The 144,179-nt window shown below is 42.5% G+C and overlaps 2 protein-coding genes across 5 annotated transcripts; one reads left to right on the plus strand and one right to left on the minus strand.

Moving 5' to 3' along the window:
- The first annotated feature begins 27,561 nt into the window (after positions 1-27,561).
- On the plus strand, positions 27,562-89,519 carry LOC147894766 (uncharacterized). 4 transcript variants are annotated; one of them, XM_087385101.1, is made up of 6 exons: positions 27,562-27,870; positions 39,556-41,307; positions 51,978-52,417; positions 52,805-53,117; positions 87,572-87,771; positions 87,906-87,974. In XM_087385101.1, exons 2-6 carry the CDS (start codon positions 39,585-39,587, stop codon positions 87,909-87,911), a joined length of 2,682 nt encoding a protein of 893 aa, XP_087241227.1. In that variant the 5' UTR covers positions 27,562-27,870; positions 39,556-39,584; the 3' UTR covers positions 87,912-87,974. The 4 variants fall into 4 exon arrangements, with proteins under 4 accessions (XP_087241227.1, XP_087241224.1, XP_087241225.1 ...); XM_087385098.1 differs by having other exon boundaries at positions 87,572-89,519; XM_087385099.1 differs by having other exon boundaries at positions 39,579-41,307; positions 87,572-89,519.
- Positions 89,520-116,778: 27,259 nt separating this feature from the next.
- On the minus strand, positions 116,779-118,629 carry LOC147894767 (zinc finger protein CONSTANS-LIKE 3-like). The gene is made up of 2 exons (XM_087384788.1): positions 117,374-118,629; positions 116,779-117,189 (listed from the first exon to the last, which is right to left on the minus strand). Exons 1-2 carry the CDS (start codon positions 118,142-118,144, stop codon positions 116,872-116,874), a joined length of 1,089 nt encoding a protein of 362 aa, XP_087240914.1. The 5' UTR covers positions 118,145-118,629; the 3' UTR covers positions 116,779-116,871.
- Positions 118,630-144,179: the final 25,550 nt, after the last annotated feature.

The following is a 144,179-nucleotide window of genomic DNA, read 5'->3' on the forward strand; positions in this document are numbered from 1 at the left end:
AGTTTGTCCAAGTCGGTGAATCCTTGTAAAGGAAACTAGTAGTGGGCACTTTTGTAGAAATAACTTTGTGGAAACTGTATGGAAGTTGAGCTTGGATAAGTCCTGGAAAGTGTCACTTTTATTGAAGAGGGGAGTTTGCCTACCTGCCACCATCCAACAAGAAAAATGGTGAGAATTGGCTTTAACTTAAGTTGGGAAGACAGGCGTCATAAACACCCCTCCCTTTGTATCGAAGTCACAATAAAAATTAACACTTTGGCATACACTTATCAAGCTTAATGTAACACATGAATGTTTAAAGGGAGAGGAATATTGCACCTTTGTAGAAGGGGAGTGGGTGAGAAGAGTGTGGAAGGGAAGGGGGAGGGGTTTTTTAATTGGGGTAAGTGTTGTGGAGGAATAGTGGTGCTAGAAGGAATAGTTTTAAAACATCCAAACAACTTGAGAGGGAAGTTTAATAGAAAGAAGAATCGGGGAAATAGAGAGAAATAATTTAACCAAAGATAAGCTAACAAGGGATTTGGAAGGCAAGCTAACAAGGGGGGGGAAAGAAAAAGGTGTAGAGAGATTTATAAAGAGGGGGGAAATCATAGGGTAAAAGTAATTAAATATAGAAAAAATTTTAATTTTATTTAAATAAAAGGGGTACATATGCATTTTGTTAGATGGTAATATTGTAAGAGAAAAAGCAATTAGAGCTAAGAGTGCCGCTCATACGGGGGGCGTGGCATACGCAAGCACGTAGTTAGAATGATAGGCATGAGTTAGGTAGGGAGGAGGGCTTATATAGGTGAGGGGGTCTCCGTTGGGGAAGGGGGGTTGGGAAACAAAGTCAAGGAAAGGGGAGTCGATTTTTTTGGGGGGTTGGTTAGGGAGTAGTTTAGCAAATAATTAGGAGGGGATAGTTAGGAGTTTAATTAAAAAATAGCAAATCAAAATAGGAGATAAGGGAGATAAATAAAATACTAAGTAGGGATCTAAAAAGGTAGAAATTTAGTAAAAAATTAAGGAACCAAAGAGATAATTACGAAAACAGAAAACCAAGGAAAAAAAAGGAACATTATTAGAGGAAATTACGAGAAAAAGTGGAAAAAATGAAATAATTAAAGGGAAAAACATTAAGAGAATAGGAAAAACTTAAGGGAAATTAAGAAGAGAAAATAAAGCAAAGGTTTAGTGTTTTAGGGGTAAAAGATAAGCTACAAAGTAGAGATTTAGATAGAAAATAAGAGGTAATTTGGAAAATTTAGGACTAAGGAGTGAGGCATTTTTTTAAAGGATTTTTCAAAGGATTATAAGGGAAGGAAAGGTAGATTGCATGGACAACTGAGAAAATGAGGATAGAAAAAATTAGAAAGGATTAGGAAGAATCGGGAGAAATAAATGAATAGGGAGAAATGAGGAAAAATTAGGTGTAGTGGGGATAAATTATGGAAGGGGCTAGGGGGAGAGAGAGAGAGAGAGAGATTAGAAAAAACAAGGGAGATTGAAAAAAAATTTCCAAGAAAATTAGAGACAAATTAAGGGGAAAATAAGGGAATTTGAGGGAAAAGAAACTAGGGGAATTAAGGGGGGAGGGGGAGGGGGTGTCAAGGGGAGTTCTAATGAGCAAGTGGCCAAACCAATGGAGGAAGGGATAGTAAGTGTGTGTGTATGTGTGTGTGTGTGTGTGTGTGTGTTGTTATGGATAAATTTGTCTAAGGAAAAAGGCATAAATATGTGTGTGTGTTTGTATGTGTGGCAATATTATAATAAAATATGGTGTGCATAGGGCCCAGGGTTAAAGTAGCAGGGCATGACCATGTGTCACCCTTCCACGTAAGAGGACCCATAAGGTGGGATGTACATAATCCATGGTAGTAATATTATAAAATATAAGGCGGCATGGCTCCTCCATGTGCCACCCCTCCACCTAGGCTACATTTAGTGAGATATGGCTCAAAGTCCATGGGAGAAGTAATATAAAATAGGTGGAGATGGATATTATATTGGGTTATTCCCTCCATATAGGATAGGCCCATGTGGGGGAGGTATAGAAGGTCCAAGAGAGCAAGTTAAATAATGGGGAAAGTAGGATGAGGTGGCAAGATTCCTTGTGCCAGCCCTCCACTTGTCCTCCTAGAGGTTTGAACATATTATAAAATTGGGAAGAGACCAAGGGAGTATCATAGACTTGAGATATGGGGCTTGATTTATGTGGAAAAATGAGGCAAAGGGTTATCGCACACAATTGAGAGTGCGTAACTGCCTAGCCCACATGGGAGACTTTTCCACACACACCATGCATGTGGGAGGAGGCATTTATTGGGAGAGACCCCCTCTCTTGGCTATAAAAGAAGGGGGCTATTCCTTGATGTGACACGCTCATTCTTGTAAAGCCACTTAGCTAGTAATTTGATATTTCCCTCTCATCCTTTCTTTCAAATAAAGCATGGTCCCCTTCCCTTGATGTCTCCATCTTTACATTCCTCCTCCCATCATGTACATGCTTCTCTTCCCCCTCTCCCTTCCCCCTTGTGCCATAGTCTCCCTCTTCATTCCCTCCCCTTCTAATCCCTTTTCCCCTCCCATGATAATGTTTCGCCCTCACGTTCTTCTTTCCTCTATGGCCCTTGAGCGTCGCCATGCTTAGTGTCTAGCCTCTTGACTTGATTTCTTTTTCAGCTAACAGAATTGGTGTGGCTGCTGGGATCAAGATCTCCACAACTAGTGGTGTAAAATCTGTTACTCCTACGATTGGGTGCGGCCCTGTGGCTTCTTCCGTGTGTAGTTCTCTACTTTTGTGCCTCCAAACTGTGTGCCTTCCTATCTCTACAGCTATAAAACCTCCCTACTTCTGCGCTTCCAGCCTGCCTGCTTTTTGCTTGCGGTTCCTATGTGTATTTTGGCTTGCAAATCTTCTGCTTGTATCGGTCGCATCTATAGAATTGCAACATACGAGCTCCTATGCACACATTCGCACATCCACTGTGTATACCTGTATGCATCGTGGATAGATCGCGATGGTTTTCTGGCTCCTGTGTCTTTTGGTCGTGGACTATTTATTCTGGGTTTCTGCAAAACTATAACAGATCCCGCACCCCCTTTGTTCTCTTCTTCTTCTTCTCTTTCTCTTCTCCTTCTCCTCTCCTCTCCTCTCTTTTTATTAAAGAGTGGGATTTGAACCCAAGACCTCCCCATTCACAAAAGGGAGACTTACCATTGGGCCAGTAGAGAAGGAGTGATAATAATGTAAAGATTTTTGCTTATATATTGAAATCTCAGGAATTGTAACTCTCTAACCATAGGGAGTTTTCACATGCTATAAAAAGCAAAAGTACTTCACTTCATGTGCTCTACTCATATCTCCTATTAGATCATAGATTCTGAACTTTTCCAAGTTCACTTCACAGATGCATGCCACACGAGGAGGGTGGATATTTATGTCACTTCTAATTGGTGAGATCTCTTTCTTGATCTTCATGTCAACCTTCAACGGCTGATTGTCCAGTGCATTGTTCAAGGAGACGATGGGTGGGATGATATGCCATGGATGATTCACGATGAAGAACTAGTGATATGCTGGGAGAACTTTGATTTTAATTCTACTCATTGTGCAGTGATCGAGCTACTTGCTACTTTAGAGGTAATTAAAAGGGTGTCCTTCTTTGAAGGGTGGGATGCTCCCCAAGCTTGGGGTGAGATTTGGCGCATCTGCCTATTAATTCCTATGGATAAGCTCGTCTTGAATGGTTTATTCTCAATCTCACTACAAAGGTTTCTAGGCCTCGGCTATGGTTGGTAATGTTTTGACTAAGGAATCCATTTGTACCTAATCAACCTTTTGTGCCTCATTTCGAGCTTCAAGTTGTAATTCTTTTTTATCTAAAGATAAACTATCAACAAAGGATTGCAAGTTTATTTGGTGCTAAATGTTTGGCTCAAGTATTGAATTCTCCCCACCCTCTCCTTCTACCTATCTTGGACTACCGAGAAACTTGGGATGTCCGAATTTTAGTCTTGGTGTGATGACCTCTTGGATCCTTCAATTTGATGGAGCTTACAAACCTTCGACCAAGGCTGCTGGCATGGGTGTGAAGCTCACTTCACCGAGTGGTGAGGAGTATTGTTATAGCGTCTGCACCTGCAAGTACTTGCAACTAAGCGAGTACTCAGCACTCATTTTTGGGCTACAAAAAGCACAAGAACATCACATCAAGCAACTTGAGGTGCAAGGAGATTCCCAACTAGTGTGTGAATAAGTTAGTGGAAGGTGGAAGGTGCGGAGCAAAGGCTTGGTTCCATGACATCAACAAGCATTGGAATTGTGCCAACAATTTGAAGAGGTAAAAATTTAGCATATTTCTCGAACTCAAAATATAGTTGGTGATTTCTTGGCACATGAAGCTTGTACTTCAATCACGCATGATGCGAGTGGAAGCACCACCCCAACAAAGCCACAAGCCATGAAGGAGGGTGATCATTTGTAAGGAATGCAAAGGTTGTGGTCATCATGAAACTAAGTGTTGGGCATATTTGATACGAGTTTACCGACTTCGAAAGATCATCAGGAAGGTCCTCAAGGACATTGCTCAAAAGAAGGATGCCAGACCGCACACCCCTTGAAGAAATAGCATGGCAGTTACAAGAACTGGAAGAAGCTGAAGGTGATGTGCAAGCTCTCCAATTGTTGACATTTGTCATGGCATTCTTGTTTGCCTTGATGAACAACCTCATGCAGTGCCATGTCTCTAACCCTCGCTTGTAAAGATGGATGCAATATCATGAGGGGTGGTCCTTTTAAGATTGTCTATGAGCTATTCTATGCTGAAGATTCTTCTCGTGTAGTATTTTACAATACACTAGTCACACCCTACCCTGCCTATGTATGCTTTATGGATGTGTCTTCACCTGATTTTTAGTTCAAGCTTCCTCTTTCTATTATTTGTTAATAGATAAGCCTCATTTTGCTTCTCTCTTTTCCATTTACCAAGCATGGCTGACATTCTCATGTTTTGTGGATGGGTTGAAGAAAATCCAAATGAGTATCTTGTGGCCTTCAAGCGCCGTTGTGTTTCTATTAACTTTCTTACTGAAGATAGATGGCTGTTGGTTCTTTCCACATTTCTGGAGGGTTTTTGGCTCAAGTATGGTATGAGAAGTAGGTCGACGACATTCGCCAAAGCTGGCCAAGGTTGACAACAGCGATGATTGAGTATTTCGGCAAAGAAGAGGAACCAGAGAATGTGTACTTGTAGGTGGCAAACTTGAAGCAGTCAGAAGGTGAGACTGCGCATCGATATGTGGATCGAGCGGTTGCTCCTGGACCGTTTAATTGCCATGCGGGAGGACAATGCCAGATTTTGAGCTAGAATGACTCAACATGTGTTGGGCTACCTTGTAGTAGGAGCAAGTGATGAATTTTGCCTCAAGCTTAAATGGGAGAATCTAGAAACTATGGTGCTAGCACATGAGATTGCTCAAAAGTTTGATAAAGTTCAGTCTGACCCCGCTTCAAAGAAGACGATTGTCCCTCTGCAACCCCCTCAATTCTTGTAACAACAACCTGGGGGGTCTAACTCAGGGGCATATCCCCACCCCTCATCAGGGATGTATCCACCGCCTCCACCTCAAATGTATGGTCCTCCCTTAGATGCTTACCCTCAACAAGGAGTATATCCTCAACCTCCGCCTCGAAGATTTCCCTAGCCTCGCCCATGAGGCCCCCTCCTTTCTACTCCCTCGACCTTTCCAGCTAAAGAGGCCACTCCTGCTAAGGAACTCGGAGTCAATGACCTAGCCAAGGCCCTGAATATCTTCGGCTTGAGATGGTGGGCATCAAAAATCAAGCCAACTACCCTCCAAGAGACCGTGCTAATGTTTTATGCTATGAGTGCTGCCAGAAGGGTCATTATCGCACAAAATGCCCCAATATTCCAAGGGTGAATCTTCTAAGTGAATTTGGCACTGAGGATTCTGATGTAGAGATCATTGACCTCGGGAAAAGAAGTCGTACCACCTTGGACCCCTCTCCAAACCGTGCACTGGGCCACCCCAGGAAGAAGGTGTCCTTCTCAGAGCCCTTAGATGCTGAGATGGCAGACCCACCAATAGAGAAGACTAAAAGATCTCGCAGGAGTAAGTGGTCACCCTCGGATTTTCCCATTGGCTTAGGGCAAGAAGACTATTCGGTCATTCAGGACCTTGCTCATTGGTCTTTCAGCATCACACTCCCTCAACTAATAGCATTAAGCCCTAAGATGAGATGTGAGCTTTAGCAAGGGCTCTCAACAAGGAAGAGCAAGAAAAAGGGAAAGGTACGAGAGGTATCTTCTATCTCTGAAGAAATTGATCGGCACCCACATACAATAGATGTCATCATAGATAATTGCCGTGTCAAAAATGTGTGTGTTGATGGGGGAGCTGCATGTAATATCATGGTGCCCTGAATCATGAAGAAATTGAATTTGAAATGCACAAGGCATTCCTCCATTCGAATCAAGGTAGTAGATGGTCAACGACTCGCCACCCTGGAAGTCATTGAGGATTTGCCCATCACTGTCAATGGGTTGACCACCACCATCAATTTCTATGTAGTGGACATCGAAGATACAAGCAGGAGTTACCCAGTCATACTCGGGAGACCATGGTTGAGAAAGAGTGATGTAGTCAGCTATTGGAAGACATGACACATGTCTTTTGGTGCTTCTAAGGAGAAGATCCCAGTGCAACTAGGTGCCACGGAACCAGAAGAAGAAGAGGAGCAAGACAATGATACTCTCTCATCCTCGGTGTCTAAATCAATGGAAGAATCAGACGGGGGGGAGGAATTCTCAGAGGAGGAAGTTTACATGATAGGGGTGTCTCCGACCCCGCCACCTGCAGAAAAGGTAACAGGTAGTCCTCAACAACTTGAATCTATGCTTTCCCCAGATCTCACTCCAAGTGAGAAAGATGAATTCCTAGAAATGTTCAAAGATTTCCCTGACCTTTTTGCAACTAGCTACTGCCACCTTTGCCATGTGACTGCCATAGAGACAAGATAGAGATGAAGCCTGATGCGAAGCCTATGGCTCAGAAGTATCAGAGATTAGGGCCCCTACAGACCGATGCTTTGCGCTCAGAGTTGCAGAAACTTGTAGAAGCTAGGTTTATTGTTCCGGTTCACAATACTGAATGGGTTTCAACAGTGGTAGTCACCCCAAAGAAAAACAACAAGTGGCGGGTCTGCATCGACTATAAGAAACTCAATGCAGCCACCAAGAGGGATCATCATCCTCTTCCCTTTCAAGACCTCATTCTTGAGAAGGTAAGTGGTCATGAGATGTATACTTTCTGTGATGGTTACTTTGGGTTTTATCAAATCAGAATTGCCGATGAAGATGTGCTTAAAACCACATTTACCACACCTTGGGGAACATTTGTATTCAAAGTAATGCCATTCGGCCTCACCAATGCTCCTGCTACCTTTCAAAGATTTATGCAGATGGTGTTTGCTTCTTATTTGGGGGATTTCTTGGAGGTGTTTTTGGATGATTTCTGTATATTCTCGTCACGTAAGGAGCATGTCATGAAGGTTAGGTTGGCCTTTTAAAGGGTCAATGATGCAAATGGTAGTCTCAACCCTGAGAAATGCACCATTAGAGCCAGTCAAGGGAGGTTACTGGGACATATTGTCTCATCTGAGGGCATCAAGCCTGACCCCAAGAAGGTAAAAGCCATCCTCAAGCTCTCTCCACCAACAACCAAACGTCAGGTTCGCTCATTTGTCAATCTAGTAGGATACTATCGCCGCTCCATTGATCAATATGTGCACAAATCAAGAATGCTCTGGCTTCAGAACCCATTCTATGCAATCCAGATTGGTCAAAGGCTTTCTATATCTTGGGTTTGGTGAGCACACTCTGGCAGGTATTCTTTTACAACAAGGGGAGGATCGGTTCATGTATCCCGTTCGATTTACTTCTCGATAATTGCTCGACACTGAGTGATGCTATTCAGAGGCTGACAAGCATGCCTTGTCTTTGGTGTTCTGCATTGAGAAATTTTATGTGGCTGGAAAATCCTTCATTATACTCACTAGCACTAGTCTTGCAAAGCAAGTTCTTCAATCACCAAATCCCATGGGCCGGTTGGCCAAATGGTTGGCAGTTTTACAAGAATATGATTTTTCTTTCAAAATTGTAAAAGGGGCTTGTTCCAACTTGAAGAATGGTTTGATTGATTTAGAGGAGTGCCTTGATGTAACCCTTGTAGCGGCCATAGAAGTTGGGGATCCATGGTATGGTGGTATCTATAGGTTTCTGACTACTTTCTCCTTTCCTCCAGAAAGTACTAGCTATGAGAGAAAGAAGATCCACAGAGATAGTAGGCGCTACACCCTCTTTGATGGGGTGTTGTACTGTCAAGGCATGGATGGGGTACTAAGACGGGCCATTGATGCAGATGAAGTACCTAAGGTATTGAAGCATTTTCATGATGGATTTTGTGGAGGCCACTATGCCAGTGACTATACAGCTAAGAAGATTTTACATGCTGGGTACTATTGGCTGACTTTGTTCAAGGATGTCACTATGGCAGACTTTGTTCAAGGATGCTAGGTACTATTGGCCGAATTTGTTCAAGGATGTCACTATGCATTGCAAAACTTGTGAACCATGCCAATTCTTTGGTAGGAAGGATTTGCATCCTGGGCAACATCACCCAATGATGTCCATCCATCCGTTTCAAAAGTGGGGAATAGATTTTGTCGGGCCCTTGCCCATGATTGCCCGCAAAAAGAAGTATCTTTTGGTAGCCACTTAGTATGTCACTAAGTGGGCTGAAGCTATCGCCCTCCCTACTGCAAATGGTAAGGCAGTTTCAAATTTCATATTTGAACGTATCTGCACAAGGTTTGGGACACCCATGGAAATAGTATCTGACCATGGGAGTCCATTCTTAAATGAAGTAGTGGAGTTACTCATGGATCACATGGGTATTGATCATCGCACTTCTAGCATCTATTATCTAGCATCCATGGGTCAAACGGAGTAGACCAATGGCCTCCTTTGTAAAATCATGGGAAAAATGGCCACAGGGAACAGGAGCCAGTGGGATCAAAAGGTCACTAAAGCCGTGTGGGCTTACAACATCACTCATAAAATGTCTACAGGTCACACTCCTTTTGAGTTGGTGTATGGTACTAAGGCAGTTTTACCACTAGAGATAGAGATTCCGGCCTTGAGATTGGCACAAGAATAGAGGATGACAGAAGATGAACATGTAGAGGCTAGATTGGTACAACTTGAGAAGTTAGATGAAACCTGACGCCTTGCACTACACCAAACAGAGATACAAAAGAATCAAAAAAAGGCCCGCTTGGATGCTAAGATTCACAAGGGATGGGAAATACACTTTGCTGAGGGGAATGCTGTGCTATGCTTTGATAACAGATTGGACCACCAAATGGATAAGAAGTTTCTACCACTGTGGACCGGTCCATACAAAGTCATCAAGAAATGTAGCAATGGGTTTGTACAAGTTTAGGAGCTACATGAGCCATATGGCAAGAAGGTGATCAACAAGTGTTACCTTTAGCCCTTCTTTGTGCGTGATGGACCCAGGCATGGAAATGTTGTGCATTCCCTGCCTGGGGGGGGAACTGTTATGGATAAATTTGTATAAGGAAAAAGGCATAAATATGTGTGTGTTTGTATGTGTGGCAATAGTATAATAAAATATGGTGTGCATAGGGCCCAGGGTTGAGGTGGCAGGGCATGACCATGCACCACCCTTCCATGTAAGAGGACCCATAAGGTGGGATGTACATAATCCATGGTAGTAATATTATAAAATGTAAGGTGGCATGGCTCCTCCGTGTGCCACCCCTCCACCTAGGCTGCATTTAGTGAGATATGGCTCAAAGTCCATGGGAGAAGTAATATAAAATAGGTGGAGATGGATATTATATTGGGTTATTCCCTCCATATAGGATAAGCCCATGTGGGGGAGGTATAGAAGGTCCAAGAGATCAAGTTAAATAATGGGGAAAGTAGGATGAGGTGGAAAGATTCCTTGTGCCAACCCTCCACTTGTCCTCCTAGAGGTTTGAACATATTATAAAATTGGGAAGAGACCAAGGGAGTATCATAGACTTGAGATATGGGGCTTGATTTATGTGGAAAAATGAGGCAAAGGGTTGTCGCACACAATTAAGAGTGCGTAACCACCTAGCCCACATGGGAGACTTTTCCACACACACCATGCATGTGGGAGGAGGCATTTATTGGGAGAGACCCCCTCTCTTGGCTATAAAAGGAGGGGGCTATTCCTTGATGTGACATGCTCATTCTTGTAAAGCCACCTAGCTAGTACTTTGATATTTCCCTCTCATCCTTTCTTTAAAATAAAGCATGATTCCCTTCCCTTGATGTCTCTATCTTTACATTCCTCCTCCCATCATGTACATGCTTCTCTTCCCCCTCTCCCTTTCCCCTTGTGCCATAGTCTCCCTCTTCATTCCCTCCCCTTCTAATCCCTTTTCCCCTCCCATGATAACGTTTCACCCTCATGTTCTCCTTTCCTCTATGGCCCTTGAGCGTCGCCATGCTTAGTGTCTAGCCTCTTGACCTGATTTCTTTTCCGACTAATAGTGTGTGTGTGTGTGTGTGTGTGTGTGTGTGTGTGTGTGTAGAACACATTGATAAACAAGCATTTACACATTTGAACATAGATTGCTATGATTGTTTGGCTAGACATTTACACCCATAAAAGAGAGTTCCTTCTAACATTCTAAGTAGTGATGAGGTATGGCAAATAGTTATTTGGGTGTAATAGATTCACAACAATCATGCTCTACATAAATAGCATCCATGCCTTGTTTTAGTAAGAGTGCTCTATTCATTTGGTATAGTAAAAATACTTTGTTTTATTAAAAGACCTCTCTTTTAGCATGTCACGCTCTCATTCTAAAATATTCATTTGAAAACCCAAGGTCATTGTAAAATTCTTAAGAATTGATAACATTCTAGCATTATATGTTATAGTATTTTTTGAATGAGATATATGCTTGTCTTAGTAAATTCATTGTTTGTCTTTACATATATACATTGTTTGTCTCCGCATGTGCATTGTCTGTCTTGAGGTATATACATTGCATGGCTTAGCTTTATACACATATTCCTTTCTCGATGTTATGGTTTTCTCTGGCCTATTAATCCATTAGAGTGCTTAGCACATCATAGGAAGAAGCTTAAATTCTACAAACAAAGAAAAAAAATAGGCTGATCAATTCCTTCAGCTCATTGTGGACATGGCAAAATATTCACATGGGTCGATTGAAGTAAGTTTGGTCGCTCTTGCAGATCTTGTTACCTTTGTAAATCTAACATAAATCAAAGACTATGAGGCTTCAAGAAAAGGGAGTAGAGGGAAAGATTAAAGGCAAAACAATAAGATCTAGTTTTTGGAGATGATGGTGAGGCTAAGAAGCATAAAACATGCAAGATTCATAATAATGAAGTCGCACATTCTATTGATCGATTGACAAAGGGAATGGTTCAGACCACTCGAAATGCAATTTTTTAAGAGCTTATTCTTGATAGTGGTTTCAAATATATGCAAAATACAAGGGAAGAAGTCGAGCTAGTAATGTTGTCTAACATCCACAATACTCTAGCACAAGTAGGGATGACAAGATTGGCATATGAGCTCCTTTTTTTAAGAGATCAATCCTCATGATGTTACTGAATTCGAATGGCAGTGAATCCCATGATGTAAAAATTACAACGGCCTCAATAGTACCAGGGATTCATAGGAGAAATTTGTACTACACAAAGTCTCAATTGGGATTGAGGAGGAAGGCACATTACACCTATCCACATGCCAGATATTACCACACAAAATCCCCATCACAGAAGAGTTAAATGACCTTGTAGTTTGCTTTTGGACCATTGAGAATTGAGTATCTTTGAACAAGAAAAATGCTTGTTATAGGAGAGTGGATAGCAATGTGTTGGTATAGTATGCTGTCCATCTAGTCTCAAGTTAGTTTTTATAGTGTATATGTTAAATAGATTCTAGTTATGAGTAGCTTCTGAGCACTTTTTACACTTCCACACTGTGCTGGTTGCATAGGTCAAACATAATGAGTGTTCTTGAATGCATAGGTTTTCATGTACACTATATAGCAACTAGCATAGTAGTAGAAGTAATATCCACCATGCTAGTTGCAAGCCACTATGCTAATTGTAGCCACCATGCTAGTTTTGAACAAGAAAAAAGGAAATCAACACAGATGTAGTAGCATACATTAGATGTATTCAAACAGCCACATACATTTGTACTTCCATACATTAAGTGTAGTTTCCTAGATTTTAGATGTAGTGCGCTATCATAGTAGTTTTTGAGTGCTTTTTAAGCATATTTTTTAAACTTATTTCTAGTTTCTATCAATTTGGAGGACACTTTCAACACCCTTCATCTTTTTAGCACCCTTGACCTTCTCTTAGTATTCTTTGACACTTTCAACATCGTTCACCTTCTCTTAGTACTCTTTGAACATTGTGATAGCAATTTTGAGAGCACTTTTAAGAGTTGTTCTTTTGTTAGATCTTTTTGCCACCTGTTTAGCACTTTTTGTTAGGTCTTCTTTGACAAGAAATCTCTCAATTAACCTATAAGAATGCCATGCTGGATGCCAATGCCAATGAGAAGTGCAAACTACCATCTTGAATAGTGCTACTATTTCTACCCTAACTTGCAACACATAGGCTCTTCCACTGTGTGTCTACAATTCAAAACATTGTTTAATATTGTTTCAAAAATTTCCCATTTCTTTTGTAGAGCATGAACATCATGTGACACCCCTTTGTTTTTATGTTTCCTTTTCTATGCATCCTCCAATGCAATAGCTACATTCTATAGACCTTACTTCTTTCCATTCAATATGGCTCTTGTCACATTGATCATAGATGCTGCCTTATTTGATTGCATTCCACCGTCTAAACTCTATAAATCATATTGTTGTCTCATACCCGATGTATTGCTATGAGAAACAATGTTTAATGCACTGCCATCATGCCTCTAGTGATCCATCTTCTTATGGATCTTACCCTCTCTCTCCATGGTTTCATGACACTCTATGCAAACTCTTCCTATGCCACTATGCAATTTTCCTCTTGGAAGGACTCTATGACATTTTGCATTTTTCCAACACAAAACCACATGCAAAAGCAATGGAGACTTTATTGCTTGAGGCTGGGCAGCACTAATACATTGACCAGTGGAGCAATACTAGCTCATCATACAAATCTAGCCACGGAGTCCCTGAGTGAACCTTACGCTACATAGAATGGGATTTTTCAAATACAAAGAGTCACACTATTTCAAGAACATCACTGTCTAATAAATAGCAAGGATTTTTCCAACCAAACTCAACGTATACTCCTTATGGAAGTCCTCCTTGGATTGGTAGAGTTGTGTCTATTGAGGTAATCTATGCTAAGTATGTGCCAATGTGATGTGCTTGAAATGCAATCGCTTGACAATTAATGAAGCAAACACACACGGGAAGCTTTGTAGTAGTTCATAGCAGCAATGAAGTAAGGGTTTTTTTGCTTAAGCTCATACATTCCATGCATAAAGAGAGAGATAGGGAGAGAGAGAGAGAGAGAGAGAGGTAAATTTGTATCTTTCAGGCTCTGTTTGAGACAATGGCCATTCAGTGACCTAGAAGTCAAGCTCTCACAAGGCAGGGATGGGGGGGATGAAGTGCATTTGAAATTTGGGTAGGATGAAGTGTGTTTCAAAGTGCCTTTGAATGATGAGGAGTGTACTTTAAGGTAATCTAGCTATAGGATGTTATTGCAAGCTCTTGCAACATGGGTCTTGAGCATGCATAGTTTGAATCTCCAAAACTGCTCCCAACTTTATGCTTTCTTGGCACAAGAAACTTGACAAATTTAAAATGCAAAATGTGTACAACCTTTTTGTACATATACCTGTCTTTTGACTCATCCTTGAAGAGGGTGAGAATTTGATGGTTGGTTGAGGTCAATTTCTCTTTTCCCAAATTTTCTAGCTCTACAGAAAGTTAAGGTCACTTAAACCCTTGACTAAAATAAATGGGTAGAACAAGGGTGTGGTTTTACACAAATCATAAAGAAGGAAGAAGGAGGACTATAATTGGGGTCCTATATTATTTAAAGAAGGCATTATTAGACATTGGGATGATGCTGAGGAGAGATGGTTGGCCCTTTAGTGCAAGTTAAAGGGGGGTTTATCTCATACTTATCTCTATCTATCTATGCTCATATAGGCTCACAAACTATGAGATAGACTTGCAAATATGTACTGATGCTTGGTGGTAACACCATAATGCTTGGGTACTTTGATATGGTGGAGAATCAAGTTGACAGATGGATGCATAAAAGATCTATAAATAGGGAGCTAAATTATAGGTTTGAGAAAATATGAAGGGTCTTCTTCAGCTAGTGGGTGCTGCTAAAGTAGGCATTTTCACTTGGAGCAATAGATAGATTGATGATAACAAGAGGAAGGCTAGGTTGGGTAGGCTTTACCACTCTCAAGATCTTCTTGACAAAACTTTCGGCCACTCTTCTCAGGTCTTCTCTACCATTGCCCTATCAAACCACCACAAAGCTCTCCTTTCAACTTGTAATTTTGGTACGAGCAAGAGGTCTCCATTTTACTTTAAAGCTAAACCTAAGCTCTTCCAATTGAGTGTTGTGCAAGAGAAAATAAAGATTTTTTGGGGATAAGCTACATCTAATCCCAGACTATTTCTCTTTCTTGGCTAGAGGTAGTGAAAAATACTCAAAAACTTCTCAAAAATGCTAGGAGAAATAGAGGAGTATTTGGAGCCTAGAGAATGGACAAAATTAGATAGTGTATTGAGGTTTGGAGTAGGATGCAAGGTAGGTTGACCTTAATGCATAGGAGGAGCTCAAAAAAGCCAAAAGGGATCTCAAAATTTAAGAACAAATTAGACTCATATGGTCTAAATTCTACATTAGAGTGGTGGGCTGGTAAAATTAATAGACCTACTAAAGAAACATTCACACTTATTAGGAGGAAGAGAGCCAATGAAGAGGTACCTCCTTACTAAAAGGTGAGTCTAATAATGTTATTTCCCTAGAGGAGAATTTGATGATAATTCTTCATTGAAGCAAGTGTGGAGGCTGTGAGTACAAGAAAAAAAAAATTTAATATAGAGAAAGAGTAGTCTAAATATCTTTGACAACTTTTATCTTCAAAACCCCCTAATTTGAAAAGATATTAAAGAGGCTATTGACTACATGGGATGGTGGAAAAACTTAGGGAAAGATGGTTTGCCCATAGAGTTTTACAAAGGGTTCTTGGGATGTGATAGGACCCTTTCTTTTGATGCTTTTTCTATGCAATGGCAAGGCAAGAGTGTGCCCTTCAACTACAAATTCCAGGACATATCAATGGGGGCATAATCAAGCTTATCCCAAAGGATGGGAATAAGGAGGAGCTGAAAATTTGGAGATCTCTCACTATGCTCAATTGTAGCACAGCAAGATATTTTCCAAAGCCTTAGCTCTTTGGATTCAAAGGAGAATAGATGTCTTGATCTTACAAGAGTAGAAACAATTAATAAAGGGAAAACATTTATTAGAAGCTATTGTGAAGATATGGGAGGGTTTTGAATATGGAAAGGATAGTTCAAGACATATGCTTTCTCAAGGTTGATTTTGATAAGGCATATGATAGGCTAGGGTGGGATGTTTTACTACAATCTTTGTAGGACATGGGGCTAGGGAAAACCTATGTGTCCTATTTCATGGACTTTGTGAAGGCCAGACTAACGGAGCTTTGAATCAAGAAGTCTCTTCAAGCCTCTCTCCCTTGTCTTTAGCTCTTCCTCGCTCCTTTTCTTCCTTCGCACCCCTTTCTCTTATCCTCCCCCCTGACTTTCTCCATTCTTTCCACTTCTGTCCAAATGGCTTCTCTGGCAGAAATGGTAGAAAATAAGGTAAAGATTCCAATTTTATGCACATTCCCTATAGATCGTCAACTGGATGGGAACAACTATGGTGTCTGCGTGTCATGATGAGTCCGTTCGTATTGCAGTCCTATGACTTAGCAAACTTGTTCTAGTAAGTTGTCAAACGGCCCAAACCCCTGAAGCTACTTCTAACTAATTCCTCTACAAAAGTATTTGTTAATGGGGAGATGACACAATCTTTTAGTCTCAAGAGATCCATCAAACAAGGATATCTCTAGCTCCCCTCATTTTTCCATTATTGTTGATGCTTTGGTATGCCCCTCAAGGAACACATTAGGAAGGGCAACATAAGCGGGATTGAGTTACCCTCTAAAACACAACTTAATGAGCTTGCAATTTACTACTGGCACAAACTTAACCCCAAGAAACACCACTTAGGATGTCAAGGGTGCTTTAGATTGTCTGACCATTTTTTGGAAGGAGTCTAGATATGTGATCAATCAATCAAAAACATGTTACACTATTCTTAAGGAGAAAGATCAAGAGGTCTTTCAAAGATTGGGTTGTCATAGGATCCCCAAGATCATTATTTTCCTACTTTTGGGAATTCTGATGGGTTTCAGCATTCCAATGAAAGATAGATGGGAGAATTTTCTAGATATATTCAAGAGAAAGGTAGAAAAGTGGAGAAGACTTCAAGCAAGTCTAGCTGGGAGAAAAATGGTGCTGAATCATTGTATCACTGAGCTATCATATTTTATCTTCCTCATTGGTTCCCTTCCAAACCTACTTTAGAAAACTTCAATAAGAATGTAGGTCCTTCCTTTGGGGTGGTGACAACACCAAAATAAGAATATCCAAATTGTTGTGGTCTTTTTGCACGAGACCCAAGGAAGAAGGAGGTCTTGGGGTCATGGACATCTAGCAAGCTGCATAAAGCTATCAATAGCATGGATTATGAAAGCAATACTCAACCTTGAGATGGGTTCAGCTCTTGCACAAGAATTTCTCATGTCAGACCTATAAGGGCCCCTAGGTGGAAGAATTATCCTAGGATCTCTTTTCTCGACAATCTTCTAAAAACTACAACTTCATGTCAATGCACTTGACTTTCTTGCAAGGTGGTGGTTGTGGACACTTGAATATATGTTTCCAATCCTCTTCATACAAGACTTTAGAACTAACTTGAAGACTTTGAGGGTCCAATCCATCCATGCATAATCCATTCACAAAATTGAAATTGGTTGTAGTATCTTCGTACCTTGAAATGAGGCTAGAAATATTAAAGAGAAAGACATTTCCTATTTTTGGGTGCCTTTGGAATGGTTGATGAGGAAGACTTCTAGGTGACAAGTGGATTTTTGAGAGACAAATCCATTTATCTCATTTTTCAAAAACTTAACACTTAAAGAGTTTAAACATTTACACCCTAAATCCATAAATTTTAATCATCAAGGCTATAAGAATCAGAGACATCTTCCTCATTCTCATCTTGCTTATCATCATTGTGGTTCAAAAGACCAATAATGTCACCCTCATCCTCCTCTTCCTCATTATCCTCATTGCTAATGTCACCTTCTTCCTCAACCTCCTCCTCAATTGTTCCAAGTGCAACAACAATAGGTTCACTAATGGGAGGAAGGTCTTCACAAGGGGTGGAATTGGAAGCAACATCATATGTCCATTTTTTATCTTGTTGCTCATATCCCTCACCTCCTGAGGTAGCTAACATTTTATGATTATAAGACATAAGGCATTATGATTAGGAGGTTTGAACCCTACACCTTATTGTGTGATGCAATTCCATGCACCTTACATGTCAACACTATATATCATACTCAATGGATAACCAAAATGCAAAATTGATTGACCAAGAATGTACTGAGACATCTCCATGTGGGTTCCGAATACTATCTACAATTGATGGCTACCTCATGGTCTAATCTCCACCCCCACTATAACTTTAGTTTTGCACAGTGTAGATGTTGGTGTTTTTGTTTCCCCAATTGAGGCAAGCTTACACCAAGACTATTGAGATGAGCTTGAGTAGCCTCATTGCTTGTAGGAACTTGTATGGTTGAAGTCTAGGCTTTTGTTGCAACTGCAGTGGCAAATGCAATGTTGGAACTATCACTCATAACTTGGGAAAATGTTCTTTTCTACATTTTTAACTTGAATGTGCTTTATCTCATTATCGTTGAGTAGCTGCCTGTGCCCTGACACCATGAAAAATTCCAATAGATTTGTTTGTAGAGCCAAGTATCCAAATCTCACCTTTTTACAATATGGGCATATCCACCCAACATAGTCCCGCGTATTGATTACAAATTCCCATTCCAGGCTAACCGAATTATGTATTCCACTTCTAGTATTTTTTGCTCTCCTTTGAGTTGCTCAAGAAGACTCCATAAACATCCTAGCTATAGCTTGACTAGAAATCTCATGAACATTATGTGGGGAGGGTATTACACCCACTTGTGATCATGGAGCTTCATTTTGACTTGCATAGCATTAATAGCACCAACCATAGTCTCACCATCCACATTGTTCACAACATTGAGGCATATGTGCTATTACCTTGAGTTGCAATACCTTGCCTCCTACTTGAATCTTGTTATCTTGTTGTGCTTCTAGTAACTACATGTTTATTTACTTAAAGAATATAGAATTTCAAACCAAAATAGCAATATTATAAACCCATATTAACACAATCTCCCCAAATATAATTGATACATTACATGAATTTAAAGGCACAATTCCAATCTAAATAACTTCCAAAAATAACTACTTGAAAATATTGATATTTCACATAAACCCCTTTGCATTATTATGGTTGACCCTTACCCTAATACACTAGATGTCAAAGAATTTGACCACTTCACCAATCACAATGAAAAAACACAAACTCTCTCTCACTGCTCACAACTCAATTGTGTTGCACCTTAACCCAACACATTGGGTGTAGGAGCTATGTGACTACAATCTTGTAGAATAAAGAGTACTTATGGATCTCACAAGCTTTCTATACACAAAAAATGGGCGAGAAAGCCAGTCAGAACTACCAATGTAACGTTGGTATGAAGACATTCACCACCAATGTAAATAAACATCCTACTGTATATGGACTATTACCATTGGTTTCATTATGATAACCATAGGTAAAATGCTTGATACCATCGACATATTTATTTGGTTCATCGATGAATGTTTCAAGGATTACGTTACTTTCAGCATTTTGGGAAAAAAATTGATGTTTGTGCATAATGGGTTAATGCAAACATGAAAACATTAACAAAATCCCTACTGCTTAATTTATCATGGAGAAGGCTTTTCATTGTTTGTCCTTTAACTCATACTTACATTATAAGAATTCATTTCTTAATTTCATCAGGAATATATGGAATGAATTTCAACCCAATCTTGGTGTGGAAGTACTCATTTTTTATCTTTTAAATGATAAAAAGTTAATTTTTTGGAGCTATTTAAAATGATATGATGGTGTAGCAATTGGTATAGATGTTGAAAATGCCATTGATATATACCTGAGTATCCAGTCAACATATAGACAGCAACACTAATGACAATATTAATGGATTTTTTGATGGCATCAAATTTTTTGACAATCTAAATGATATGTCTATTTGTAGTGCAAAAAAAAACATCCAAGTGCTATAAGTGTAGAAAAAAAAAACAAATGGGTGATATGTAGTCTGCTTATGCATGTCACGATACATTTTCATTTATAAATTAACGTCATGGCATCAAAGACAAATTTTCATAGATGGCACAAGCACTATTTGACAAACTATACAAGAGGATGGATGGATAATGGAAGATTCATTTTTTGAAGTTAAAATAAACACCTTTTAGAGGCATCAAACAGACCCAAAGAAAAATAACAAGAGGACTTTCATTTGCCAAACTTTAAAAAATGTAAAATTTTGATGTCCATTGATAGATAACAATCGATGATACTATTATGAGCCATCATTTTAAATTATTTTTTAAGGTAAGGCCTAAAAGTGTGAAAAATGCACCTCCTCCTCTATAGTCTTCCATCCTATTGTTGATAAATATATAGACCGGTGAAGAAGAGAAGGATCCTAACTATAACCTTATCTTGTGATATTGTTTAGGTTGAGAATGTTCCACAAGAGCATTAACAATGATAGAATTCAATAGAGTTGATCCCCTAGACAAGAGCGTAAGGGCCAAAACTATTCATCTTGTGTAAGAAAATATGACGTACTTGAAAGACCTAGAAAATGCACAAGAAGGTCCAACTAATGAGTTATGTTTTCTACAAAGGAGGGAAGATCTAAAGGAGACTATCATATGTTGACTTGTAAAAGCCACTAAGTTGACATCACCTATTCAAAAAAATGGCTACACTAATTCAAAAAAATATGCAACTTTGCGCTAGAGCATTGGATTTGCGTCAAACTTTTTGCAATAGGTTTGTAATTTTCAGTCTCAATTGCCTTGGCATTCGGAATATGCATTGCATTAAAAAAAAGTTAGAAGATTTCAGGGTTTCGTTGAAAAAATTCTTTGGTGATTTAATTGAACCACTAACCTAAGCTAATCCCCTAATGTAAATTAATCTACATTTAATTAAACCCCCCCTAAGTTAACCTCTCCCTCCCTCCCATCCCCTCCCCTCCACCTTGCCACCCTGCACTTTGCCCCTCTCCCTTGGCCTTCCCCCCCCTGCACCCAGCTACTCCCCAGTCACACCGCCAGCCACTCCGTCCCTGCCTCGAAGACTCCCTCCCCTCTTCCCCGTTGCCCTCCCCTTCTCACTCCCTCCACTCAAGCCCCTCCCACATCCCTTCCCCTGCCCAGTCCCTTAGCCTCTCCCTCCACCTCAGAGCCCATGCGCTGTCATAGGAGCCGGATGGCTATGAGTAGGTGCCAGATCGCTTGGCATACGGTCTGCAGTCTCCCAGGTCACCAAGATCAGGATTGAAGAGCGTGATGCCACTGCGCTCAGAGGCAACCCATGTAGAAATAAAGGGTTTGGGCCTTTATTACAAAGTTTTCAAGCCGATCACCTCCCCGTAGCCCCCAACCCTCACCCCTCCCTCACCCTCGAAGCTGCCGACATCACAAATTTTGCCATCACAAGTTTCCACCCTCCAATTTGTAGAAGTGAGTGGGATAGAATAGATGCATCATTGCACAAAGAGAGAGAGCTCAAGTGAGGCAAAATCCATTGTATTAGAATGAAGGAACATCCTCCATTATATAGAGTGAGAGGTAGGTGTAGGCACCTCCCCTATATCAGTGGCAATTAGCCCCTACATCAGTGGAATTGGCCTAAATCAAAGGAACCTCCCATGTGGGGGCCTTTGCACTTACATCATCACTTAGGTCACACACTAGACACCTCATAGCACTAGTTGTGCTTCCACAACACAGACACATGTGACTCCCCTAGATGCAGACATGCACCTTAGAGCAAGCCTTTGATCACACTTATCCCCACATACCCCCCCTCAAGGGTTTGCCTCTTGCTATGTCAAGGATACATCTAGTCTCATAGTTTCTCATGCCATCTCATGGTGGTCAAGGATCTATGGCTAGGATCTCATGCTAGCAAAGGTGCCCAAGGGACAAGGTTTACAAAAATGGGGTAGACCAAACACACATATCACATGGCCTACATCATATAGTGACCAGAGGTGATTCACAAAAGACAAAACACATAGCATTCTTTTTGGAGTACTACTCCAAGCAGAGAACCTCAAAATTTAACCAAGTGATGATAAACAAAAATTCAAAGACAAATTGCTCAAAAGGCAAAGTCCTTGTCTTCTAGCACAAAGTTTGATGCTTCATTTGTTGATGGACTTTGTCCTTCTTGTAGTTTTCTTCAAGTGCTTAGCATTGGAAGAACCTTCAGAGCTTGGCATCTTGACAAGAGATCACAGTCCCAACTGAACTTCAATCTGAAATTGCATTCTCTGATCTGTACTTTAGCATCACTTCATTCCTCAAACATCATCCTAGCATTTACTCCAGCATCAAGTTTCCAAAAACTGTCAAAAATGCTTTGCAGAATACTAGCTCAACTTGGAGGGTAGAATTCACACAACTGGAGAAGAGTTTGAGAGGGCTTTCTGTGCAAAACTAAAGCTTGAATATCAAGGTAGATTCAATACAGAGCTTTCTCCTGGCTCTAGCAAGCATTGGACCTCAGAATTCACCCAGTAAGCTCTAGGCATAGCCTAACTTGTGCTTAAAGGATTTTGACAGCAGTAGATGAGCACAGACACGGAATTGTGCAATCAGTCTCATCAGCCTCTGTTTGGATCAGTGCGGGTGATAGAGACCATCTCTAGAGGAATGCTTTGAGCCAGAGGTGCACCCCATAGGGTATAGTCTTTAGCTAAGAGGGCGTGGCAAAAGATGCAAGGGATGGAGAGAATAGAGCTAAGACATTTCTAAAGAGGAAGGAAGAAGAAAGCTTCAAAAGGAGGTGATGGAGAAGATGATGAGGTGGCACTACCAAAGTGAGTTCTCCAAAGCCTACCAACTCTGATACCAAATGTAGAAGTGAGTGGGATAGAATAGGTGCATCATGGCACAAAGAGAGAGGGCTCAAGTGAGGCAAAATCCATTGTATTAGAATGAAGGAACATCCTCCATTATATAGAGAAAGAGGTAGGTGTAGGCACCTCCCCTATATCAATGGCAATCAGCCCCTACATCAATGGGACTATCCTAAATCAAAGGAACCTTCCATGTGGGGGCCTTTGCACTTACATCATCACTTAGGTCACACACTAGACACCTCATAGCTCTAGGTGTGATTCTACAACACATACACACACATGTGACTCCCCTAGATGCACACATGCACCTTAGAGCAAGCCCTTGATCACACTTATCCCAACACAATCGACCTTGGTCTTTTGTTGTAGTAGGGAGAATTGGGTGTAGGGACAGCGGCGGCGAACACAATAGAGGGAGGGAAGTAGCAATGCTGAGGTTGGATATGTGAGGAGTGAGGTTGAGGCTAGAAGTGGATATGTGCAGAGGCAGGGAGACAACTGGATGGAGGGAACATCAGTTGGAGGAGGGTGTGGCTATAGCAGAGGGCCAAAAGGGCAGCATGGAGAGGAAGGTAGGGGGCAATTTTTAAAGGGGCTTTAAACCTCCATCTAGAAAGATATATAATTTTTGGGTTGTACCTTAGAGGCGAAGCGAGTTGCAATTGTTGGACCCGGCGAGCACAAACATATTCTTTGACGATATCGTCTCAAAATACAACAAATGAGGCAACGGGTTGGACATGACATGTCTGGCAGCATTTGCAAGTGTGTTTAACTACAAGAACGGCCGAATAAAATAAAGGAAGCGGCAAAAAATAATACGATTCAACAACTACAGTAAGCACACAAACCCAGACAACCACTACAAGGTGCTATGTCTTCTATACCTATCGTTTCAACTTCAAGAGCATTCCCTCAACGGAGAAGAAACAAATTGGAATGACAAATACGTGGCAAACAAAGCAAAGATCCAATTGAACAAGGAAAGATTCAACAAATCAAGGGGTATCCAAAGCATTCTCGAAAATAGCCAAAGCGAAAAAACCACATCATGTTGAAAAAGCATTTGTGCCCATAGGAAAAAATACACTTGTTCATGTCCGGGAATGCGGGATCTCGAAAAACTTTTACTACGCTGCTTATAGTGCAAGCACTACTGCACCTGTACTCACCCAAGGAAATAGATGACATCCAGTTGCCCCATGCACTCCTATTAGCATACGCTGTAAAAGTAGCCCGAGGGATAGGGGGGAGCACATTACATGTCGAGTTGCACTTGTCACTACTAGCTAGCATGTACACCTCCCTCTCCGCAGAAAAACTGCAAGCGGTCTCCGAATAATACAAAAACGTGGAACTTGTCATCATTGATGAAATTTCAATGGTCGAATTAAATAATTTTGCCGTAGCAGACATGCGAATGCGCGAAATAAAACACAACCACGACGAGCTGTTTGGGGGTGTAGATGTTTTGCTATCAAAGACTCCCAGGTTTGAGCCCAACATCCAAAACAAACAACAATACTCAATTCCTACTGGTGAACACACATATATTACTTTGAACTCAACGAACCTATGAGGCCAAAAAAAGAGGATTCTTGGAGCTACTGAACAGAATAAGAGTCGGAGGTCAAACAAATGCTAGGATAAACAGCTTGCACAACAAACTCATTCCGACAAAACATATAGTACCACATCTATTCTACACTAACGTAGCCAAGGATGGACATAACAATTACGTGTTTGAAACTTTGCAGGGAGTACTGCACATTCTTAAATTGGTTGATCATAAACACACAATGTGCAGCAAAAAAATCAATATACCTACCGATACAAAGAAAACAGGAGGGCTACAAGGGCAACTGAGGCTGAAACCAGGAATGATTATCGAGATATGCACCGGGAACTTTGATGTCGAAGATGGGATAGTGAATGGGGCCGATGGACTATTGAAAGAATCGGACACAAGCAGAAAGCCCAAGGTGGTGTGGATATAGCTCACGGACAAAACAGCAGGAGCTAAAGCACATAGAGAAAACATAAACATATACAAAGAAGAAACACCACGTGAATGGACACCATTGATGCAGATCAGTAGGGAGTTCCAAATAGGCAGGAATCACATGAACAGTCCAACAAGAACACAATTTCCCATACAGGTAGCATCGGCAAGAACCATACACCGCTCCCAAGGACTGACTATGGCCTTGCTAGCTTTTGACCCCAGCAACATCCACACACACGGGTTGGTTTACACCGTGCTTTCTAGAATAAGAGACCCAGCAAGCCTATACTTACTACAATGCTTGCAGCAACAAAAACACATTAGAGTGGACAAAGGAGTTTTAAACGAAATGGACAGGCTTTAGGGGGAGTCAGCTTGGACCCTTGACCACAAGAATCATGAGGGATAAGGAGACAGGAAAAAAACATTGCTAAGCCTCAACACATGATCCTTTGCTGCCCACCAAGAGGATATTGTCCAAACATCATTTTTAATGGAGGGAACGGTCCTATGCATGCAAGAAACACAACTAGATTTAGCAACAAATATGGGACTGCAAGGGTACAAGCATACCTTGAAAACTACAGGATGGGGACTCACAACGTACTACCAACACAAACTGAGGATAGAACACGAAAACGAAATGCAAAAAAACGGTTGCGAGTGCCTGCTAACAATACTGGCGACACCTCGAAATGCACTTATCATGATCATCGATGTGTACAGGTCACCAACAGCTTGTACGAATGTGCTACTCAAAACATTGGACAAAATCCTTGTCCAGATTCCAAACGAGATTCAAATATACATTGTCGGTGACTTCAATATCAACTTCTAAAAGAACAACATAACTAGGATTGGAGGAAGAATAGTTTCAAATTCATGCTCTCGACTATGCTTTTGAATTGACAATTAAAGTATTGCGAGAGAAAAAAAAGGTTTCATCATGAAGTGTTCATGAAGAATGTATATTGAATATGTGCTAGTATATCTACTATAGAATTGCCCTATGAATTAGTGACTTTTCTTGGGCATCAAAATAATTTTGTGTTTGGTTATCATAAAGGAAGGCTTGAGTTAGGCCTGAGTTTTATCAAATTGACTATCTATACCACCTCACTTTGTAAATCTATCTTAATTTCCACCAAATATAATGAAATGTATGAATATGGAAGATCGTGCCCTCAATGATTAACATGTTAAAATTCTATACTCCACGTGGCAAAGGCCTTTGCATCAAAGTTGTCAATCCAAACTATATAGTGTAGCATTCCAAGGAGCATGCCCCTTTTCAACGTTAACTCAATGTCATACCAAAATCTTTAATCCTTTAAAGCAACCTTTCCTAGTGATGCTCAAATGCCACCCACTAGGTCTTTAAAACATGAAAAGGTAGTGTTTTATATACGCATCATAAAGTATATATTGGACATATGAAGTTTTCCACCCCATTGTAAAATTTGAATAGATAAGATGATGTAATGCAAACATTAGCACTAGGAAGGTAGATGACATCAATTGAAAATAGGCCCGGATTTCTAATTTATTGATTGTCTTGTAAGCACCAACCTTATAATACATAATCTTAATTCCAACCTTAATGTTAATGTTTGGTTATATAATAGATCCAAACTTCTAATTCGTTGATTGCCTTGTCAATGCCAACCTTACAATACAAATTAATGTTTGGTTATGTATCAAAAGTGTTGAATATCTTTGTATTTAAAGGAAATTGCCAAACAATTTGGTGATTCTAGAATATGACATATGCATTGATGTGAAGCCCTTGTAGCTCCTTCTTATTTTAAAAATTACTGATATTAAAAAAGGGTTAACAAATTTGGCTCCAGCTTATCAAATATCATTGGACTAGTCAAGGTTATTTTATTTACGTCCTTTAATTTATTTATGATTACACTTTATTTACTTCCTTTTAATCATTACAAGATTCCTTTTCAAGAATCTTTTAAAGCTATAAATTTATGTTCAAGTCATAAGGAAATCAGCAAGATCCCAATGCATAATCTCATTTTCCAAGACCTCTTGTCATTTTCTAAATAAACAAGGTTGAACTTTGTTCAAATGGCTTGCCTCAGAGTTTATTTTTGGTATCTAGTTGATTGAAAACTCACTATACGTGCACGAGTGGTCGGACCAATATATGAATTTAGTTCTGTGCTTTGCGTCTTGATTATTCGAGTTGTACATAGCCCAACCTTAGGACTAAGATAGGTTTATGTGCATGGATTCGGGATGATGATTGAAGTAGTATTGTTGCCCTTTGTCTCATTAGGGATTGGAGACACCATTGTGTGAACGCTAGCTGTGCATAAGGCCTGTTGCACTCATGTGAAATAGAATCATAGCTCTTGTATGAGGTTGGGTTTGGCAATCTTGTTGTTATAACCCATGATACCATCTCTTGCAAGCATGTTGGCCTTCACAGATAAAGATGCAAATGCATGCATCACAAGTGTGTGACAATGGCCACGGGTGCTAAACTTATATTGCTAAATTGATGCATTAGCTTGAAACTATGGTGCAAACCAGAGTGTTTGAACAATAACTAAACAAGAGCGTTCTAGCTCAAAACCAAGGTTACATTACGTGCAAACAAGCGTGCGTGAGCCATATTGAAACAACATAGATGATCCACAGAGATTGACGTGTTTGTAAACTGTTGCCAAGGTACATGTGCATGTGCTTAGAAAGCGAACCTCATAGTGCAAGCCCTCCTTTTGTCCTCATGTTCACGTAAGCAACGATAGCGAGGCTTGCCCTTGACCCTAAGCTGATGATGACTGTCGAGGATAACAACCTTGCCATTGTCATGTCAGGTGAATATGAGAGTGAAGAAAAGGACCGTGGTTAGGTAAGGGAATAGAGAAAAATGCATGCATGGAAGAGAAGAGTTGAAAACGATGGTTTGGGGGGGGGGGTGTGTGAACCATGGTTAGGGAGCAGTTTAAATGTCAATTGTATACTACTTACTGCTTTACATGCATTGAGCTTCCATGGCGTCTTCTTATGAGCTTCTTCCTCTCCACCTCCATTTTCGCCGTCCGATCGCGCTCATCCCGGCGTCAGATTAGTGCTCTCTCCCACATCATCGACCTGGAAAGGTTCTTGGCGCTGTTCCCCCCGGTCATACTTCGTTCGGTCGTCGAGATTCACATCACTTTTCTCCTCCGGCAGCGGGATTGATCGGATTTGTCCGCTCAAATCCGACGTTTTTTTGCCCCAGCTTGGAGATTGCTCGAATTTTTGCGTCGGAGAGCTGGGCTTTCAAAGCTGATCGTTGGCTTGATGGAGCAGTCCAACTGAGCGTGCTGGGATTTTTCTCGCTACAATCGACGGTGAGCGAGCGATCCAGTCTTCAGAAATTAAGATGTAAGGACAAAACTATTACGAAGTCTAGATGATAGCACGCAGTTCACACTGCCTTCATAAGAAATCTCCTTTCTGATTGCCTCGTCCATTTTGTGTCATTGCATTCTTCTTCTGCTCCCACTTCATTTGCCTTCATTCACACGTATTTGGCTCTACCATGAGCCCACTAATTCGTAGCAATTACACTGATTCATCGAGATCATAGTAGCTAGATTTGTTTTCGCCGAGCCATGATGGACTGTATAACGCCTCGAAGACTCAATCGTGCGTAAGATAAGCTCTATTACAAGACACTAGCTTGATCATCAGACGAGTGAGGTAATACGTGCTACATAATGCTCCCTTCAACAACGTCACGATAGTGAATCTAACTGTTTTCAGAACAAGAGAAAACAAACGAGACATCCTCAGCTCTTGCAGACTCTATCCTGAACAACCGATAGATCTCTCTCATCGGTACATACCAAGCCTGCGACAGTGCGACCATCTTCGGAATATATTTTCGACGAGTGGAATCTGCGATAGACTGTCGACCTTTCTATCGAGCAGGCCAGGTTTATAATCGCTATGTGTCCGTTTTGACGCATAGTCAGTAATTCAAGGCGCCGTCCCCAAGCCCGAGCAAAATGACATTCTCTGCCGTAAAATTCTCTACATCAAGCCTTTCCGTGTTATATATCTTTTGGCTCATGGTAATCCTAGCATAGTCACTGTTCAGAACACCTGTGGCGTACGTTCGCCCGATACAGCTGAGGGCTGAGTCTTTACATCCGGGCTACAGAGTGTGTTGTACAAACGAGACGTCCTCAACTCTTGCAGACTCTATCCTCGACTCAAGCTCTCTCTTTTATCGTCATGTGATACTGAGGTGATCTGGACCTTTTGGAATGAGCCATATGAGCCATATAAGCCGTGATAAGTATCCAGAATGCCTTCGAAGCACATCATGTAGTCGGCCAAGAAGTCTACTCTGTGTTTACTATGGATTTTTTCATCAACTTGCCTTTCTCCATTCTGCTTTCCTCCAGTTTCCTTTTCAGGGGGAAAAGAGACTCTAAGAGAGAGAGAGAGGTTCAGTGAACATCTAAAGATCTATGGGACATCGAGGAGCCAATACATCTTAATCCAAAACAGAAGTGGCTGAAGCATCTCCTGCGGTACCTAGAGCATGCCTACGATCCAAATGTCCTATGAGATACAGTGGCAAGAAGCAAGGAGGTAGTAAGAGTCTACAAAGGTCGACTGAGAGTTTGTAGTTGTGTCTATGTTTGTGTCCTCGTTTTAATCAATCATAAATTCAGAGTCTGAGCTGAGGGCGCCCTGATCAAGGCTTTCCTTTCCCTGTAGCCTGCACAGTGCGTTCCTTCTTAGCTTGCTAACTTTAGTTAACTCAGATGCTCTCTGCTTGATTGTTTTGGGGCAAGATCTTCTGGAATTGATATCTTTTTGCCTTTTCACTTTTCTGGATTGTCTAAGAACCTTGATTCTGTATCGTCTAGCATAAAAGGTGTACAAACTATGATTCTCTCTTCTTCAATTTCTGAAGGAAAAGTTCCTGCATACCATCTCTCAAGTCTCAATTAATTTACTTATTCAATATTTTCATTGCATTGACATGCCTCTTGTTTTGTATGGAGTGAGTTCTTTAGATATCCATATCTTCGTGCCCTTCAGCTTATGTGTTTGTTGTAGAATCTTGATCTTTGCAGCCTTGTCGCTGTGAGAGACTTGTATCTATGTTCCCTTGTGCTGGAAATTCCAGATAGCATCTGCTTTCCATTCCACTTGTGGTATCTTCTCTTTGAGGTAGTCAATTTTGTCTTCTGTGGCCAGCCATCTGGTAGTGCCCCCACGTATAGGATCAGCTTGTTAGCTTCTCTGGTTTCCTGCTCCTTCACTTGTCAGCTTTGTTCCCTTTGTTGTTTACATCTGCTGTCATCTCTTGTTTCATGGATTTCACCTGAATGCTGACCATTTCCTGCATTTTAGAAACCAACTGTGGTGTTGGTGGAGATGCATTACATTTGTGCAGCACCTCCTCGATGACTTCTTGCTTTCCATTTCCCTCCATGTTGTGGACTTTCCTTTCGAGAGCTGCAAGCCAAAGCTTGAGTTCTTGAACTTCAAGCTCTAAGTAACAGACAGGTTCTTGTGGATCGAGGGGCTTCATTTCTAGTATGTTTTCACATATGGGCTAGGAGTCGGGGCAAATTCTGCAAACAAATACAAGGGCTTTGCGGGAGTGAACACCTTAATCTTGGGTATTTTGGGCATCTCCATATTCACCTGTGCAAGCTGGGAAACCCCCCTCCTGTTTCAGTTAACCCCCAAAATGGACTGGGGGTTTCAGCCCAACCAGGAACCTCCCTGAACATGGGGTCTGCTGCTGCTACTGTGCGAGATCCCCCCCTAACTGTTTGTTGTGTGAGCAACCTGGAAAGAGCTGCTGGTGGCGCGAACTACTGCAGTCTGCTACCCCGACCTGTGTGTTATACTTCCTGTGACGACAACCTGTAGGGGCTGCTACGTGCACGCGAGGCGGCCTGTCTCTGCTGCTTTGCACAGCGACCTGTGCCTGTCCCATGTTGGCTTGAAAGCTGCCCACAACCAGAAATAGGGGGTCTAGGGAGGCGAAGGCGGAGGCGGAGAGAGAGAGAGAGAGAGAGAGAGAGAGAGAGAGAGAGAGAGAAGGGAGGGGGGGGGGTGTCACGATCTGTGACGTATTCCTTTCTCTATATCTAGACTTATGGATGGTTTGATGAATGGACACTTGTGGAAGGGTATGCCCTTTCGACGGGACACTTCCTATGAGACACAACCCTTCACAAGAGACACTCTATTGAAGAGACACTACTATTGTAATGTATCCTCTCATCAAGGGTCACACCCTTCACAAGGGGTACACACCTCTTCATGCACATACACTTTGGAGTACACACTGTTTCATGTGTGACTCTTCACTCTCTATATAAGAGAGGCCCAATTGTATGGATGACAGACACTACAGCTACACTACAGACACTCAAGCAATACAAATATTCCTTGTTCTCTGCTATTTCAGTCTCCTTTCTGTTCCTTAGCACATTTCTAAATATAGTAAATCTAGGATTTCTTACAGTGGTATCAGAGCAAATTTCGCTCCTGCCTGTAGGAAATGCCCCCCACCTTCTAGCGCCTATCTGATACATCTCTTTCCGCTAGAAGGATATCCGTGCACATTGTGCATGGAAGAGATGGAGAGAATGAGCGTAAAAATTTTTAGCACCAACCCCACCTAAAGTCATCAATGGCCTCTCCATCTCCCCCACGTCACGAGTTGATGTGAATGGACACGACAAAAATAGTGTCTTTTCATGTGCTTGGGCTGTCCCAAAACCAAGGGACGCACCTTTTCCACCATCGGACACACCTTTTGATGAAGAGTTTTGACTCCTCACCCAAAGGACACACCCCATCGTGGAAAAAAGGACACCTCTTTTTGTGTGGGGACACCCCTTTTTAAAACAGGGTCACACCCCTTCATGAAAAGGTACACCTATTCCAAGGGTCACACCCCTTAGAATAGGCACACCTTTTGGCACCAAGCACCCTACAAAAGGGTACCTAAAAGGGCTAAAAAGGAAAACCAGCCCTATACCCTAGACTACCCAAGGGTTAAGTAAACCCACGTTTTAATTTTCTGGTAACCACCACCCAGCACTAGGCGCCCAAATCAAAAAATGCGAAACCCAGAATTCTGTTTCGCCATTGTCTGCCGTACGTGATTGCGCCATCTTCTTTCAGCCAGCTTGTGCCCTTTGTCAGGCCTCAATCTTGCATCGTTCTCGATGGTCTGCACCAGCCGGCTCTATTGCATATCTGCCTGCAAGACTTGATGATCGAACAGACCCCCTTTGCAGCCTCTATCGTCAACTTGCTGCCTCGTTTTCTGCAAACAGCGCCAAGGTGCCAGAAATTCGCCATGATTACCTGCGATCAACAGCCTTGCTGCCCGCAAATCAGCCAGGAAGCAAGAACAGTGCCAGATGCAGCGAATTTCTTCTAAGCCTCCCATGCTTGTGACCAGCAGCCTCGCTGCCCCTCTATCGCGATTCAGACCAGCCTGGATCTTGCTGGTTCATCTCGCCACCTTAGCCTGTGAACAGCGGCCTTTTGCTGCCTTCCCATTCCGACCAGCCAGGCAGATCTGCTCCTCGCACCCCATAGGTACTTGCCTCTAAATTCAACGCAGAAAAAGCGCGTCTGGTTCCACGCAATCTGCCCTTTTCTGCACCACGCATCTGCCACGCCTCAATCAGTCTTGAAAGTCTCGCCAGGCGCCTCTTAATCGATGGACCTCCGGACAAGAGATTTTCAAGCCTTGCTATGCAACTAATTGACAGATCTAATCTATGCCAGGTGGATTCTTTCCATTCTATTTCTAAGGATTCTCTTTCATATTGTTATTTGACGCTCATTATCAAATTACTGCAAATGAAAGGCGCCTCCTTAAAGCATGGAAACCCCTGGTAATTCCCCAGTCCCTTCAAGGACACCTTAGGCATCATCTATCACACAATATCGTGTTCAGATTGCACAACCAGCCCATTTCGGAGCTTTTGCATCGTGGGTCTTCTGTGTCACGTGCCCTTCTAGTGACTTGGACCACATCCTATACCTTCAGTTGACCACCAGTCCTAGTCTCATGGACTATCAGATTGAACTCGCAAATGGAACTACCTTCTTGTGCAACACTAGGATCACAAACTTGTCTTTTCGCATCCAACATTATACGGACAAGTTGAACTTCGACATCATGCCTCTTTCTCAGTACAACGTCATACTTGGACAACGGTGGCTCTACGACTATGATTCATCAATCAGTTTTCGCAGCCATACTGTCGAGTTTGTCCACCAGGGAAAACTTATTGAGCTAACTGGTTCTAGGGACTCTCCTTCAACCCCAGTTGCCTCTGCCCTACAAGTAAAGAAGTGGGTTCGTAAACGTCAAGTAAAGACTTCACTTCTGTTGGTTACGGCAGTAGAGGAGACACCAACAAAGGATCCTCCTGAATACGTCAATTAACCTTTTTTCCAGCCCTACTTGGATATTTTTCCAAAGGAATTGCCAAAGCAGTTACCACCTCGACGACCAGTGGATCACCCAATCGAACTTATTCCCGGCAGTAATCCACCGTCGAAACCTCCTTATCGGGTTTCTTACACTCACAATGAAGAAATCCAAAGACAGGTGACCGAACTACTCAACAAAGGTCACATTCGGCCCAGTGGCAGCCCTTTCGGATCTCCTGTACTACTTGTGGAAAAAAAGAATAAGTCAATGCGCCTCTGCATCGACTATCGAGCCCTCAACAAGCTCACTATAAAAAACAAGTATCCATTGCCTCGCATCGATGACCTCTTCGATCAACTTCTACACGCAACACAATTCTCAAAGATTGATCTTCGTTCAGGTTATCATTAAATTCGCATACGAGAAGGCGATGAGTACAAGATAGTTTTTTGAACAAAGTATGGACACTATGAATGTTTGGTCATGCCTTTTGGGTTAAACAATGTCCCGGCCACATTCATGACACTAATGAACGACATCTTCAGGCCTTTCCTCGATAAGTTCGTCATCGTTTACCTCGATGACATCCTCGTTTTCAGCAGTTCCCAACATGAGCACAAACAACACCTTCACCAAGTTTTTGAAGTTCTCCGCGCAAATTCTCTCTACATCAACATTGAGAAGAATGAGTTCTTCAAGACCCAACTCGAATATTTGGGACATGTTATTTCAGCTCAAGGCATCTCTGTTGATCCCAAGAAGGTCGAGGTAATCCAAAACTGGCCTACTCCTAAGAATGTTCATGATGTCCGCTCTTTTCTCGGATTGGCAAACTTCTACCATACAAAGGTCTATCAGTTTTCCGAAATCGCAGCTCCTATGTCCGAATTATTGAAAAGCACAGTAGTTTTTCAGTGGCTTCCTGAAACAGAGTATAGTTTCCAACAACTCAAGCAAGCACTCACTACCACACCAGTTATGGCTATTGCTGACCCAAACCTTCCATTTGAGGTCATGACCGACGCTTCCGACATTGCTACAGGAGCAGTCTTGATGCAAGAAGGCATAGTTATTGCTTTTGACAGCCATAAACATTCTGATATCCAAACCTGATACCCGGTTTATGATAAGGAGTTTCTTGCTATTGTACATGCTTATCGCTCTTGGAAACATTATCTCATGGGAGCCGACTCGGTGGTCAAAACAGACCATCACTCCCTAAAGTATATCTTTACTCAGCCAGTCATGAACACTCGACAAGCACGCTAGGTTGAGTTTCTGGCCACAAATGAAAGCAAGCCGATGACTTCTAGCAGGACTTCTTTAGCCTCTTCCAGTTCCAACTGAAAGGTGGGAAAGTATTTCCATGGATTTCATTAAACACTACCACGATCCTCCAGAGGTAACACTCAGATTATGGTAATTGTTGATTGATTATCCAAAATGGCACACTTGGTTGCTTGCAAAAGCAGTGCACAGGGTCCGGACATCGCCAAAATCTTCATACAACACATCTTCCGACACCATGGATTGCCCAAGAATATCATATCCGATAGAGATCCTAAGTTTACCAGTCACTTTTGGATTTCACTGTTCGAATCTTTGGGTACAACTCTACTGTTCAGTTTAGCCTACCACCCATAATCAGATGGCCAGACTGAAAGAGTCAACCAAGTTTTGGAAAAAATGCTTCGACATTATATTCAGTCACGCCTAGCAGCTTGGAAAGAGTATCTACCACTGCTTGAGTTTGCTTATAATAACTCTTTCCATAGTGCCATCAGCATGACTCCATTTCAAGCAGCTTGACACACCCCGATTGTACCAACGAATTTTGTACTTCAACATGGAGTGGCCCTGGTTGAAGAAATGCAAGACATTCTACTCCAAGTCAGGGATCATATGCGAAAAGCGCAAGAGCGGTATCAACGGTCTGCCAACAAACATAGACGTCACCTGGAATTTGACACTGGTGACATGGTGCTATTATTTGTAGCCCCACATCGCTATAAGACGGTTAAGTCTGTGTTTCCTAAGTTGCGACCAAGATGCTATGGACCTTTCCGGAGCATCAAGAAAAAATCACCTTTAAGTTACAAATTGGAATTACCACCATCATGGGGTAAAATCCATCCGACATTTCATATTTCTTGGCTAAAGACGTACATTCCAGGCGATGAAGCAGTTCCTCCTGCAGGTGATTATGTCTCAGAAATCGAAGACGATTATGTTCTCCTTATTCCTGAGCGTATTTTGGACCATCGACAGCGAGAGACTCGACATCGACTTATCACGGAATTCCTTGTTCTTTGGCGAGATCTGGACGACTCCGATGCTACTTGGCAATCTGATGAAGACTTACAGCAGTACCCTGACATTTTACAACAGTATTTTCAGAATTTACCGTGATATCTTCTACATCAGTTCATTATCTCCACCAGGGTCTTATTTTGAGTGGGAGGGGATGTCACGATGTGTGACGTATTCCTTTCTCTATATCTAGACTTATGGATGGTTTGATGAATGGACACTTGTGGAAGGGTATGCCCTTTCGATGGGACACTTCCTATGGGGCACAACCCTTCACAAGAGACACTCTATTGAAGAGACACTCCTATTGTAATGTACCCTCTCATCAAGGGTCACACCCTTCACAAGGGGTACACACCTCTTCATGCACATACACTTTGGAGTACACACCGTTTCATGTGTGACTCTTCACTCTCTATATAAGAGAGGCCCAATTGTATGGATGACAGACACTATAGCTACACTACAGACACTCAAGCAATACAAATATTCCTTGTTCTCTGCTATTTCAGTCTCCTTTAAGTTCCTTAGCACATTTCTAAATATAGTAAATCTAGGATTTCTTACAGGGGGGATTAACGTTTTCAAAGGAACGATAGAAAAAAATGGGATAAGCATGTGCCCTAGTCCTAAGCATGTAAAAGAAGCACAGGAAGTGTCGGTGAGCTGCAGGTCTGGTCTTTTGTGGTCTGCGCAGATCTCCTCAGGCTCCTGTGAGGGATAGATGTGAAGGCTATAATCTGATAATGAGCAATTGTCACAGGTTTGAAACAAGTGAGATCTCTTCAAGGTTGAAGTGCCCCCTCATTATGTTGCTAGCTCCTTAGCCCCAATATGGTCCACATCGAATGCTATGACACTTGGGGCAAATAGGGTGGTGATCCATAGTGTTGGATGTACTTGTTCATTTGTCGTGCACATGCTCTCTCTCTCTCTCTCTCTCTCTCTCTCTCTCTCTCTCTCTCTCTCGGTTTTAAAACTCCTTCCACTTTCGATGTGCACAGAAGGTATGAGACCAAGTCTAAGTGACATAATGAGAAATCCCCTTGAAGGGGTAGCCTAAATCTTCCCTCATCAGTTTGCCCATACTATTTAGCTTGGTCAAGGTAGGAGATGACATGAAATGGCTCTGCACACTACGAATTTTGCAAGTATGATATGGTATGGAGTGCACCTCTTTCCCCGAATTATGCACATGACATGTACCTGCTTGAAGCTCCCCCTCTCATCCTCCCTAGGATCTACTGCCAAAAAAGATCTGGCCTAGAAAGCTGTTGGTCTGACTAGAAAATTGGAGAGGAGAGATTTGATTGTCACACGTTGGAAATGTGTCGGGAAACACTAGCACCCCAGCTTTGCTATGGATAAATGCCCTCTAGTCAAGTCTGCCTGGGCTATCCGTTTCATGCTGAACGTGGATCTTCTGAAGATGCAATCCAAGTAAGCATAGGATTTGACGATCTCAACGGCCTCTCTTGCAAGGGTGAATGAATTACATTGAGCCTCGATGGTGTTGAAGATAATAACCTGGTTGACCTTCATGTCCAAATAGTCACAAAGTGCTTGTAGAGCTCTCAAATGCATCCTCAATCCCTCTTTTGGGTCAAAAACCAACTGAGCAGCCTTGGCATAGAGCAGGATTAGGATGAGAGTCTATGCCAGTTTTGATCCATGTCCACCCATTGTGTCCACAAATGAGGCCATCTTGTCTATGTAAAGCCCAAAGAGGGCAGGTGACATTCCTGCTTCGCTTCACTGATGCTGCTGACCTTGCTCGACATTCCTTGTGGGGTGCACACTACGGCCATGACTGCTCAAATGACATTGCGTGCAATGCCGAGAGCTTGGAGTTGTGAGATGAGTCAGGCCTATGGTATGGAATCAAAAGGCCTTCTGGAAATCTACACACGTGTGGATTTTAACATAGACAAAAATATAAAAGAAACAAAGAAATTAGAACATGTATCGATTTGGTCCCCTGTCAGTGGCACTTGAAAATTCAAGCATATTGAAAAGTGGCTTTCAACCCCAAGTGATAGTTAAAGTAGCGGGCATGCCATCCCATGACAAGGTGGAAGATAAGGCAGTGAGCTGCTGGCACATTAAACAAAAGAAGGGAAAATAATGTAAGGCATGGAGGGAAGGAGGAGGAGGAGAAGAGAGCACAAACAAGATGTAGGGTGGGATGCCTAGAGTTGCAAATCCTACAGGCAGTGGAGCTGCAGCAAGGCATGTAAGTGGGGCATGCAGGAATTAGGGAGAGAATCATGTGAGGACGATGTGCAGGAGCAAGTGAAGAAGGGGCATGTGAGCAGCAAGTTCTGGAGAAGAGGGGCAGGAGGTTGCAAAAAGGAAAACGCCAGTCAGGGATTAGAAGGTGGCAGTAAGAAGGACTACCTAAGCGTGGGGCAGGAAGAGAGTGGCAGGTGGGCTAAGGAGAAATGTAGAGAGGGTAAGAGATTCATCGAGAGGCAGTGGCAAAGGGGGGAAGGCGAGTAGGTGAGTGAGACAGGGTAGGAGGAGGTTGACAGAAGCAGTGCAGGAGGAGGGTCACAGGTCAGAGGGAAGGATAGGGAAGAGGCAGCAGATCGTGGATATCAAGCAGGAAGATGTCATGGATAACAAGCGGAGGGGGGGAATCACAGAGCAGCTTTTATGCTAACCTTTTTCTGTTATGACCTGGTGCATATTTTGCAAAATGTGCTGCTGCGTTGCAAAACATGTGTGGAAGGCATGCTCTGAGCGGTAGAGGACCATAGTAATTTCTTTTTAATTTTGTTTAAATAAAAAAAGCGCTTAGGATCCACCTGGCCTTACTGTATACACAGGGGAGAGATGCGGGGGTGACTTCTAGGCACCTGTAGGTCAGTTTTCCAGGGTGCCGGAGGTATCGAATGACACTATTTTCCTTTGTCATGGGTTTTTCTTGGTTAGAGCCTGATTTCATCAGCCCCTTTGGTTGTTTTTATTTTACGTCACTGTGACCTAGTTGGTTGAGCAACCACATTTTGTGTTACCCTTTTTGGCTACATTATTGGTATGGTCCCTGCATCTGAAATTTGGAAAATCAAGGTGAGATTTTTTATAGTTTTGTCTACAAATCTTTTTCAACAAAGAAATTTCAAAGGTGGCCTAGGGCGGTAGAATGGCTTGTGGTCAGTGTTACTAGGGAACCTCGTGCTCATGAAGACAATGGGAACCTCTAGGGAACTCAGGAGTAAAAGGAACCACTTGGGAATGTTCTGTAAGCCATGTCTAGGACAAAGTCATGAGTTTGTATATATCCCTTGTACCCCTTTACCCTTTCTTAGTGTCTAATCTCTAGAACAAAGCCGACCTGTAAGCTGTTACTATGCTAGAAGTAAAAATGTGTAAATATATGTGTTTCTTTGTAATGGTGTGTATGTGTATGATGACGGGATGATGTGACATTTTCCTCCCATTCCCATACCGAGAAGGGCCAAAGTTCCAGTGGTCCCATCTCAGTAACTATGCTTGTGGTACTCAGCTGGGGAAGGTGCTGTGCAGAGTGCACGTAGGTTGGGTATGGTGGATCTCTAGTCTTTAAGATGGCCATCCCAAGTATCCTTAAAAGAAGCATAGGTGCAGGTGTTTTATCCGTAGAGGAGTAACAGGCATTCAGAATTGTTGTAGCATGAAGATGTGCAAAATGACAAGGAGATCAGCGAAGATGTAATGCTTTGGTCTCTGGTTGGTCGAGGGGGCATAGAAATAGTTGTGTAACGTGTAGCTTTGTCACTGATGATATGGCCACTATGCATTAACGAATATGTAATCTGGCAAAAAAACAAGATATCCTTCCTTACAGATACTGCAAATTTTGAAGGGATTAAATTGGTTCTCTCTCTTTGGTTAGAATCATGACAAAACAGAGTTCCCCTTAAATTGAATGGGTTTCTCATTCTCTCATTCTGTCTGCGAGATCTCCCTTTTTGAGTTTTACAGATAGAAAGAAGAGGCCACAGAAAAACATTCTGTTTATTGGATGATTTTTAATTGGATCTGGATATTTTTTATTATAGCTTCCAATCAACTTGTTTGAGTTGCAATTTGCTTTTGATCACTAATGAATTGCATGGAAGTTTGACTTTTAATTTAATAAATTTTGTGACTTCATTCTGGTCATCAATGATTGTATTTACTTTAAATAAATAGTACAATTGTGACTTGATTCTGGTCATCAATGATTGTATTTATTTTAAATAAATAGTACAATTGTGACTTGATTTCTGGTCATCAATGATTGTATTACCTTAACTGATTTCAGATCTTGGTCTTGATGCATCAAAGGGAGAGATGTGGTTTCTGCTAGCTGCTGCAGGTGCTGGTTACTTGGCAAGATGCTGGCAAAATTCCCACAAGGCAAGGCCAGTGACTTCTGGTTGTGGTCAGAATCCAAGGACGAGCCCTCCAACCTCAGCTCCTTCCACACCAAGGAGGTCAATGTCCCTGTCAAAGACACTTTGCCACAATTCTAGCTCTGTCAGTGGAGGAAAACTTTTGTATGATGTCAGTGGAGGAGTCCTTAGCACTTTTCATGAGAATGGAGAGCTGTCTTCCTTGGAAGTTCTGTCTGAATATGAAAATGGGAAAGATTTTAATAGCAAAGAAAAACTATTCAGAACCAACAGTGATCCAAATCTTTGTGCACTTGAGCAGGGTAACGAATGCCACCAGCACAGCTGTGATGGTGTACCTTCTGAACTGTTACCAGAAATCTGCAATTCTCCAGTCACTATTTTGCAGGAAACAGACATTCCTAGTGATTCTTGCTCCACATTTCCTGTCCATGCTTTATATTTGGATCCCCGTGCCAAGAGCATGAGCATGGAGGAAATCTCAGGAGAAAAAGAACATGTCTCTTCTTCATGGGGTTTGCACTCATCGTATCAAACAGGGAACAAGAAAAGAAGTGCATGTGACAGCAATTTGGTTGTGAGTGGGGTTGATGTAGATAGTCCTCTTGATAAAAGAATAGGAAAGGACAAAAAGTGTGGTGCATGGCCACGCTTAGATGGAGGTGATGCCAGCATTAACAAGATGAGAGAGCTTGTTGATGTTAAATTGGGTTTTACTTTTCCTACAAAAGAGTCTTGTGAGTTTTTGTGGAGTCACACCACTATGGTGAGTAACAGTCCCATAGGTCAGCAGAGCCCAATTGTGCAGGAAATCTGGTCTAAACAGTTGGAGGAAAGAAAGCAGAGTAAGGAGCCCAATGTCGATGGCCAGGAGAGTTTTATTTTTAATGGTGGGCTAGGAGAGATAATGCATACTGACAACAACAAAGAAACACGTCAGGGTCTGTCTATGGATTCTGGAGATGATGTCTGTCTAAGGAAATCTTCTATCACATCTAGTACTTCACCAGGGTTAGATACTGCAAGGGATAGTGCTACCGAATGTTTTCCTCAATCACATGCTTATGATGCTGGATCAAAGGTTCAGAAAAATACAAAGGTCCTTTATGACAAAGGTTCCACAGCTGGTCTATCGCATAAGGGAGGAAAACAGACGAGGGGTTACCTGCAAAGGAAAAAGAAGGGCCCACAGAAGTTTCTCAGACGAAGGGATCCACTGAAAAAAGTTGATTTGCAGGATTCTTTGAAGTACACTTCCTCTGTTGAGAGTCGTGTAGGTGCTCATGCTGTTGATGCAAGTTACAGGGATGGTTTCCTCACAAATGTTACACCCTCGGTCGTGCTGCAGCCACCTCTGTGTTTAAATCTTTGCCCTGTTAAAGAAGGCAATTTGGGATCTTCAATTATTGTTCCAAGTGTAGGATTGAGTGCAATAAGGAAAAATACAAATGATAGAAGTTCATCATCAGAATTCAATTGTGACAGAATCAGGGCTGCAGATACAATGAATAGGCTTATACATTCTACTGGTGAGATATGGAACCAGGACCTCCTGCAACCTTCACTGGATTGGAGTACAGATGATAATCTTATGAGAGAAATGATTCAGCCTTTGCGTTCAAAGGGCAAAACAGTCTCTAAGAGTGCTCACAATTCTGGCCGTAAGTTTTTTATTCCCCCAGTTCATGTAAAAATCGCCTATCCACTCTGTAGTTGTATATTGATTGAAAATGACACTAGAGAGCCTTTTAATCTATTTCCTCATCAATTCAGTACATATAAGCTAAGGCTATATGTGGTTGATCACGAATGGGTTTTAAAAATGGATGCAATTGAAGCCTCTCTTGAAAAATACAAAACCTTGAGCTAGGCTAGTTATTCAAATAGGTAATGATTCTGCAAGCAAATATCCCAATATTACAAAACATTTTACATTGGATTAGCAGCCAGCCAAGTAGGTAACATAAAACAATCATAATGCTGGGTTGGTGGAAACCCAAACAAAGGAAGACACATTAACTAACATCGCCTAATCCCTGATTCCAGCTCCCAACAAAATAAGCAGATCAGGCAAGTGACCCATAGCCTAAAACGGCATCATAATCCCCCATAGACCTAGCACCTGTGATTCCACAATCCAGATCCTCAGTGAAATTGGCAAAGCAGATAACTATCACAGGTTATGGAAGTTATACAGAACTTGACCAATGTCAGTTTGAAGAATGCCCAGCTCAGAAAAATTGCCTGCTCTGCACAACTGCACAACGTCCATGCAATCTTTGGACCCCTGCGTTTGTCAAAGGTGCTGTTCACCTCATGGATGGAACAATGCCCCGAGTGATGTGATGTTTGGTGAGTAAAAGATAAGCTTAGACAGGGTCTGAACCATATCACAGAGATTCCATTGTGAAATGATTATTTCCACTTAATAATCTGTTGTGTCACAGCAGTACAGACCTCCCAGGTAAGCCCAATGTGAGCTGCGACAGGCATGACCATCATTCTGCCTAGATCTGAAACATCAGACCTTGCAGCACAACCATCATTAAGCTCATGAAAAAATAAGCAATGTTAACCGATGTATACTGCCATTTTTGGTTTTCTAGACCAGCTGAAAAACCCTTGTTTTAGTACAGTAGTCCCTCATTTCTTTTGGCAGCCCACAACATTATTTTTCAATCTGTGTTGACAAGGGCACATGCCTATAAGAGCTAAACAGCAAGAGAGCTTCCCAAAACTTTTTGTTGTATTCTTCCAAGTTATGACAGTGAGCTGCATCCGACTTGTGCCATGCTGTCATAACATCTACCTCAAAGGTAGTAGTCAACCAAGTAGCTGAAAACACCTGCTTAAACTGAACCCAACTCAGTGGTCTATTTTGGAGCAGCAAATTTGTCCACCACTGTAGAGCGTTCCCCTTCAAGAAGGTGGCTGCCTTTTGCATTTTAGATGACTCAGTGAAGTTCCCCCCTGAGAAGGCTGCAAAATGTGCAGCCTTCAACCTATCCTGAGCCCCATTAAAGGTCTCAAACCTCACTGCTGCACCACCATCTTTGTAATCTTTTACCTTCCCTTTGGGTGTCAGATTATCATGCACAAGTGGCTGCAAAAACGGAGGTTGAATTGCATTCCCTCCAGCCTGTCCTGTGCTACCACTACCCATTAGAGGGTTTGTCAAACCAGCCCTAGGCATACCAAACATACCTGTAGGAGCTCCAAAGGTCCCTGACCTTCCACTTTGCATTCCTGGCTGCATGCCAATATTGCCATACATCATGTTAGGCATTGCGGGCTGCATATCCCCAGATACAGTGTTTTGCATCCCTTGCATCCCAGGCTGAAAACCAACAGGGTAATTTCCAAGCATTCCTTGACCATCATTAACTTGACCAGCCATTGCTCGAAATACTGAACCCCCACCAAAATACCCTGGATGCATAAAGGGTTGGGGAAAAGCTTGCTGCCCTTGATTTAATTCTGAAAATCAGCCCCTTGGCCATGCATAACCATACGAGGACCTTGAAAGGGCTGCTGCCCTGAAACTCCCTGTACATTTGGCATTACTGAAGGCTGTCCATCCAACGACCACCACCATCCATCCGGTGTCTCTCTCCCTCTGCCTGCAAGGTCCCGTTGTCCCTTTTGCGTGATCCCCGTCCATTTCCTTCCTCTAAGGCCTTCCAAGGCTTCCTTACCAAAAGGGGTTGCATGGGCTTTCCACGTGGCAGCCCATGCCTTAGGTTGCCCCCAAGGGCTTTCATTTGCCCCTAGGCCCCGTCTAGTGGGGCCTTTCTAAAGACCCCACCAATGACTAACATAATTTCTAAGGTACTTTGGGCCACTCTTGGCCCTAAACCTTTCATTTCCCCCCAAGACACAACTTCTTAGGGGGGAAACTTGCACGCGCTCATCCCGAGACCTCGCCAATTTGATTCCTAAGGTTGGGCCCACATGCGAGTACCAAAACTCACACTCTTGTGACAGATTTCACTTGGGGCATGGCAGCTTGATTGACATAGAGACGACATGTCTTCCTGATAGAGTGGTCTCTCTAGTCTTTGGAAGACCAATGGGTCTATGAGATTGTGTGATACAACACGGTCAAAGATACTTGACTCTAGTCAAGTAAACCTGACTTCGGTCGGGGAGACTTGGTTTATTACCAAGAGGGTTAACCCCGGTTAACCAAGATGTGCCAACTTCGGTTGGAGAGTTGTGCCAACTTCGGTTGGAGAGACTTGGCTATAATTAAGGCGCCTCGACCCTTGGTCAAAGCTCCTTAATTATAATCAAGAGTGTTGACTCCGGTCAACTAGAGAATAAATATATATTTTTATATTTGTTTAGGTGTGCACATGTGTTCAGTGGGGACGCCCACCGTGACTAGAATTAGTCCACAGTGTGTTATTTGCATGCAAAGCGCTAACAATTAATGGGTGCCATGGTGGTGCGCTTTAATTAATTGTTGCAGGTACTAGGAAGAGTTATTTTTCCTAAGCGCTACGGGAGCCTAACAAGCATCTAGGAGGCGGTTTGTGTGACCAAGTGCTTTGAAGACTCGAGAGTGGCCCTTAGTGGCATGTAATAGGACTTAGTCTAGATTTTAGACAAGTGGCATGTTGCCATTTTGAAATGAGCTTGAAGCTCTTGTAATAAAGGGGATTTTTCACGTTTTGAAAGTGTGTGTACCAAACAGCTCTACGCTGAACTTTTATAACAGATTCTCTTTAAGTAATAAAATACCTTCGGGGGGGTCCAGCCCGACATGTTGTCCTAGGCCCTAGTGTCTCTGTCGAGAGAGAGAGAGAGGGAGAGCAAAAGGGGAAGTGTGCTTGCTGTCTTTTACGAAGGAGGTTCGTAGTGAATCAAAGAGAAATTGCTGTCTTTCAAAGAGCATGTGGGATTTCATTGGTATTAGAGCCAAGGCTCATGGCCTTCCTAGGCTGTGACGATCTAGTGAGGAGGCAATAGTGGCTAATGGGCAGAGATAGCGCAAAGTGTTCAGTTCTGGATTGTATGCTGAAGCTAGACTATACGCATTTGTGAATGAAGGCAAAGCGTACAGTGACCCGAGGCAAGATACGCTGGTGATGGCGTGGGCACAAGGGGTGCTGGCTAGTAGGCCTGGGGCCTCATGTCTATGACGGCGTAAGGACGCCTCTAATGGAGGGTCAAAGCAAATGGAAGCGATCAAATTGCCAACGAGCGAAGTAGCTGCTGGGTATCGCATGAATGCTCGAAGTGATTTTTGGCTTCCTGTGTCATTTTGCATACCCCGGTGAAGGCGATAGCACTCGAGGAGGCTATGCTATGGCGAATTGTTGAGCAGATGGTTTCATTGCGTGGGTGATCCCGTTATGTATTTGCGCAACGATCGGCGAGGCTTCCATGAAGGCATATATGGAGCAGGCCCGTGGCTCGACATAAGTTTCATAACGGAGATTAGTTGCGCTGGTTACGTTGAGTGCTGACGGAAGCTTTCTTCTTTCTTTTCTCGTCGGACGTGAAGGCGCGATGTGCGAAACTCTAGAGAATTCCGTCGTCTGCGCGTATTTTCTCAGCCAAGGTTCAACCTTAGGCTGATGTGGAAGCCAACGTCGCAACCAAGGTGACGTGGCAGGCAAGGCACCAGCTGACGTGGCAGTACATGTGGCAGCCAGATCAGGTAGCTGATGTGGCAGACCCTGGGTTTATCTAGCCTAACCTTGGTTAGTGGACTGGTTAGAGGTCCAGTTAGTTGACTCAACCAGACCAGTCTGATTACTGTAACTAGACTGTGACCAGTCCAGTTAGTCTAGTTGCAGACTAACCAGACCAGAACCAGTCAGTCTGGTTAGAGTAACTAGCCAGTTACTCCATCTGGTTACTGTTCTTTCAAAAAAAAAAAAAAGGGACAGTTGCAGATACTGTTTCTGCTAGCAGATTTCACATGCCTGTCAGAAAAGCAGCAGAAAAGCAGCAGAAAAGCAGAGAAAACAGAGAAAAACAGAGAAAGCAAACTCCTACTGTCAGAAAAGCAGCAGAAAAGCAGAGAAAAGCAGAGAAATCAGAGATTTGTAGAAAAAGAAAATGCATGCCTTTGTACACTGGGAAGATGAATCAGATGCTTCTGAGTGCTTTTTGCAATAGCCAGAAAAAGGGCAATACAATTGTTGATGCTTTAGCAATTTTGTGGGTTTATGCTTTGATTTGATAGCCTAATTACTGGCACAAGTTGTGAATGCAAGACACCTCTTGTTGAGGTATTTTACTGTCGGAAAAGCAAAGGTAGTCGTGCATCAGTTACCTACACGGCGTGTGAAAATTTTGCAGATCTCAGAATATGGATCAATCACCTATCCAGTGGGATTCACAAGATAGGGATGTACATCCAAGACAGAGAAGTGTGCAGCAAACTCAACAAGAATTTGAACAGATGGTACGTGCTCGTATACAAGAGATGGAAAATCTCAAAAAGGATCCAAGGGCTCAGCATTTGTTTCAAGCAGAAGCCATGCCTAATGCAGTATATGACGTGCCAATGCCAGAGGCACACTCTCGTGTACAGCCTAAGAAAGAGAGATCTCATAGGGGACGGTCTCATAGTAGGAAGAGATCGAGGCATCATCACCGATCTCCTAGTCCATCACCGTCTGCCTCGAGTTCAACTTCTGTATCTTCTTCTTCTTTATCAGATAAACCATCCAGGAAAAGAAGGAAACACAAGAAGTCTAGGAAGAGAAAGTCTTCCAGAGAGACCAAGGAATTCAAAGAGGGAGGTAAATCTGTCAAGTTTATGACCTACAATGGACAGTATGGTCATACAGACAAAGCATTGCAGTTCATGAGGCAGTTTGATGCTGCATTCGGCACAGAAAAGTTTTCAGAATCCTCCAAGTTAAGAATGGTCAGCTTGCACTTGACAGCGGCAGCTAGTGCATGGTGGAGTGCACAGACCACAGATGGGTCAGCCCCAAGGAAGTGGAAGGACTTCAAGAAAGCCTTCTACCAGCAGTTTATGCCTAAACAATTTAGAGACCATGTTCTTCAAGATTGGGATAGTTTGCATATGGATGCAGGAGATACAGTGGATGTGTACAACCAAAAGTTTTGGGATGCTTATTTGCAGGTTGCACCTTTCAAAAAGATCTCAAAGGGACCCAAATAAGAAAATACAGAGCAGGTCTCACTCCAAGAATTCAGGCAGTAGTGAATGCTTTGGGGGCAAAGAACATTCAAGACCTTATGCATTCAGCTTCAGTAGCTAGTCTTGTGCCGTTACAAGATCCATCTATAGTGCCATCCTTGCATGCAGGACGTGCTGATAGAAAGAAAACTGATTTTTCAAAATCAGAAAAGAAAGAGTACCCCAAGGTTGAAAAGAAAGGGTTTCAGCCTCAGAAGCCGAGGGGTACTCAGTTTTCAAAGGTTTATAAAGGCAAATCTCTATTCACCCCTGAACAGATAGCTGAATTCCGTAGAGATGGGAAATGCTTCAAGTGCGGCAAAGAGGGGCATGTGGCTGCCCAGTGCCCAGAAAAGCCTTCAACTTCGAACGGAAAAGAGGCAGAGAAGCCACGAGGACTGCAAAAGCCAATGGCAGGAGGAATTCCTGACATAATGGGTCATGTTTCAAACCCAGAAGAACGAGAATTGCTGCTATCATGGGGCAAAGTCAGAGACCAGCAAGCGCTAATTTTATTTGATCCAGGGGCTACTGATAATTTCATATCAGAGGATCTAGCCCTGAGGCTGGGAATAAAGACGGAGGAGTTGGGCAGGGCTTTGGATGCCGATCAGATGTTCTGTGGGAATCCTGTGCCAGTCACTCCCTTGATAGGGAAGCTCCGTCTTCATGTTCAGAGTTATGTGGATCAGGAAGACTTCTTCATTTCTCCACTGAAACATCATGATGTAGTCTTGGGAATGCCTTGGTTTCATCGCAAGACAGTGAAGTTGACTCTTTCTGAAAGAGTGCTGGAGTTTGTGCATAGGGGAAAAATTCAGCGTTTAATTGCCAGGAATAAAGGGGAGACTATCCCAATTGTATCTGATGTTACATGTGGTAAAGCAATAAAGTCTGCAATTTCTGCGTACATGGTTTTTGTAAAAGAAAAAGAGAATGATATGCATGCTGAAATGAATGATGCAGACAAAGATAAGTTTCAGTTTCTTGTAAACTTTAAAAATTGCTTTTTCGATGCTTTGCCAGGGGAGTTACCCCCAGAGAGACCAGAAGATCATCAGATAGAGTTAATGCCTGGTAGTGAGCCCCCAAACAGACCACCTTATAGAGTCAGTGCGACTCAGAGAGAGGAGATTATGGCTCAGGTACAGGACTTGCTGTCCAAAGGATTGATTCAGCCGAGCTCGTCTCCTTTTTGTTCCCCTGTACTGTTAGTACAGAAGAAAGATGGTTCATTCCGTATGTGCGTCGATTATTGCGCACTGAACAAAATGACCATCAAGAATAGATTCCCTATTCCACGCATTGATGATGTGCTGGATCAGTTTTCAGCAGGATAGACTTAAAGAGTGGCTATCACCAAGTGAGGATACAACCTCAGGATGTGCACAAGACAGCATTCCGCACTACATTCGGGTTGTATGACTACTTAGTGATGCCTTTTGGGTTGACAAATGCTCCAGCCACATTCAATAGAATGATGGATCGCATTTTCCGAAAGTACAGGCATTTCACGGGTACTTTCTTTGATGATATCTTAGTCTTTTCTAAGACTGAAGAAGAGCACAGGGAACATCTTGCTATAGTGTTTCAAGAGCTGAGAAATCATCAGCTCAACGCAAACAGCAAGAAAAGTGAATTCTTCTTGGAAGAAATCCATTATCTGGGGCATATAATATCCAAGAATGGGATACAAATGGATCCAGCAAAGATCCGTGCCATTCAGGAATGGCCAGAGCTGAAAATTGTGCATGAAGTTCGAAGTTTCCTAGGCCTGTGTTCTTACTACAGAAGGTTTATCAGACATTTTGCTGATATCGCAGCTCCATTACATGACCTTACTAAGAAAAATGCAGCCTTCACATGGGGAATATCACAAAAGAAAGCATTCAATACACTCAAGGAGAAGTTGACTACAGAGCCTATTCTTGTAGTCCCGGATCTTTATCAATCTTTTGATGTTGATTGCAATGCTTGTGGAGAATGTGTTGGGGCTGCATTGCATCAGAATGGTCATGCAGTGGCCTATGAAAGCAAGAGACTTCGGGATGCAGAGAGATATCTAGGAATCTATGAGAAAGAGTTATTGGCTGTAATTCATGCCATCCATACATGGAAGCACTATCTTTTGGGTGCAGATTTTACTGTTAAGACAGATCACCAAAGTCTGAGGTACTTTTTGACTCAGACCAAGCTTTCCGAGAAGCATATGAAATGGGCAAACATGCTATCAATGTATCATTTTCAGATTGTCCATACCCCAGGAATTCGGAACAGAGTGGCAGATGCTTTGTCCCAAAGACCCCAGGTCAATAATGTGACTATTGCTTATCATCAGGACCTGGAAGACATGAGGGAGCAATATGCTCGTGATGCAGATTTTGGTGAAATTTTACAGCAAATGCAAGAGGGGCAATCCACCAGTCACTATTCCCTCAAAGATGGGTATCTAATGAAAGATGATTGCCTATGCATCACCCAGGAGATGAGGAAAAAGATTTTGAAGGAATGCCATGCACCTCCCTATGCTGGATATAGAGGAATTACAGCAACAACTCTAGCACTAGAGAGGTATTTCTTTTGGCCAGGGATGCGGAAAGATATACATCAGTTTGTTACTGAATGCCTTACGTGTTAGAAAGTGAAGTATTATAGACGGAAGGCACCTGGCCTACTTATGCCTCTTCCCGTTCCTCAGGCACCATGGGAAAGTATTACAATGGACTTTATTTTTGATTTGCTAAGATCAAAGTCAGGGAATGATGGGATTTGGACTATCATTGATAGATTCAGCAACCAAGCTCATTTCATTCCGGTTCGCAAAACCATAAAGGCAGATCATATGGCTAAGCTTTTCATGGTACAGATTTTTAAGCATCATGGTATGCCTAAGTCCATTGTTAGTGATCGAGATCCCAGAATGACCAGTCTATTCTGGAGAGCTTTATTTGATAACATGGGGACGAATTTGAATTTTTCTTCTTCTTTCCATCCCCAGACAGATGGTCAAAGTGAAGTAGCAAATTCTACAGTTTTGGATATGCTGAAATGCTACGTGGGTGACCAAAGTTCAGACTGGGAAAAGTACCTACCGTTGGTAGAGTTTGCTTACAATAATACAGTACATAGCTCTACAGGGAAAGCCCCTTTTGAGGTCATTTATGGGAAGGTGATTTTGCCACCTATATTGAGGACCAAAGATGAAATATTTAGTTTGTGAGAGACCTCCAGACAGCTTACAGCCAAGTCCGGACAGCAATCGAAAGGTCTCAAGAGAAACATAAAAGAGCTGCAGATAAGCATAGGAGACAGTTAGATCTCAAGGAAGGGGATTGGGTACTTTTGAAGTTTGAAAAACCTAGGCTCCGCAAGTTTAAAGGCAAACAGAAAGTGTATGCAAAGTTATCTCCCAGATACTATGGCCCTTTCAGGGTTACAGAAAGAATAAATGAGGCTGCATACAGATTAGCATTGCCAGAGCATTGGAGGATCCACAATGCATTCCATGTGAGTCTTCTAAAGAAATTCCAGGGACCAGAGCCTACAGAACCAGTATCAGAGGATCCACCAGAAGTGGATGAGCTGGAGGAGGTCCTTCAGCCAGAGCAAATTGTGTACCATACTGTACGTAAAGGCCCTCAAGGTAAGGAGTTTTACAGGTATCTTGTAAATTCAAGAATTATACGGCATTAGATGCCAAGTGGATGGACGAAGACATGTTATCCGACCATCCACAGCTTTTGGATGTTCACAAGGAAGCTTTTCAGTTGAGGTCAACTGAATAGAAGCCGAGGGGATGTCACTACAATGTAAATATCCTAAGTCAAAGTACAGTTGACCATTTATTTGATCATAATTAAAGAGTTTTATATGTGTTAATTATGGTCAAAGAGTTCTTTTAATGGTCAAAGGATTGACTACGGTCAAAGATACTTGACTCTAGTCAAGTAAACCTGACTTCGGTCGGGGAGACTTGGTTTATTACCAAGAGGGTTAACCCCGGTTAACCAAGATGTGCCAACTTCGGTTGGAGAGTTGTGCCAACTTCGGTTGGAGAGACTTGGCTATAATTAAGGCGCCTCGACCCTTGGTCAAAGCTCCTTAATTATAATCAAGAGTGTTGACTCCGGTCAACCAGAGAATAAATATATATTTTTATATTTGTTTAGGTGTGCACATGTGTTCAGTGGGGACGCCCACCGTGACTAGAATTAGTCCACAGTGTGTTATTTGCATGCAAAGCGCTAACAATTAATGGGTGCCATGGTGGTGCGCTTTAATTAAATGTTGCAGGTACTAGGAAGAGTTATTTTTCCTAAGTGCTACGGGAGCCTAACAAGCATCTAGGAGGCGGTTCGTGTGACCAAGTGCTTTGAAGACTCCAGAGTGGCCCTTAGTGGCATGTAATAGGACTTAGTCTAGATTTTAGACAAGTGGCATGTTGCCAATTTGAAATGAGCTTGAAGCTCTTGTAATAAAGGGGATTTTTCACGTTTTGAAAGTGTGTGTACCAGACAGCTCTACAGCTGAACTTTTGTAACAGAGTCTCTTCAAGTGATAAAATACCTTCGGGGGGGTCCAGCCCGACATGTTGTCCTGGGCCCTAGCGTCTCTGTCGAGAGAGAGAGAGAGGGAGAGCAAAAGGGGAAGTGTGCTTGCTGTCTTTTACGAAGGAGGTTCGTAGTGAATCAAAGAGAAATTGCTGTCTTTCAAAGAGCGTGTGGGATTTCAGCATTCCCCTCTAGAGTCTGCTTGGTCGTTTCCCAGTCATGTCAAGGATTTATGTTTAGGTTTAATTTTTGTCAATCTATGTTCTTTTGGGCCACGTTTTGGTTTGTGCAATCTGTAGAAGGACCCCCTCTTCAAAGAAGTGGCTGCAGGTTTTTGGGACTTTGCAAACGTAGTAGAGTGCCTTGTTCCTGGCTGACGATTTATAGATTTGAATGTTTTTGTCCTTTTCCTACTTTTGTTTCATTCTGGATTTTGGTTCTGGATGCATAGGATATTGGAACTTCTGGATTCTTCTCCCTAAGTTCGAGGCTAAACTCTTGCTGTGCTACCTAAAGATCCTTAAGGCCTTCTTGATTGATTCCTTTCTCACACTGGAGCTGTAGTTTTGTTTTACAATGCTAACAGTTGATGTATCTGTGCTTCATGCTATTACAGATGACTTGCATTTTGGTGTTGGAGTAGGCATTGCCATGTTGTTAATCTCTTCCTCCTGCAAAAAAGAAATGGAAAAGTTGGGAAGGGTGTTAAACAATACTGAGGATTTAGTTTTTGATATGAGGAAGGAGCTTGAGTCAAGGAAGACACACATGATGCCACTTCAGGTGGGTGCTCAGAGAAAAAATTATCCTTCAGATAAAACTAATATTGCACCACAGGATATAATGGCCAAGGAATCAAGAAGTCCAAAACTTGAAGGATTTTCTGAAAACGTTTGTGAGGAAGATCTCAGTGATGATGACGACTCTGCCCAAAGTGTCTTAACAGAGGAACATGTTCAGGATGATTGCCACGTGTCTGATCTTGAAGCTGAACTTGAAGCTGAACTTGAGCTCATGGAATTTAACATGCATAGCAGGGATTCTTCAAAACTGCAAGTAAGACATTCAGCAAACTTGCACTTAATTGCAAGGAAGTCACATTATCATAAGATTAAGAAAGGATACCTTTGCATGTCGCACATTATTCAGAAGCTTTGTCCCTATCAAGTGATTCAAATTTACAATTCAAACAGTCCAGAATTGTAATTTTTGCAGAATGCTTCTTAGACTCCTGTTACATCAATGGTTGTGCCTTAGTTTCCCTTCTGAAGCAGACGTACTTTGTATTTAAAAGCTGTGCTTGTTTTGCTCTTTACATAAATGTAAAATATCCACCTTAGTTTTGGAAGTGCTGTTCGGTGTCTAAAAAATTGCTTTACAGGTTTTCTTCAAGCGGTCACTAGATTAATGGATTCTATATCTCTTATGCTCTGTATGATACAGCCATATCCAGAGGACATTGTGCCTGTGATAGATGGTCAGTTGAGTGCAGATAATCCGCCTAAAATTTGCAATTTAGACAATGAGTCTTCCTCGATTTATAAAGAGATGGATATGACAAATTATATGGTATCAGCTGTTGATCTAGAAAGGCGACTTTGGGAAGTTTTACAACAGAGACAGGAGGATCGAATCATGGAAATTGAGAGAACCCTTGAGTTGACAGAAAGAAAACTGTATGTGAAGGACAAGGAGATCCAGTGGTGGAAGGACCATGTGAGATGGCTTACGGAGCTCTCTTTTGGAGAAAATTCAGGCAAGTCCTGACCCAAGTCTTATGAATACATGAAAATGATGCCAAGCTTGACCTGTGGCTTAGTGAGTCAATGATGCATTTTTTTTCCCGGTGTGTGTGTGTGTGTGAAGAGAGAGAGAGAGAGAGAGAGAGAGAGAGAGAGATCTGCTTAGGAAGGGCACATGGCAGTTTCCAGGGAGTGCAAAAAGCAACTCGGATTATTTAGACTAAATAGTCTGAAAAATATAATCAGCCATACATCAGTTTCAGACTCTTTAATGAGTGCTATGCCTTCACGGTATACTGCCCATCTTCCATCCTTCGGCAGCCTTGACCTTGGCTAATTCCGTTGCCTTATTCTTCAATTGAGCGTTGTCTGCCTTATTCTTCAATTGAGCGTTGTCTACCTTATTCTTCAATTGAGCGTTGTCTGCCTTATTCTTCAATTGAGCGTTGTCTACCTTATTCTTCAATTGAGTGTTGTCAAGTCTGGCCTCATGTTCCTTGATCTCTTCCTGGATATCAATTATACTTAGCTTTGTATCAACTCTAGTCACTTCTTTCTTCATTGCTTGTACTTCAGTAGAGACTAGTTGAGGGGTAGGGAAAGAAGCCTTGCAAGCTTTCACTACGTCACCAATGACTGCCTGCTTGTCAGGTCCTTCAAGAACCTGAACTACATCTTTATCTCTCTCACCTCTTGGTATAGATAATAAATATTTTCTTGTTCCAATTTGGTCCTAGCTGCAGCTGTAGAGTATAGGATTAGGCTGTTTGGAGTTGCTCGAGTGGAGGGGGAATTTTGACAAGGGGGTTTCGAGGAAAGGCTAGATCATTCTTCTCTGAGACTATTTTAGGGTTGAGGTGGCATTTTCAGCCTCCACCTTGGATTTTGTTAGCTCTTTTTGAGCTGTTTTTTCTTTCATGCATGTCATGTTGTACTCCCACATTTGAGCTTGCTCTTGCAGCTTTCATTCATACTTAATGAAGTAATCTTTTTTTGAAAAAAAAAAAGGCTAGACCATTCCATGCTGGCCATCTCTAAAGTACCCCAAGGCTGAGACTAATGTCTGAGCTGGACTAGGGGTTCAGCCCAGCTTGGGGTTAGGGGCTAAGAAAAATTACCTGTGACCTTGTACTAAGAAAACCTTGTGAAATGACGAACTTTTAGGCGTTATGTGCAAGAGAGAGTTTATTAACGTCTACAAAAGACCGAATGGTCTATGAGACTGAAAAAACCTAGATACAATGAAAGCTAAGGGTGGGGCCACTAAATGGGCGCCCATACCCAAGGCTGATGTCTGTGACGAGAAACAGAAATAGATACATCGTGTTGTCTCTTCCAAAGAGGGAAAAACCCAAAAAGAGGAAACGACGCGGGGGAGCCCCTGGTCATCTACCAATCGGTCAAGCTATACATCTGAGAGAAAGAAAGTTTATTAAAGTCTTCAGAAGACCGATGGGTCTATGAGAGTGTGAAAATCCTAATACAACAAGCTGTGGTAGTGGAGCGACTAGTCGCTCAAACCATCTCTCTGTATGTGCATACTAGCACCTCTGGTCCCCTCCTGTTGCAAGTGCCATAGAAGAGAATAGAGCTATCCATGCTAGCCTGCTATGCCCCGAGGTGTAATCCCCATATTCCCTAACTCAGTACAGATACGTGATGACTTGAAATGCAGCATGTAGCTGTAAAGGGGGTGACCCGAATGGATACGTGATGACCTGAATGATCTCGTGAGGAACCAATGGCTTACCATGAATCATCCATGATAATATGAGTACCTGTAGCCGCTCCACACGGGCCCACTCTGTATCCGACAAGTCTGGTCCCCAACAAGGGCTGCCGTACATCCTCGCTGGGCAAACCAAGGAGTCAAAAAGCAACCCCTTGGTGCGTGGATCCTGAAAGTGCGAGCGGAAGCACTGCCTCTCTAGTCTAGCCAATGAAGCATACCCTCTGCTCAAGCATGCCTGCATCGTGGGTCTCATAGTGAAGCTGGGTCTGTAAAAGATAACCCCAAGATAAGTGTATGATGAAACTATCTCAACAGGTGACCCCTCAAATGTGAACTGCGCCTGACGCATGATGGCTTGAGATGTATTGAAGATCATGACCTTGGTTTTACCCAGGCTAATCTTCAAATCATGAGACTCACAAAAGGACTATAGTGCATCTAGGTGTCTCTGGAGCCCCTCTACCGAGGAAGACAAGAGAGCCACGTCATCTGCGTAGAGCAATATTTGGATCAGCATGCCCGCAAGAGAGCAACCTACACCCCCCTGTGTCTGCATCACTGTCTCGTCAATGTAGAGGCCAAAGAAGGTAGGCAACAAAGGACACCCTTGTTTGATCCCGATGGTGCTCATGATCTCGTCTGTCCACTTGGATTCTGCTCGAACTCTGCCTGAAACTCTCTCATAAAGTGCCATGACGGCCCAAATGATCTCCTGGTCATAACCCAAGTCCTGTAGGTGCCGTATGAGGCGGGCTCTTGGAACCGTGTCAAATGCCTTACGGAAATCCACAAAGCAACAATAAACCCTCTGCTTCTGTGCCCTTGCCTCCTCGATGATACATCTGAGCGTGAGAATGTGGTCCATGGTTCCATGATCACGTCGGAATTTGGCCTGTCCTGCTGCTCTAAGTCCTCGACACTATGCAAGTCTGCTAACCTCGGAGTCAAGTACTGATGCATAAATCTTGGACATGACATGTCCAATCATAATGGTCCTGTAGTTCTTCGAGCCCATGGGATCCCTTGCCTCGTGGATGGGTGAGATAGTGTTAATGGTCCAAGTGTGTGGAGACCCCAAACAAACAGCTTCATTAAAAAGCTTTGCTAAGATCGGGGCTAGGAGGTTAATCCCATATGCAATGAACTCAGTGCATAAACCCTCATGATTCTTCACTCGGCCATTATGAAGTTTCATTACAGCATCCTTTACTCCTCCTCTAGTGAAGAGGGTGCAGGATGTGGGGCGAGGCATGTGTGAGAGATTAGGGACTGGCTGATTTGGGATGCCATAAAGTGTGCGTGCATAATCAAACCAGATCTGAGTGTCAGTGAGTGGCGGAGGGGACCGTCCTTCTAGAAATCTCCGCCAGAAGTCCTTAGAGTTGTTACTAAACGAAATGTTCAGTAACTCCTCCTTGTTCTGACGAATGAAGTCTAGTTTCTTCCTCCATACTAGTCTATAGTACTCACGTAGCGTATCTGGTGCGCTCGGAAGACTGTTTTTGGTTTCGAATATGAGCTGACGGCGTAGAGCCTTACACTCATCATCATACCAACTATTACAGGGTACGGTCCCAGGGGGGAAAAGCGTGAATGGCAGCCTCGTGTAGTGAGCAAGTGACAAGGGCAGCACGATCCTCTAAAAGAGGTATGAAGTCAATATTAGCGAGAAGTATGTACAGACGGCCAGAGTAAGAAGGTGAGTGATAGGATTCCGAGAAGTTCCTGAACTGACCATAAGGTACCATTACAGTTCTAAATGGTGCAGGATAGGGTCTCGGATATCTGAGTCTCATAGACCCCGCTTCCCTATGTAGGGGAGGGGGTAGGTGCCCTACGGGGGCCTGTAAGAACTCATCCCTCTCGTACCACTGCCCACTTCCCCTCCTTCCGGACCTGGTCCCGCTGCTGCAAAAGAGAGAAATTTTATTAAAAGTCTTCGAAAGACCAAAGGGTCTATGAGATTGAAATGAAACTGCTACAATGAGCTGAGATTGGATCCACTAAGCGGGCATCAATACCCATGACAAATGCAAAAGAAAAACCTGAAGTCATGAACATAACGGCATCTATAAATAGAGAGAGAACTCTCTGGGTGGGGACCAGTAGGGGCATCAACCGTGGGAGGGGGCACCATTGTGTAAGGTGGATGTGGTGGCATGTAGTCCGTGATAGGTCACTGGTGATTGTCAACGTGTGTGGTCTACTATGGTCTCTTGGCTGTAGCCCTACAACGAACAAGTGTCCTATTGGTCGGTGCTGTCTGGTTGGAAAAACTCAGTGATCATACTCTAAGTGGTGTCTGGCTATGTTTCCTGGTCACCCCTACGCTCTTTGAGTAACCGCTTCCTGTGTCGGTGGATAGCCTTATGGATGAAGGGCGCCAAGCATCTCTAAACTGGATAAGACAGGAAATTGGATAAGGATCCAAGATTATCTTAAAAAGGCAGTGATAGCGACCTCTAATCTCGTAGTACACAGGGCTTTTGAATGCGAAATGCTCCTCTGACTCGATCTTTTTGGACTCACACAGAGTGCAGATGCGGCCCTCTTGGGTATGCCCTCTGCCCAACCACTCTCAATATGAAGACGACATGATGAGACTCGGACGTGCCCTATCGATATCCTCAAGGAGTGAGGGAGATGGATCCATGTGTATCATGGTGGGTCAATGAAGCCCTCCACAGAAATTCATAGGGAGTGGTTTCTGTAAAAGTTGAGCTTCACAGGAAGCACACGAGGTGCCAATCAAGTCGCGAATGTGTGTAACTGCAAGAGATCCTCTCGGATGACTTGGTTCACCTCATGATGGGTGAGTGGCATAGAGGGGGTCTTAACACTGTACTGGAAGGGAGGTAGCCTATCTATGTGGAGTCCTAAGCTCTCAAATCATCTGCATGTACGTGTGTACCAGCACCTCTGATCACCCTCTGCTGCTATTGCCATGGAGGAGGATAGGGCCAACCAAGGAAGCCTACATCACCCTGTAGTGTAAGATCCATACTATCTAATGTGGTAAAGATGTGTAATGTCCTGAAATGCTGCATCAAGCTGTAGTGGGGATGCCCCAAACTCAGCCTAAAACTATTTGATGTGGGATTGAAGGCTTACTGTGAATCATCCGTGAAAGCATGAGAACCTGAAGCCTCTCAACACGGACCCAATCCATCTCTGATAGGTCTGGTCCCCAACACAGACTCCCATACGTACTTGCTGTGGTACATACCAAAAAGTCAAAGAGAAGAGTTTTGGTTTGAGGGTCCTGCAATGAGAATGAACTCTCAAGTCTGGCTAGCGCAACGTACCCTCTGTTCAATCAAGCCTATAATGCTGGTCGCATTGAGAAGATCGGGCCAAAGAACAAGACCCCTAGGTATGTGTAGGAAGCAACCACCTCCACTGGCAATTCATCCAAGGTAAAGTGCTCTCTCTGCTGCTGGGGATGTGTTAAAGATCGTAACCTTGGTTTTACCAAGGTTGACCTTCAAGTCATGTGTCTTATAGAAGGTGTAGTGTGCATCTAAGTGCCGTGGGAGACCCTCAGTTGAGGAGGATAGTAAGACCACGTCATCTCATAAAGAAGATCCAGAGCAAAGATCCGTCTAGAGAAAGAAAGAAAGAAAGAAAGAAAGAAAGTCTATTAACGTCCACAGGAGACCAAGCGGTCTATGGGACAACATGAAAGCCATCTAGTACATCAGCTTAGGGAAGGCACAGGGCAGCTCCCAAGGAGTGCAAAAGCAGCTCCATTTATTTAGAGAGTACCTATATTGTAGCCTAGATAAAACATACACACATATATATAGTTGGCCTTACATCAGTTTAAGACTGAGAGCAACCAGCCCCTCCAAGGTTCCCAATAAGAGTCTCAAGTTCATCAATGTAAAGGCCAAACAAGATTGGTGATAGTGGACAACCTTATTTGACACTCATAATCTCCTTCGTCCATCTTGCGCCTGGTCGAACCCTACCCGAGACTCTCTCATAGAGTGCCATGACCGCCCAAGTGATCTCCTGATCGTACCCCAACTCCTGTAGAGATCTGATGAGTCGAGCTTTCAGCACTGTGTTAAAAGCCTTGTGAAATCCACAAAGCAACAATAGACCTTCTGTCTCCGTGCCCTAGCCTCCTCGATGGTTCCCCTACGTGTATGTATATGGTCCATAGTCCCGTGATCGACCCGAAAGCCTACCTGTCCTACTGCTCTAAATCCTTGAAGCTCTACAACCAGGCTAACCTGTGTGTCCAGTACTGATGCATGGATCTTGGACATGACATTTCCAATCAAAATGGTCTTGTAGTTTTCCGTGCTCATGGGATCCCCTGGGGATGATGGTCTTAAGGGTCCAAGTGTGTGGAAAGTGTGTGCAAACTGCTTCATTGAAGAGCTTTGCTAAGATCGGGGCTAGGGCATTTGTCCCGTATGCAATGATTTCAGTGCGTAGTGTCATGTGGAGGCTGATTAGGGACATCATAAAGTGAGTGTGCATAAGAGTGCCAGATTTTGGTGTTCGTGAGAGGGGCTAGGGCTCGCCGCTCTCCAGGAACCTCCGCCAGAAGGCCATTATAAATGACAAGATAATGTATCGTGCCCAATCTAGTAGTGCATGCCTACAAGATGTGACTGATGCCCGTCTGTCTGCGGAAATGCGAGACATCCCAACCTCATTGATATCAACATCTGGTAGTAAGATAGAATCGTTATGAAAATCCAGAAGTGATACCTAGCGTGTACCTATCCTCGCGTTGAAGTCCCCACCAAGATAACTTCCCCACGACACGAAAAATCCATGATGTTCGGGTAGAGGGCTGCATAGGGTGAGGTCTTAGCCTCCTCACATAGGTTTCAGGCAAAATGCGAGGTCTCGAGGGGATCGTGTGACCATGAAGTTGAGGTCGTTGGATCCGAATCCACAAGAACCTGGCATGAGCATTTTGTCTCTCATTGATGATTGGTATAGTACTGCCACCCCTCTTGAGCCTCGAACTCCTCTTGTCTCCCGGGTCTCATCCCGATACGCTGTCTCCCATGTGTACCCATTGGCTATAGGCAAAGGTTGCTCTGGACTCTGATGCGTCTCTATGTATAGGATTCCGAGAAATTCCTTGGAGCTGATCATAAAGTGTTGTTGCAGATCCAAACATTGCAAGTCATGATCTTAGTGATTTGAATCTCATAGACAGCACGCCCCTATGTAGGAGGGCCACTAGATGCCCATGGCCCCTCTCGAACAACCACCCATCTAAGTGGATCTCTGGATGGGTGTGTAAGGCTGAGTGTCTGCGGAGTGCCGCGAGGCAAGCCTTGGCGTCTCTAAAGTGGATGATGAGAGGCTGCTCCCGTTGGGGGTCTCGCCCAATGCGCCCAATCCCGTGCTCTTGAATCCCCAAGGGTGGAGGTTAGGAATCCGATTGCATCATCCAATGGGGTTGTAGCTGTGTTGGCCCTCTGCCGCTGCTCCAAAATGGTGGCTGAAACGGTGGCCTTCATGGGCTCCTGTTTCACAACATCCACCCATTTGGTAGTCTCCTCAATGGCTGACTGCATAGTGGCTATCTGTGCCTCAACTGCCTCTACCGGTGGTCCACTGTGTGGGGTTGTCACCATGGCTGCCATCTCCTTTCGGAGCTGGGATATCTCCTAGCTCAGACTGTGGATGAATGGTCGTGTCCACCTCCCGTGTGCAAAAGCTGTGTATCTCTAGAAGGACACAATCCCAAGAATCTGATGGGATCGTGTGACCATGAAGTGTGTAGGGGTGTTGTGTGAATGGGGGCTGGATAACGGTAGTTGGAAGTGGAGACTGGCGGGGGGACAATTGGAATGTGGGCGTGAGAGACCGACTGAAGAGGGGAACGGTGGCTGAGTGAGAGGTAAAGGTGACAGAGAGGAGGTATATTGTGGGAGAGGGGCATAGTGGGTCGGGCTAAGAGGAGCTCCCCTTGATCCCCACACTGATGGTGGGGCTGGTACAACAAATTATGCTGCTGCCCTTGACACTTCCATACCTAGAGATGGTGGGGCTGTCCCCTCCAAAGATGTTGCAGAAGATGATCCCGAGGATGGTGATGACGGTGATGTAGAGGCTGTTGCCTTCCGCGTGGTGGTGCTGTCAACCTGTAAGCCACTTCTGTTGCTCTCTTCATTCACATCCTCTGCCATGAGTTGCTTTGGTTGTTTCTTCTCTTTTTGGAGTCTCTCTTTCTCCTTATCCCCTTTCGCCATTGTATCCTTCTACTGCTTGCTTTGATTGAGAGAGATTTTTTGCTGAAAAGCTATGGGGGGTGAGAAGGTGTACGGCCTTTCCTACCTTCCATCACATGAGCGGGGATGATGATCCAATGGTTTAGTGGACAGAAGAGGGATTGCTTGAATTGTCCATACAACCTCATGCCAAAGTATTTCCCTTGTAGATACTTTCTTGCCCTTTCTTGGTTGTCTTGGTTTTTTCCTTGTTGTTGCATAGGTACAGAGTCAGCTAGAGTTCCTTTGGGTCCTGCAGGTCCAGAACAGCGGGCTGTGGTTGGGATTGAGGGCAGGCAGTTGCCCTGCACACCGTACTGCAGTCACGAGACCTTTGTCAAGGAAATGCAGGGGCTGGGAGTAGCCCTGCGCACTGTGAATGGGGGCGCACAGGAAAGGGGGGGGACTGGAGCAGCGGAGGCCCTATGGGTGGGTTAGACGGACCTGTACTACAAGAAACAGCACGGGAGCAGAGGCATGCAAATAGAGGCCCAATTGGGGGGTCAGGCAGCCCCGCGCTGCAAGGAGCGGCCCAAGACAGAGGCGGGGAGCCCCGTGTTACAGGGAAGGCCCCATGATGCAGGAAAGAACCCAACCGGGGGGGCGTTGAAGGGAAAATACCCGATGCGGGGGGCGGGGGGCTGCGTGAGAGGGTTAGCATGAGAGAGAGAGAGAGAGAGAGAGAGAGAGAGAGAGAGAGAGAGTCTATTAACGTCCACGGAAGGCCAACAGGTCTATGGGACATTTAAAAAAACAAAAAAAAACCCTCTAGTACATCCTGCTTAGGGAGGGCACATGGCAGCTCCCAGGGAGTGCAAGAAGCAACTCCAATTATTTAGGGTACCTACATTATAGCTTGGGAAAAAGCATAATCAGTCATACATCAGTTTCAGACTGGGAGTCTTTTGGCTTAGATTTAACTCCTAATGATTGCTATGCCTTCATGATACACTGCCCATTTTCCATCCTTCCTAGCAGCCTTGACCTTAGCTAATTCTGTTGCCTTATTTTTCGATTGAGCTCGTGTGAGTTCCTCAGCTATCCACACCTTAGTCCCTTTCAACTTGTAAGATTGTCAAAGAAGCTTGACACGTAGGTCTCGTGAGTTAAGCGTAATGATAGCATGACCTTTAAACTGTGAGATCTGAGTTGCTCTGGCTTCGTCATCATCATCAACATCATCATCCTTGTCAACCGTCGAATCAATGTTAGGCATGGCTGCTTTTGACTTGTGCCAAAGTGTCACTAAAAGAGGAGTCCTCTGTATATCCCCCTACTCTGATTTTTAAGGCATTATCACGTCTAGCTGCATGTTCTTTAATCTCTTCTTGAATATCAGATTTATTTACCTTTGTATCAAACTCCACAATCACTTCTTTCTTAGCGGTCTTCCTTCAGTGTGGACTAGATCTTTGACTGTAGAGATATCTGGGGGGTTAGGGGGGGCCAGCCTTGCAAGCTTTTATGACCTCATCAATTACTACCTGCTTGCCAGGTCCTTCATGAACCTGAATTCTAGCTACTGCATCTGCCAGTTGTATCTTTAACTCTGTTACCAGCTCTTGTAGATAAAAAATCTGTTCATGGTGCTTAATTATGGGTCTGTCCAGGCCTCCTTGTAGGTATGTGTGCGCAAACGGGGAGGGTGTCTTGGCTGTGGTATATCGGCCCTGTGCATATGGATAGGGTGTCATGGCTGCAACTGTGGCATATTGGGCCCTATTGGCTGAGGCTGTTGGATTTGAAGGGGATTTCGTAGAGAGGCTCCGCCATTCCTTGCTCGGCATGTCTGCTGCTACCCCCTGGCTAGTTCAGCCCAACTGGGGGGTTAGTTCTGCCAGTTGCATCTTTAACTCTCTTACCAGCCCTTGTAGATAAAAAATCTGTTCATGGTGCTTAATTATGGGTCTGTCCAGGCCTCCTTGTAGGTATGTGTGCGCAAACGGGGAGGGTGTCTTGGCTGTGGTATATTGGCCTTGTGCATATGGATAGGGTGTCATGGCTGCAACTGTGGCATATTGGGCCCTATTGGCTGAGGCTGTTGGATTTGAAGGGGATTTCGTAGAGAGGCTTGGCCATTCCTTGCTCGGCATGTCTGCTGCTACCCCCTGGCTAGTTCAGCCCAACTGGGGGGTTAGTTCAGCTGGGGGGTTCAGCCCAACTAGGGGTTAGAAAACTTGTTAGGGTTTGCTTGTGGCGGCCTGCGCACCCTGACGGCTAGGGTTTTGCTGGTGGATGGACGAAGTGGTGGTGACTAGGGTTTAGGCTACACTGGGTGGTGTTGGACGGCAACGACGAGCTCAACGATGAGCTAGGTGGTGAGCAGACAAGGTGATGAGATGACTTCGTGAACGACGAAAGACGAGCTGAGGAGCTCACGTACGGCGGGTTGACAATGAACGACGAGAGAGAGAGAGAGAGAGAGAGAGAGAGAGAGAGAGAGAGAGAGCTTATTAAAAGTCTTGAAAGACCAAAGGGTCTATGAGATTGAAAAACTAGATAGAATGAGAGTGGAGCATCTAAACGGGGCATCCACACCCAAGACAAGTGCAACATGAACATAGAAACACCATACATAAATTATTGGGGCCCATGGAGCAGATGGAAGCTGCGGTGTGCCATAATTGCAATGGTCATCTGGGTGTTGGCGGAGAGGTAAGCCCAATAATTTATGTATGGTGTTTCTATGATGTATGAGGCTGCGGTGACATAAAACCCGTGATAGAGCACAGACGATGATCAACATGTGTGGCTTGCTGTGGTCTCCTAGTTGTGGCCCTGCATCAGGCAAGTGCCACTGTCACACCCGTCGGCCATGTCTCTGGTCCTAATGAACATGGAGGCAAGACCCCATAGAGAGATATATATATATATATATTAACATCCACAAGAGACCTCGCGGGTCTATGGGACAAAAAAACACACCAAAATCATCAACATCAGTTAGAGACAGAGTCTTTAGGGGAGTATATCAGCTCAGCTCTAGTTTATTTAGATGCATAACTAGCTACTAATTTTATCTTAGAAAAAATGGCTTGAGCAACATCAGTTTAAGATTGAGAGTCTTTGGATTTAGATTTGAAATCACGGATCAAGGCTTGTCCATCCCTATATACTGCCCATTTTCCATCTTTGCGTGCATCCTTCACTTTAGTAAGTTCAACATTCCTTTGTTTGAGCTGATTCGGGGTAAGCTCCTCAGATATCCATACTCGTGTGTCTTTCAATTTGTTTGTCTGTTGGAGAACTTGACTCTACCTGCCCTCTTTGTGAACTCAACTTGTACTTGTGTTCCCTTCTGAGAGATCCAACTGATGTCAATTTCATCCCATTCTATCTGTGGTATCTCCTTCTTGAGACTTGTGATCTTCTCTTCTACTGTGCATCCCTCCATAAAATTATCGATGGGACATCCCATACAATCCTTTGGCAGCCCCCCTATGCGCAATCTCTTCTTGTTTTTTGCTATGGCTTCCTGCCCTTTTACCTCTGTATATAAGTCTGTTTTGTTGATTTTGTTGTTGGCTAGAATAGCCATCTCTTGCTTGGCTGAGCTGACCTGAGTGGTGATCATCTTTTTGACCGTGGAGACAAGTGTTTGTGCTAGTGGAGATGAGCTGCATTTTTGTAAAACTTCAGCAATGATTTCCTGCTTACCTTCATTGTTTTCCAACTCCTTCACTTTCTTCCCGAGAGCTGCTACTATAAGCTTGAGCTCTCTTACTTCCTATGTTAGGTAGTAGATCTGCTCCTGCGGGTCTGGTCTAGGCCTTCGCTTGAAATGCAATGCATAAGGGCTGGGTGTCGCTGCTACATCGGAATAGGAGGGCTTGCTGAGGGGCCTTGTTGCAAATATCTTCGTCTTCGGAAATTCCATGGTGCCTGCTTTAAATGCAGGAGACCTTTAGCTTGAATTAACCCCCTGAGGCAGAGCCAAGGGATCAGCTCGACCTGGGGGTGGTTCTCCCATGAATTGCTACTACTACAGAGGGCTGGACCAAGTTGGAGCGGAGGTGGAGTGGGTCGGGGCGGAGGTAGAGCGGAGGACTAACGGGGGTGGGGCGGAGGTAGAGCAGGGGTAAAGCGGAGGTGGAGTGGGCTGGAGCGGAAGTGAAGCGGAGGGGGAGCGGTGGACCAGCGGGGCTGGAGCAGAGGGCTAGTGAAGCGGAGGGGGAGCGGTGGACCAGCGGGGCTGGAGCAAAGGGCTAGCGGGGCTGCAGCGGAGGGCTAGCGTGCACAGAGAGAGAGAGAGAGAGAGAGAGAGAGAGAGAGAGAGAGAGAGAGTAAGAATATCCATTGAAAACTAAAAGATGAACGGGATAGGGAAGGCCAATATATAATGGTTATCCAAAAGGAATTTCTAGACCATGTCATTTATCGTATATCTAGATCTTTGTTAGCACTTGGAGCATTACATCGTTGATAGACTTAGTGTCTTGTGATTTGGTTGTAGCTTTGTTTACTGATTATAGATTGAGTCCTTATCGGTAATAGTAGATTTGAAAATCTTTTCCCTCTTTGTTGTTTCTATTGCTTCTCATCTATTTCTTTCCCTAGCCTCCTTGACTTTATGTACTCGGGTGCCCTCTGCTTCAACTCTGTGCAATCCATGCACTTCAACTTATTTGACTGGGTGATCCTGTCTTCATTATTAAAGGACATGATTGCACTATCATTCCCTTGTAGCTCACAATTACTGAAGGTCTACTCCATGCAGTGCTTGCCATTGCTTCCTTGTAGCAAATAGAAGCAATACTTCAAAGAAAAGAAAGACCTCAACTTGCTAGCTTAGTGGCAGGAAGTCTGACAAAGTTCCCCCTCCCTTTTTTTAACAAGAAAAGGACTTGTATTAAGCATGAAAAACCCGCAAGAGCTAGCTTAGAGCGGCAATACATCATGCATGGCATGAACAAAAAAGCCACTCAGAAAGAGTCAATAGATTACCTGAGTACAAACTAGAAAGAAACCAAGGAAGAGGTTGAAAGTGCCACCTCAATCCTACTATAGACTCTGAGAAGCAGGGAGAGCTCCTCCATTCCCTAAAAAGAATAGTCCTCCTAGCAGAGGCTGCTCAGGAGGAACCATGCGTGGTTACCCAACTGGCCATCAAAGTATGTATGGTATTAGTCCAGATATTGACCATGTTGTGAGAGGGATGGACCTGAGATCCATCCAATGCCTCTGTTCATCTGGCTCTCCAGATATGTCACGTTGCAATACTCGCCAGTATCTCCCAAGAGGTATCCACAGAAGCATGCACAGGTCTGAGGGGGGGAAAGGGAATGTCATCCGGAGAGCAATACTCAACTAAGTGTCGTCGACTGAGATAGCCTAAGAAGAGTCCTGCCTCTGAAAGGCGACTTGAGGCCCCAAAAGAGAAAGCCAAGCCATCCATAGAAGGCATCCATAGAAGCATGCACGGGTTTGAAGGGGGGAAAGGGAACGTCATCCAGAGAGCAATACTCAATGAAGTGTCATCGACTAAGATAGCCCAAGAAGATTCCTGCCTCTCAAAGAAGACCTAAGGTCCCGAAAGAGAGCCAAGCCACTAAACCCCAGGTCATATAGAAACGGGAAGGAGCAAATGTATTGAAGATCCGTTCCAAATAACCCTCGTCGGTCTGCAATCCCATAAGCAACGATGATTCAACTCCTCAACTAACCTGCAGCGAGGACAAGTAGAGTTTGTCTTGAACCTGGACCTCCACTGATTCACTGTAGTCCTCCATGAATAGGGCCCCCCAGCGAGAAAAAATATGGGGGAGAAGACTCTAGAAGCGAGGGATTAATCAAGAAGTCTCCAGAAGCTAACGGGTGAGGTTATAAATACACGGGGGTGCTGATTGAGCGTAGAGGGACGTAGAGGGAGGAAGGAGAAAGAGAGGGAGAGGAGAGGAAGGAAGGGTAGGGAGAGGGAGAGGGAGAGGGGAGAGAAGAGGCAGGAAGGGGAGGGAGAGGGGAGAGGAGAGGGAGCAGGGAGGAGACAAAGGAAAGGGAGGTAGGGAACTAGAGATGCAGAAGGAGAGAGCGGGATACTCAAGGAGTGATGTGGAGCAGAGAGCAGGGGCAATTGAGGCGTGATGAGAGAAGGGGCGATTGAGGCGTGATGAGTTAGTTCGCGGGAAATACTTAGGTTAATTCAATCAGGTTATCGATTGAGGAGATGCGCGATTAATTAATTAATAGACAACCAAAAGAATACAATGGTTTTTCTATTGCTGAGGGATTTCTAGAGTGTCCTCCAAATGAGTCTTTGCAAGTCAACGGAAATACGAAAGATCTCCCATTGAGGGGCCGTGGAGGGCCTCCAGCCTGTAGATCCTCTGGAAGCTTTTTGAAAGCTTTCCATGATCCTATAGAGGAGGAAGGGCGCCTCTCCCATTTGGACCACTGCATATAATGGGACTAGCCAAGTAGTTTGCCATGCGCACTAGGTATGCCATCAGTCCACATGATAGGCTGCCTATTAATCTCTTCCAGAGAAGTTGGGGGGACTCTCTAAACTAGTTCCAAGCTTTCAAAACAACTTCCTAAGAGGAGAGGAAGGAGACCTGAGGTTGGCTGAACTAAAAATCTACCTGGTGCTATCTACTCAGTCTCCACGTGAAGAAGGGGACATGACTATATGCATCGAATAAAGAAGTCCTTCCAAGGCTCTTGCCAAGGCATAAGTCCCCTTACCACAAACTTGCAAAGTAAGGCCTTGCACTGCAAGTCTAGGTCTATGAGATTGAGAACCCCTTCCTTTATGCAAAGGATCAAGGTCTCCCAAGCCACCCTGGCTATAGAGTTTGTGGTGCCATCTAGCCCATTCCACAAAAAGTCCTTATAGTCCTTTTGAGCTGAGTAATCCAATCCCTAGAGTAGAGCAAACACACGAAGCCGTGGCCAATAAAACCTTGTTGCAACCACTACCCTAGAGACCAGGTCCAGTATGGCTGAACTCCAAAAAAGGAGTTTCCTCCTGATGCTCTCCAACCTGTCTGTGTGTCATGAATGAGGTCTGGAAGAAAGTGTCTGCGTGTCATGAATGAGGTGTGGAAGAAAGTGTTGCAATCGTAAACTAATTGCTTTTGCCAGAATTTTATATATGGTGCCCAAGAGAGTGATAGGCCTCCATTGTGACGCCAAATTTCTGCAATACTCTTTTGGAATGAGATAGATGGTGTCACCAATTGGTATTTCTCCCAAGAAATAGCGAGGAGTCTTTATCAAATTGACAATAGTCAAAGAAAGTTGACTTTGGTTAACTAGAATAAGTTTTACTATTTCTACTTTTGCTTTGCATTGGTAAAAGAGAACTGTGGGGACACTCACAAGGAACTAGGATTAGTCCAAGGACTAGGAATGCATGCATTTCGGTAACCTTTAACGGGTTAAAATGTTCATGTTTTGTATGACTTGAAAGTGCAAAAGAGCTTGCAAATGATGGAGCAAATGCTAAAAAGTAGGTCCCACAAGGCCAAAAAGAACCAAGGAGATGGCACCATTAAGAAGACCCCAGGACGTTCTAGGAAAGGCTTAAAAAGAAGCCCCATGGTGGGCAAAAAGCAAGAACCTTATTTTTGTGAAAAATAGCTATTAAAAGCGGATCTAGCTTTTTGCTAGCCCAAGTCTATAAAAGAAGAGCCTCAGGGCTCCCAGATCGTGGAAGAGTTGTACTTAGCCTAATGCCGTGCCGTAGTCTCTAAGAAAAAGGGGGAACCCCTCCATTCCCTAAGGAATATAACCCTCTTGGCTGAGGCTGCACGTGACATGTCCCTAGCACTCCTGAAACCTCTGATCTGCAAGCAAACACAAGAACACACACAACATGAGAAAATTGAGCAGGCTGCTCACCACCCAACCATGACATCTGCGGGATGTGACCCCGAATCAGGAGATGTCCCCTCCGAGCCATGAGCTGAGCTACTGGCACGAACTCCCAACTAGACCCTAACTAGCCTGGTGTCCGATACCATTAGGTGGCGTTGTGAAGCCTGGGATCTGTTGCTGGGCCTTGGGCTACGCTATGATGCAGGCGAGCGTCCGCGACTCAATCCAGGATCAGACCTAGCACTTGGGAACGAAACTTGCTCCCATCGGCTCCCTGAGAACTGAACCTCTGGGCCCCTTTTATAGACTCGGGCCCCAAGCGCCAAAAATAGTGAAGACCTCTAACTAGTTCGTACCCTTGCCACTCAACCCGAGAATCAAGCCTGCCTAGCTCTAAGCCTCCCCAGGCTACTTGAGCTAGTCTTGTGTACCCAGTACACGTCGGATACCAATCCGTGCACATGACATACTTCCCCTCCTCTAAGAACTCACTCCTGAGTTCGCTAAGAAACCCGGGAATGTCCTCTGGAGGTTCTATAATGTCTCCCATGTTGCAGCCTCCTCAACACGATCCTTCCACTGGATCTTGTATTCCGTGATAGTTCTATTACGAATCTGTCTTTCACGAAATTCAAGAATACACTCAAGTTCGTGTGGAATAAAAGTCAAATCTGTAACTTCTATTATTTCTTGAGGAGAAACAAGTTGATCATCCACACCCAATACTTCTTTAAGTCTACTGACATGAAAGGCTGGATGTACTTTAACATTAGGAGGCAATTCTAGTCGATATGCAACTGGTCCAATTCTTTTAATAACCTTGAACGGACCACAGTATCTGGGGGATAACTTCGGAACCAAACCAGTACTTAGGCTCTTGTATTCCTTGGAAATTCGCAAATATACCATCGTTCCTTCAGAGAACTCTCTAGGTGAACGATGTCTATTAGGATAAAATCTATCCCGATCTTGGGCACTTCTAATAGACTCCTTGGCAAACTGCAACATTTCCTGCATATCTAGCAAGAAGGTCTTTGCAACATCATTTTGGATTCCCTTTAACCCAACCATAACTAGCGACTTAGGTTGAAACCCATACATAAGCATAAAAGGACTGTAACCAGTACTCGAATGCTTTGCACTGTTATAAGCAAATTCTATCATAGGTAGATAATCTTCCCATGAAGACTGTCTCTTAGAAACATATGCCCGAAGCATATCTTCAACCAATTGGTTGACCTTCTGTGTACTACCATTAGTTTGTGCATGATCTGAAGAACTCATACTTAAAGTAGTTTCTAACTTCTCAAAAACAAGTGTCCAAAAGTTACTTGTAAACTTCGAGTCCCTGTCACTGACTATGTCGGAGGGCAAACTATACAGCTTAAACAAGTGGTCCACAAACTCGTGAGCCAGCTGAACAGCTGAAATAGTTGTTCTATTAGGTAAGAATCTAGCCATTTTTGTCAGACGGTCAACTATGACCCAAATGGAGTCATGACCCTTGCGCGTTCAAGGCAAACCAGTAATAAAATCCATGGAAATACTTTCCCATTTATTACCTGGAATCTGCAATGGTTGTAATAAACCCGCGCTTCTAAGGCGTTCTGCCTTAGTAACCTGACAAACCCGGCAATCTACCACATCTATACACATTCTCCATGTAGAGTCTTTCTTCTTTCTTAAGAGGACAGGTGCTCCCCAAGGTGATTTACTCGGGCTAATATAGCCCATATTCAAATAATCCTGTAGCTGTGAAGCTAACTCATCCTCCTCAAGCTGGCTCATCCTATAAGGTGGAACTCTCTGATCTACAAGCAAACACAAGAACACACATGCAACGTGAGGAAACTGAGCAGGCTGCTCACCACCCAACCATGACATCTACAGGATGTGACCCCGAATCAGGAGATGTCCCCTCCGAGCCACGAGCTGAGCTACTGGCACGAACTACCAACCAGACCCTAACCAGCCTGGTGTCCCATACCACTAGGTGGCGCTGTGAAGCTTGGGATCTGCTGCTGGGCCTTGGGCTACGCTATGATGCAGGCGCGCGTCCGCGACTCAGACCTAGCACTTGGGAACGAAACTTGCTCCCATCAGCTCCCTGAGAACTGAACCTCTGGGCCCCTTTTATAGACTCAAGCCCCAAGCGCCAAAAATAGCGAAGACCTCTAACTAGTTCGTACCCTTGCCACTCAACCCGAGAATCAAGCCTGCCTAGCTCTAAGCCTCCCCAGGCTACCTGAGCTAGTCTTGTGTACCCAGTACACGTCGGATACCAATCCGTGCACATGACAGCACGGGAAGAACCCTGCATGCTTGCCCAACTAGCCACCAGTATGTGAACTATGTCAGCCTAAATATTGGCTAGGGTGCATGAGGGATGGATTTGAGATCCGTCTAAGGACTCTCTACATCTAGCCCTCCAAATCTGCCCAGTAGTGATGCTAGCCAGTATTTCCCAAGCGGTATACCCATTAGCATGCACTGGTCTATAGTGGGAGATAGGCACATCCTCCAGAGAGCAAGTCTCGACTAGGTGACGTTGAATCAACATGGCCCAAGAAGCATCCTGCCACTCATAAACCAAGCCACTGATCCCCACGTTATGAAGAAACGAGAAGGAGCAGAAGTACTGAGGACCCTAGCAATTCCCATCCAATTGGCTGTCGCATGCTTGCAGTCCCATAGACAATGATGAATCGACTCATCAAATGATGCCTCTTGGAAAAGAACGCCTCTAGAATTGGCACACACTCAAACATTGCATGTCCTATTAATGTTATTTCCACCAATAGAGTAATATGCGCTCATATTCATAGATTACCACTCCAGAAAGGTTTAGTGTAATTAGAAAGTTCAGAGTACTTGCGAGATACTTGTAAATCACTCTCACTTCAAGATCGAGAGCATGAGAAGTGATACAGGAGGGGAGTACATGCTTGGATATCAAGGAAGAATTGCAGGTAGCATGAGACAATGCGTCACCTTACATACCTCAGTATAATAGAACAGCTCAAAGGAAACACTGGCTATTTAGGGAGATGGCCAGATGCAATGTGACAGAGAAACATAAATCTAAAGGGTTTTGGGTTGCTTTGTACAAATAATGGAACCTGTTTTGTCGGTCTTTATGGATATATCATGTTTACGGGGGGTGAAAAAAACTGGCCGTGATACAAGAGGGGAGTACCTGCTTGGTAATCAAGGAAGAATTGCAGGTAGCATGGGATAATGTGTCACATTACACACTAGCTGTGATACAGGAAGGGAGTACATACAGGAAGGGATAATGTGTCACCATACACACCTCAATATAATAGAATAGACATTTAGTGAGATGGCCAGATGCAACTGACAGAGAAACATAAGTCTAAAGGTTTTGGCCTGCTTTGTACAAGAAATGGAATCTGTTCTGTCAATCTTTATGGATATATCATATTTATGGGGGGCAGGGAAGGGGGGGGGAGACTAGCTGTAAATATAGCAGCACACATGATTGACAGTTATTCTGCAAAGGCTGTGGGAGGAGGCTTGAAACGGTCGTAAACCAAGTGTAGGACACATGGGAGTTTTTCGGTGTATTGTTGATTCACATGCACTAAAAGAGAAGAGAAGAGAGCTTGACAGTTATCCTACAAAGGATATGAAAAACATTGACACCTTGGGAGGAGGCTTGGAACGGTCGTAAACCAATCGTAGGACACATGGGAGTTTTTGGGTGTATTGTTGATGCACATGCACTAAAAAAGAAGAGAAGAGAGCTTGCTGACAAAGATATCAAAGGCAGATCCATGGGAAACAGTTGATCACACAAGGGGCTACAGAGTCTACAAGTTTGAAAAAAGGAAATAATGATCAGACATTCTGTTGTGTTTCCAGAAAACAAAAGTCCCTTTGATAACAGACTTGGATGTTCTCAGTCAATTGGAGGGAAAAATGAGCAGCAGCCACAGGGTGAAGATTTGGAGAATAATCCAGATAAAGCAGCTCTGAAGATGCTATAACTGAAATGTTTGACCAGCTCAGCTTTGATGATCGAGTGATGGAGAAGAAATTGAACACCCAGCTGTCATTGAAGAGCAGCCAAAGCAAAAGACACCCAGAAAACATGGTACATGAAAACCATGGAAGACTTCACATTGGAGCAGATTCCTCAGAGCAGACACAAAAGCCTTACCATGTCAGGGCAAAATTGAAGGTGCTTTTAATAATTCAGCCTTCACATGCAAGATCATGGTGGGCAAGAGCCAAAAAATAGCCTTGAACATGGTAAAAGGGACGATCTTGAGGCTAAGAGAGAGCAAAATGTTACATCCTTGAGCCTTCAGTAACAGGCTTACAGCACTGTATGTGAAATGATTACAAATTCTGAGAGAAATTGAGGGAACACAGTATTATTAGGACATGTAAGGCTGTAAATATGAAGAGAGGCTCCAGACTTGCAGACAACAAACTGCCAGTCGTTGCACACTTAAGTTCATATTCATCTGGCAGCAATTCATGACTAGAGTTCCATGTATAGTGAATACATAGGTTATGCAGATGCACAGGAAAATGACATGAGTATTAAGGACGTTCATGTCATGTGCACGGATTGGTATATGACGTGTACCGGGGTACACAAGACTAGCTCAGGTAGCCTGGGAGGCTCAGGGCTAGGCAGGCTTGATTCTTGGGTTGAGTGGCAAGGGTACAAACCAGATTTGGGTCTTCGCTATTTTTGGCGCATTCGGGCCAAGCCTATAAATGAGTCGTGGACGCATGCCTGCTCTTAGTGTAGCCCAAGGCCCAGCAGCAAATCCAAGGCCTCTAGGAGCCACCTTGTGGTATGGGACACCAGGCTGGACAGGATCTGGTTGGGAGTTCGTGCCAATAGCTCAGCTCGTGGCTTGGAGGGGAAATCTCCTGATTCGGGATTGTATCTCGTAGGTGTCATGGTTGGGTGGTGAGCAACCTGCTCAGATTCCTCATGTTTGGTGTTTTCTTGTGTTTGCTTGCAGGTCAGAGGTTTCAGGAGTGTTGGGGTCGTGTCAGTTGGTATCAGAGCCAACTCTTGAGGTATGAATCTCTGTTGTTGTGAGAGAGATAGGACGTGATTTCCTCCAGGTATGAATCGAATTCGAAATTTCAGGTGATACCTTGCAAGTGCTTGTTGATTCGACAGTTAGGGTTGTTGATTGCCTGGATTGTGATAGAAGGAAGGCGAGAGAGAGAAGAGGTGAATTCGCTGTTAGTTGTTGAGGGTCTAAGAAGACAGAGAGATGTAGTTAGGGTGGAGTGGTGAGGATCTCATGGCGGGAGTATAAGCACAAGAAGAGCTGCGATAGGAGGAGCGCAAGGCTGTGGCGGAATCCAAGGAACACCGAGCACCCCACTGGCTGCATGAAATTCGAGTTGGCATGAGGAAGGAGAGCGAGGAGAGGTGCGCAATAGAGCTAAGCATGGTCGTGGCTGAGCTGTATTCGGGGGGCTTGGAAGTTTAAAAAAGCACCAGCCCTTCCAAGTTAGGAGGATGGGCTTTTGTCAAACTCTAATTCCTAATCTAACCTCTACTGCAGATCACGGGAGCAGCACCATGATTCTCCTCCCAGCCAATTCTTGCTAAGGCTCACAAGCGAGGCAGAGAGCTACGTTACCAAAATCCACGTGAATCAAATCCTTCTCTTCTCTCTCTAGCCTTAGCAAACCCCGAATCCCTAGATAGATCTAGATGCCACATGTCATCCATATAGGGCCTTCCTAATGCAACATTTCACCCCTCTCTTGGGATGCATTTAATTCCTTGCCCCTAGGCACAATCTTAGCACTAGGCCCTTGGTCTCAGATCTATCTAGTATGGTGCTATCAGCCCTCACCTAGGACCTTGACATTAAATCCCTCCCGATCATTTACATGAAGCGCAAACACATATATTACAGAGATAGATCCTATAAGGGAAATGTCGACTGATTCTTCCGAGGTCATGCTACCTCGGCTAGAGCGTAACATTCCTTCCCTCTTCAGCATCAGCGTCCTCGATGATAAAGTCTGGGAACACTCTCCGCAACTGATATACGGACTCCCAAGTAGCTTCGGATAGAGGCTGACCATGCCATGCAACCAACACCGTGGGTATCTTTCGATTTTGTATTTGCATTGTTCCTCGGTCCAGGATTCTTGTTGGTTTGCGCCTTGCAATATCCTCTATCTCCTGAAACAAAACCACACCTTCGATTAGTGAGTCGCCTGTATGTAAAAATTTCTTTAAACGTGAAACATGAAAAACCGGGTGCACCTTACACCCCTGTGGCAATTCTAATTTATAGGCTACACTACCTATTCTCTTTAGAATTATCCACGGCCCACAGTATCGAGGTGATAACTTAGCACACTCTCCTGAAGTCAACGACTTCGAGTGCGAAGGAATTCTGAGAAAAACTTTTTCTCCTTCTTCAAATACTCTTATAGACCGATTTTCATCCGCATACACCTTGGCTCTATCCATAGCCTGGCGGATATTAGCTCTCGCAAGTGCTAGCATCTCCCGCATCTGAACTACAAAGTTCGCGGCACTAGGCACTTTGTGAGGTACTCCAACTATAGTTGGATTAGCTGGTCTATAACCATAGTTCAGTTCAAACGGACTGAACCCAGTAGATGAATGTTTCCTATCATTGTAGGCAAACTCCAACAATGGCAACCACTTGTCCCATGTATGTTGCCTCAATGACACATATGCCCTCAGCATATCCTCTAAAGTTTGGTTGACTCTCTCCGTCTGACCATCCGTCTCAGGATGATCCCCACTACTCATTCCTAACTCAGTCCTCAGTGTCTCGAATACCGCTGTCCAGAAATGACCGGTAAATCTGACATCTCGGTCTGACACTATGGATCTAGGTAATCCATGCAGACGGAATATATGTCTAATGAACAAATCCACCACTTGCGGGGCACTAACAGACTCTCTAGTCGGAATGAAGTGAGCCATCTTGGTTAGAGGATCAACCACCACAAGGATAGAATTATATCCTCCTTGTGTTGCAGGTAGCCCTACAATAAAGTCCATGGAAATGCTCTCCCACTTACTTAGTGGTATTTCCAAGGGCTGTAAAAGTCCGGGTGGCTTCACCCGCTCGGCCTTACTTACCTGACACGAGAAACACCGTGTCACATATTCATGAATATGCTTTTTCATCTTTGGCCAAAAGAAATCTCGCTTCACGAGATCATATGTCTTCTCGACACCTGGATGTCCCGCACACGGGCTATCATGGCATTGTCGAATGACTCTCTGCCTGAGATCATTCTGACCAGGTACTACAACCTTGCCATTTCTGACTAGCATACCATCCCTTATGGTATATCTTGCATAAGTTTGGCCTTTTCTGGATGCCAGGTCATCCTTTTCATTTTCCCCGGGTTTTAACACATGAGCCTTAGGCCATAAGCTCTGGACAAACTCGTTCACCTTTTGAGTTTCTCTGATCTCGGTCATTAGAGCACTCTCTAATACCGTGAAACTCAGGTTGTGCATAATGCGAGACAACGCATCAGCTACCTTATTGTCTTTTCCTCTTCGGTACCGAATCGTTAGATTAAACTCTTGCATGAGCTCTGCCCACCTAGCTTGGCGGCCCCTCAAGTCAGGCTATTTACAAAAATGTTTCAAAGTATCATGATCCACATCCACATAAAACTCTGAACCATACAGATAATGCCTCCATGTTTTCAAAGCATGGATAACAGCATACAACTCCAATTCATGAGTTGGCCAATTCCTTTGAGAGGGAGAAAGCTTCTTGCTTTCAAAGGCTACTGGCCTTCCCTCTTGAAGGAGGACTGCTCCTACCGCAATTCATGAGTTGGCCAATTCCTTTGAGAGGGAGAAAGCTTCTTGCTTTCAAAGGCTACTGGCCTTCCCTCTTGAAGGAGGACTGCTCCTACCGCAATGCCACTTGCATCGGTTTCTAGGAACAACGGTTTCTGGGGATCAACTATTTTTAACACCGGTCCTGAGACCACAGCTTGTTTTAGGGTGTTAAAACTTTCCTGTTGATTCTGTCCCCAAACAAAAGGTACTTTATCTGAGGTCAGATCAGTCAATGGCGATACTATTCCGGAATATCCTTTGATATGCCTTCTATAAAACTGGACAAATCCCAAGAATGATCGCAATGCGGTCAGACTCTGAGGGATTGGCCAAGTTAGTATCGCAGCCACTTTCTTCGGATCCATTTCTACCCCCTGTGGAGTAATTATGAACCCTAAATACTCAAGCCTAACCATACACAGTATAGTTTTCTTTTTATTCACATAAAGACTGGCTTTCCTCAAAGTACTGAACACTATTCTTAAGTGTTCACGATGCTCAGTAACACTTTTACTGAATATCAAGATATCGTCAATAAAATGTACTACGAACTTCCCGATATACGGACGTAGTAAATCGTTCATAAGCATGACGAAGGTCGCTGGAGCATTGGTAAGTCCAAAGGGCATTACCAAAAACTCATAATGACCAAACCTGCTTCTAAAAGCGGTTTTATGCACATCCTCGGCTCTAATCCGGATCTGATGGTAGCCGCACTTAAGATCTATCTTGCTGAAAATCACGGCTCCATGTAGTGCATCTAGCAAATCATCAATCCGAGCCATCGGATACCTGTGCTTAACAGTGATATTATTCAATGCTCTGTAATCTATACAGAGGCGAAACGTATCATCCTTTTTCCTCTTTAATATCACTGGTGAAGCAAAAGGTGAGAAACTTGGCTGAATCTGCCCCAACTTGAGGTATTCTTCCAGTTGCCTACGTACCTCCGCTTCTTCAGTAAAAATCATTCTATAGGGAGGTCTATTTACAGGTTCTGCCCCCGGGATCAGCTCAATCTTATGCTGAACTTTCCGCTCTGGAGGTAACCCATAAGGTAGTTCATCCCTAAAACATTCAGAGAACTCCTCTATTATAAGATTAGCCAGCTTGGCCATCTCACCACTTTGCGTAATATCAGTGCTAGTCGAAGAATCATCCATCGACTCTACCGATGCTGTGCAAAGGTACAAAAACTCTACTTGAGCCTTTCTGATTTCCATCACGGAAACCAACGGTCCCTGAGGTATATCTCTTTCACCTCGCAAGACATAAAGCACATCATTCATCTTGAATTGATATACGTGCTTTTTCCAATCAATGGCTGGATTCTTCCTAGAATGCCACGCCATTCCCAGGGCTATATCCACATGAGCAAGCTTGGTTATTTCAAAATCAAGCTTCTCAGCATAGTCCTGAATCCGAAGCTCTAACTGGGTAACCCCTTGGTCCCATACTTCAGTTGAACTTCCATCGGCCATCCTGACTGTATACGCATAGTCAGATGGACTTGTCTTTAATTTCAGCCTCTTCACGAGCTTGGAGTTAATCACATTGTGAGTTGACGCTGAGTCAAACAACACAATGACATCATGACTGGCCACTTGCCCTTTCATTTTGATTAACTCCGTATCATTGAAGGCTGTATACCCCGTTGCTGCGGGCTTAGATAGGATGTTATCAGGTGCACTCGTCACTAACTTAGTAACAGACACACAGAACAAACAAGGTACTAACCTCTGAGAAGATCCCGCTAGCTGAATCTGCATCTCTTCCGCTCTGGGACTTCCCTGCATCTCCACGGCGCACTCTGAGATCACTATCTCAGCCATCCGACGATCTTTATTACGTGGACAATCTCTCCACTGATGAGGTCGAAGGCAGAAGGCTCCTCGCTTTTTCCCGCTGTTCTGGGTTCAAGGGAGATTTAGACCAAGCCCGGGCTGCCATTGGAGTTACTTTCCTCTTCACTCCAATGGTGGTACTTGGTTTAGGAGTTTCAGCCGGTCTCGCCTGCTTGGCTTGACCACTCGGCTGCGAACCACTCCCTCTACTAGCCCACTTCTTCTTAAACCCAGACTTCTTCGGATACCCATACTCGGTTCCGACCTGTGCAAACCCACTTGGCTTGCTGCCCTTGGCATCCTCGTAGTTCAGGGCTATAGCTATTGCATCATCTAGCGTGTTCGCGTACTTAGCCCGAACTTCCATTTTTATTCGATCATTCAATCCAAATATGAAATCTTTCACTTGGATTGATTGAGGCAGGGGTTCGTCAACCTTCATTACACTCTCTCGAAACTTATCAGTGTATTATGCCACTGATAAATTTCTCTGACGAAGGTTCCTATATTGATCCCAAGCTCGGGATGCTTCGTCAGGAGGTAAGAAGTGTTTCCTGAACTCTCTTTTAAACCCCTCCCAGGTAGTGGATGCTATGCCATCTTTTTGTTGTTTAATCCACCACCGATCCGCTGCCTCACTAAACATATGGGTGGCCTCGCGGATCTTTTTGATGTCATTTCTGATCTCACAAATGGCGAACGCCTCGTCCCATTTGTGTAGCCAGGTCTCAATGACATCGGAGCTACGGTCGTTCATCCGACCAGAATACTTTTCCGGTCTGTAATTGGCAATATTTGGCACTTTAGCCTTCCTAGGCTCGACCGTATGGACACTAGACTCCAGTTCCATTGGAGCCTTACCCTTCTCCTCTCGAGAAGGTCTGGCAGACATACTCTGTAACGCTCTCCTAAGTTCAGATTGCCCTGCGTTGGCTTGTAATTGCTGCGCTAACAACTGTTGCAAGGCATCCTCCAGCAATGCAATTCTGCTAGATAAAGTGTGAGCTACTGGGTGCGATCCTTGCTGGGTCGGCCGGACTCTTGATTCACCAGGGTCCCTCCTGGAAGCCCCTTCTTCTGCTTCCATTTAGTTCAGTAGGTGTTTTGTTTTGGGGCTTTTTTTAAAAAAAACACCCCTAGAACACTGTAATCACAAGCTAACACAATTCAGTGTACTGACACTCTGAACACAATTCCCTATACTAGGGAATTCCTGCAATCTGACATGCACACTAACTACGCACTTGACACAGGCATATATTCAAATCCCGCTTTTCCCTATACTAGGGAAATTTCTGCAAATTAACTCAGACTCAAGTATACAGGCATCTGCACAGGCATAATCTGTCCCTATAGCATCGTAGACTGGAAACTCATATGCAAGCGGAGCATCACCAAACTAAAACAAGAGAAGAAAACACAGCATTGACAGAAGTGACAGAGAGCCCCCTGGTCTATGAACTCCGATCAAAATCTGTCTGAAGGAATCGAAAACTGGCACGGGTCGAGGCAGCCAGATATTCCGAAGCCTGTGGGTCCTATGCCTTCGTGTTCGCTGCGCCAAATCCTGACTACGTGCTCACCCGAGCAATTTGCTCCTTCACACCGCTCACGAGCTGCTGCTGCTCCTTGGAGATACCAGTAATCACATGTCACGTTGCAGGCCTTCCCGTTCACGAGCCACTTGCGTACGTCGGTCTACCAAAGGAATCGGTCCTTTCTCTGTGGTTCGTCAGGTCAGCCCGTCGCGTGGAGGTCTTGTGCATCGCCCAATCCCCGTATCGCTTTGAAAGCCTTGTGCGTCGCCCAATTCACGTACCGCGTTGAAAGCCTCCTGCAATTCTGCTCTCTCCAGCCTATCGACCGTCGTCACGACAGCTCCACTCTGCGTTGCTCTTCATCCCTCGTCGAAGGACCTTCTCTCTCTTCACGTCCCGTCCAATCCACGTCGCAGGTCATTCTCGAATAGCCTACGCTTCACGTCCCGTCCAATCCACGTCGCAGGTCGTTCACGAATAGCCTACGCTTCACAATTCGTTTCATCGTAGCTCACAAAACCCCTCTCATCCTCTAGCCCAAGCTCTGATACCAATTGTCAAACTCTAATTCCTAATCTAGCCTCTACTGCAGATCACGGGAGCAGCACCATGATTCTCCTCCCAGCCAATTCTTGCTAAGGCTCACAAGCGAGGCAGAGAGCTACGTTACCAAAATCCACGTGAATCAAATCCTTCTCTTCTCTCTCTAGCCTTAGCAAACCCCAAATCCCTAGATAGATCTAGATGCCACATGTCATCCATATAGGGCCTTCCTAATGCAACATTTCACCCCTCTCTTGGGATGCATTTAATTCCTTGCCCCTAGGCACAATCTTAGCACTAGGCCCTTGGTCTCAGATCTATCTAGTCTGGTGCTATCAGCCCTCACCTAGGACCTTGACATTAAATCCCTCCCGATCATTTACATGAAGCGCAAACACATATATTACAGAGATAGATCCTATAAGGGAAATGTCGACTGATTCTTCCGAGGTCATGCTACCTCGGCTAGAGCGTAACAGCTTTTCTAGAAAGCTAGGCTTTCTAAAAGCCAAGGCCCATCGAGTCTATAACTTGGTGGATTGCTTCCCTTCACCAGCCCGTGGACTGCGCGCAAGCTACTCCTCTCCACGCCTACCCTCTTGGATCCCCGTCAGCCAGGGCGGATTGCTGCAGAACGACCGTACAAAAAACCCGCCTTCTCTACCGAGATCCGTCAGCTAGGCCGGGGGGTGGTTGCTGTTTGTCAGTTCGGGATCAGCCGCCTCTTTCCCTTCAGCCAGCCTTGCCGTTTCTTTGCCTTCTCCTATCCTCGTGGCAAGCCTCTACTTCGCTGTATACTCCTAGCTACGAACCCGGCTACTGCTCCTCTTCCCTAGACTACTCTCTTCACCGAAATCAGTTCTAGTTATGGCTGATTCAGTAGAACCCATGCTTTCAGAGGGTGATCAAGATATGGATTACCATGGAGGGAACAACTGAGGTCTCTACGATGATTTAATTACAAAGATTGCCTTCAATGAATTCACCACAGCTCTCGACCCTAAGTTTGAACTGGTTAATTCGAATCAAACGGGGTTGATGCAACAACTCTAAGGGATTCAAGCTTCTATCATGCTTTTGACCAGCGTTGTTCAGGCGCTCACACATGATGATGCTTTAGCTTTAGTGTTGGGCCCGAATATTACACTAGATCCTTATCCCGGAGATCAGAAATCCAGGACCAAGGAAGTGGTCGATACTTGGTTGCAGAAGTGGCAAGTACACTTTCAGTTTCACCCTTATCTTGATGAGAAGAAGATGCAACTTGGAGCAGGGTATTTATCAAGGAAGGCCTTACTTTGGTGGAAGGACGAAGCGCTCCACCTGGATCGAATTTGGAGAGGTCTTCAGGAAATAATTTCTAAAGAAAGAGGAGGATTATGATATTGTAGGCAAGCTCAAGGCCCTCGATATGTCCAAACTGAATTTGACTTTTGAAGTTTATCGTAAGATGTTTCGTGATTTGGAGACCAGAGCTACAAAGATGGACCCCGTCATCTTATTGGGCTTCTTTGTGGATGGTTTGCCTGACTTGTATAAGCTTTAGATCAAGAACAACAAGTGTACTACTTTGCAAGAGGCCATGAACTATGCATACACCTATGATGATACTATGGCCAGTGCAAAGAGAACCATTACTGCCGACGCGAGTAGGAAGAATAAGAGGAAGTTCTTCCAGCTACCAACTAGTACAGGGGAGTCGAAGTTAGTTGACAATGCCTCCAAGAAGAATTCGACTCAGATGAAGAATGGTCGAGCCTGTTTCCTATGCACCCTGAAGCTAAAGAAAGAAGGATGTTGTTTTATTTGCGAGGAGCGGGGCCACACATGGAATGATTGTCCTAAGCGTAAGAACCAAATGCAAGCGCCAAGACCAAAGCTCCATGCAGGCCAAGGAACCAAAGCGAAGGGAGCTAACCAAGCATCGATGACAGGTATTTCTGAAAAATGTCATTACCTGCTCACTTTCTTGTAATTGGACTTTTAATAATTCGTTATTTGGCCCCTATGACCTTTTCCGAGCTTATGGAGAAGTAAGGGACCAAAGAGTTCACATTCTTTTCGATCTGGGCAGCTCTCACAATTTTGTAAACTACAAACTTGTGCAGAGGATGGGTCTGTCCACGACACCTAGCGATCACACCTACGAGGTGCAGCTTCCACCTGGAAAGGAGTTTTGGGATCATAAGATCCGGATTCAAGACTACACAGCTACTCTTACGTGCTATGTCATGCACTCGGAACATGTAGACTTGTTGATCGGAATAGAGTGGTCTAAAACCCACGATATTTGGATTGGATGGAAAGATCATACACTCTTTTTTGGACAAGGATACCCAATTTTGTATTCATTGTGATGATATTCCCTCTTCTCAGGGACCTATTGTATGTGCGATGCAGCCTCGAAATATAATAAGCACTTCTCATTATGATGTATATTAGTGTGTTTTGATTCTGGTTTCTTCATTTGTTGTCTCTGTTTATAACAAAAATGATTGAAGTGTGTTTAAATACCGAGAATTAAGAACGTTGTTAGATGATTTCATGGATGTATTCCCTGCACAATTATCGGAAGGCTTATCTCCAGAACGGGCAGTAGATCATTGCATACATTTAGTACATGGGGCTCAACCTATTAGTATTCCACCATATAGTATGAGCCAACTCGAGGAGGACGAGTTAGCTTCACAGCTATAAGACTATCTGAATATGGGTTATATTCACCCAAGTAAATCACCCTGGGGTACACCTTTCCTTTTAAGAAAGAAGATAGATGGGTCGTGAAGAACGTGTGTAGATTATCAACGATTGAATAAATTGACAATTACGAATAAATACCCTCTTCCTCGTTCATATGATTTGATAGACCGATTGACCGTAGCGAAGTACTTCACTAAGATTGATTTGTGTACGGGTTATCATCAAATCCGTATCTATGCTAAACACATAGATAGAACCACTTTTCGTACTAGGTATGGCCACTACGAGTTTCTCGTATTGCCTTTTGGTTTGACCAATGCTCCGGCTACCTTCCAGCAAATGATGAACGATTTGTTCCAATATTATTTGGGCAAATTCATTGTTGTGTTCTTAGATGGCATCTTGGTATATAGCCGATCGCTAGAGGATCACATTGGACACCTCCGGATTGTATTAGTTATTTTAAGACAGCATAAGCTCTATGCCAAGATGAGTAAATGTAACTTCTTTATGAAGGAGATCATTTACTTAGGACACAAGATTTCTTCTGAAAGTATCAGCATTGATCTAGATCGTATCCAAAAAGTTTTGGAATGGCCCATCCCTCAGACAGTGAAACAACTTCGTTCTGTCCTAGGATTTACAATTTTTCTACGGAAGTCCGTGTGTGATTATATATTCTGACATCACGACGCCCTTGACCAACATATTGAAAGGTCGTGGATGCAGGTCTACCCAGCCGATTTCTTGGAATGATGCATTGAACAAGGCTTTTGAGACCTTGAAGCAAACTATCAAGGAAGCCCTTGTTCGCACTACCCGATTCCACATGGCCTTATGTTTTAGAGGCTGATGCGAGTGATTTTGCGATTGAGGCAGCTTTATTCCAAGAGGGTAGACCTAGCTTTTGAAAGTAAAAAGCTAGATGACACTCAATATCGTTGGCCCACACTAGAAAAAGAACTGTATGCAGTAGTATATGCTCTAAAGATTTGGAGACACTACTTGTATGGTTCTAAGTTTCTTTTATTGATAGATCATCAGTCAATAAAGTATGTGTGACGGGTTGGAATCGAGGGGAAGAATGGCTAGATGGGCAGAGCTAATGCAAGATTTTGATTTTGAAATACGTTATCGAAAGGGTTCCATGAATAGTGTGGCGGATGCCTTAAGTCGAGTCAAGTTTCTAAATGCTATGTCATTTATGAAAATATCCTCAGACCTATTTCAATCCTTGAGAGGGCTTTGCGCAACTGATAGTCATTTCAATTCTTATTGGCAAAAGGTCCAGGATGGGAGCTCCATGGTTGACCAAGACTTAGGGATTGTGCCACCTACGTAACAGGCGGTGGGAGGTCACAATGGATGATTAGGAACGGCTTCCTGTTCCGGAATGGAAAGATATGTGTGCCAAATGTTTCGGATCTTCGATCCAAGATTCTCTGGGAGTTTCATGATGCTCTTAGTGCTAGACATCTAGGTATACATTGGAATCTCTCTCTTGTGAAACATACTTTTTATTGGCCTAAGGTGTGTGCATTTATTGAAGGCTATGTGATAGGTTGCCGGGTTTGTCAGGTTACTAAGGCAGATTGCCTTAGAAGTGCGGGTTTATTACAGCCATTGCAAATCCGAGGTAATAAATGGGAAAGTATTTCCATGGACTTTATTACTGGTTTGCCTAGAACGTGCAAGGGTCATGAGTCCATTTGGGTCATAGTTGACCATCTGACAAAGATGGCTAGCTTCTTACCTACTCGATCGACTATATCAGCTATTCAGTTGGCTCATGAGTTTGTGGACCAATTGTTAAAGCTATATGGTTGGCCTTCAGACACAGTCAGTGATCATTGGGACTCTAAGTTTACAAGTAACTTTTGTACACTTGTTTTTGAGAAGTTGGAAACTACTCTTAAGTATGAGTTCCTCAGATCGTGCACAATTCGATGGCAGTACAGAGAAGGTTAACCAATTGGTTGAAGATACGCTTCGTGCATATGTTTCTAGGGGCCAAGCCTATAAAGGGGCCCAGGGGTTCAGTTTTTAGAGAGCCGATGGGAGCAAGTCTAGTTCCCTAGTGCTAGGTCTGATCTTGGATTGAGTTGCGGACGTGCGCTTGCATCTTAGCGTAGCCCAAGGCCCAGCAGTAGATCTAAGCCCTCTAGGTGCCACCTAGTGGTATGGGACACTAGGCTGGACAGGATCTAGCTGGGAGTTTGTGCCAGTAGCTCAGCTTGTGGCATCTCCTGATTCGATATCGTATCCTGTAGGTGAGCAGCTTGCTCAAATTTCTCATGTTTGGTGTGTTCTTGTGTTTGCTTGCATGTTAGATGTTTCAGGAGTGCTGGGGTCGTGTCAGTGTAGGTACCAAGAGAAATTAAGGAAATAATGAGATACACGTACCTGTAGTCGGAATAGGTGGATTATTCAAGGATGGTATGATGAAAAAGGGAAACTTAGAAAGGAGCTACAGCTCCTCCTTGTCTCTCCCTCAGCCTCCCTCAGCTCCCTTCCTCCCCTCTCAGCCCCCCTGGCTCCCACTCAGCCTCCCCCGCCTCCCTTCTTAGTCCCCCCTCCGTGCCTCTACGCCTCCTCTCCCTGCCCCCATTAGCCCGCTCCCCTTTCTCACACCCCCTTCCTACTCCTCCGTCCCCCTTCTCCCCCATGCTCTCCCTTCTCCGCCTCCTTGCTCACTCTCTCAGCCCTCTTCCCCTTTCTCCTTCCTCTAGCCCCACTCTTTTGTCTTATCCCTGAGATGGATGGAGCTTGTAATTTCAGTTTGAGTCGGCCTCTCACCCTCGATTGACGAATAGCGCATTTAGTCAATCCCCATTCACTTCCACCGGCTGCAAGAACATGTACTTTTGCAAAAGACAAGTTGCTGCAGCTTCAAAGATATGGAATTGGAGTCTCCACCACCCTCTTTGCTCGCATCCATGTATCCCACCCTTCTAGACTTCAAGCTAGAGACAGGATGCTTGCGGCTTTACCCTCGAACATCATTCCACGTCTTAAAGATTTTCACTTGTTGGGACGTGGTTTCTTCCAGGTGGTCTTTGATTCTCTAGATGCTGCGAGCACTGTGCCCAAGGCCAGCCCATTGCACTTGGGCTCTAAGAGGATTTTTGTGGGACCTTTCACATTGGGCTTCAACCCAGTAAAAGCGGATAGCAAGGTTTTTTATCTTTTCATCAGGTTCCTCGGTCTTCCTCATGTATATCATTGGCTCCTCGTCTCAATTGGAGCTACCTTTGGAGTGGTCACAGAGATCCCCCCCCCTCCTTGGTTTAACCTCTTCAGTAGCAGCAGAGTCGATCAGATCAAATGGATTCCTAGAGTCATGGTTGTCATTGAGGACCCTAACTTATTCGATGACCATATCATGTTATAGCGCCCTGATGGTTCGTTCTTTTGGGAGATAGTCGAGAATGCAGGCAGGCAGGACTAGTGCAAGAACTGTAGGTCCTTTGGGCATTTTTCTAGTGATTGCCCAAGAAAGAAGAAGAGGCTCAAAAAGCCTTGTAGTAGAGCTCCTCCTCGATGTCAATAGTGTTCCACCGGCACCGCCTTCACATCCGTCACGTGCCGCACAATAGCACCCATTGCTCCTATTGTCTCCTGTAGGGTTCCGGTCCCGTGCTCCTCCACCACTTGCAGATTAAGTGGAGCCCTTACTCATCCCAAACCTAGGGCTTTGGACATTGCCATTTTTGTTGTGCTAGTGATTCTCAAGATCCTTCTCAAGCAGAGTTGTACCTGAAGTGACCCCTTGCTTAGCGCAAGACACTACTGCTTTGGATGCTACCCCGTTTGCCGCTCCTCACCTTTACCAAGCCGTTAGAGGTACGTGATTGTGGGAACTTTAGTTCTATCCATTATGGTCACAACATTTTGAAGGTGGGTGCTAACGATCGATGGCACAAGGATCCAATCAGTGTCCACCTCCTCCCCAATGATCGGAATTGCTTGACAATGTCCTTGAGCCTCGTGAGATGGCTTCCGAAGGATTGTGCATTTTCAAACCAGAGAGCTAGTTTCTTAGATACAATACCTGTCATGTTTTTTACCTTGTATTCTTCTGCACTTCCTCCAGGTATCCTTAGTTGATTCAGATGCTTTGTTACAAAAGTGTACCTTAATTACTGTTACACATACAGACAAAGACCTTGCTAATATTGTGGACTGCTTTGCAGGGGAAGATTCTGTGAGGAAATCAGTGGAAGGAGTTTATGGGTCCTTTGGTAATTCAGAGATGAACTCATTGAAGGGCCATGAGACTATGCATTTTGATCCAAAACCCTTTGAAAATGAGGCGAGTTGCTCAGTTGAAGATTCCACAGAATTCATGGAAAGGAGAGCTTGTGGTAGAAAAGGGCTTGAACTAAGGTCCATGGTAAGAACAAGCTCTGCATTTTCTTTGAGCAGTGAGGAAAGTGTACTTTCAAATGGCTTGTCTTTTGATATTGTTGCTCCAATATACAATGGCTCCCTACAGCCTGCCAATAATTACAGACTAAATCTGCACAGCGTTGAGGACACTCCATCTGAAAAGCCCTCCTCGCACAATCATCCCTCTTGTCCTGAAGGACAATGCAGCTCTCCAATTTTGTAGAGTGAGCCTCAGTTTCCAATGTTGTATGTAAAGAAACATCTGATTCACCACACAAAGCTGCTTTCATGGATGGGAGTAGCCAGCACTAAGCAGTGGTACAGTGCACACGTGATGTTCAGATGGAACATCGGGGAATAGCTGATGTGCATTTTTTCCAGTGTCCAAAAGTTAATGGCCGAAGATCAGAAAATGGGTTCAGTACATAAGTTTTCTTCTCCAAGTTGGTGATGACTTACCCTTTCCAGGAGCTAGCCTTTCTAGTTTGACAATCCATTATCTTTGAGGAAAGTGCACGCAAGGAACTGCTTATGTGAATCCTGTTGGTGATAACCGAGATTAAATCTGAATACACGAATTTCGACTGTATCTCAATGATAGCCAGGATATTTTGCCAGGTATCAGGAGGAAAGCGTTCTGCATTTTCTTTGAGCAGTGAGGGAAGTGTTCTTTCAAAAGGTTTGTCTTTTGATATTGTTGCACCTATTTGTCCAATATACAATGGATCCCTACAGCCTGCCAATAATTACACACTAAATCTGAACAGCATAGAGGACACTCTATCTGGAAGCCCTCCTCGCACAATCATCCCTCTTGTCCTGAAGGAAAATGCAGCTCTCCAAGTATTTGCAATTATCTTGAGTGAGCCTCAGTTTCCGATGATGTATGTAAAGAAACATCCGATTCATCATGCAAAGCTGCCTCCATGGATGGGAGTAGCCAGCACTAAGCGGCGGTACAGTGCACACTTGATGTTCAGATTTAAATGGTGGAATAGCTGATGTGCATTCTTTCCACTGTCCAAAAGATCAGAAAATGGTTTCAGTATTTAAGTTTGCTTCTCCAAATTGGCGATCACTTATCCTTTCCAGGAGCTAGTCTTTCTAGTTTGAAGATCCATTACCTTTGAAGAAAGTGCACGCAAGGAACTGATGATGTGAATCCTGTTGGTGATAACTGAGATCAAATCTGAATACACAAATTTTAACTGTATCCCAATGATAGCCAGGATATTTTGCCGGGTATCAGGAGGAAAGCAGGACTTAGTTTCATCTTCTGTGTCTGCTGAGGCCAAACACCGTGGATAGGACTTGTTACTCAGTTCAGCTCTTTTGCTGTTCTTGAATAATGGTTCTTTGAAGAGAAGTAGGATTAAATAATATTTTGGAGGAGTTGCTGATGGATCACTTGGCTGAGAGGTTTAAAAAAGAATCACTCAGGGATCATTTTGTTTTGAGGTTACAATAGTGAGTCCTGAAATCTGGAAGGGCAACAAAACAAGATAGCATTTTTTAGCTGAGTCTGCTGGTGTCTCTTGGGTTGATGATATGAATAAAGAAGCTTATTTATGCACAAGAAAGGCATTGTACGCTGTCTGATCTTCCAACAATTGCATTGTACATGACACTGTTGTTTGAATTGGTTGGTGATGGGAAAAAATCCATGTTCTACCAGTGGAATTGAGAGATGACTTCCTCGTGTTTCTTTTTTCTTTTGACATTGTTCTTATCAATATCACCAGGGTATGCAGACGTCTACCAGTTTTATACGACCTTCAATTGTACCCATCATTGGTCCAAAGGGCGGCCTCTTTTGTTTCTGTTTGTTTCTCTTTTACTGCATGTGACACGGCATGGCAGTTTCTTATTTGCAGGCTTGTGGGATGGTGCACGACCAGAACTTTTGCTTAGGAGCAAGCTTCAAGGTTTAGTACCAATGAAAAGCTCAAGAGCAAGCTTAAAGATCTAGTATCCATAATGGTGCACGGCAAGAACCTTTGCTTAAGAGCAAGCTCGAGGGGCTAATACACATGAAGATAAGTCTTTTAACTGTTGATGTACACAATTTGTGACCAAGTGGAGCCTTATTGGACACTCTTTGACCATCTTCCCTTTGGAACACCCCTAGGGCCACATACACTCCAAATATGTAGCCTTTGAAGGAAAAAGGAACTAGAGTGCCCCATATGCCATGCTGCATGTTTGGGTTGCTTGCAGCAAATATTATTTACATTATCATTGAAAATGGTTTAGCCATCATTTTTCTCTTCGACACCCCAAAACCACCTAGCTCTACCGGTACTCCTAAGCTACAAAAGTTTTAGTCAGGGTCCAAAGTGGAATGATAACATGGAGCCTGATGTGATAACATAATGCCCTCTTTGATCATTGTTTCCTTGTCTAGAGATCATAGGCCCATCAAGGCTTCAAATATGTGGCTTTTAGATGAAGCATTGATTCACATTGTTGCAAATGGCATGGTCCACAATGGTTGGTTGAAGATGAACTTTGTCCAAACGAGATTAGACCGTCTTTAATTATCATTGTTCTCTTTGGAACTCCTAGAGCCAACCAGGATGTGCAAATGCACTGTACATTTGAAAGACAATACACTCATTCAATCCATCCCAAAATACGCGCTTCACAATTTCATGCTCACTAGCAGGACGTCTAATTTAGGACGTGCCTTGCTAGGACGCAATTATCGATGTGAAATTTTATGAAAATTACTCATTTCAAGAACAAAATGAAATACACAATGCACACTTGTATAATAAGTAGGTAATAATTTTAGTGCATACACCTACAACTATTTGCTTGATTTTACAAGAGACTAATACCAATTTGTCTAGTAACTTCAAGGAATTTATAGCGCACATATAATTTCTACATTTAAGATGATAAGGAACATGATACCTTGTTTTTCTAGCATGCTTTTCTATTGCATTAGGCAAAGTTAATGCCCAAGTATAAGAAATAGTGAGCTTAGAGGTGGTGCTTTTTCTCAATCAACTTGCGGATTCTACTATCTCAAGGTCTAAACCCTTGACTAATTTAAACATGTGGATTTTTCTTGAGTCCACAACATCAAAAGGAGAGCATGATGGATGTAGTACCATAATTAAGCAAGCTCTTTCTTAACATCAATTATATGCTCTTAAGATAGGTTGTGGAATGCCCATGATGCAACAACATGACTTACGTCCAATCTCTCCATAGGAGCACAATTGATGCACAATAGATAGAGACTCAACAACAATTACGTGCATAGAGTGTTCCATGAGATGAGAGTGGATGAAGTTTAAAGGAGAAGCAGATGCGATTGTGACACCATTGATGGAACATTAGTTTGCATAGCATATGGGGATTTTCAAATAGCCACCTCTCTTTCAAAGTATGATAGGTTTTATATTTTTGTATCGTATGCATCATGGGAGATATGATGAATACAAGGACATTGTAACTATGAAACAATGAGGGATGTCGTATTTTGTCTCTACATGGAGATTGCATAAGAGAGACAAACAATGAGCGACAGTTTGTGGAGGGATTTGATGATATCATTGCGGGTGCCAATAAATCTAAGAAAGTCCACAAATATAGATTACTATACAAGAGTCCATAGACGTTTGGCTACTCTTATTCATTTATAGCTATCAAGTTTCAAATGCAAGCTCTATCTGGAGGAAAGAAGGGTAGTAGGGTCATTAAAATGGATGTAGACATTGTAGGCAATTATGTCAACAAACCTCTCCTAGAAGGCCCAATGAATTTTGGCCTTCTCTAAGCTCCGCCCATCTCATTCCATGCCACATTGAGGTGTAGAGTGGGAGAGAAATCTGAGATGAAATATATGATCTATATCCATGAGTATGAGTGAGATTCTGTGTTCTCCCAAATAGCTGAATAGAACTGATTGAGAGAAAACAACAACGATGAGAGGATTGTAGGTGTTGCTAATAAGAATGAGACGAATGTAGCTAGTCAAGTAAGCGCTGCTAGCAAGATCAACTCATAAAATGGCCCTAAAATGGACACATGAGAAGACTCTTTTTCTTTTGCAAATCATTTACAAAACTCAAAACGAGACTTAACCATTGAAAAATGTGAAAGTTTTCCATAGCTCCTATTTAAGATCTTAAATCAAAATCAACACTTTAACTCTCTCTACAACTTGAGAGTGAAAAATGCAAGCATGTAGCCTTGCATGCTCAACAAAACATGAAGATAGGAGTTCAAAACAAGCCTCATATGGAAGGAAACGCATACAAAGCTCAAATACATTCCATAATCAACTTCCAACGTCATCAATAGTATAGGCCCTATTGGTGCTTGGGCTCTGATATCATGTTGAAGTGGAGAGTAGAGAGAGAGGGAGAGAGTGAGTCAGAGAGTACACCATAGAAACCTACAATGCACAACTCCATTGAAAAATGAAGGTAAATGGCATTATATACAACTTTACCCCGTAGGGTTAAGGTTCTGATCCTCCCATGTCCACTTTTAGGGCCCTCCCTAGACCCTAGTCTATGGTGCAATTTACAACATTCTTAGCATCTAAATAAAAAGGGTACATTGACGAAATGATCAAACAATTTGTTATGGTATGGTGCAAATCTATTAGCTCTCCAATTGAGTAAGTAATTCCAAGATGCTACATTGAGCCTTGCGTGAAGGATGAAATGAAGTACTTAATGGACGTTGCCAATGTTATGTTGCGTGAGGATAGGAGGGTAGAGGTGGTTGCAATTGCACAAGAAAGCCCCTACCATGACCCGAATGATTTGAAGTTGAACCGCATTCAGTCGACTATCACCACTGAGTAGTTACAATCGATGTTGAGAATCTCTTAACCCAGCCATAGGAGATGGCCACTAAAACATTGCACGCACCAAGCTATGCGTGAGAATGCACATTTTCTTTATGAGATGGTGCATTTAAAAACACTGCTTAGCCATTGTATTCCACAATATTTGGCCAAGATGTTGAATATAAGATTCGTGTTGGGTCATCCCGTGGACTTCACTGACAAGCCTCAAGCACACGAACCTACACCGATTGCACCTCCAATAGTGCATGTGGTTACATCACCATCTTTAGACATCGGAATTCCATCCTCAGGTGAAAATTCCTACCATCTTTCATGATTCTTGCTTCAATCTATTCTGGACTTAGATTTGAGGTTCACTCGCTACTAGCACACTTTTACATTGTCTAAATCAGTTATGTATTCTGAACTTTTCATGAACCTAGAAGATGGAGTAGTAGAGCATGCTCATCACACTCATAGAACAAAACTCACTTTCACATCACAGACGGTCCGAGAACTTTTCATGAACCTAGAAGATGGAGTAGTAGAGCATGCTCATCACACTCATAGAACAAAAATCAGTTTCACATCACAGACAGTCCGAGATGTGATAGGGTTTGAGATAAAATGAGTGTCTCAAGCGGGAAGTTGAATGGTTGAACATCTTACTTGCGCAGACGAGAAGCACGCTAGGTATTGAGAACATGCTTTGAGAACAAACACACATTGCCATTGCTTACCATCAACAAGCCAGGAATGCACAACAAGCCCTTCAACATATAAATGTGGGCGGAGCCATCCAAGATATAGATCCTGACTTCGTCGGCCTAGCTATTTGCAAGCCATCCACTCTTCCAAGTCCCATCGCATATGTGCCCCAAGGACCATTGTGTCCTATTTGCCAAGATTTCTTTGATACAGCCATTGGCTACTATGTGTTGCCATGCCATCATTCTTTTCACTTGGTGTGTCTTATAAAAACCTTGTGAACTAGAAGTGCATGCGTAGCATGTAACATACCAGTGGCATGCGAGCTATATGATACATACACTTGGCATTGGGGCAACTTATTAGCTACATCTTGGGTCACAAAGTGAGGGATGTAGATAGCTTTATTCATGCTTATTCATGTTATTGCTTTATGTATCATGAGATTCATGAGAGAACTTTTGTTGGATAAATCTTGAGAAAACTTTGCTGTTGCTGGCTATTGTTTAATTTTCAGTATGTCATATCATGTTAATTAATTCAGGAATTACTTTTATTAATGCCTAGCTATTCTTGATCTTTAACAATTAGTGTCCATCATGCTCTCGAATTCTCTAATGTAGTCTTTGCCATGCCATGCTAATTGAAATTTTGGTTAAGCATATATAAAGTGGTTTGTGTGTTGCATTTTTAAGCACTCTCAATATGTTGTATTGTGCGGTTCACCACCCACACGAAAATAAGGAGATGTTTTTTGCAACTCTACTGTAAGACAATGCATTTTTAAAAAACTGAACTCTATGGCAATGATATTGTAAATCACATTAAGTGAATTAAATTTCTTATTCTATTGAAATTCAAGACACTTTTCTATGGGAAAAAACCCTCATGATTGCTTATATAATTGAAAAATTGTAAAAGTGTACAAATTGCAAGTAACATCAATTAAGCTTTTGCATCGAAACTTTCACTATCATTGGATTCTTTGAGTTGAGCAACCTCTAGTACTAGAGCATCATGCAAAGGACAAGGAAGACTTTCAGCCACCCACTTTGGCATGTCCCCGTTAGTCGGGTCATCCAATACCCTGCTATTGTCATACACATACATTAATTCTCTACTCGATCTGTTTGTAAGTGATTCCTAGTGACTGAGTGTATAAACTTGTAGATGCTCCAATTGCGTACACTAGAGAAGTTACTGGTAGATTGTAAGAAAACTTTCAAGGCTATGAACTTGTAGATGCTCCAATTGCGTACACTAGAGAAGTTACTGGTAGATTGTAAGAAAACTTTCAAGGCTAATGTTTGCAAGTGAGGTGTCGATGCTCCAACAATTTCCCACTATCTGCATGTAGTCATGTTCTTTGCCAATTGTTCTTGACAATTGCACATAGTCCTTCCTTGTTTTGAAAGAAGGATAACTCTAGATTTTAGAATCTCTACATTATGTTCAAGGTAGTATTCCCGTCGCTAACGATCCAATAAATGGCTAGCATAGTATAGCAAGTTGTGAGATTGATTCCACCATTTATGGACAATTTCATTAGTAGTTGGTGTTTGTACAACTTGTAATGGCTTTAATTATGTCGTGCCCTTCCTTCAGTACATCACATTTAGCAGTCCACCAAGACATGTAGGCATTTCCCGCACTTGGTCCTTTGACATCTAGTTTATGAATGGCATACCAAATGGGCTTCATTGCCTCCACTACATGTGAAATCATATTCCAAAATCCAAGGGAAATGGATGAATTTTGAGCTTATTATACTCCATGCAAAAGTTGGCTGTGTGATTTTTGGCTATCCACAATGATGCCTCTGCACTGTAGAATGTTTTGGTAATAACATCCCGCAACTTCAATAAGGGCTCAAACATAACATAGCTTGTCCGAAAGCATGTCTTGCTAGGCTTTAAAAGTTCTAGCCTATTTGATGGATCTTGGTGGTTTCTAGATATGCCCAAATAGTCTTTCATGATTAAGAAAATACACTACCATCTTTCCGCCCTCATCCGAGTACTAGGTCGAGACAATGACGAGAATATGGCAAGGCCCAAATCGTTGGATGTATTCTATTTATTATCTTTCCACTTTTTTTATAGTTCTTTTCATTGTCTGTTGAATCACATTTTGTGCCCCCAACAGCACTTCCCGCGTCGTGGGTTGCTTCGTGCCAGGCATCCATGGCCGGGAGAAGATAGCAGTATCTTTCTCGAAGCCTCTCGATGAGGGTTTAGGCCACTCTTTCTGCTACGTTTGGCCCCTCTTGGATTCCCCTCACCTCAGCCCCTCCCACTGCGACAAAGATGGTGCACCGATCGCTGTCCCTCTTGTGGATTCTGAGCCTCTCTATAATGGGTCCTTCCGATTGAACCCCGACATTGCTGACGACTCCTACAAAACTAAAAAATCTACAAACGGTTAGTTTCTGGAGGGAAAGTTCTGCTGTGATTTGCTGCACACAGCAGATATGACCGTCTTAGTCTTCAATATTGACGATCACCCCCACACTCTGATGGAATATTGATGGAATCAACCACACACTCTGACGATTCTTTTACTTACAATCTCAACCGAAATGGAGAAGCTTGGTTTCATCAAACATGGTTTGACGAACTTGGAGAAACTTGGTTTCATCAACCGCTTGCTTTCATGAAACATGGTCTCATGAAACTTGGAGAAACTTGGTTTCATCAACCGCTTGGTTGTTCCACGCCAAATCATTACGGATGTTTACGCTGCTGCTGCTGCCCATGAATGCCTCGGAATTCAGTTTATGCTGTCGAAAGAGGGCATTAAACAGTCCAAGAAGGGTTGCTACACAAAGTTACAAGGGCTGCTACCTTCGAAAGTTACATAAAGTTACAAGGGCTGCTACACAAAGTTAAATGGCTGTTACAAAGTTACAAAGTTCGTCCAGTTCACAAAAAAACTATAAACAAGGGTTAAACTAACCTAGCCGCTCATCTACTATGGAACTCTGCAAAAGCTATGCAAGGGTTAACCTAGGTGCACACTCTACTCAGCTCCATCTACTCATTTCATTGAAAGCATTAACTTGAGAGTTGCAAGGGAGCCTCATGTACTGCAAGCGGCGCTGCACGCAATTCATGAGGCTACTATTCACTCAAACATGGCATACATTCCACCTATCTCTTTGAGCTACATCACCTTCTTCGGTAAAAGCTTCGAGGAGAGATTGCAACTAAAAGTTTGTGATGGGCATTGCGCTGTGCGAGAGGCAAAACTATGCCAATACTTTAGCCTTTCCCATGGCAAATTTGAGATATTCCAGATGATTATTGAAGGGCAAAAGTGCATAGAGGATAGAAAAGGGCGGATGACAATGACAATTGATGGTGAGTGGATATTTTATCTTGATGCAAACTATGGATTCTTTGTAGAAATTGTCCTACTAAGTGACTAGGAAAATATAGGAAATAGAAGAATGTGTGGAACCGACAATCCAATGTAGAAGGAAAAGAAGCAAAAGCAGATGGACTTTATATTGAAGTTGAGGAGATTGAGAATGCAAGGTTTGCGAACATGAAGGAGAATAGTCTAAGGGAAAGAATTCTGAAACTTGCGCCTGTTTCTATTATTGCCAAGCACATTACAGAAGTAGATGAGCATCATTGTGTAGATGAGTTGCCACATTACTATAACGGAAATATTTTATTTGAATTGCCACCAGTTGATGAGAACATGAGTCAGATGGATGGTATGCAACAAATGTATGATCCCCATACCTGGTCTAGAACAAATTCTACTTCAATTCCAGCACTAAAGAGAATTGCAAGGGTTAGATTAAGTCACTATGGTGGGTTCTTTGTATGCACAAACCCACTATGTGGGTACTACTTGAGGCATGATACAGCAAACGATAAAGCATGGACAGGAAGAATCTTAAATGTTCCAAAAATAGGTGAGCTTCAAGCTCAAGATGGAAGCTTAGAATGCATGTATTGTGGAGAGCAACCTTGTGCTGGTTGATGTCAAGCAAAGATATATTATTGTGACCCATTAGATGTTGGATTCACAAGATTAGCCATACATGTTGGATACCATGAACCTCCAATTGGTAAGGTGGAGAGCAAGACAAGAATTGGCAAATGCAAGAAAATTTGTAAATGAAAAGGTGTTGGAAATGCCTAATCTTGGGGCAAGAAAATTAGAGAAGGAGTTGGCCAAAGAAATAATCTTAAAGAGTTTATTGTCTGATTTAAGGATTGATGAAACATCCAATCCAATATCTATAGAAATGTGGGATGATATTTTGCGTCAACTACAAGCATCAACCAATATCAGAAGGTGAGTTTGCATCATGTAATTCTAATGTGATCTTCATGTCTTACTAGTGAAATACATATTGACTAGCAAAGATAATATTATCAGGTTTAGGCATTGGATTCGTGAGGCATTAGATTCATTGCATCTTCCAAGGATGTTTATTCCCTGGATACGCCCTTGATGACTCATTATGCTATGAAAATGTCAACCAAGGGAAGAGGATCGGGACTTGATCTTGTAAATAGAATGCGTCCAAGAAATGACTTGGACAAAGCATGGGTACACTTTGACCATGTTCAAAGGGTGCATGGATGGACTATAATGGCAGCACATGTTTATGACCCATGGTATGAGGCTAGACTATTAAAGCATGTTCCTACCTTGCTTGAGCATTGCAAGCTCTTCTAATGATGGACCTTCTATTTGCAGCATGCGAGAGTTACTTACAATTGCCACAAGTGAGTTCAAGAAAGAGGACACAAAATCACAAGTGTTTTTTTGGCATACCATCAATGAAGTTCAAAAACTTGGATTCCAATCGACCACAGTTGCATGGGTTCATGGCAAACGAAGCTCAAAAAAATTGGCGAGCAGTGCGAATTGTGTATAATGGAGGGCCAGAAAATATCATTGAAGGACAAGAGAGGTCATGTATTTTTCATTTGGGAGCAAGGATTGCAAAGAGTCACAACAAACACACTTAGAATATTGTAGAGCTTGGAGGAATGCAAAAACAAGGGAGGAGGCAATAGAACAGTCACATATTGTGAGATCATGGTGGAGAAACAATCATGCCCAATCAAGTGACCAATGGATGTCTTGGTGGGAGGATAGTATTGCTCATTGGGGTAACTTCATGGTTCAAGCAAGTAACATATATTTCGGTATGATCTTTGTCTTCTTTTGGTTTTCAATTCATTTGACATTGGCTTCTTTGTAGGTGATGGACTCTGAGGCCCTTGCCAACACTCCAAAGACAAACTTGTCGGAATCTAAACATGGAAGTTGCTTGGCATTAGTCTTACATAAGACAAATATCATTGTATGATGCTTGTGTTGGGGACTTAACTACAGCATTATTGCAAGTTGCACAGTGTGAGCAAGATGAAAGAGGAATGCATGTTAGATCAGGTCCCTCTTTGGAAAATCTTTTGCATTGAATTGGTCAGAGTAGGTCAAGTTATGTTAGCCCGCACCAAACAGTCAAATTTGCAAACTCTACAGTTGGTGATGTAGGTGTTACCAAGGACCCTACACATCTCCCTAGAGACCTTGAAAGCATAAGAAAGAAAAAAGGAGTGGGTGAAGGATCAGGGATTGATGATAGCCATCATCATGACTATGAGTATGTGGTGTATTCTAAAAGAGGACCTATAGCATCTTCTATCAGAGTAGAATCCTCTGACAACGAGAGAGGCCTCCACCTTCCTCTAGCATACGAGGAGCAGAATGCAACTCCTATCGACAATGTGATCTATGAACAAGATATAAGAGATGTCTTCTGGGCCATTCGTAGGTTTGAGAGGGGAAGCAAAGTGCATTGTCAAGCATGGCTCTCACATAGTGGTCACAAGTGTGGAAAACTGATTAATGACAATCAACATGTGCAAAATGTGGCACCATGCTTTAAAGGAAGAATGGAGCACAATCAAGGACAAAGGGTTCAATTCTTTTAGTTTTGTGGAGATGATGCCTCCCATGCATGGTCACCAAGCAATAGAATCATTGGTGCGCCACCTGCACGAGTGACATGGCTAGTGTAGAGTGGAGTAAACTTGACATCTCTTGAAGCAAGAAAATTGAGTGCATCGGGCTTCATTCTTCAGGTATATGATCTTTCTGACATCAATGGAGGTATTGACTCCACCACAAATAGGACGGATACAACAAATGCAACTGAAAGAAGTGCACCTGCTTCTACTCGTAGTAAAATGAAGCAACGTTCTTCCATTTCAAAGGCTTGTGCAGAATGCATTGATCACTCATCCAAGTTGCCAGCTTTAGTGACACCTGGATTGGTGCATTATTTGGATGTTGATGAAGAGTTCTTGGTCACAAGTTTTGACTCTAACCCTATAGGAGAAACATATATAGTGCGCATTTGTAGTGAGAACCAACATGCAATTGTGAAGACTTCACACAACATATGTCACAAGGCACATTTGTTCCTTGCAAGCATATATATCTTGTCTACATTCGTGTGTTGGGACAAAATATGGACTACATGATGATACATCAGCCACGTCTCACATTATCAGAGATCTTCCAGCTATTGACCTCTTCAAGGGTGTATGTGACAACCACAACAACTTAGCTTGATACCATGGACCTTTTTTGGGTTTGCTAGCTATGTCTTGGATATGACAGTTCAAATAAGTTTGGGATCTTTCTTAACCTTTGACACTAACAACTATGTGGTTGTAGTTTTTGGATTATATATATCAAGGCATTAGATTATATCTATCAAGGCATTGTATCAAAGCTATACTTTTTGGACTATATCTATCAAAGCATTGGATTATATCTATCAAGGCATTATCTCAAGGCTGTAGTTTTTGTCATAAAAAATGTTATGTTTATGGATCAAAGAATTTCATGGTGGGATATGAAAGCTCATAGAATTTGTTAGAACATTGCACACTATAGTGCACTCAAGAGAGAGACCTTATAACTTTGTTTGAAATTTTCATTACAATAGACTACATGGATTGCATGTTTGTTGGTTGCAGCTAATGCTATCAACAATGATGTTTATAATTTTGAACATTTAATTATAATAGACATTTCATGGATTGTATGTTTGATTATATCAATTGCCATCAGTATTGATGTTTGACTCTAAAAAGTCAAAAAACTCTCAAACTCGCTATGAAAAAACTTGTCAAAAACCCTCCCCCCTATCCTAACACTTCCACTTTAGTTGACAGTCTCAAGTATATGATATATAGATTTTCTTTGAATGCTTGAAAATTTACTCTAGGGAATGTCTTAGTGAATACGCTAGTTCAAAGAAACAATGCAAGGTTCAAATTTCTCTTTGCTATGTCTAGTGTCAAAATGGAATGATAAAAATATAAACATGGATTGCTCTTAAGAAATCGAACTCATGTTCTCACAAAAGATCATACTAGCATCCCCTTAGAGTAAACAAAGTTCACCTCTTAAAGACCTTCACATCAATATTACTCATTGTTAATAAAGCTATACTTTTCTTTTCTTGTCAACAAAGAAATGGTTTCTTACTTCTTGCTTGATCATACAATCCAAGGCTTACTGTGCAAGAATGTGAGCTAGTAGGTGGATTTGCCTTCTTACCTCCACCCAAAATGCATCACAAAAACCCAAGATGTCAGCCTTTTTATTTGTATCATTCAAATATGATAATTGAAGGTCCTTTGTACCTAATTTCAAATGTTTTCCCACATGATTTTTCCATAAATTGGCTAACCAAGTCTACTTTACGGTTCTAGGGTGGGTGAGTACACATAGCATATGTTTTCATACTCCATGCAGTCTCTACAACTGATTATATAGTCTCCCACATTACATCATGTACATCACCAACAATGTACAAATGATTCTCTTTCTCATCAACTCCTTGTTGATTTAATGAGCATAGATTTCCTCAAGAATACAATATTTTAGTGCTAGATGATTTAATGATCATAGAGTCCTCCAATCAAAATATTTGTACTTTGGTCCTCCATATCGTAGAATAGTTTTTCTAATATCAAGGGTTTTGAGCAATCAAAGCTCCAATAATTGTATGAAGGGTATACCCCTCACATAGAACTTCTCATGAACCTAGAATGGTAAGGTAGACAGTTTGAACTCATCATGATAAATAGTATATTTGCATAGCACACATACTCCTCCTTTTCCAATCTTCCAATCTAGTAAAAATCACAAATGCAAGAATGAAATCAAAATCCCGGAGACTGACACAAGACAATGTATTATTGTATTAAATTGATCCACTATAGGAGTTCCATTATGCATCACCCTTGAATATATTACATTAATCATTTGTTTGAATAAAAGTTTTGGAGTTTTCCGATATACCACTTTGCTATAGCATCATTAATGAATGGTTTGTCATATCCCAATTGTTGAGCCTTGTGCATGGGGCCTCCATGTCTTTTCGAGTAGACATATGAGTAATTCCTCACTTAAGGAAATAGGTGCATATTGAGAAATACATATAGATGGTATTTGTGTATTAGCTGGGGCTTTGAAATTGTATGTCGCACCATTTTCATGCTCATCACCTCTATCGTTGGAGTTGGTTGAGGAGCTTTTGTGCTCTCCCTCACTATGCTGATTGTATTTCATTCAAGAATTACATTCATGCAATGGGTGTCCAAATTCCACTAGTGATTGACCATATCTGTCAAAGTTTATCACATGACGCACATTCATTGCTACCTCCAAACAAAACAAGAAGGGTTGTAGCTCATCAATCAAAACAAAATCCTTATTATCACAATTGAAAGTTGTTGGAAAAATGTAGTTCCATGTAGGGCTAAGACACCCTTTGTATGGACTATCATCTATAAGGATGGTTCTATCATGTTTGCAAATACCAACCCATCAGTTCCAAACAATTGTTAAAGGCTTGAACATTACTTCTACTCCCATCTTAATTAGTCTGTATACTTTTCCCCCTTGATGAACGTAGCATTTTTCCTATCTCCATACCATTTAAAAATGTAATATCTTCCCTACATGACCCTGTAGACACTCAATGATTGCCTTTATATTCTTGTGCATAGCTGTTGACCAAATGCCAACTTGAAAGTTCTCAAATAAAGCATCAAGGACCATCATGCAACCCTGGAAAAGTACCAACCATTATTTGCCCATGCATACACTTTCACAATTTGTTGACTTCAAGAAGCAACATTGTAAAAAAATTCCATTGAGATCCAATACAACAAACAATCTGGTTAAGTTTCTGACCGGTGATATATTGGGTGCATGGACTTCTTCTGTTTGATCTATTACACACCCACATGTAGACACCCTTCAATAGGGATGCACATAAATCAATATATCAATAGAGAACCATGATTTTTCTTAAACATAATTTGGATTTGAGGTGTGTGTGTGTGTTTTGCTTATCAAACAACTATCCTACTACACTACTAGATCAGTTGGCAATGTCAAAATAAATCAATTGCAAACATCCGCTCTTGCCCTTTTCAAACACTTTATGAGAGTAATCCATTGTTAACCACTCTCTTAATACCACCTAAGTGAGAATAATTCATATCATATCATTCCTTCTGACCAAGTTACAAAGTGAAAGTCAATTTTTATACTCACATTCATGTTAGAACATTGCCGAAAGTACAACAATAATGATGGCTAGTCTCCAATAGAATGTTCAATCATATTTACTAGTACTAGTGTACGCTTCGAATATGCCAAAACTGTCTTTCTGCCTTAGAATTTCCTATGCAAATCTGATGGAGAGGTATGCCGACTCACCTGCATCCATCCACAAACATAGCACGTTAGAACATGTACACTATGAATTATGGAGCTGCAGGCTTCAATACCGGCACACAGTTGTTATCCGTGTCACTCAATCTAGATTAGCATAATCAAATCCTAGCATTTTACTATTCAATAGTAATCAGAGTTGGGAAATTAAAGATATGAAGAAATGTATATAAAATGTTAGTGAAATCCAAGTAATAAGTGGGAATCTCAAATATAAACCATAAATGTCAGAGTTCCAACCAAGTCTAAGGGAATTCCCAAGGTTGAAAAATATAGATATAACCTTCGTATACATATACTTTTCCTTGATTTCCTACTAGCATTTTCTAATTACCAGTATCATAATTAAATTTATGCATACATCAAAATTATACCAATGGGAAGTACCATGAAAATGAGGTGTTAGAAGATCCCAATTATCAATATTTGGGCTTAATGTCTCCTCAACCTTGGTACTTATCCCTCAACAAAGACAATGAAATAAATTCCAAAGGGTAATTCCAATGATACTTTTTGCAAAAGACAATCCTACCAAAGTCACCCAAATCCTAAACCTAACAAAGTCATCAATCTCTACAATAAAGGAAATGTCATGTTTATGCTCTTGTTTTCAAGCAATAGACTTCATGTCTAAAGTATAGGAATTTCAAGTCGAAGGGTGCCTTAGTGCAAGTGTATGATTCCCAAGTATCAAATTGTAGTAAGAGAGTGTTTAAGAGTGAAATTTCCCTCTTAACATAATAAACTTGTCCTACTTGCATATACTTATCAATTTATGAGAGGGGATCGCAGCTAGGACACCATATAAGGAGAATCCAATGTTAAAATTCAGCCTTGTTGCAATAGAAGAACTTGATCTTCTTCTTTCTCTTTTTATCATCAGAAGAAGATGGGTTACTAGAGTCCTTACCCTTACCTTTCTTTGATCCAGCGTAGAAAGCCGAATCTTCTCCAATCCTCATCTTTTGATGCATCTCCTCCTCCAAAAGCATTGCACTAAAATCCTTAAAGTTGAGGGGCAGATTTCTGTTCTGCATATTCAGCAATGTAACAAGACCATCATACTTTGGTGGGACAATCTGTATGCACCTTCGTGCTAGATTCTCGCTGGTGATGGTGATGCCAATCGTAGTCATCTGATCACGCAGATTCTTCACCCTGGTGATGAACTTCTCTATCGCTTCAGACTCAGACAATTTCTCGTTCGCGAGTTGAGTCTCCAGATTCTGAATCCGCGTTTGATTCATGGTCTCGTACTAATTTTTCAAGACCATCCATGCCTCCTCCGTTGTGGTGACATGTTGAATTAATGCCATGACAGTCACTTACACTACAGACAATAGAACACAACGCATCTGCATTTCTTCTTGTCCACGCAAGAATCTCATCCGTAGTTGGTACTATCTGTTGTCCTACATTGGCTGAATCCGGTCTCACAACCACCGGCTTCACGTCCACCCCAGTAGCAGTATCCCAAAGCTCATATGCGCTTAGGATGATCTTCATCTTGAACTTCCAAAGTGGATAGTTAGTGCCGTCCAACTTTCCCCTTTCGCCGAACGGTGGGATTCGCAGTCTTGCGGGCTGGGCCATCTCTCACAATCTGCTCGCAAATAGGAACACACTACCAAATCTTCTCGCTAGAGCCCTGGCTCTGATACCATGTAAGAAAATAATACGTCCGTGTTCAACAGATAACAGGATCTCGTATGCAAGATAGAAAAGCAAATAGTATGGAGAATCAAAAATTTGATTACTGTAAAACTGATACAATAGATGGCGCTCCCAACCATGTGCTCCTATGTGAGGAGCTTCATTGGCGTGCTGGAAACAGTAGAGGACGGAGGCTGGATGCTAAGGAATCAGGGTTGCTGTAGCTAGTGATGAAATGGGCTTCACGGGCTTGCACTTATACAGCCACCAGTCATAGTCGGTTAGACCCAATTGGGTGACCGACCCAGTCTACCCAAAATGGCCGACTGGGGGTCGGTCTCGAAATAAATCACCGACCACATGATAGAACCGGTGCGCTAAATAGAGCAACTAACCTACGGACACCGTTCGGCCCAGAGCCATCCGAGATCTCATCTGGGGCTCCAAACTGGCCCCGCAACTTGAGAGTGGGCTGCCCCGAGAAATGCTCCGTCTATCCTCTGTGGGGTCAGTCATGGGATGCCTTCCTGCACTTGCATGTAGCCTAGTTGGCAGTGTGCCAACTCCGTCCAACCATCAAGCCACACATGGCCCCCATCTAGTGTCCAAACCAGGACCTACCGAATAACTGAGCTACTCAAATGCCTTCTCCTCATATGGGGGGCTTATAAGTAGAGTTAGCTGGTTCTCGCGTAGTTACACGAGAGTGGAGCATTGATATCTAACAGACTCTACCCTCTTTTTCAAACATAATGGAGTTATTAAGATAACTCCCTTGTAAGCTATGCCCAAGACTATATAGCCATTCTCAACCAAGCACTACATCTGTTCGATCGAGATGCATGATTTGGAAATCCAAGGCATCCTGATAGCCTTGAATATCCACCTCTACACCATATATCATGGTGTCCCAAACTTTTTTATCACTGCCCTTTGCCAAAGAGACCACATATTTATGGGCACTAGGACTCTCAGGCAATTTTAATTTCTTAACTAACGAGTAGTTTAAGAAATTGTGTTGCACTATCATCGACCATCACTCTTACTCTTTGCCCCTTAATTTTTCACAAAGAGGACTCATCATAGATTCTTCCACCCAGCCATGATTTCCCAGAGAGCTCCTTCCTGCTTCGTACGTGAACCTCCTTGAGTTCCCTTAGTCTTCTTCCTTTATGGAGCCTATCTCTAGAAATCTCCCCTGAACCCAGTGCATGACATGTGGACCCCTTTTAAGCCAAGTGTCCTTTCAAAAGACCTTAATCTTTTGACCCCTCTTGGCATCCTTCTATAATGCTAGGCATTAATTCGTGTGTCCACCGTTGCACTGTCAAGCCCTCTGGCTTCCCACTTCACCATATCCACAGTGCCGAGATTATGGGCTGACATAACACAACAAGGAGAGGACACCTAATGATAGCATTAGCTGTGTTCAGTGCATAGGCATAGGGTTAGGAACATCGGTTCATATCTTGCTTTGTTGAGGAGTTGGAACAATTCTGTATTAAATTGGGGGAATCATTTTTTGTTAGCATACCTCCTTTAGTGCTTTCTTGGATTTTGGTCATAACTTTTGAGTAACGATGGCTGATGTAAAGTGCAATAATTTTGATAGTGAAATCTATCATAGTACTAAGGATGCCAACCTAGTCTAGGGAGAGACAACCAATGTTGGAACCAAGAGATTTTGGAATCACAAGGCACTCTAAGTGTTTATTATTTATATAAATTGGATATAAGTTAGTATGCATAGGACACTAGTAGCTATGAGAAAAGACTCTAATGGTTTTGCAAATACTTGCACCAATTCTTGGATTAATCAAACAAATGCATTTCAAACAGATGCATTTGTCCTACCTATACATTTTGAGCAAGTAGCATGACATCTTGTGCTTTTGGTTTATAGGAACATGTTAGTTTCTCTTTTCAATGCAACAACTAAGCAATATTTACATACTTTTGAATGTTTGTTTTCCAACTTGAATAGTTAGATGATAAATGGTGATGCATGGATGATGTGATGCCAATTAATATTCAATCAATTGCCTCAAACACCTCATGGGGAGAAAAAGAAGAGGAAAGATGTACCTTGGATGAGTCTTTGGTATTGTTGTGGGGGAGCTAGCACTATCTCTATACATGCAGGAGATTCTGCCATGCATAAATCCCGTCTGCATGTCATGAATAAGATCAGGGAGAAGGGGCTACAATCGGAGGCTGATATTGAAGATGGGTGCCAAATGTCGTCAATTATATATATATATCAATGGACTTTAAAAACGAAAGCTTCGACTAATTAAATCATTAGTATGCACCTGCTCACAGTGCTCGGGAAGAACAAAAGTGTCACTTTCATTGGTCCAAGAGGCATAAGATTCTCACTTTCATCATCCATGTATGCAAAGCTTTCTCTTGAAGCATTAATATGTTAGCATTTAGGTTTCTGAGAAAACCACGTTGAGTAGAAGAGGATGCCATAGTGTCACGTTTGGTAAAAGATCACTTTAGAGAATTAGGAGGCAGCAAGGCAAAAGTGCAAGGCCCAAAAAGGGGACACTCAAGACCGAAGGTGAGATTAGGTAACCCAACAAGACACCCAAGTGGAAAAACCTTATGAGAAAACTTAAGGGGGAAACCTAAAAAGAGTAATTAAATGAAAAAGGGAGAATCCAAGCAAAAACCACACCCAGCGAATAGGAAGGACCAAGCAAGTAAGGGAAAAGAAAGACAAGCAGCTATATATGAAGAGGTCCATTTCAAACTTTTGTTTTAGAGACCCAAGCATCTCAAAATTTATTACTAGAATTAACATTACACATATGCACATTATTATTAAATAATGACATGATAGTGCCTAACTAGGCTATCTTTGAATCTACAAGTAGCATGACCCATCTTCGATGAGGTAGGGATGGATGGATGAAGGGTTTCTTATCACCCTTTTATTTTTTCACCCAATGAAGCTATGGCCTCTTACAAAATCTTTCCTTCCTCGTATGCTATACAAACATGAATTATTTTCTCAAACATTTCATCTTTGTAAAAGATGATGCAAGTGTAGCCTTGATATATATCCCTAACCTCATCATTTGTGTCCTCATCCCTGGCACAATGGTACTTAGCTCCTCTCTCCAAGCTATCTCACCACCCCCTCCTCCCTAGCTCTCTCTCGATTCCCCTCATAGCTTTCTACCCTCCCTTTGGTCTCTCTCACTTCATGACCTTCACCCCCCTCGTTGTAGCAATTGTTGTCTCATCTTCCTTAGGCTCTCAACTTTGCTACACCTCGCCCTTCCCTCTCCTTGTAGCTACTCCCCCAACCCCCTTACTTCTTCTCACCTCACCTCCCCTCTCCTTGTGGCTTTTCCCTTACCTCCCCTGTCCTCATGCTCGTTCCCTCAGCCCCTCATCTCTGCTCGCCACCCCTCCTCACATGATCTCCACCTTTTCTTAACCTTGCCCTCATCTCTGCTCCCCACCCCTCCTCACATGATTGCTCTCCACATTTTTTCAACCTTACTCTCCCCTCTATCCTTATAGGTTGGTCTCCCACATCTTCGCTCCACCTCCCTCTCCTCAATCCTTGCAATTGGTTGCTTATCCCCCTCACCGTTACTCCACCTCTCCCTCCAATCTCCTCGTGGCACATTCTGGTCCCTTAGCCCCTCACCTTTGCTCATCACCACCTCCACATGGGATGCTCTCTTTGCCCCTCAACTTGACTCACCACCTTTTCCTTGTGGTTTCTCTCTCAGACCCCTTTAACTTTCTTTGCTCCGCCTTCTCCCCTTCTCTCTCCTTATGGTTGCTCCCTTAGCCCCTCATCTTTGCTCCAGGTTCCCCTCTCCTCTCCTCGCTTCCCCTCACCTATTCCGCCATTGTACCACACCTCACCTCTCACTAGCTCATCCTTGTAGCTTCTCTCTTAGCTCAGCACTCGCCCTCATTGATACTCTACAACCTCCCTCAGCTTTACTCTGCCTCCCCCTTCCCTCTCCTCATGGACTTCTTGCTCCCCCTCACCTCCCCTCTCCTCATGGCTACTCCCTCACCTTATCTCTCCTTGTGGCTTCTCCCTCAACCCCTCATCGCCCCTCCTTACCCCACTCCTCTCTAAGTCCCCCTCACCTTCACTCTACCTTGCCCTCATGCTCTCCCCTCTCCTTGCAGGCTACCCCCCCCCAACCTTCGCTCCACTCTTGCAAACCCCCTCACCTTCGCTATACCTCCCCTCCCCTCTCTTAGTGGCATGGGTGCTCCCTCAATACCTTACCCCTACTTACCACCCCTCCTCATTGGTTGCTCTCTCTACCCCTCTCACCTTCATTTCACCTCCTTCGTCAAGGCTACTCCCTTAGGCACCTCATCGCCACTCACCGCCCTTTTCTTGCAGGACAACTCTCTCAGTCCCCCTCGCCTCCACTCACCATCCTTTCCTTGCATGGCAGTATCTCAATCCCCCCTCACATTTGCTCACCACCCATTCCTCCCAAGGCTGCTCTCTCAACCCCCCTCACCTTTGCTCCACCTTCTCCTCCCCTCTCCTTACGATTGCTCCCTCTTGCACTCATCCTCACCCATTTCACCACCTCTCTACACATCTCTCACAAACCCCTCAGAAGGAGCTTCTCTTTTAAACCTTAGGAGGTTGTTGAGAGGAGAGGTGTGGAGGTTGCAAGGAGAGAGCACCACCCTTCAAAACCATGTGACACCTCACAAATAATTAAATATAGAATAGAAGATCATCAAAAGAAACCAACTCTAAACTCAATAACATTGTAGAGAAACATCGGAGTCAAGAGCTTGTATGAAGGCATTTTTCAATGAACAATTAAGGGCTCTTAAGCTAAGTAGGACAACAAAAGTCACTATTACCCATAAGTTTGATCTAGAACTATTCCTTGTCATGCACACCGAGTCTTAATGATTCAAACTACTAAACTAAAGGCACCTTTGGCCCATTTCAAACAATAAAAAACAATACTCTAACTAATTTATTGAGTCCTTAATGTTAGCAAATCGAAGTCCTACAAAATAAAAAAAATCTCCACCTAACAACCACCAAAACCATGCCCTAATCTAAGTCTTCGTGCTAGCCTACAGGCTGTTATTCAAGATCAATTGGCCTCTTCTCCCCCCCCCCCAAACAATAATAAATAAATTTTAAAAAGCCATCAAGATGGGCTAGTCCATTCATTCTTTTAAACTGCTATACATATATAACCAAAATCAATGAAAAATTTGCACCCATTAACTTTCTACACTAGAAAAGATTTATTTCATGAGATAAACCAAAAGAGTAGCCTCCCATTTAACTACCACAACATTCATGCACATTAGAAATGCAGATATAAAGTAGGCACATTTTCCAAGTTTAGCAAAACCTATGACAAGTCATTTTCTTGTGATTCAAACTCAACACACAATATGTAAACAAGTACGCATGACAATTTGAAAAGCTATTTATTCTTTTCATAGAAAAATGTGTTACTTTAGAAAATAACATCAGAATGGTTCCTTATAGTTTTGAATCATGTATACATTAAGATAACTCTTTCGTATTTATCTTTAAAGATAACACTTTGTATTAAGATAACCCTTTCATATTTATCTTTAAAGAAGTACGACCTAACTTGATGGACTAAGCTTAGGAGAGTGCTATTGATCCACTTATCCTTTCACTGGAAGACCAAAAATGTTCAAAACCATAAAGCATACATCCCAAGCCATTCCCAAAGCTAGTTTCCTATGATACTTTGATCCATGAACCCAGTATATTCACATGTTTTTCTAAACATTTACAGATAAATGTCAACATCTAAGTGACCTCTTCAAACACACAAAGATAAAGTAGTAAAGTAATTGAATATTTAAATATGAAAAGCCATTATCGATTTGTCATGTAGTTTTCTAACTTTTTCTAATGACGTGTAGAATGAATGCACAAAATTAGACTAAAGGACATAAGGTGCGTTAAGTAACTGAAGTTCAACATGTGAAGAAGAGGCGTGAAAAGTATAGAACCAGAAATAAAACTCAAACTAAAACATGCATTCTAAATTATGGTTGCCAAGAAAGCATCGTAGCAACCTAGCATAAGGACCACCGTATTATCTTCTATAAGGGTCTTTACAAACCCACCCAAGCCTCTATTTTTCCCCTTTTGGCGTTACAAAGTATGTGGCAAGGTATTGTAGGTTCAAGCCCCACCGACCTTGATGCAATAAATGCCTTCAAGTATGTAAAACCCCCGCCCATGCTCTTGGGCGAGGGGTCTTGGTTGTCCATCCCTTTTCTAGTGGATCCAATAAAGCCCTTGTAGGAGGCGGGGGCTTGATTAGTAGTAAGCGCACTCTCGAGCCATGGAAGAATAAGCAATCAATGGAATGAAGACTTCCAGTTCAAATACGCGAACATCCTTTAGCTGAAAGAACTCCAATTCCTCCGGATTGAAGAGTTATAGACCTGCCGCCCAAATACACGCTAGCGTCCTCCAGTCTCTAGCCGGAAATCCATAGCAAGCTCTTGATGTGGGTAGAGGAAAAGCGGCCGATTTGAGGTGCTCGTTGCAAAAGTGTACTTGCATAAGCTTCTCAACTTCTTCGAGGCTGCGTCGGAGATAGGTGCACATGGAGTTGATTAGTGATCCAAATGTGAGCAATGACAAAGATGCTCCAAATATGCTCACTATGGCGAAGTGAAATCGGAGTTGATTAGTATGCAATAATGATTTTCACACTTCTCGTCCACCTTCTGGATCTCCAAAGCGATCTCCGGTCTCCAATCAAAGTTGTTAAGCGGCAGAACATCTTATTCTTGGAAACGATGATAGAAATCTACGTCCTCCACCCCGCTCTACCCTCCTGCTGCCTCCCTCCCTCCCTTGGATTTTCTTGCATTGGTTGCCTCACAACAAATGCCTCTGGTACCTTGAAAGCATCCTCGTCCTCCTCTATCCAATCAGCGAGATTCTCGATATAACTCCGCAACGCTCTTCCTCAGCGCAAGGCACTTCCTCTTTCTCTGCCAATTCGAGCTAAAGGACACAGCTTGCCATCGAAGAAAAGCTCATCTATGGAGAGTATTTCCACTGAAAGGGCAGGTCCAAGCTCACAGGCTTGGAGACCTGGAATCGGAGGAGTAATCATCTTTGTTTGCGAGCTCCGGCTTGCAAGTTCTTTCAAGCTTGGCAAATCCATAGGAAAAAGAGATAGACTTAGCCAGCCTCCTTCAGCTCTATCCTCCACATAAGAAATAGCAGCGAGAAGGTGGAGGACTTTCCCTTACCCAAACTATATCGCCGTGCCCAAGAAGGACAAAGGAAACGTGAAAGAGAACAGGGACTACCACTTTAGTGACGTTCATCGAAGTTCAGAAGGTTGCAGTAGTGGTAACCCAGAGAGAGAAAAACATTGCGCGGGAAATGTTAGTCTGGGCGTGTTGGGCAAGGCTCCTCAAAAAGGGGTGCCACATGGAGGCTTGAGGGTGCAAGGAAGGGTACTCATGGGCACTGCCTTAGAAACCAACTTTAAAAGTTTTACAAAATAGGATCACTCTTACGTTAATTAGTGTACTCTACCGATTGAAAACAATGCATGAAGACTTTGCATGGATGTGCGTATGCCTATGTTTATGTATGGATTGTGCCTGCATCTTTCCTCCTAAAAGCATCTTTCCTCCTAAAAGTCTTCGCTAATCTTGGGCCAAGCTTGTGCTCGAGCATTGATTTTTACAAGGGAATTAGATACAAGGATGCCTTATACTCACAAGCGTAGTTTCCTGGACTGAGCATGGGTATGGGATGGGCCACTAATGAACATGGACCTAAAATAATTGGAGGGACACTTATGAAAGAAAAGTGTAAGGAGAGCACTGCTTGCAGGGCAATGCTAACAAAAGACATTGCTAATTAAAGCAAGTTCAATTCATTCAAAAGGCCTGCCCTGGAAGCTGAGAGAAGAAGAAGAAGAAGAAGAAGAAGAAGAAGAGAGAGAGAGAGAAAGGGGGTAGAGAGAAAGGGGGAGAAAAAAATGGGGACCAAAATAGCAAAAAATCCACATCATTTTCCCTTTCTTAAACAGAAACACCTTTACTAAAGCCTTCCCTCCTCAGGGCAGGCCAAAGAGTCCATCATCTATCTATATTTCTTCAAACGGTCAGGTTTCTTCTTGCAGCACCTTGTTGATTAAGTTTTGAAGTGTCAACATTTGTCTTACTTGGAAGCATCTCCTCCTGCACCTTGTTGATTAAGCTTCAAGTGTCTAACACTTTTCAAATGCCTTACTTGGACACATCTACTCTCTCCTACAAGCTCACATGTTGGGGCTTGGCATTGGACGAGGGCTTTGGAAGGGTAGCCCCCAGCAACTGCAACTACTTTCTATCAAAGTTGCTGTGAAGCATCTCCCAATTCATGTGAAGCTGTTTCTAAAAGTGGTCTGTTGTATGGGTTCTGTCTCTATTCAATATTTGTTATGGGATTGCCCACTGGTTGAATGAGGTTCTACATGTCAAAAAAAGACGTGGCTATGACTTGGTTAAAGCCCAAGTGCATCTCCTCGGGGAGATTGCAAGTTTCCCTTCTGATGTGGTATTGGTCTTGAAAATCCTTCATGCTCACTAATATTCACCACTTCTGATGTGGTTACCATATAATTGCAAGTGCTCCCTAATCGCATTAATTAATTAATCGTGATCTTGTTCCCCCCCTTTTTATTCCTAACTAACCTATCTAATTAATCCACCTCTTAATTAATCGTGATCTTGTTCCCCCCCTTTTTATTCCTAATTAACCTATCTAACTAATCCACCTCTCCCTGCACCAGCTCTCGTTCTCCACCTCTCCTTCGCTCCCTCTCCCGCCTCCCTTCCGCTCTCCTTCTCCCTTCACCTCTCCTCCTCCTCCTCCACTTTTCCTTCTCTTTCACCTCCTCCTCTTCCACCTGTGCTTCTTCCTTCACCTCTCCTCCTGCTCCACTTTTCCTTCTCTTCCACCTCTCCTTCCGCCTCTGCTTCTTCTCCTCCACCTATCACCTCTCCTCCTCCTTTCGCTTCCTCCTTCCTCCAGCCTCTCCCTCAGCTCCTCCCCACCCTCCCCTCTCCCTCGCCTCAGCCTTCCCCTCTCCCTCCCCCATCTCCGCCTCACTCCCCCTCTTGTATACCCGCTGAGGGCAGCAGGGATGGAAACTTTGCAACTCTTCTGGAAGCAGCTTATGTCAATCTGTGCAAAGATTTAATTAACCCCTTCCACACTTAGGTTAATCGAACCACAACCACCCCCCCGCCCACGTAAATTAATTAATTACCCCCCTTCTACTGACGGGGAGCCCTATTATTCACCACTTGGATGTTAAAGAATACTGTATCAAAGAAGGCTACCATTTTTCCTAAATATGGCTGGATTGTCATGAGGATGTGGTTATCTTCCTTTTAGCAGTAGAGGGCATCAATGGAACGTCCCGGAGGATCAGCTACTTAAAAATCAGTACTTTCTGGCTAAGGATGCATATTCAAGCTATGTCCATTCTTTAGCTGATATACATCTCTATTTCAAAAAGAAGCTCGCAGGAAAATTATCAGCTTTAAGAATTAAAGTGTTCATCTTGGATGTATGCTCAATTGTTTGGCAGCCTGAGTATAAACTATTCACATTGTCTCATCAATTTCTTGACACTTTGTTATCAACATTAGTTATGGCAACATTCCCAAAATCCTTCTGAACAATTGAAAAAAAATAGTGGAGCCGTAGTTAACTTCCCGACAAATTATTATATCAGACATCGCTTAAGGACACAATAAAATTAGTTAACAAAAGCCGTAGTTATTTCCCGCGATTTAGTATATCAAAATTTGCTTAGGTACACAATAAAATCAGTTAACAGAAGCCGATACTCATTTCTTTTCTTCTGCATGGAATGTTTGTGTCTTCCAGGGTGATTACAACATTAAGCCTCAATGACACCACTTATATCTCATGCATCCTGCCAATGAGGTTACTCTTAAAGGAGCATGCAAAAGGTTGAATTAATCTAATATGGTTGGGATAATGAACCAGAACTAAAGAAACCATTTAAACACAATCCTGCCTTGTTTTCCAATTCAGTCCTTGAAAAAACGGATTGGTACATGCCATCCTAGCATAGAAAATCACTTAATAAAGAAATCTTCCCTCCAACTATAAACCACTGGCAAGCTCCGGAGATCCAAATTTGAAAGAACACATTTTAACAATCATTCAAAACACATCCATTTGTGGACAAATGTCCAGCCTTTATCGCAATGTAAAAAAGATTGGCAAAATTGAGTTTGTGGATATGAGAATTACTTGGTCAAATGAAATAGGCAAAAGGTAAAGGCTAAGCACCTACTCCATAGACGGGACGAGCAAACAGATGAACCAAACGGAAAGGATGGCCAACTATTACCCAAAAGGATAAACAAAAGTGGGCCTAAGGGTCAGGATTCATTCTTCTGAAAGGCAAGTAAAATGAATGACACCTAACAATACTGATACTTTAACAGAGTTCACTCTTTGGGGGAAAATCCATCCTATATAATGTCACCTACAGAATTAAGTTGCACTCGATGTCCACTCTCCAACTGGTGCTTAAAAGTATTAGAAGATGAATCGTTGTTTGAGGATTTCCCTTGAATGCTACTGTTGAAGTTTTCAATGGCTTGGATATATCCTCGACTTTGCCTCACAGTTTCCTCTGCACATTGTTTGCATTCTATCAGTATGAGGGTGCTGCGCCATCCCTATGAAATGTGCATAGTCTCAAAAGCACTTTCCATTAAAAAGATGGTAAACTTGGTTAGAACATGCCAACGTTGGATTCTTTTATTCAAGATGTATTTTCGTATCAAAGAAATTTCCCCCCTCTATACAAATACTACAGCAAATAGATTCTATGTAAGAGAGGCGTCACAGCATTGAAAAGAGTTGCCATAACCCATGCTGCTCTCTGTTTCTCAAAACTGAATACTCTATCTTCTCTGTTGAGCTCATTAAGCTTCTAATTATGAGCTCTCACTGTGTATGAGCTCTCATTAAGCTTCTGGCTATGAGCCTGTGAGGAAAAGAATAGAAACAAGATTGGAACAGAAATGAGGCCACCATGATAGGGCGCACATCCAGCTAAAGAGACTATTCTTCAAGGAGCAGTACTATTTTCAGAAACCTGATATACTAAATAGGATTTGGAAAATAAGCCAGAACCAGGGTGCCTCCTTTGAGACAATCCTACCTTGATTTTCAAATCAGAAAGTGGTGAAGTCTTCCATTAGGAATCGTGACAGCTGCAAAAAGCCTAGTCCTTAAAAGAAAGGATTTACATAGACAAAGAGTGTAGCAAGGACGTGGCCCATTAAACCGGCTACTACACCTTAATTGTAGGAGAAGGCAAGGGCCTGCCCGATTAGACACTAGCGAAGTGATCCTTCTGGGTATCACGACAGCTGCAAAAAGCCAGTCGTTAAAGAAAGGAGCTTTCCTCTCTCTCTCTCCCCTTCGGCTCCAACCCCTGTGGACTGTGTAACGCCCTCATTTAGAAGAAGACATCTTAGCATGTATAAGTTCTGTACATGCCACGCTTTGCCACCTGGGAGTACTACCTTCAAGGCTAAACGCCTGTGGGTCATTAGGGATAGATGAAGTACTCTCTCTCTCTCTCTCTCTCTCTCTCTCTCTGCAAGCGCGCGCGCACACACTTTTTTTATTTGTGAAAACACAACTCTCAGGAAAGACTTTGCATTTAAGCTTGTTTGGTAAATTATATTGACTCAGATTCTCTCAATTCTTGTCTCATGCTTCCCTCGCTCGTCAAACATGACCCCCCCTCCACCCTGTCTCTCATCGGATGCCGATGCCACCCCTCGATCAAATTCTCTCATGAATTCGGATGGCATTCCCACGATCCGTCCCATCAACAAAAATAAGTCACCAAGGTAGTCTCTCCAACGACAAATGTTTACATGCAGTACGATGCGTGACACGGGGTACAATTAGAGACGAGGGAAAATTTCAATGCTCTAAATCACCTTTCATAGTTGGAGAATAGTAGAATTATTCAACAATCCGATAGCCTGAAACGACCCATTAGAATCGGGAGCACAAAAAGAAAACTGTACAATGCCAGAATCTCAACAAGAAGGCACGACAATCCCAGCATCAGGTACCAAGGAGTACGTCTGGGTAGAGACGCCGTCCGACCTCTTCGCAAACCGTCCTTTGACCCTTGGTCGCGTTTCTGCGTATGCCTTCCTTGAGGCATAACGAATCGTCTTCTCAAACTTTCTGTTCTTCCGCTTCTCTTTATATCTCAAAACTCGTGCTTCTCTTGCCATGGGCTCGATCTGAGCGATATGCTGCGCAAACGGAAAGTGCGACATCTTCGGAGTAGATAGGTCGCTTTGTGCCGCATCGGGAACGACTCCCACGTCCATAGAAGATGACGAAAGCTGCCATGCGAGATAGAAATCATGATACGCAATCAAGCGAGAACGCGCGAGTCACAGAACATGCTCATCGACGTTAAATCAAAACAGAGAGTCAAAGCTTTATACAAAGAATCTCCTTTGCGTACAGACATGCTGGTACCGAAGCTACAAGATCTACAGATTTTGAGGGCACAACTGGTCTTACGCTATAGCTGAGAGCTGAAGCAGCTGTACGAGTGTATGCAGCTTTGCATGACAGTTCCGACTCCATCGAGGCCGTTCCACCTGAAGGAACGGGCGAAGCATGCATCACTCGATCTGCTATGTGTACAGGCACGAGACTGTCTACTGGAACATGAGATCCTCCCATGGAAGACGCGAACTCGAGCTCCAAGTATGGGTCACCGTCCGCGAAGAAGTCCATACGCTGAGGATCTGCTTTCTGCTTCGGCTTCTCTTTCTGCGAGTTAACGCTATCGCCAGCGTGAGACGACGCATCACCCTTGTAGCCATCCCTGTCGGCTGGAGGGTCATCTTTGCAAACTCCGTCGTTCGGAGCCTTAGGCTGAGGCAGCAGCCAAGATGCAGCTTCGGCTTCGTAGATTTCTTCGTCTTCTTCGTGGAGGATGGCATCTTGACCCGTGGATGGCACCACAACGTTGATGTGAGCGAGCTTGACCATACTGGGAGACTCAAAGAAGGGTGTAACGGGCGCTCTCTCATGCCGGCGAGCAAGCGGATTTGCAGAATGGATGTCGAGATCGCAGGAAACGCAGAGAACCGCTGCATCTGCCTTGCAAGCGAACACAGCAGGAGCTTGCTCACAAACCTCGCACATCCACACTCTCTCGTGACGGGAAGCTAGCTTGTTAGCTTCGTGCACCTTGACATCGCAGTCCATGCAGAGATATGCAGCATCTGCTCTGCAGAAGAGCAGAGCATTGGACATCTGACACACATCGCAGCTCCTCGGCATGCTCTGTGCAGGGTAAATCTGCAGGCTCTACGGTGTAATCAGCTAAACCGCCAGCCGTGTGTCGCTGATAAAGCTGCGGATCGAGTAAATCCTCTCCTACGTCTCATCTCCGGAGCATGAAAAGTCCACCATTGTCGAGCTCGGGCAGGCTCTCGGGGCAACGTTTCCGGAACGTGGTCGGACTGGGTGGAGTGTGGAGCGGCAGGAGGGTGCCCGAATGCGGGACAGACGCCGTGGGGGGAGGGGGCGAGGAGGAGGGGAGGGAGACAAGAAAGGGCGACAAGGCGACGAAATAGGGGGGGGGGGAGGGCGGCGAAATCGAGGGCAGAGCAAGGAGGGCGAGGAGGAGCTTGAGAGAAGCTGAAGAGAAGGAGCGGTGGCTATGGCGAAGCACACTCAGAAACAGAGAGGAGGTGGCTATGGCGACGAAGCAAACTCAGAAACAGAGACACAGGGTCCACGAAATGCTTAAGAAAGAATGAGAGAGAGAGAGAGTCTACCGGACTTGAACGCCCTTTTCATCTTGGTTTATATTGCTCAATCATACCTCTCTTTTGTTGTTCCTTCCCATGCTCGGACGCTCCCTTGCTTCTTTTGCTTCAACAATTAGGTCCATGCTTAAGAAAAGCCGGCTCTCAAAACAAACAAAAAGTTCTCCATAAGATCTCTTTCTGGGTGTAAGAGCACACTCCCACGATTACACACGCAAGTAGGAGCTAGAAATTTCCTTGGTGTTCCTCTCTGTTTGACTTCAGTTGGTTTCCCCACTTTTGAGGAAGTTGTTTTGGCTCTCCAAGCCATGGCTAAAAGTTGGTGTTATTTTAAGCCTCCTCGTTACTTCATTTTCCCTACATGTCCAACAATGGAGCAAACCAAGATGTATGCAAAGATTCAACAAAGAGAGAAGAAAAAACCAAAGGTGTGGAGCCCTCACAGTGGTAACTTGGACGAAGGGCAACCAACAAGGGAATCTTGGAATGACGTAGAAAGGGAATCTTGGATAAACTAACAAAGTAGGTATTTTTAACCTATTTTTCTCATCTCAAAATGAGAGGAGATTACCCAGGCATATTTCAACTTATCACACAAAATTCAATGTACTCTCAACAAGAAGGTTGCCTCCACAAAAGCATAACAATGGGGCCACAATTTGCCACCTTACCATGTCTTTCCAAATCAAGCCTTCTTACACCATGTTAGGTTTAGTGAGATCAAGAGTTAAGTTTTCTAATCCCTCTTATGTCCTCTTCTATATGTGAGGTCTCCTTCTCAAAATCCATGCTACAATAATCCCCACCAACTAATGGCAAGGGGGACACTAGAAGGCTAAAGGCTTAAAAAGGGAGAGGGGGAAGATGAATACCTTTCCTCCCCTAAGGTTCTTAAAGATGTGAATATAAATTATGCCTCACCCATGAATAATCTCAAATAATGCTACATGGTATAGTTAGGTCTTGAGAGGACAAAGGTTTGGAGTTTAAATCCCACTATCACACGGGATATCATCTTTAGAAAGTGCCTTTTGTTAGGAACCTACGTGGGCAATCATTTGTGAGATAGAGATCTAACTAACTAGTTAGAAAAGGAAGGGATTTTGGAGAGCCATTCTGTGAGCATGTTCCCTACCTTGGCATTTTCACCATGACTCTTGGTAGTGAACTGCCAAGCTTGGTGAATGTTCCCACTCTCTCTAGAGTGCTGGTGATGGAGAGAAACTTTAACAACATCATGCATATTCTGAGAAACTTTGACAACAGCAGGCATATTCTGAGAAACCCTAACAAACTGCTATTGATTTAGAGCAACGATTAGTAGATAGCAAAATCAAGCCTTGCAATGCGTGGCTGGAGAGCCCCTTTTTTCGTCTCCAGCAGGGCGTGAAAATGCGTGGCGGGCCAAAAGCGCAATTAATGTAAGCTTGATGTGTGAAAGTTTAAGTGCCGAAATCATATTAACGAGTGGCGATGACAGTGGTTCTGTAAAGTTTATTCTAGAACCTTCGTTCCAGAAGCTACCAGGGAGGGAGTGGGATAAGGGAACTGAGGAGGGGAGAGAGGGGCAGCGAGCACAGAGATAGGTGGTGAGGGCAGAGAGGAGATCAATAAATCAAGTGGGACCTTAGCTTAATTGCGAATGAGGGGGAGTACTCTGACAAATTAATCAAATGAGGGGGGGTACCAGTATGTCCCCCTAGAGAACTTTAAATCATAATAGCTCACCCATTGAAAACTCTTCTATGCTTTATTGTTCAAGTCCATGAATGATAGAAACCTTATGTAAAATACTGTTACAACACATATTTGAGAGAGCAAACCATATAATACTTCAATCTCGAACCTTGCAAGAATCCCAATTCCTTGATGTGCATAATAAGACACTATTTGGAGTTGAGTTCCACATAAGATTTATACACTTTTATATTATTCCAACCTTATTATGAAGGACATAAGAAAAAGTGCATCTCCATGTTTATTAATCAAAGAAATAGGATGGTATGTTATTTTGACAGATAACAAAAGGATGCATCACCTTACACGACCTGCTATGAATACGTTTTCCATCAATTTTATTATGGGAATTGACGCCACATTACATTTCCCATGTCAAATGTTGCATCATATTATTTTACAAGTAGCATTAAATTATGTGATGCTATTTATCACCATACAACATCTCCCATGTCAATTTTACTTCATATTATAATAAGATCCTTCCACCCTAGATCATGTAAAGTGAGGTTGGAGCTCTAGGAAAGACTATGGACTTGTACAAATATATCTTGGGTAGAAAGGCTTTTATCATTTTATATGATTGTTACTTCATTGTAGAAATGGAGGGTATAACTTGTTAATCACTTTATGCTTACTTAATGCACACATGTTTTATTGAAAGTAAAGAGACCCTTGTTTATAACACATATTTTAAACCAATACAATTCAAAAGACAGGTGCATGAGTGAGTGTCTAGCTTAGAATACAATGTCACTTTAAGTCTCATTTTCACAAAAAACTTATGGGAAATTTGACTTGCAATTGAGATGATACCCTCGTGCTTGTCCCCCAAACTATACAGAACAATCATAAAGATATTAACACTCTTGGTGACAGATCCAATGAGATTTTTCCTTAGATACAGTTAAAGGTTGATGATGACAGTGTTCCTTCCCTTTGCATGTTTGATCTCCATTGAAAAATTAGCACTATTGGGTGAGAGATCTGATGTGCTTTTTCCTTGGACATAGTTGAGGGTTAATTATTATAGTGTTTCTACTAAAGTTTAAGATATCATTCTTAGATGATGATATCATAAAAACTGAAATATCCTTGCTGGATATCTAGTAAAATGTTTAGAATAACTATGGATTGGGCCTTTTTATAGTTCAATGTATGATGAAAAATCATTGGCTACGTTTTCTAATTTCTTTTTTTCTTATATTGAATTGCAAGATCTGAAGGAGCTTATGTCTATTAAAGTCCTACCATAAGAACTGTTTCCAACTTGATCATTTAAAAAGCTTGAATTGATTTGATGATGATAGTTGATACAATTTATTATTCGAAAAGAATTTACTTGGATGGCTTCAAACATGCCAACATTAGTACATAAGCAAGCTTTCCTTTCTTCCAAATTATGCTTTGTGCTACATCTTTTGCTTAAATTAAAAAGTAAGAGTTTGAAATTATAAAAATGGGATTAACTTTGTTAAGATCAATTGGAAGAAATAACAAATATTATAAAGAGTTTGTGTGACATGTATATGTATAAATTTTGATTGATTATTTTTCATGAAAAACCTCATAGCAAAATGTGTGAATGGAGATGCATTGTGATTTTCAATATTTTGTAAATGTGTTTGAGCTCATCTATATTGTGATTATTTTGTGATTTTAAAATTGAAATTTAATTTGAAATATATTGTGATTATTTTATGATTTTGAAATTTAACACTATATTCCATATTGGCTTTATCCATACTATGCACATAGGAGGTGTATGCTATAGACGTCTAAGTCACATGAAGACAAGAATTATACAAAATCTAAGAAAGTCAAAAGATTCTTCACCATTTCAGAGATATGCATCCTCGAAGGTGGTTGATTTTCCAATGTGAAGATGAAGAAGAAGAGAGAGAGACAGAGAGAGAGAGAGAGAGAGACCTTACTCAACATTACAAAATGTAAAAGTAAGGGCAAATTGCATGCAAGTTGTGCATGCGAATTGCCCTTGCTAAAGAAAAGCAGACTTGCATAGCTCAGGCAGCATCCCTCCTTACAACTACAACCAATCTATTTACCTCATCTCTCTCTCTCTCTCTCTCTCTCTCTCTCTCTCTCTCTCTCTCTCTTTCTCTTTACCATAGCAGAAGAAAAGAAATAAAAAAGTGTTTGAAATAATAGATCGACCTATTATGTTGAACATTTTCCCCAATGAAACCTTGAGCTCCAAGGTCCTCCACTTGCTTGTAGAATTTGAAAGAGAGAGAATGGGTGAGAGTGTCTATTATGTAGTGTGTTAATCATTTGCTCAACCTCCCGATGTCAATGTTGCTTTCTCTTAGCCTCTTGCTCTCTTTCTTTGCTCTCTCTCTTGTTCTCTCAACCTCTCCCTTAACTCTCTCCTATTCTCTCAGACTTCAACCTCACCACTCGTCATGAAAGCTGTGTAAGGCCACCAGTTCACTTGTAGGAAAATGATCATGGGGTTGCAGACCCATGAACTCCAACAAGTCTCTCAAATGGAAGTGGCAGCTCACACCACACTCTCACAACCTAGAACATGCTAAACGAAATATGAGTCTCTCTCTCTCTCTTAAAGATGTGAATATAAATTATGCCTCACCCATAAATAATCTCAAATAATGCTACATGGTATAGTTGGGTCTTGAGAGGACAAAGGTTTGGAGTTTAAATCCCACTATCACATGGGATATCATATTTAGAAAGTGCGTTTGGTTAGGAACCTACGTGGGCAATCATTTGTGAGATAGAGATCTAACTAACTAGATAGGAAAGGAAGGGATTTGGGAGAGCCATTATGTGAGCCTGTTCCCTAACTTGGCATTTTCACCACCATGACTCTTGGTAGTGAATTGCCAAGCTTGGTGAATGTTCCCACTCTCTCTAGAGTGCCGGTGAGGGAGATAAACTTTAACAACAGCAAGCATATTCTGAGAACTTTGACAACAGCAGGCATATTCTAAGAAACCCTAACAAACTGCTATTGATTTAGAGCAATGATTAGTAGATAGCAAAATCAAGCCCCGCAATGCATGGCTGTAGAGGCCCTTTGTCCGTCTCCAACAAGGTGTGAAAATGTTGAGTTTGGGCAGCGGAAAACTACGGGCGAGACAGGGGAACAAGCCAAGCACTTGCATTTCTCAGCATTTTGCCACACACAGGAATGCTTCCTTATCCCTTGCAATCTTTCAGCTCTAGTGTTTCAGACTCCTTTAATGGCATTCCTTGACTTGTGTTGGTTCCATTGTCAACCTTCTACCATAGAATGATCCCCACCACTCCCCACCTTACTAACCTCTTTTCTAACCCACTCACATGTCTTTGTCCTCTCAAAATTTATCCAGTGGCATAACTAAGGTGCATTTCTCTACCCTCCTTCAAGTCATATTCCATCAACTCCATCACATTGCCTCCTTCACAAAAACTCACACGCTCACCCATTGAAAACCCTTCTATGCTTTATTGAATGATTAGAGTAAAATAATTTTACAACGCATATTTGAGTGAGAAAACTAGTAGGTGCCAACTATGACCTTTAGTCATGCATTTGTATTAGTACACGCGGGCATGGCAGGCCAAAAGAGCAATTAATGTAAGCTTGATGTGTGAAAACTTAAGTGCCGAAATCAAATTAACCAGTGGCGATGGCAGTGGTTCTAGAAAGTTCATTCTAGAACCTTCGTTCTAGAAGCTACCAAGCTCCCAAGCAGCTATACAAAGGGGGGTGGAGTGGGGGGGGTGGGGAGAAGGGAGAGAGGCGGAGGAGGAGGCAGAGAGGGGGAGGGAGTAGGATAAGGGAGCGGAGGAGTGGAGAGAGGGGCGACGAGGGCAAAGAGAGGCGGTGAGCTCAAAGAGGAGATCAATAAATCAAGTAGGACCTTACATTAATTGCGAATGAGGAGGAGTACTCTGACAAATTAATTGAATGAGGGGGAGTACCAATATGTCCCCCTAGAGAAATTTAAATCATAATAGCTCACCCATTGAAAACTCTTCTATGCTTTATTGTTCAAGTCCATGAATGATAGAAACCTAATGTAAAATACTGTTACAACACATATTTGAGAGAGCAAACCATATAATACTTCAATCTCGAACCTTGCAAGAATCCCAATTCCTTGATGTGCATAATAAGACACTATTTGGAGTTGAGTTCCACATAAGATTTATACACTTTTATATTATTCCAACCTTATTATGAAGGACATAAGAAAAAGAGCATCTCCACATTTATTAATCAAAGAAATAGGATGGAATGTTATTTTGAAAGATAACAAAAGGATGCATCACCTTACATGACCTGCTATGAATACGTTTTCCATCAATTTTATTATGGGAATTGACACATGTCAAATGTTGCATCATATTAAATTACAAGTAGGATTAAATTATGTGATGCTATTTATCACCATACAACATCTCCCATGTCAATGTTACTTCATATTATAATAGGATCCTTCCACCCTAAAGCATGTAAAGTGAGGTTGGAGCTCTAGGAAAGACTATGGACTTGTACAAATATATCTTGGGTAGAAAGGCTTTTATCATTGTATATGATTGTTACTTCATTGTAGAAATAGAGGGTATAACTTGTTAATCACGTTGTGGTTACTTAATACACACATGTTTTATTGAAAGTAAAGAGACCCTTGTTTATAACACATATTTAAACCGATGCAATTCAAAAGATGGGTGCATGAATGAGTGTTTAGCTTAGAATACAATGTCACTTTAAGTCTCATTTTCACAAAAAACTTATGGGCAATTTGATTTGCAATTGAGGTGATACCCTCGTGCTTGTTCCCCAAACTATACAAAAGAATCATAAAGATATTAACACTCTTTGTGAGAGATCCAATGAGATTTTTCCTTGGATACAATTAAGGGTTGATGATGACAGTGTTCCTTCCCTTTGCATTTTTTATCTCCATTAAAATATTAGCACTATTGCTGAGAGATCTGATGTGCTTTTTCCTTGAATATAGTTAAGGGTTAATTATTATAGTGTTTCTACTAAAGTTTAAGATATCATTCTTAGATGATGATATCATAAAAATTGAAATTTCCTTGCTGGATATCTAGTAAAATGTTTAGAACAACTATGGATTAGGCCTTTTTATAGTTCAATGTATGATGAAAAATCATTGGCTACGTTTTCTAATTTCTTTTTTTCTTATATTGAATTGCAAGATCTGAAAGAGCTTTTGTTTGTTAAAGTTCTTCCATAAGAATTGTTTCCAATTTGATCATTTAAAAAGCTTGAATTGATTTGATGATGATAGTTGATACAATTTATTATTGGAAAAGAATTTACTTAGATGGCTTTAAACATGCCAACATTAGGACATAAGCAATCTTTCCTTTCTTCCAAATTATGCTTTGTGCTACATCTTTTGCTTAAATTAAAAAGTAGGAGTTTGAAATTATAAAAATGGGATTAACTTTGTTAAGATCACTTGGAAGAAATAATAAATATGATAAAGAGTTTGTGTGACATGTTGTATATGTATAAATTTTGATTGATTATTTTTCATGAAAAATCTCATAGCAAAATGTGTGAATGGAGATGTATTGTGATTTTCAATTTTTTGTATATGTGTCTGAGCTCATCTATATTGTGATTATTTTGTGATTTTAAAATTAAAATTCAATTTGAAATATATTGTGATCATTTTATGATTTTGAAATTTAACACTATATTCCATTTTGGATGCACATAGAAGGTGTATGCTATAGACTTCTAAGTCACATGAAGACAAGAATTATACAAAATCTAAGAAAGTCAAAAGATTCTTCACCATTTCAGAGATGCATCTTCGAAGGTGGTTGATTTTCCAATGTGAAGAAGAAGAAGAAGCACAGAGAGAGAGAGAGAGAGAGAGAGAGAGAGAGAGAGAGAGAGAGAGAGAGAGAGAGAGACCTTACTCAACCTTACAAATTGTAAAAGTAAGGGCAAATTGCATGCAAGTTGTGCATGCGAATCGCCCTTGCTAAAGAAAAGCAATGAAGGTGACTTGCATAGCTCAGGCAGCATCCCTCCTTACAACTACAACCAATCTATTTACCTCCTCTCTCTCTCTCTCTCTCTTTACCATAGTAGAAAAAAAGAAATATAAAACTGCTTGAAATAATAGATCGACCTATTATCTTGAACATTTTCGCCAATGAAACCTTGAGCTCTAAGGTCCTCCACTTGCTTGTAAAATTTGAAAGAGAAAGAATGGGTGAGAGTGTCTATTATGAGGTGTGTCAATCATTTGCTCGACCTTCCTGTCTCAATGTTGCTTTTTGTCAGCCTCTTGCTCTCTTTCTTTGCTCTCTCTCTTGTTCTCTCATCCTCTCCTTTAACTCTCTCCTATTCTCTCAGTCCTCAACCTCACCACTCGTCACATGAAAGCTGTGTAAGGCTAGCAGTTCACTTGTAGGAAAATGATCACGGGGTTGAAGACCCATGAACTCCAAGAAGTCTCTCAAATGGAAGTGGCAACTCACACCACACTCTCACAGCCTAGAACATGCTAAATGAAGCATGAATCTCTCTCTCTCTCTCTCTCTCTCTCTCTCTCTCTCTCTCTCTCTCTCTCTCTCTGTGTTACATCAACAATAATCGCAGAAGCCCATGTATTGATTATGGTGAGGCAAGAAAGTAGAGGGCTTGACGATAGAACTTGCAATTACTAGGGCTTTGAGGTTTGGGTCTTAGGCCTAGGCATTGATATAGAATGCGAAGGGAAGCCTATGAGAGGGCTTAAGTGGTAAGGTTCCTTGTAGAACACATGGCACCATGAAAGGAAGCCCTTTGGTGGCATGTGGTGGGCATGGGGGAAGACGAGAGAGAGAGAGAGGTACAATGAGAGGAACTCAAAGGTGGTTCAAGCTTACAATAATCTACAAGCTCTTGGTGAGTTTTATGGCTGGGCGGGCAGTAAAAGCATGCAAGAGCCCTCTTACGATAGTTGATGCAATATTGGTATCAAAGCATATTGGGTTTAGCCTCGTGGGAAAATAGTGAACTTTGGAGCCTATCCCTTATCTAAGATCTTAGGCTTATATTTGTAAGAAGCGGCGCAGACTCCAGGAGAAGAGTCACTTAGCTCCTTTTGGCCATGTCTTCTTCTAGTCTTATGTCTTTTACCCTAGGAAGTACTATGAGCTTCTTGATAGTGTATTTGTCATTCTATAGAAGAGATCCCTTAATGTATGTTCAATCCTTTGGTAAGCATTGGTAGTGATCGCCCTGTAATCTCAAGCTATATTGTGTAAGAATAGAAATAGCTACTATAGAGAAGACTAGCTCAAGGAAGCCACATGCTCGACGGCCTAGGAGTTCACAAAGGAAAGCGTAGTAAAGAAGAAGAGACCAAATTCATGTAGCTTGATGGGATTTGAAGGAAGTTTCACTAGAGCTCGATCCTCTGCTGATGGATGGAGAAAGCCAGCTCTTCATTGTCTTCCCCAATGCACTTTATATGCTCCTCATGGGAGGTCACATCCCTACAGCAATCAAACAACTAGAGAGTAGAGATAAAAGAGAGGAGGAGGTCATCAAGGCAAAGGTCCTAACATCCTCAAACCCCCTCCTTTCCTTCCAAGCTAAAGGTCATAATCCTTTCTTTCACCTTCATTACATCCTTTGTATCAGTGTCCCAACTTTCAAGAAGAGGATTTTAGAGATCAGGTCAAGAAGATCCAAATTTACGGATTGGTGTGTAAAGTAAAGGTCACTCGTGAAGCAAAACAAAAGGCACATTGACTTCAAACACAAATCCAAGACCTCGAATGAATAATAGGAACGTGGGCATCACATTATTCTCTTGATAAATCTTTTTGCTTTACACTTTCTAAAAAATTGTCATGTTTAAAATGACAAGTACAAAGAGAGATAAAATGATTACAAAAAGTGAGGAAATAGCGAGGAAAGGGAAAGCTATCCTTGAAGAGGAAACACGCAAGGAAAACACATGAGGTACTCATGAGGATACTATGGACTTGGATGACGTCGATTATGCTTATTAGGGAATTTTGTATCAGAATTTACACAATTAGAAAATTGACCGCAAACCATAGAAATACACTTAGAGTCTATTAATTGCTCATTAAAGACTTTAACTAAGTCATTTCCAAGGTATCTACTTCTCAATCGATAAGTGTTGTAGAACTCCTCCAAGTCAATTTGAGGTGACTACCTCTTGTCTAAAAGAAACATCGAACATTCTTAAGGACTTAAAACAACCAATATTCAATGGGGAAAGGACACCTTGAATAAGTTATTGTAAAAGTGGCAAGACTACCATTGACTCAAGAATACCCCTCATGAAAATCAAGTCATGGAAGCAAGCTTTTCCATTGGAAACAAAATAGGGAAATTGATAGGATCCCAAAGGATTGGGTTGAGTTTGGGCAAGCTTTCCTAAAAGAATTATTACCTTAGAATGATCTAGAAAGGGCATGGGAAGTGTGGGATTACTATAGTATGGGCAAAAATACTTTAGACGAGTACATAGCAAATCTTAGGGAGGCAGTTCTTAAGTTAAAGAAAATAGATGAATTCCAAAATATTAGAGGTTTTGTGAGGGGGTCTAAAAGACACTAATAAGGTTGAGGTGAGAAGAAATCCTCCCAAGAACTTTGAGAAAGCCATCAATTATGCCCAAATACATGATGATACTATGGGAAGATCTAGAGTTGGAACTTTGAAACAAATTGGTTCTGTTCCTAGGTTTAGCAAATTTTCCAATTTAAAAAAAGGAGCAATTTAAGAAGGAGGTTTCTCATTCACCGCTGAAGAAACCCCAAACATTTAAGTACCCTCTTCTTAAAAATAAGGATTATGAGAAGGACAAGTAGGAAAATCTTTTCTTTAAATGCTTAGGCAAAGATCATGCTTCTTGGAACTGCCCTAGAAACAAATGGGTAGGAGCTAAAGCCCCAAATAAACTTCCAACAAAACAAGTACAAGTGGTGCAAGTTTTACCACTTCAAGGTACTAAAAAGTGCATCGAGGTAGAGAGGATAGCACCCACATGTGTTGCCCATCATCAAATTGTGGCAGCCCACTCTTGGTCTTCATGATTTAATGAGGATGCATGGAAAATTAAGGGGAAAACACTAATAATTATGATCAATGATAGAGCCACACACAATTCCTTACATTATTCATTAATTAAGAAATTAACGTTGCCTGATAGTCCAAGTGCCCATAAATATGTGGTCTCTCTAGCAAAGGGAAGAGGTTAGTGATTAAAAAGTTTGATCCATGGTATAGAGGTGGACATTCAAGGCTATCACAATGGATTTCCAAATTATGCACATCCACATAACAAATGTTGTTCTTGGTTAAGAATGGTTATATAGTCTTGGCCATAGCTTGCAATGGAGTTATTTAAATAACTGAATCATCTTAAAAAAAGATAGTAGAGTCTTCTAGACTTAGGGAGAACATGCTGTACCCAACTCTCCTCTCATTTGTTTGATGGAATTGGATAGACTTCTACATGAACAAAATACAAGGTATATCTCTATGAACTTACTTTTATTAGTGATTCTATTCTTGCTACATTTTAAAAAAGCAATGATTTTATGGTTGAATTTAAAGATGTTTTTTCCTTGATTTGTGTGATGGTTTACCAAAGTAGATCATAAGATAGACAAAATTTCTAGATCTACTGCTGATTGTAAACCACCATATAGAATTAGTCAAACGGAAGAACGTGAGGTTGAAAGACAATTAATTGAATATCTTAGGAAATGCCAAATTCAACCTAGTAGCTTACCTTAGGCATCAATAGTTTTATTGGTAAAGAAAAAAGATGGTATTATGCGATTGTGCATAGATTATCGGGCTTTTAAAAAAATCACAAAAAAAGAAACCCTATGCCTCACATTAATGAAAATATTTTACTAAAATTGACTTAAGATCGGGATATGATTAAGTGTGACTTAAAGAAGAGGATGTCCCTAAGACATCATTTTGTACTTAGGTACATGCATTATTAGTTTTAGAGTAATGCCATTTGGTTTAACAAATGCTCCAGCAACTTTTATGACACATATGAATAGTGTCTTGAGGCCCTAATTAGGAAAATTTGATGTAGTATTCTTAGATAATATTCTTATCTAAAAATAGAATGAGGAAAATGCATATAGAAAATTTGAGAAAAGTCTTCCAGTGGCTTAGAGGTAATGTCTTTTCGCTAAAAAATCCAAATGCAAATTCTTTGCAAAAGAATTGAAGTAATTGTGACTCTATTATATCCCGAGAAGGGATTTGTATAGATCGTGAAAAGGTAAGGGCCATATTGGAATGGCCACATCCTACAAAGCTACAAGAATTGTAGGCATTCTTAGGTTTATTTGGACTTTATAGGAGATTCATTCAAGACTATGCTAAGATCTCTATTCCACTGATAGATTAGCTTAAGGGGAAGGGAAGTACCTTCATATGGGATGAACCTTAAAAGGAAAGCTTTGAGAGGTTAAAAGTAGATATAGCATCTGCTCTTGTCTTAAAGGTAGTGGATCCCAATGAACCACTTGTGGATGAAGCAGATGCTAGTGATTATGCTATTGCGGTGGTACTTTTACAAAATGGTCAACCAATGGCTTTTAAAAGCAAAAACCTAAACCAAGCCCAATGATTACTTGGCATATGAGAAGGAATTGTATGCTAAAGTCTATGCTTTGAAGAAGCATTACAAACATTCTGGACTAAAAAAGGGTCTTTTGGAGGATTACTAGAATATTAGAGGCTTGGATAAGGGAATATGGTGTCCATGAAGGAGATTATGCCATGTGGAATTCTTTGTAACAGAGGCTCCCTAAATCTAGGGGAAATTTCAAATTTTTTCAAAATACCCCAAAAAACGTCATTGGTGGTTCACAATAAAAAATTGTCTTTGGCAAGCCTGCCCTGACCATGTCAGGCTTCCTTGTTTTCCTCCCAGGGCAAACTATCCCCTAGCTAGAACTATGCTCACGTTTTCCATTTGGTTCAACCATTTGTCCTAAACTTTGACTTCCTAATCAGCCCTCCCCCCATTCTCTCTTCCAAAACGTTTCAAACATTCATTCCCGCCACTTTCTAGCAGCTGGTTTCAAAATATCTTCTTTCCACTCTTGCTTAGTCATTCTCTCTCCTCTTTGCTCGCGTTTTTCTTCCACATTTGAAAATCTCTCAAAGAAACTTCTGTCCAAGCTCTGTTCATCCCTCTTCTCTTCCATTTATTCTCTACTTATTTCACTCTCTCTTAGAAACTGAAGTTACGACTTAAATCTTCTTGGAAGGAGTGAGAAAAATGCGTGTTCTCTCCATTTTGGTTCTTTCCTCACCTTTTTGGAGTATAGAGAGTCACCTCCTGAAGTTGCAACCTAAATCTACTTGGAAGGAGTGAGAAAAGCGGGAGTTCTATCATTTTCGGCTCTTTCTCTCTCTTTTTGGAGTATATAGAGTCAATTCCAGAAGAAGGAACACATACTTTCCAAATAATGAAGTGATTTCACCTTGAAAGTTTTGTTTGTATTAAGTAGATACGTTTTGGTATCACACTTTGTCTATATGTTTGTTACAAGAGACAGGGAAGAGGGAGAGATTGAGGTAGATGATATGTAAAACTACAAGATGATTTTTGACATTTTTTTCCTTCACTAGTATAGGAGGGATAGAGAGAGAGAGGGAGAGAGAGAGAGAGAGAGAGAGAGATTATTTCAAATTGCTATGTTGTTTTCTATTTGAGGGGATGAGTGAGGGACAGAGAGACATAAAATAGTCATTTTTTTCTTCATTAGTATAGGAGGGATAGATATAGGAAGGGAAAGAGAGAGAGAGAGAGAGAGATTATATTTGAAACTGCTATGTTTTTTTATCTGTTTGAGGGGATGAGTGAGGGAGAGAGATAGAAAATAGTCATTTTTTTCTTTGCTAGGATAGGAGGGGTAGATAGAGGAAGGGAAAAGAGAGAGAGAGAGAGATTATATTTCATACTGCTATGTTTTCTTATTGAGGGGATGATTGAGGGAGAAAGATAGAGATTGTATTTTAAACTGCTAGGTTTTAGAAGTATTTGAGAAAGAAGGAAGAAAAAGAGATCCTAATCAAAGAGTTTTGGGAGGGAAGAGAGTGTGATATGATATTGATAATGTTTTCTTTGTTTGTGGAGAAACAAAGTAGGAAGAGAGCATATCAAAAACTAAGTATTTCAAAAAAATTTGATGTTTGTTTGTGTGAGGGGTACCTTGGAAGACAGACTGAGACAGAGATAAGTATTCTATGTTTTATGTAATAATATTTTGTTTGTTTTTGTGAGAGGTTTAGTTAAAGGAGAGAGAGAGAGAGAGAGAGAGAGAGAGAGAGAGAGAGAGGGACCTGCAAAGAAAGAGAAAGAGAGGGATACAGAAAGAGAGAATAGAAGACATTAATTTGGAGGGTCTTTGGAAGTATAAAGAGCTAATTTTAATCATATGGTACAGGGACAGAAACTATGGAAGTAGAAAATGATAGATATAGAAGTAGTTTACAGTCTGTTGTATTGAAGAATGTTAAGGATGAGCATGGGGAATGGATTTCTTAGCTCTACAGAAAATATTATTGGATCACAATGCAACCCACTAATCATGGGTGCTACAAAGTGGGTCGGAAGGATGCAATGGACATCTCCAAACATTGGAAGGAAGGATCTTAGATTTTGAAATTTCTCTTAGTAGTAACATAGTGACACAGGTATATATTCAGCATGTCTTTACCCATGCAAACATATATGTGCATCCAAATGCAGGACTTCCATATCGTAGGCCCAATTAAAAGTTTTTCAAAGTGTACTAGTACTTCATTTTCTTTTTAGAGTATTTGCATTTATTTGGGAACTTTGACATAAGACAGGAGAGAGAGAGAGAGAGCAGTCAGGGACACAAAGAGAGGGAAATAGATAGAGGCAGGGGGAGGGACACAAAGGGAGACAAAGAGAGTTAATATTGCATTTATTTATTTGCACCTCTAAGTTGAGAAAGAGAAAAATACGAAAGTTAATTAAGGTCTTTGAGAGACTATGAGATTGAAAAAAAACCCAGATACAACTGATCCAAAGGGTGGATCTACTAACAAAATACAAAAAGTGTATATGTAAAATCAATGTCCATGACAATGGAGACGGGGATAGAAAGAGGGAGATGGAGAGTGGGATAGAGAGAGAGAGGTAGAGAATGGGAAGAGAGAGAGAGTTAAGATTGCATTTATTCATGTGCACCTCTAACTTGAGAAAGAGAAAAATAAGAAAGTTAATTAAGGTCTTTGAGATTGAAAAAAAACCCAGATACAACTGATCCAAAGGGTGGAGCCACTAACAAAATACAAAAAGTGTATATGTAAAATCAATGTCCATGACATAGATAGCTAAGGGCAACATGGCAACAAGATGATCATCGAGTGTTAGAGAGAGAGAGAGAGACACACAGAGAGAGAGAGAGAGAGAGAGAGAGAGAGAGAGAGAGAGAGAGAGAGAGAGAGAGAGAGAGCAAATACAGACACAAAGGGAGGGAAAAAGACAGAGAGAGAGAGAGGGTAAGGGAGAGAGGGGGAGCAAGAGAGAGAGAGAGAGAAAGAGAAAGAGAGAGAGAGAGTAATGAGGGACACAAAGGAAGGGAAAGAAAGAAAGATATATTAACATCCTTGGAAGACCTTGCGGGTCTATGAGAGAGAGAGAGAGAGAGAGAGGGAGATAGCTAAGGGCAACGAGAGAGAGAAAGAGAGGAGAAAGACAAAGAGAGAGAGAGAGAAAGAGGGAGAGAGAGAGAGAGAGAGAGGAGAGGGAGATAGCTAAGGGAAGAGAGAGAGAGAGAGAGAGACTCTCCAAAGAAAAAATAATAAATATTAAAATATTGTAATTAAGAGCATTTTTTAGGGCAATGCCCATTTATAAAGCCCATTTATAAAGTACACTTCTAAGGTCATTTTCACATTTTCAGTTTCCCACTCTTTTGAGTAACCTTGCATTCCACAGCCTCCTATTTCGTCTTCCTGAGCATCCTCCTACACTCATGGCATCCCCTAGAGAGGCTTTTGACCAGTGGATTTCATCCTCTGATTCCCATGCCTCTACAGATCAGGTTTCTCCTATCTTATGTAAGGCATTCCATCTTGAGTCACACTTGAGAGCTCTCCTTCCTACTGATAATTGCTCTCTTTAATTTTTTGATAGACTTATCCATGGGCAATCTGTCACGATTGCTTAACTCCCCTCACCAATGGGTTTCATGGATATTTTAAGCTCTTTTGACCAGAGTGCTAACTTCAGGAAGACACTAGGTAGGGCCATGGATAATGTCCCTATCTCTCTCTGTGAGTATGCTATTCCCATCAAGGATGATTCATCTTCCCCAATTCATTTGATCAAGGGAGATGCAGCCCTTACCGTTCTCCTTGTGACTAGCAAGTTTAATGAGGATGTTGGTGAGCAGTCGGAGGGTCCTGCATCCACAAGTGGTGGAGCAGGTCCATCAACAAGTGGTGGAGGAGATGACCTAAACCTAGACCTGGAGCCTAAGGAGCATACTATTAGGCACCTAAGGAGCAAGTTGAAAGCGAGGTCATTTTATCTTCATATCCAACTCATGCATATCCATCCTCTACCTATAATCCAGATGAGGCAACAACCAAGCCACACCTTGCTTCGATTGACCTAATCAGGATTGAGGTTGAGGAATACCTTATCCTATTGGAATTGATGGAAGAAACCGGTCTTCGAGAGGATGAGGTGCTATGTCGGCTCTCGAATGACACTTTTGATGATGTCATTGACTTTGATGCTCCAGTCAATCCAGTAATCGATGAGACTCATTCCAGTGTATGCCAATCAAGTAAGACCAACCACATATAAATCACCCATCAAGGGTTTTGGAAATGGAGAAAACCATCGGATTGCTGAGTGCCCACGCAAAAGAACCCCAAGTACTTTTCATTGTGTGTAGGGATTGTGGAGTTGGCATGTGTGCATGGATTTCCCACTCGGAGCAAAGTCTCAACCACCCAATGAACCAAAGCCTAATGTACCTTTGGAATCATTGGCATTGAGAGTCATAGTGTGGCTACATGAAGGGTTTAATCCCAATCTGTACTAGTGATAACAAGGAAGCAGAACAACAAAAACTAATTTCTACTCAAAAAGCAAAGAGTCCAAAAGCTAAACAAGCCTTGCGAACCCCATCACAAAGTGAAGCAATGCTAAGCACATCCACCCCTAGTGCTCTTCAAGAAGAAAGGAAGTCTACTACGATGCCAAAGTGGAGAAATCTTGGTATCAAGCCTTGAAGGAATGGGTAAGACATGAACATGACAAATTTGAGGTAGACCACAGAGCAATAGCACAGGGAACCAACACCACATAGTATTGACATGCACAGGGAACCAACACCACATAGTATTGACATGGTGTTTAAAGCCACCACCAACCCAAGGGTAATGGATTTACATGCAACTCAACCCCAATTGGATCCGATGCCCTAGCTAGCTTAATTAGCCGCCCCATCACGATGCCAATTGGAACCTTATTGAGAAATTTTCCTACAATGTGGGAAATTTTAAAGGGTTGGATAGTCGATGAAGGCATAAGCAAGAGTACACTATGCATGAGAGGCAATAGCAAGAAAAATCCTCTTGGTGGGATATCAGTGTCCAAACCTTTGGGTACATGCTTATTGACAAAACATGTGTGCCTCAGGATCTATGGAGCACTCTAAGGTGGATGGAACCTATGTGGAAACATGATGAAGAGAGTGCTCATGACATGTATCTCAAGTCAATTAGGTTCCAAGATAGATTAGCTTGGACTCATAAAGAGAATCTTGAGATAGTGCAAAGAGCTTGATTGAATTACTTCAAATGAACCTCCCTTTTATAGGTGAGGGTACTTACATCCATTTGCTTGCTCACATGTGGGATATCTCCTCCATGCCATGTGGCAGCTTACCCTTTGCTCATACCTTTGCTCTACATGTGCTCATGGCACCACAACTCTCAACACCTCCCCTTGGTGCCATGATCCTTTGGCTACTGCAAGGTGGTCAGATGTGAGTTACATTCCATCACCTCCCCTTAGTGCATGCATTGCTACTTAAGGTGGTCAAGTGTGGCTTTTACATGTCAATACCTCCCCTGGGTGCTTTCATAGCTACTCTCAGGTGGTCAGGTTTGATTTACAAAACATAGGCAAGGTTGGCAAGGTTTTTGCTTTTCATTACATTCCATTGATGTCACCTTTTGGCTCATGGCTTGATGACGATGGTGTTTGCTTCTTTGCTTGGCGTAGCTTCATGCATGATGCTTTGTTCTTCCATGTGCCTTGATGCTTTATGTGTGGATGCCATGCTACCTGCTATGGTCATCTCATGCACTTGTGCTTTTGGCATGCTTATGACAATAATGTGTGCATTCATGCTTTGCTTTTCCATTTGTTGCAAAGGTCTTACCAATTGAATTCTTTCAATATTGGCAGTGTCTAATTGCATACAATGATTCTAACATGACAGGCGCGTAAAGCTTGAAAAGACGATCACTTTTCCTTTTTGGAGCATGCGCAAATTCTTCCTGGATTGCAAGTTATGGCTTGTTGAAGCTTTTGTGAAGAAGAGGGGCCTTTGATGATGTGGCATAGGGATTCACATGTTGAATTCCATACTGTGCTTCGCAAGAGGCTATGTGCTTAGGTGGCACTGTGGTGACCTTTGAACCCAAGTTGGTTAAACCCAAGGTTTACACAAACTTTACCATAGTTCAACTAACCCAAGTAACTGAACCTAACCATAGTTAGTTTTGACACCTTATCTGCCACGTGGCCCTTTGTAGACTAACCCAAGGTGAGTTCTTATCTGCCACGTGTCTCTCCCTTAGGCTGCCACGTGTCCTTGTTGAAAACCTTAGGAGGACTTGAAACATTAAAGCTTGCAGACGACAGCGACGGCGTTGAAGGCACAGAGGAGAGGAACATCGACGCTCGAGCGGGTTGGAGTCGCTTATGGAGCCGGTGTCACATCTGTGCAGGGATGGAGCGACTGTGGATGCTTTGTAAGAGGAGTCGGATGGAGCTGTCTCGCATCGGCGCGTCGGCTGAGCGATTGTCTCGCATTGGAACGGCGCTGTAGTGGCTGAAGGCTACCTTTGGAGGAAGCTACGCTTGAGCCGCCTTTCCCATTAGAGGTGTTGCATGGAGCGCCTTGTGGGCGGCAAGAAGCCTGAGTAGCTGAGTGAGCAGCTCGCTGGCGAGGTCGTTTCGTTGGAGCCTTCGATGAGCTTTGTCTTAGTCGTAGGAGACACTACCACTGCTACTGCAGCGTCATTGTCTGCCTGTTGGGCTGGCAGAGCACGTAGCAGAGATGGGATTCGAGTTGATGTGGAGGCTTGGAATGTATTGTTGTTGAAGGCTGTTGACCATCGCGTTGGCGGGGAGTCGAACACCTTTGTTGGAGGGAGCCGCCTAGGCTTGCTTTGCCATAAGTTGTCCCGGTGGCTGGTCTTGCTGGAGCTAAGCAAAGGAGTAGCTGCTGGCCGTAGGTAGCCCGTAAGAGATGCCAAGACTCAATGACTAGCCGCTCGTTGGTGCTGCTGGTGTGTCCATAGGAGCGTTGAGCACTTCTATCACCTAGCCGTTCTTGCCTTTCACAAAACCGAGAGACTAGATTGCTCTCCAAAGCTCTCTTTCCCTTAGCAACAGAAATTTCCTCATCCGAGAAGAAGACGGAGAAGAAAGGGCACTGAACTCATGAAGAGAAATTCTCTCATAAGAAAATGGACAGAATGATATCTCTTCCTCACAAAGAAAAGTCTCACAATGAAAATGAACCATAGGAATATCTCTCTCAAAACTAGAAGCGAGAAACTCTTGAGACCTAAAACTAATCTTACATTCTGAAACTAATCTAGGAATGGGAGCAATCCTAGTGAACTACTAATGAGCTAAACTAGGAGAGCTAAACCTATGCTCTGATACCATGACAAAACATGTGTGCCTCAGGATCTATGGAGCACTCTAAGGTGGATGGAACCTGTGTGGAAACATGATGAAGAGAGTGCTCATGACATGTATCTCAAGTCAATTAGGTTCCAAGATAGATTAGCTTGGACTCATAAAGAGAATCTTGAGATAGTGCAAAGAGCTTGATTGAATTACTTCAAATGAACCTCCCTTTTATAGGTGAGGGTACTTACATCCATTTGCTTGCTCACATGTGGGATATCTCCTCCATGCCATGTGGCAGCTTACCCTTTGCTCATACCTTTGCTCTACATGTGCTCATGGCACCACAACTCTCAACACTTATGCCTATGTAAAAAGATGTGATGGGATGCCAAAGAACAGTCACACCCCAGCACAAGGATTTCAACCCCCTGACAACGGTTACTTTGCAACAACCATTTGAAAATGGGGGATTGATTTTGTGGAATCCATACATCCAACTGTATAGGGAACACAAGAATGCTACACATTGTGGCCACAGACTACTTCACAAAGTGGGCTGAAGCTAAAGCTTGAAGAAAAGCAAATGCTAGAAGCACATCAAAGTTCTTGTATGAAAATGTGATTACATAGTTTGGATGCCGAGTTGAAATTATGTCAGATAGAGGCACACATTTCATCAATGAGGTAATCAATGAAATTTTGTTTGGCTTTATGGTTATCCATAGAAAAAGCACACCCTACTATCCCCAAGGCAATGGACAAGTCGAGTCCACTAACAATATGTAGTATGTAATGTCCTCACCAGAATAGTGGAGCCCAAGAGATCTAGTTGGGCAAAGTTAAATGCAGCCTTATGGGCATATCGAACCACACTAAAGGTCAACATAGCATTTACGCCATTTTAATTGGTGTACATCCTTGAAGTAATGGTCCCACTGGAATTTGTAATGCCAAGCCTATGCATAGTAGTACAAGAACACATGGGAGAACATGAGTTCCTCAAGAAAGACTCTATCAATTGGAAAAGCATACAAGGACAAGGTTAGTAGCCTAGCATACTATGACAACAGAAAAACAATGAAGGAAGGCATTGTTGATAGAAACCTTAAGGATAAGGAGATCAAGGAAGGTGACCTAGCTCTACTATATAATGCCAAGGTTCACAAGGGCAAGTTTAAATATCTATGTCAAGGGCCATATAGAGTCAAAAATATGAATCCAATTGGAGCTGTGTTGCTAGAAACACTAGACTGAATCCAACCCACCAAAATAATCAATGGGAGCCGATTAAAGCACTCCTACATCAACACACAAGCCATCCTTGGCAATATTGAAAATTTGGGAGCCCCAAATCTTCCTTAGCTAGCATTAGATTGTATCATAAGCACTCATTGGCATATGTATGTTTTTGTACATATGGGTAGGTTCAATTAATTTCACCCTAGGGCTCAACGGTGATGTCTGAGTCCTAGCTGCCCTATGAACTCCCTGGAAAATTAAGCATATAGGAGGAATTCTACCTCACTAGCCATGCATAGAGCACTCATATTTTAAGCACCAAAAAAAAAAAAGCACAAATAAAAGCCCCAAGAGAAAGTTCCTTTGGTCCACATACATGACACCCTCACCACAAAAAGAGTAAAATGCATCAGCCACTCACAAAAGAAATGTGCATTATTGACACATCACACTCTTGACACATGGCACTATTACCACATGGCATTGGGACGTAATTTATGTGTGAAATGCTAGGCTAAAGACAACTCTAAAAGACCTACATCGCCAACGCAATCACTGACCTAAACAAGGACAAAATCTAGAATCACCAAGCCAAGGGTTACCACAGATGGTGGTTCTACATAGTGAGTGAGACAGTGATGAGGAAATTAATGAAACATGCCAAGGAGAGATGTTGCAAGCCTAGGAGACCCTAGAGCTAGGAGACCTGGAGGCAGAGCTATGAACTATGCAGGATGCAAACCTAGATCAGCCTAATGACCATGCCAACAAGGAGCTAACAATAGAGAGAACAATATAGCTTGTATGTCCACAAGTCTCAACATTCAACATGTCAACCAATGCACACAACTTCTTGCAGTTGAAGGGCCTAGGGAACTTTTTTGAGAAGCTGCAATCCTTCTTACCAATACCTGCTATGATAGAATATATATCATTTAATTAATAATGTCATATCAGAGCAGAGAGTTGGAGAAGGTTGAGTATGGCATAGTGATGCATAATCAAAAGCTTATACAAATCTACCTCAGTAGATCAACAATGTAGGAAGATTTCTCATTTCCAAAGTCACAAGAACAATATCCAATGAAACATTTGGATGCAAAATTCTCAAAAATTCAGGGTTGGTTCCCACCTAGCAAAAAGTCACAAGGTAGAGGAATATGCCATGATATGATTCTGGACCCAATATGCGAAGAAGCAACCAGTTTATGGATGAAATTTTCAACCATACCAGAGTGAGAAAACATTTCATGTCAACAAAACTCTTACACTCCTTGGCAGGGAAAAAATATAGGATTTGGCTCAACGCATATCCTTGCTGCTAACAAGATACCCATAATGGCAAAAGCTACATTGCCCATCTACGAGCCATTATCATTGGATTTTGAAATATAGCAAGAGGAAGCCTCTACATCCCTCTCAACACAAGAAATAGAGGACTTTGATTGATTGATATTATCTCTTGAATGGGAACTAGAGTCCCCACCCACTCTCAATGTGGGTGACATGGATGGCCAACAATCCTAGCAAAGTCCTAAGGTTGACAATGTAGAACTCTGCCAAAAAATATTGCAACTTAGTTCAGAATTTCTATTGCAACAACAGCTAACACAGATTGACTCGAGGGAAGAAATATAAGAGGGATCAATGACTTCACTAGTCAGCTAGATAGTGTTCCTCTTTAAGAATCACAAGTCAACAATGTTAATGACCATACGGCTCCATTGTCACAACCACAAATCATCTCTAGTGACACTTTACAACAGGCTTCCATTCAGGATAGAGATTAGGTACCACATGGGTGCATCAGCCGACTATATAGTCAATACAAGTAAGGCAATTCCACATTTCAAACCATACATCATCACCATCAACAAATGTAATAATGGTCCGAACTATTTGCTAGTATTGCATCAAAAGAGTAGCAATAAGAAATGGAAAGCTAGATTATCCCATCGCTCCAAACCAAGTTTTGGAGTGCAAATATTGAGATTTAAGCATGGCATAGCAAATGCAATAACAAATTCTTGTACAAAATGCTCTAAAAGAAAGTAGAATCGATGCACTACAAGCTACAATTTCCCTACAAGAAAAACACCTTCATCTTTTTGATGCCTTAAGTAGAAAGGAAGAGGTAGAGCATTCCCTCTACCAAATGAAAGTCTCTTGTAATGAGCTAAAAAAAGAATTAGTGCACTTAAAAGAAAGCTTGATGCTTAAATATGATCAAATCCAAACACAAATAGTGAGTTGTATACAGAAAAGCCTCAAAGATTGGTCAAGTTCAAGCACTAGAGCAGGAATGTATAGCATCAAAGGAGCAAATTGTGAATCCCAAAGTAGAACTAGATGCTCAAGAACAAGAGATAATCCAACTCCACGTGCTTAATGATCAATTGTCAAGATGGCCAAAAGCAGCTCAACAATTTAATAGTCTAAGGTTTGCCTACACCTCAACACTTGGTAAGTATAAAGAAAAATGCACAGAGCTGCAAAATTAAAAGGCAATAATTTTCGAATTGGAATTTCAACTCTTGAATCAAGACGATGATTATGTGGAGAAGTTAACACAATATCTATTACTACAAGGCAGCACCGCATTGTACCAAGATCTTGTTTTTGTAGTCCTTAAGCAAGAGGATCATCTCGAAGGATGAGCTTGCATTCAGTGGAGACTATAGTAGCTGGTCTTGGACTAACATCCCTTCTTAACTCCAATAACATCCTCCAATACCTTTCTTGACACCCATGCTAACCCATATTCCTTTCCATGCCTCTTCTCCCATGACTCTCAACACTACCTACTATTCCAAGAGTCTCAATCCTTCCCTCAAAGATTATCAAGTCGCTAAATTCATTTTCCTTACTCTTCCTCCACTTCCCACCAACCTCCCTCCTTCCCCCTTTTCTAATTTACTAATTGCTTCCACCTCATGTTTGTCCCCTATAACCTCTTCCTCTCCCCTGAGACCACATATTCCTCAAATCCCAATTGAATTTCCAATGGATGTGCTATTAATAATTTCAACAATGAGCTTCACGATTTGGATAATCCAAAGCAAACACGCACATGGGAGTTGAATAAGGATATAGACAAGATTCCAATGCCTGGTAATCCCAAAGGTGAATTTTAGAGGCAATACCCAGACATGCAATCAAGAGGGGGATGGGATCTCTTTGAGATTTCCATGCACATTTTCCAAGCGCAAATCACTCCAAACATAAGCAACAAATTGGAGCCACAACCTGCATGGTGTAGACCAAAGGTGCTTAGAGAAAAGTACCTCCTTGAGTATTTATAAGCTCCATCTTCCTTTTGAATGCATCCCACATTTGATGCAGTACCCCATCTGCTACTATAGGTGGGATTCCAATCAGCATGATTTGAACAAGGAAGATACTCGCCCCTAATAAATAGATACTCTAAGGTCAGATGGGCAAGCCAAGAAACACTTATTAGAGCCTTGTACAAACATGCATCATAGATGCAAGGTAGCTATAACAAAACACTCAAGGAAAATGCTAAATACAATGAAGCTCTAGTAGAGGCATCCCTCAGCATTGATGACCATCTACCCACGCTCAGTTTCAACCTGAATGAATGGATAGATGCTCAAACAAACATTCACCTCTTTCAAAGAGCCATATCTCTTAAAGGTTGGTATGTGTGTATGTTTGAAGAAATGGTTGATAATGGCTTCATAAAAACTGGGCAAACAATCTATAGTATTCATGGATTACGAGGAAAAGATCCACAACAAGCTTGATCCATCTATAACGAACACCACCTTTACCATATTCATTGGGTAAATACCATTACATCACAACATTGTCTGTAGACTCAACCATAGCTCGAGGATGGGTAATCAAATCGGTATGAGGGAGTTGTTAACCCTGTGGCAACAAGGGCTAGAAGTACAATCTAAAGTAATGAAGATTAGAACACCATGTGTATAGAGTAGCAACAAAGCTCCACTTGTAACATCTTGAGCTTGAAAGATGGTATGATGAATCTAAAAAGATGAGGATAGCCAAAATACTTTCTAGAATAGATCAATTATACTTGCAAAATCAGGATCTAGAGAGAGGAAGACTAAAACCAGAGAGAAAAAGACTAAAAGCCATTTTTTGAGGTCTCCCCAAAAAGTGTAGAGACCACCCCAAAAACTAAAGAGACCCACAAGGTTCCCCCACAAAGTGTAGAGACCCAAGAGGTCCCCCTAAAAAGTGTAGAAAGTCTTACCAAGAGGTCCCCTACAAAAGAGGTCCCACCCTTGAGGTTCCTACAAAATGTGGAGAGACTCTTATCCAAGATGTTTCCTACAAAAGAGGTCCCACCATTGAGGTCCCTACGATTTGTGTAGGGACTCTTATCCAAGATATTTCCTACAAATATGTCCCACCCTTGAGGTTCCTACGAATTGTGTATAGACCAACATTTATAAATCTCTATCAATGGAATGAAGCTTCCACTCTTTGGGGTTCAGTGTTCAAGTTCACTTATGTGTTCATGTGATTGATCTCCATTGCATCCATGCTCCTATACACTACCGTATTCCATCATGCCCTTACCCTTGCACTTCATACCCTTGTACTCCTTGCTCACATATCCTCCTC

This window comes from Dipteris shenzhenensis, chromosome 14 (genome assembly GCF_047967505.1).
Source record: "Dipteris shenzhenensis isolate YYH24624 ecotype China chromosome 14, Dip_SZ_1.0, whole genome shotgun sequence".
Classification (NCBI taxonomy): domain Eukaryota; kingdom Viridiplantae; phylum Streptophyta; class Polypodiopsida; order Gleicheniales; family Dipteridaceae; genus Dipteris; species Dipteris shenzhenensis.

What these genes read in the sequence shown, in the direction of transcription:
- LOC147894767 (XM_087384788.1), bottom strand. Translation starts at nt 118,144, where the DNA reads ATGCCGAGGAGCTGCGATGTGTGTCAGATGTCCAATGCTCTGCTCTTC. An exon ending in CTTCAGCTCTCAGCTATAGC is followed by an intron (nt 117,190 to 117,373) that starts GTAAGACCAGTT and finishes CTCGCATGGCAG; the next exon opens with CTTTCGTCATCTTCTATGGA.
- LOC147894766 (XM_087385098.1), top strand. Translation starts at nt 39,585, where the DNA reads ATGTGGTTTCTGCTAGCTGCTGCAGGTGCTGGTTACTTGGCAAGATGC. An exon ending in GAGTGCTCACAATTCTGGCC is followed by an intron (nt 41,308 to 51,977) that starts GTAAGTTTTTTA and finishes ATGCTATTACAG; the next exon opens with ATGACTTGCATTTTGGTGTT. An exon ending in CTCTTTTGGAGAAAATTCAG is followed by an intron (nt 53,118 to 87,571) that starts GCAAGTCCTGAC and finishes ACTGCTTTGCAG; the next exon opens with GGGAAGATTCTGTGAGGAAA.